The sequence below is a fragment of the Protomyctophum parallelum genome (genome assembly GCF_964188405.1).
Source record: "Protomyctophum parallelum genome assembly, chromosome: 21".
NCBI lineage: Eukaryota > Metazoa > Chordata > Actinopteri > Myctophiformes > Myctophidae > Protomyctophum > Protomyctophum parallelum.
This window is the reverse complement of record NC_139713.1, coordinates 35,370,924-35,492,819: the sequence shown is the minus strand read 5'-3', so window position 1 is coordinate 35,492,819 and position 121,896 is coordinate 35,370,924. Positions and strand designations below refer to the sequence as shown.

The following is a 121,896-nucleotide window of genomic DNA, read 5'->3' as shown; positions in this document are numbered from 1 at the left end:
ACAACCCCCAAGGGCACATCTTCATGAGAAATATGTGTCTATTGTTATCCATGTGCATGTGTGTTAGAGTTAGTTGCCCATGATACAGTAGCCTACACCTGAGCATGCACCTGTGTGCACCACACACAGGATGACAAGTAGACCACAAGCATTCCAGTTCAGCAGTAATCATACTTGCAACAGAAAACCCTGGCACATTTCCCCCCCTCCTTTGGCCTTTTCTAAATTTGTGTACTAATTATGTTGATAGATGGACGGTAGGCTACTATTTATATTCGGCGCGAGCCCTTGTGAAGATTCCCCCTCCCTCTCATGCTGCAAGGCTGCTGACTGCAGGCTGAATCCCCTTCAACACAGAGGGAAACAGATGGTAATAAGGTCACAAGCCGAAGCACTTCTCACTTCCTCAGACAAATGGCAGACGCATACCTTCAGCTGTGCCGCTGACTCAGGACAACATTACACTCAGGAGGATTGAATTAGGGTGGATTAAAATGGCTTGGAAAATGCAAATAGTTGGTGTGCACTATTGCTCTTTCATGTAATTATTGCTATGGGCAAATGGGTTTCTGAAATGAAACAAACAAACAGAACAACAACACTACATATCTAACATGTAGCTGATTTGGAGGAGCTACAGCACTTGAACCGCAGTACCACTATTCTGGCCGGATCATTCGCCACAAATATACCATCTAAGTTTAATAGCACACACAGTTACTGGAAACACTCTCTACAGAAATATAAACTAAATCCACACCACACGGCTTATATATAATCAAGTTTTATTTTACAATGACTTTCCAAGACAGTTTAATAAATCTTCCCCCCCCCCCCCCCCCCCCCCATCTTAAATATTTTCAAAGTGATACGTTGTCGCCATTTGGACAATATATTTACAAAAAAAACAAATCTCTTTCTATAATTATTCCTATAATGTTAGGGAGCAAGCACTGCATCACAACACATTTACAGTGGACAATAAAACAAGAAAACATATTACATAACCCAAAAATAGTACGCCTACAGTACAGGTTTGGCAAATAATAATCTGTTCAGTGCATAATAATGTGCATGACATCATAAGACATACATACAGCACACACGCACACACACACACACACACACACACACTCGTACATACATTCATCGGCCAGCGTGATTGGCTGTGTCAGTACTCTGTGTCGGAGCTGTCCGCCGCGTCCGTGTTGTGTGACAACATGTAATTGTCCATGTCGATGGAGGGACAGTTGTGGATGGAGTAGCGCAGGCGCTCGGCGAGGACCGCCTGGCTGGTGTACGGAGGCAGACGCAGCAGGAAGAAGCAGGTCTGCGCTGTGGGAAGACCGTTGATCGGCTGGTCCAGGAGAGAGGAGAGGAGAGGAGGAAAGGGGAAAAGAAGAGAGAGGCTCGACCCATTAAGACCCGAGACCAGACTCTACGAAATGTCTTCGAAATCACGACAGTGTTTCTACGTCAGTGGTGCTCAAACTATTTCATGTCAACGACCCCAGAAGCAAGGATATGAGTTGAAAAAACGTTTGCTTTGAAAGAATACATAATTATTCAAAGAGTTGTGCCACATTTTCACGATTTTTCAAAAATAGCAGATCTACAAGCTTGTAGCGCGGCACAGCTATTTTTCAACATCTAAAATAAGGGTTAAAGTGGTTAAAAGCTATAAGGTGACACAGATGTGTCCTCAGGTCTAAATGGGTTAAAGCCTGATTTATACTCATGGGACCCGCGCTCCATGGGTCCGTGGGTGCGGTGGTGGTGACGCATGCTGAAAATATGCAGATGCGCCGCGAGTAAAGTAATAAAGGGATATTTACTCGTGAAAAAAGAGGTAGGATATTATGCACATGCCCACAGTTTCTTTAAACACGGTGCCGGACCCAAAAATAATCAAGTGAAGAAAAAGGGAGAGCAGCTATCGTGCGCGGACATTCCCCCTTTCTTCACATATTTACCTGTGACCCATACAAAATGGTCGTGTGACCCAAAAACAGGTCCCGGTCCGGTGTTTTGGGATTTAGAGAATACTTACCCTCAGTGTTGACTTTAGCAGCAAATTATGCTTTTAGTTTAGTCATAGTCTTAAGGTCATTACACACTGGCGAATTAGCGACGCGATGCGAATAAGCGATCTGAAAATGCGAAATATTGCATATTGCAGTTCGCCTGCGAATCTCTGCAAAATACGACACCAGAGCGAACAAATAAAAGCGAAAACGGTCGCATTTTCGCACATTCGCACATTCGCCACTGATGTGGAAGCTTGCATGGACTTCAATTGGTTTTTTTAAAATGCGATATATTCGCACGAATATATCGCGTCGCTAATTCGCCAGTGTGTAATGACCTTAAAACTTGATTTAGTTTGAGTTGTATTTTAGTTATCTGAAATGCTTTAGTGTTAGTTTTAGTTGACAAAATATAAGAATTTAGTCGACTAAATCTACAGTTGATTTAGTCGACTAAAATGTATTGTTGCGGGCCTTGATGACACCATAATGGCCGATTTGTGTGTGTGTGCTTGTAGATCTGCCATTTTCAGCATGCCACCAAGTGTAAATTGACTTTTGTCATTTACTTAAAGGGACACTTCACCCTTTTTGCAAAAAAATATATGTTAATGACGTTTAGAAGCTTTAGAACACTTTCCTGGGGGGCTTTATGTATGTAATATGTGGTTTTAGATATTTTAGATTGTAGCAGTGAGCCTGTTGTCTCTGATGTCATGGACACTGGGCTCACTTCCTTCCTGGACTACATGTTGTCTCAGTAAGACAGCTCTACCCCTATCCGCAAGGAGGAGCAGTGCACCAAAGAATTATGGAAATTGTAGTCCAGGAAGGTAGTGAGACCAGTGTCCATGACATCAGAGACAACAGGCTCACTGCTACAATCTAAAATAACTAAAACCACATATTACACACATAAATACCCCCAGGAAAGTGATCTAAAGCTTCTAAACGTCATTAACATATATCTTTTTGCAAAAAGGGTGAAGTGTCCCTTTAAAAACTGGATCTCTTGTCCACTAGTCCCTTCCTAACATTTTAGTCTAGTTTTTATTTGTCGATGAAATTGTCAACATATTTAGTACATACTTAGTCATCATTCATCATAGCTTAGTGTTCATTGCGTTTTCGTCAGTGAAAAAAGGTGGTCGACGAGCATGTTTGGTCATAGTACTAGTCGACACTGCCTTACCCTGTAACATGTTTGGTCATAGTACTAGTCGACACTGCCTTACCCTGTAACATGTTTGGTCATAGTACTAGTCGACACTGCCTTACCCTGTCGACCTTGATGATCTGGAGCTTCTGGGTGATGTCGGCCGCGTTGGTGGGCAGCCGGGACCGGCCCGACACGAAGCGCAGGAAGAGCACCCGCTCCTCATTGGTGAACTCCTCCAGGCTCTCCCACAGCCAGCCAATGAGCTGGTGGCTCTCGGTGATGTCGCGGTAGCGCACCAGCCTCTTCAGCATCTCCACGGAGACCTCGGGCAGACCGCAGACCAGCTGCTCCAGCTGCCGCGCCGTCAGCAGGGAGAGGAGGGGCAGCGGGATGATGGTGGACATGCCCTCTCTGACTGCCGACACCTTGGAGGACAGTGGCCATTTTGACAAGCACATTTTTATTTTAGTCACCCGGAGGAACGCTGGCTGCCTAATTGGGTAGCGGCCCACTGGTGGGCCAATTGGGTAGCAGGCCACTGGTGGGCCAATTGGGTAGCGGGCCACTGGTGGGCCAATTGGGTAGCGGGCCACTGGTGGGCCAATTGGGTAGCAGCCCACTGGTGGGCCAATTGGGTAGCAGCCCACTGGTGGGCCAATTGGGTAGCAGGCCACTGGTGGGCCAATTGGGTAGGGGCCCACTGGTGGGCCAATTGGGTAGCAGCCCACTGGTGGGCCAATTGGGTAGCAGGCCACTGGTGGGCCAATTGGGTAGGGGCCCACTGGTGGGCCAATTGGGTAGCAGCCCACTGGCGGCGCCACTGGTAGCCTACAGTGCACGCCTGCACGGAGGACCCACTTCTGAACTAAAAAGCTTACAAGAAATGGCGTGGCGGCCAAACAAAGTACATCCTTGCAGGCAGTGACAGTCCGTAGTACTGTAGCCTACAGGTACAGTCCGTAACAGTACTGTAGCCTACAGGTAGGCTGCTGTGACAGGAGACCTTCACGCCGTCGGTCCCATTCAAAGCATTATCTCTCCGGGTGCTAGAAATGTCTATCTACACATCCTGTAAGTTCACTTAAGAAATAAAACTATAGTGTTGACTAATCATTACAAGTAGCTCTTATTTTGAAGAGGAAGAGGAAGTATGTTTCAGTTGTAGCCAGCTTCCATGACAGATTGTGTTTCAGATGCCGGGAGGGAGGGACTGATAAGTGGTGGTGGATTAAACACATGCCTTTAGCCAAAGTTCATATATTGACCATATGAAAACCATGCATCTTTGATTTAAACAATGTACACACTTTGGAAGTACGTTAAACATGGTGGAACCTCTACAGTAAATCCACTGACCTGAGAGTCCATTTCGTGCAGCCTAAACTCTAGAGCCCTTTCCACATATTCAGTCCTGTTGGCAAAGGTCAGGGAGACATTGTGACCTCCAGGAACTACAGGAACCAGCTTTCCATCAGCACTGTGGGCCATGAACGAGTCCAATGGGATCATCTACGAACGAGTATGGGGGAAAGCAGAGAAGAAAACATTTGGTTTCATTTGTTGGTTTGGACAGGACATTGCATATTAATGGTCATTTGAACCAGGTGATTCTTTAAAGGTTAGTGAAGAACAACGGCAGTCAAATGGGGATTACGATTAATTTATCCTGCCGTCTAAGTGTTAACCACAAAGTATACATCACGCTAAATTCAATTAAAGCAATATGAGACGACATCTCACCACAGGGAAATTGTCCTCGGTGATTTCACTGTTGTCCAGGTGAAGTATGCCGTGCAAGGAGCGGAAGGTGAGCAGGTCCACCTCCTCTAGGTCTGTTCCAGACAGGGGGATGGAGCAGAGCTGCTTCCACACCCAAGGGGCCAGGTGCAGGTCCAGGGGCTTTTTGGTGCGGACCGCCACGGCCATCAGAATACCCAGGAAGCGGAATTGGACCATGTGGTCCTCTGAAAAAGCCGCTGGGTTCAGCAGGAACCTGCCAAAACAGAAAACATGTTAGAGGCGGGTCTATTTATTTCATTGCATGGCTGTATTTAGGACCATCAGGCTACGTCTTAGTTCCTGTTGTTGTGCGTGGGGTGAATGCACAGTGGATGAGGCTGATGTGATCAGTGTTTTATATACAGTAGAAAAAGAAAATTATTCCCAGGCACTCTTCTCAACGTTAGAAGTTTTAATAAAACAGGCTAGTTCATCCCTGGCGGAACGCTGGCCTCAAATGCCCCGAGTCCCATAAGAAAGCCTTGAAGAAGACCTTGGAGAAGGACATTTGAGGCCGAAACAGTGTTTTTGTTCAAGGATGAACTAGCCTGTTTCATCATTAAAAGCTTTTTGTGTTGAGAAGACTGCCTTGGAATGCTTTTGTCCCTAAGAGCACATTTTAACAGAACGCTGTCTTTTTCTGCTTTCAGTGTTAATGTGTACCTGTCTGTGTTGCTGCCCACGTCAGTGAAGGTGTTTGGAGTGTGGATGAGAAGGTCTACCACACCAGATTGGATCTCCTGGGGGGGGGGGGGGGAGACAGACAGACAGACACATAGCATGTGATCTATGTCAACCCTGGATTCAGTGAACTTGTTCACAAGGCATCACATTGTAGAAACGCTTTATAGAAAGGTGTTGACAAATTACATTTTGTGAGACACTTCTCAATATGGGGAGGGGGGGGTCTCTGGAACAAAATCTTTTCAGATGGGATGGCAAAAATGCTGAATAACCCAGCATCGAATGGGCAAAATGGGCCACGAATAGATATGAATTTGAACTGCTCAACACTGCTTCTCGTACCTGACACATCTCTGTGATGGTGTCATCAAAGACACCTCCAGCGTCATCGGCCCCCTCTCCGATCAACTTCACCTTCCAAGCTCGTGACGGAAGCCGCAGCTCCTGAGGGTTCAGGTTGACCACCTGCTTGGCGATCTGAACAAAGATCGGTTTGCTGGAGCGCCCTCTGTAGACGTTCAAGGGAACACACCGTGGAACGTGACCATAATTGTCAAGCAGACACCGTTTTTAATCTGTCTTTAATCTGATGGGTCAAAAACCAGTATGATTCTATTACAATACAACTTTTCTTATTATGTGTCAATTGTGAACACTCAAACATTTCACAGACCCTTTCTTACTACTGAAGATCAAATCAAATATTATATAGCACATTTTGTACAATTCCATGTTGTATTGATGTTGGTTTAGGAGAGACAACAGGCAAACGTTGATTAAAATAACAATTCTTCCACATTCTCTAATTGTATAGACTTCTTAATGTGTAAAATGGTTTCATTTTACACTCCAGAGTCCCAAGAGTTAAAAATCTGTAAAGGTCCATTTGGTTACCAACTCTCCATCATTTAGCTGGACCACCTTGAACCCCCTCAGCGACTATGTGTGTTCTAGGATATACAGTAATCACCCTGCCAAACTGAGTACCAACAGAACTGTCATTGTACCTGCTGGAGATCCTCTTGACGGTGATTTGGGGGCCGTAGGTCTTGCCCTGGGTCATGGTCCTGCCGATGGAGCGCACCAGAGGCAGAGTGTTGACCTTGGGGGACAGGAGCCCTCTCAGCGGGCCCTGGATGATCGCTGCGGGGCCTGAGTTGTAGCGTGATGCTGACCCCTGGCAGGGAGGGAGGGAGGACACCAAGGACAGACGAGGCACAGAGAAGGATTACAGGGAGGACCACAGGGATTTTAAAGCAACAATCCAGGATTTTAATGAGTAAAACGTTATTTTAACCAATCTCTACGGTAGAGTATGTTAATACAATATCACTACTAGTACATCTGCAATGGTTGGCTGTGGTCTCCCTACTCTTCTATTAGAATTAGACCCTGGTGTCAATCCAGTTATTTGAAGCAAACGCTGCCTCGAATTGAACACTCGATGCACTGCCTACTGTAGTAGTCCAATGTTCTACATTTCACTTCAGGGGGAGAGGCACGCTCAACTCAGTGAACAACTCAGGCGTGTGCTGGGTGCAGATTCAGGGAAAACGTATAGAAAGAGAATAAAATCTGCACTCTTTCGGCGTGCAGGCCTGCGCGCCGAAACGCGTTTGTCTGGCTTGACTGCTGCTGCGGATCTTCAACATTATTAAACAAAACAAGACTCCTACTACTACTGAGAGTGCAGAGTGTATTCTCTTCCCCTCTCGAGACATTGGCGGATCGTAGCTTCAATCCGTAGGAAGACAAACGGCTTTTCATACTGGGAGTTGTTCTTTCTTGTACCTGACTCTTGGGGTCTAGGTTGAGCAGCCTCCAGGACTTGTACATGAGATCAGAAAAGTGGTAGAGCACTCTGAGACGCATGTTGAGGGCATCGGGGTCGCAGTCTTTCAGAGTGTTGTACTGGGGAGGGACGGCCTGTGGAAGGCCCAGCTGGAAACTGATGGAGCCACCTGGACAGGACAGACCATATTAGATACAGTACTATATACTACTGAATGTGTAACCTGGACCAGTGTTGTTTTTGACAGACATTTTTGATTTCTTAGATTTGTATGTATTTATTATTAAATTAATTTGATTTTTTTAAATAGTTTACTACTGATAAACTATTCAAATACTGATTAAAAAAATTAAAATAGGTCCCGAGACCCCCGACCCACTTTTTGGGAAACTGTACAGGATGTCAGAGAGCGAGAGAGAGAGATTGAGATGTACCTGAGGCTTTAGTGGAGGTAGAGGGGGTGGTCCATGCTGAGCTGTGGCACCGTCCAGCAGATATCTGTGTGATGCTTTTCCCCTGGAGTGTCGTCACCAAGGTGGGCTCCTTTATTGGGTTGGAGTGGCCTAACCCGAGCTGTAACACACGGACACAACAGCACCGTAGATACAATTAGAAGAGCTGGTTGTTTTGTAGCACTTTGGGACAAAATGTAACCATAGACATTAAAGGGATTGTGACATTAAAAAAAAGTTTTGGAATTGTTCTTATTTTTTTTAGGTTTTCTAATCTCAATTGCACCCAAAAAACATGAACTTTTAACATTCAGTAGATTTTCTGTGATCTGGGGGTTTGCTGGCTCAAACAGGTGCTCTGATTTGCTGGCAGATTGTGATGTAAGATCCTGCAAATCCAAATTATGTCAATGGGATTTGCCAGCAGATGTCACTGTTTCACTGTTTTGCCTGTTTTCATTGTAGCTCAAAAGCCTTCCAAACCCCAAAGAAAACTTCAGACCACAGAAAATTCACTGAATGTTCAAAGTTCAGGTTTTTTGGGTGTAATTGAGGTCATAAAACCTAAAAGAAAAAAGAAAAATAAATGAAAATGAATGTCATAAAACCTTTAAGAAGGTAGACGCCTCCTTGGGCTCTGGGGCGTTTGCATCTTGAGAGGAGGCAAGCTTCTCTGACACACGTGGAAGCTTGCCAACCTTCTCACAGAAGGGGACGTTCGGTAGGCCAATCAGAGGCAATGTTATTTGTTTTCTCATGCCAATAAAGCTCATTTGGATTGAATCGATAAGTACCGGAAAAGACACGCTGTGATTGGCCAGTAGTCACTTGAGTGGCAGCGACGCAGCATGCCTTCCGCTTTACAGCGGTATACAGGTCACTCCAATGAACTGCAGCAGCCAATGAGGCAGGTTTTTATATCTATGACAACAATGTTACAACAATATATTTCCCAATAGCATGCACAGGTCCCTGATTCATTGTATGTGTCAAGATCAAGCAACATTCTCATTACTAATAATTCATGAATCGTTTAAAATATCTTCTTCAGTTTAGTTCACAGCAGGCCGAGGGATTTCTTGGTGTCCAGTGCTGTCCACAAGGCCATAGCTGTCTCAGTCTGGTCATGATGTCCCAAGAATTATTCAAAGCCCTGAGGTCACAGGCGCTCTTTATTCAAAATGAGAAAGTAAAAACCTCTGTCTCCCAGACCTTGCCTCTGACAATGATCAGTGTCTGAACCATGAACTTTCTACCCGCTATCCCTTTTTTTGGGCACGTCATGATAGGCAAAAGTTTTGTTCAAAATGTTCCAAACATTTAAAAAGTTTAGAAAATAGCAGACAATTTGGCCAATATTTGAACAGGTATACATTTTTATAGTATAGTTTGTTTATTACTTTTGATGCAGTGACTTTTCTTGACTTTCTTTTTGAGGTATTGAAAAGGTGTTAAAAAGTCCTTAAATTGTCACTGTCACCTGCGGAACCGTCTAGGGGAGAAACACTGGCTTAGATGATAAGCCACTGGCTTAGATGATGGAGATTGATATCTCCAATCCTAAAGCTTTGAGAGAGAATTTGAGCCGTTTCCTCACCTGCCCCTCGTTGTTGCAGCCCCAGGCATAGACGTCTCCCGTGGAGGTGAGCACCAGGACGTGCTCAGAGCCCACAGCGACGTCCACGATGTACAGACCCTCCAGCGCTGGCACCACCTGGGGATGGGTCTTGTTCTTCAGCATGGAATCTGGCAGGCCGATCAGCCGCTCTAATGGATAGAAGAGAAGGGGACAACACATGCATTATAGCAGAGCATTTAAAGTCTTAGTCTGTGTCACTTCCATTTTAGTAGTCTTTTTGGCAATTTCCAATGCCTGCATCATTTTAGTGATGCAGGCAGTGTCAGGGCCAGACGCTCGTGAGTCATGACTAATGACTTGAAGTTGTCAAAAAACAATTAGCCCTTCGCTAAACCCCAACCCAAAAGCGATTGTCCAATGTTAATCCAAATAGTTTAGCAACCGGTGCTAAGGATGGCAAGCTCTCGACACCTCATAGCTGTCAATGTTATTTTGCATGGCTGTGTTGTTGACCGCTGTAATGATATAAAGGGCGACCATCTCTAACCCATTCTGACCTGAGATCAGATTCACACGAGGTTTCCACTGGACACACACTGGTCTGATTAACCCATTCTGACCTGAGATCAGATTCTAAAAATGTCAGTCGTACTTCGATTTTTCAAAAAATAGCAGACCTACAAGCTCGTATCGCGCCACTCGGTGGCGCGATATGAGCTTGTAGATCTGCTATTTTTCAATAGCTAAAGCATAACATGATGCCAACACCAAAATGTCATCAATATCAACAATTATGCCTATATCTCTAGAGTTTAACCGCTTCCCATAATACAGTCTGAAGGTGTAAACATCATAATAAAGTACTACAAGTAATAAGAAATAAAGAGGTAATAAAGTACCTTGTCCGAAGGTGTAAACATGTCCATCGTTGGCCAAAACCACAGAGAACTGACTTCCACAGCTGACCTTCCAAATTCCCTTGTTGCACAGTTGCTCGATTTTCTGAAAATAAAATAACATTTGTAAGTACTTTTAAAATGCAGTGGGAAGAACAACAGCAAAAATGCCACACGGAACGAGAACAAGTCTAGCCACGGGCATATTTGTCTGTGTACGGACATAGTGATGACCCCTAATGCTGTTGAAGAGGACCTGTGTGTTGCGCCAACATACCTGGGGGTAACACTTGGCGGTGTAGGAACCCGTGCCTAGTTTCCCATAGTCCCCGTCCCCAAATGCCCACACCGTCATGCCGTCGGACGAGAGCACCAGCGTGTGGTTCAGGCCACAGGACACCTACAGTACAGTACAGTGTTGAAGAAACATGTTCGTTTACTAACTAACAAAAACATTCCAGGTGACTAAAATGTGACTAAAACTAAATGGAAACTATTCAAGAGACTATGACTAACTCCAACACTGGAGGTACAGGAACATTATTCATACAACATATTTTCAGATGGGGGTCGGCGGGCAATTACATATCATTTTTGGGGTCCTTGAAATTAAATACTGCAGTTTGAAAACCACTGATAGAAACATAGGTTTTTCATGATGATTTAGAATACATGTTGTAGAATTAGGTCTCAGTCCTAAATGGGTTAACGACAATACAAATGTGGTGTAATGTTGACGACCTGTCCCACGTGATATCCCTCGAGAGCGGACACCCTTTCGGGAAGCATCTTGTTGGACGTCGACCTCTGACCCAGCCTGCCAGAGTCGCCACTGCCGAAGGTAAACAGTTTACCGTCGGCTGTCACCACGGCAGAGTGCCTGAAGCCACACGACACCTGGGAACAGAGGGGAAACACTGGGCTGTTTGGGGTTGTGCAGAATTGTTTTTTTCTTTTATGCTTTCCACAAGTCAAGTCGGAGTCTTTATAATGTGCAAATCAACAGACGAACAATTTGACTTCATTATTTGTGAAATAAATAAATACATTAAATAATAGTAAAGTGTAAAGGCGTAAAAAAAAAAAAAACACTGCAAAAATGTATACAGTTAGTTCCATAGTAGTAAAATTACAAAAGGTAAAACAGGATTAATAACCTTAGCATTACTGTATTTGAAGCCTCACTGCAGCTGGAGTTATTACACTGAATTTAACATAACATAATAGTCCCAACAAACTAAATTTGATTTTTTCAGCCTATTATGCACTTTTTTTCTATTTATTAAGAGAGGTGGCGATGTTAAGAATGACCCCATTGGCCTGGGCAATGGCTCAATGGTCCAGGCACCTTGGCTGGTAATCCAGTCTGGCAGTGTGCCGCGGGTTCGACTCACGATCCCGAAGGCCTTTACTGCATGTCTTCCCCCCATCTATCTCCCCATTTCCTGTCAGCCTACTGTCTGTCCCACCATAAAACAATAAAATAAAGGCGAAAGCCACAAAAAAATTATTATGATATAAGAATGACCCCATTGAAGTAGACATAATTGATGATTATCTTCAGTCTTACCTGAACCACCTCCTCTCCTTGCAGGCTCTCTATCTGTTTGGGTCTCCTCTCAGTCTTACCTGAACCACCTCCTCTCCTTGCAGGCTCTCTATCTGTTTGGGTCTCCTCTCAGTCTTACCTGAACCACCTCCTCTCCTTACAGGCTCTCTATCTGTTTGGGTCTCCTCTCAGTCTTAACTGAACCACCTCCTCTCCTTGCAGGCTCTCTATCTGTTTGGGTCTCCTCTCAGTCTTAACTGAACCACCTCCTCTCCTTACAGGCTCTCTATCTGTTTGGGTCTCCTCTCAGTCTTAACTGAACCACCTCCTCTCCTTGCAGGCTCTCTATCTGTTTGGGTCTCCTCTCAGTCTTAACTGAACCACCTCCTCTCCTTACAGGCTCTCTATCTGTTTGGGTCTCCTCTCAGTCTTAACTGAACCACCTCCTCTCCTTGCAGGCTCTCTATCTGTTTGGGTCTCCTCTCAGTCTTACCTGAACCACCTCCTCTCCTTGCAGGCTCTCTATCTGTTTGGGTCTCCTCTCAGTCTTACCTGAACCACCTCCTCTCCCTGCAGGCTCTCTATCTGTTTGGGTCTCCTCTCAGTCTTAACTGAACCACCTCCTCTCCTTACAGGCTCTCTATCTGTTTGGGTCTCCTCTCAGTCTTAACTGAACCACCTCCTCTCCTTACAGGCTCTCTATCTGTTTGGGTCTCCTCTCAGTCTTACCTGAACCACCTCCTCTCCTTGCAGGCTCTCTATCTGTTTGGGTCTTCAGTCTTACCTGAATCCATCTATCGGTTTGTCTTACCTGAACCACCTCCTCTCCCTGCAGGCTCTCTATCTGTTTGGGTCTCCTCTGCGTCTCACTGTTGCCATGGCCCAGCTTCCCAAAGTCTCCATCCCCCCAGCTGAACACCTCCCCCGTCTCCGTCAGGGCCATGGAGTGACCGTCGGAACCACACGAGGTCACCAGCTGCGTCACTACGTAACCTGCACACACCACATCCAGTCAGTAGGGTATGGGTTCATAAAAACAATAATGATGAAGAGCGTAAAAAGTGTTAATAATGTCAAGTGGTTTGCACACACACACACACACACACACACACACACACACACACACAATCACAATCACACACACACACACACACACACACACACACACACACACACACACACACACACACACACACACACACACACACACACACACACACACACACACACACACACACACACACACACACACACACACACACACACACACACACACACACACACACACACACACACACACGCCATGCCACAATAATGGAAACGTGTTGTAGCGGTTTGCTTGTTGAAAAAGGAGTGAGTGTTGAATGTTGATGTGTTAACCTTGCAGGGCAGAGATGACGGTGGGCGTGTGCAGATCATCAGAGTTCCCCAGGCCCAGTCTGCCATACTGACCCTCTCCAACAGCCAATGCTGTCCCATTGATCAGAACCAAGAATGTACAGTTCTGACCGCACACCACCTGACAGACCAAAACGCATATTTACATAGTATGAGAAAATCGCAACATAGACAACAAAGGTCACTTTAAAAACAAAAACAAAATAATTTAAATATCTAGATATGGCTAAATGAAGGCACCGGAGAGTAGGACGCCACTATAGAGTAAAAAGAAATGTAAAAACATATTGTTTTGATGCAGCTTTATATACACCCACTGGACATGACACTAGTAGTATGTCACACAGGACATGACACCCATTCCAACCCTTGATGCCAAGGGTTGAGTGCCACGCAGGGAGGCATGGGTACCGTTTTGTATAGCTATTGCTATGACTCGACTGGGGATTGAATCCCGACCTCCCAGTCTCACTCTAACCACTAGCCCACTGAGCTTCCAGGAGACCCCCAGCTAAACGTTTCATAGTTAGGAACCAAAAAGGTCCTCAAAGTTGCACACAAAAGTTAATGAAAAAGGTTGAGAATCACTGTACCTGTTTGGTCTGGGAGAGAGAGGGGACAAGTGTTGGCAGCAATAAGTTGGTCCCTGTATCTGTCATATGTCCATAACGCCCGTTCCCCCATAGATACACATCACTCTTTCCCCCTTGTTGCCAGTCCTGGGGAAAAATATAAAATAAACCAACACGTTAACAAATTCTAAGGCTGCAAACCTGCGAGGCGTTACGAGGTTGAAAATTGAATATTGTCAGCCAAATGTTCTCCCCAGATATAGGGACACTAAGGTTTATGTGGTAATGTTATACTGATTACTTTAGCATTCTTTAGGTTTGTGCTCTATATCTATGGAAATAATGTGAAAATGTCACCCTCAAAGACAAAGGTTTTTTTTGCAGTGGAGAAAATAAATGATTCTGTTGGGTTTTAAGTCATCATTTGAATAAACGAAAAGGAACATTATTTGGAATAGATGTCCCAAGAGTGTCCTTGAAAAAATAGAGCAGTGTGTTTTATCAAGCCTGGCCCACGTGAGTGAATAATCCCCATATTGCAATATGAAACCAAATGAGGACATGTCACATTGGGTCACATGGTGTGTCATTACCTCAGGTCTGGTGGTGGCCCATGACATCAGCTGTTCATCCATCCTGAAACTCCACTTGCTATTATCCTAGAAGGAAGAAATGACGTCACGTGACATTAAAGTATAGTGTATACACAGCAATATATCTGACACACAGTAAGCAACGCATTGTCAGCATATTCAGGTTTCAGGCACAGAGCGCTTGGATGCCGATCTATGACGACTGTGTTTGGTTGTGTGTGTGTGTGTGTGTGTGTGTGTGTGTGTGTGTGTCCGTCTGGTGGTATCCCGGGCTATTGAGGCTAGATTATGATGTCAGTCATCTACTGTGAGATGCACTGTATGTCTGATATTGTCTATATGGCAATAGAACATGGTTTTATGACAACGGCGCCGTGGCTTAGTTGGTTAAAGCGCCTGCCTAGTAAGCAGGAGATCCTGGGTTCAAATCCCAGCGGTGCCTTTTGCCCACGAACATGATTTATTAGGGGAAAAGCTCCTCTTTTACACTCTTTTATTCTTCTGGCACTGCAGTTCTGTGCTGTCGCTTTCCACAAAATTCGGCAAACATGGTAGAGGGTCATGGGAAACAGTCAAGAACTGAAGTCATTCGTCACCTCTGACCTTTAGATCTCACAATTACATGATTGTATGAATTATATGATCAACTCTATCCACTCCTGACGTCCAAAAAGTGACGTCAAGATAAACCCTTGATTGGATAAAGTTGTTGTAGAAAATACAATTGGAAACACAGATGTCGGGAGTGTCTCCCAATTATATGATTGTATGAATTATATGACCCAGTCTATCCACTCCTGGGATTTCCGTAGCCTGGTTAGCCGCTCCAACTTGAAATCGCATTTCCACCCATTTGTGCGGAAGAGTCTTGACCCTGCTAATGCATGGTTGGCTGCGGGAGTACAGCGTTGACAGACAACGCCTTCAGCCAATCAGCGTATCAAAAAATGTGATGTCATGTAGTTATGTCGCCTCACAGCTAGAAGGTCCTGGGTTCGATTCCCGCTGGGGACGCTGTGGGTGCTGGGGGCGTGTTCTCTCCTCCGCGTCATAAGTGCCCATACCCAAGGCGGGGTTGGCGAAAGGGCCTTTCTGTGTGGAGTTTGCATGTTCTACCCTCACAAAAACATGCAGTAATCCTGGTCTCTAAACTACCTCCCCCTGGTCAGCCGGGGCGCCTGATGGAGGGGAAAGGAACTGGTTGGAATAACGTGTTCCTTCCACGCGCTACGTCCGGCTGGGGAAACTCTCCTGCCCCCACAGGTTGGCAGAGGAAGTGTAGCGCCCAGGATTACATTAGATAATTGACACTGGGTGAAAAAAATGGGTTGCAATATAGTGGGATAAAATCTTAAAGAAGAAAAGAAAAAAGTGACGACATCTTCAGTCTCCAACCAGGGAACGACTCGACCCCAGAACACGGACCTTGATTGGGTCCAAAATGTGGACCCTGCTATGTTGCATATTTACACACAACAAAGTGAGTTAATAGTGCATACATAGGAAGTTCTCATAACTCACTAGTGGCTTGATGATCTCCATGGCACCTGCCTCTTGGAACTCAGGAACACTGAAGGACTCTGGGAAGTTAGAGCCCCTGGCGAATGCTTCAGCACTGCGGACGGTGGTGGCATAGGCGGCCAGCCAGCTCCATTCTCGCGGACAGAGGGTGGTCTCGGGGCCGGCGTGGTGAGGAGGGAGCGGGTAACAGCACAGCTGTTGGTCCAGAGACAAGCCCACCGCCAGCGAGGCCAAGCTCTGCAAGAAGGCACTGTGGACCAGCTGGTCGCCAGCTGTCACATGGCTCTGTAGCAGTGGTGGGAAAAGTACTTACTGTAAGTAAAAGTATCAATGTAGAAATACTCTCTATTTGGAATTTTCTAAATTTACTTGGGTAAAAGTACAAAAGTATTGGCATCAAAATGTACTAAGTACTAAAGTAAAAAGTACTCTTTATGAAGAATGTCCAAATTCAAGTTTTCATATGAATAAACATCATTTGAAAATGATCTACGACCTGCGATGCGACGCATTGTGAGCTTGTAGATCGGCAATTTTAAATTGGCCAAAACCCAAAATGTTTTGTAATTATAATCTGAATCTACAAAGTAACTAGTAACTAAAGTTTTCATATAAGTGTAGTGGAGTAAAAGTACAATATTTGCATCCGAGATGTAGTGGAGTAGAAGTGAAAGTATTGGAAATTAGAAATACTCAAGTAAAGCACAAATACCTCAAAATGTTACTTTAGGTACAGTACTTGAGTAAATGTACTTGGTTACTTTACACCACTGGGTAGAAGCATGCATTATAGCTCCCCCCACAGTGTGAGGGTGACATGAGGATGAAATGCAATCTGTTGTATTCATTTCCTTCCACAGAACAATATATATGTGGGAAATGAGATCTGAAAATATGCATAGGAATTGAATTATTTGACATGTCTTCTTAAGCTTGAACCACAAACCACACAATGCCGAGCTGCCACCCACAAATCTTGCATATCTCTGGTGAACATACAGTACTAAACACATGCGCTCTCATGAACTGGTTGGAACTACAGCCTGCGATACAAAGAAAGCAGAAGTCAATGAAAGAAGACAGCTTCATTCTGTTGCCGCCCGCTACAGAAAACTGTCAAACTGAAAACGCTCGACACGCTTACAGCGCGTTTGGGGTTTTCAGGCACAATGTAACAACGCGTGTAATCTTGCATTTAGCTTGAAGTGTTTGCGTTTGTGTACTTGCATTGGAGTATGTTTGAGGCTTCAGTCTTAGTTCTAGTCAGACATTTTCGTTCTCACATATAGTACATTAACCCCACCGGCTAATGTCAAGATACTTCCAGGAGTGCACGATTAAAAGCAGGCAAATCAACACAAACCACAAGCACCTCAACCGCCTGAAGAAAATAGACTATCAGCAAGCTCACAGCTTGCAGATTTGGTGTAGAGGGAAATTGGTGTAGAGAATTGGTGTAGAGGGAAATACCAAGTATAGAGCCCTGAGGGAACCCGGTTTAAGTGGTTAACCAATATTGGGCGGGAACCCTTTTTGGTGTTAGCATTAGGTTATGCTTTAGCTATTGAAGAATAGCAGATCTACAAGATCGACGACATAGAAAACTGTCAGGATGTAGAAGACATTTTTTTAACCCATTCTGACCGGGCACCCATTTTGGTGTCAGCATCATGTTATGCTTTAGCTATTTAAAAATAGCAGATCTACAAGCTCATATCTTGTAGGTCTGCTATTTTTGAAAAATCTAAAAAAACGACTGACATTTTTTGAATCTGATCTCAGGTCAGAATGGGTTCATCAGACCCAGTGTTTGTCCGGCGGAAACCTCGTAAGAATCTGATCTCAGGTGAGAATGGGTTAATCTGATCTCAGGTCAAAATGGGTTGAAGTGATTAAGGCGTGGGTACTGACTCGTTCATAGTTGTACTGCTCCTGCAGCAGTAAAGGCAGCCTCTCCAGTAGGACAGCCAAGCACGGGGCTCGGTTCAGACCCAGAATCCCCTGGGTCCTGAGGACCGTGCGGCAGGAGGCCAGAACATGGTTCTGGCTAATCCAGTCTGGGCCGCAGCAGATCAACAGGACATCCTGGGGAACACACAATGACAGGGCAATTATTTCATCAATCTGCACTGTACAACAACCAGAGCCTAATTTATACAGTGTAAAACAATCCCCGCGAGTCAGACGCGGTGACTCATGGACTTCATTTGGACCGTCTCACAGGCTGGGAGCCACTTGGCTCACGCTGCACATCCTGGAATGTCTAGCGGCTGACATGGCAGTCAATAATGTCTCACTGCTTTGATTGGTTGACTATAAATGCCCAGAGCTTTGAGTCATGGTCTTATTACAGTATACAACTAGGCGTTAAGATTTCAAGTAGAGATTACAATACATAATAGAACATATTTCAAGCTCGGTTTTGTCAGAGAATGTCAAAGAATACGTGTGACATTCTTCTGGAGATGTTTATGTATGTTGAAGCTGCAATCCATAATTGATTTCCTGCTTGGCACAGGAATCAGGACAGGAATCCCTTTGGTGTTTTAAGCATTATGTTTGTAGATCTGCTTTTTTTTTTTTTTTATGTGGCGCAAATCTTTGAATATACATTGTTTAAGAGCAAATCTTTGAATATATATTGTTTAAGAGCAAATCTTTGCTTCCGGGGGTGTCCCTGGAACAACATATTTTCAGATGGGGGTAGGCAGCCAATTACAATTTTTGGGGTCCTTGATATGAAATAGTTTGAGAACCACTGATATAGAAACGTTGTTTTTTCAGAAAACTGTCTAAATGGGTTATGGGCTTCAGGCAGTACTACTTGTGTACCAGTACGTGTCCTACTAGGGTCTACTTGTGTCAGTGGAAAAGTAGGGAGACAACCTCCAACCACTGCACATGTACTAGATGTACTGTAAGATACAGATTGGTTGAAATAATTAGTTATACAGAAGAAAGAAAAAAAAAACGTACCTTTGACCTTCCCGAACATACGACCACTCCCACATTTGGTATCCAGGTAATATTGACTAATGAACCCAGTCCTGTCACTGTCTGTAAGACGGAACCATCCTAGAAGAAGCAGAAAGAGGATGGATTGGTTAGTGACATCATGCCACCATAAGCCAAATATAATGGCCCACTTTATCACACGCTCTTTGAGCCTAGTTGAACCGGAAGTGATTGTGTGGTGACACGTAGCTTCAGTCCAGAGGGTCGTCTCTCCATGTAAACATTGGTTTTCTACTCGCGAGGTCGGATTATAGTTTTATTAAGCTTAAGAAAATATTTTCAGCAAGTGTAAAATCAGTCATCACGACGGCATCAAGGCCCACCAAAATACATTTTAGTCGACTAAATCAACTGTAGATTTAATCGACTAAAATCTTATGATATTTAGTCGACTAAAACTAGACTAACACTAAAACATTCCAGGTGACTAAGATGTGACTAGAACTGCATGAAAACTATTCAAGAGACTATGGGCTGTATTTTGCGTGTCTTAAGTACCAGGTCTTATTACTTAAGATATGGAGGCGTGATCAATGCCATTTGGCTATTCTGAGTGGCCAAAGAGCATTGACCACGCCTCCAGATCTTAAATTAAGTAATAAGACCTGGTTACTTAAGACACGCAAAATACAGCCCTATGACTACAAAACAAAAATCTAAAGTTGCTGCCAACATCAACAGTGGAACGCATGGTAGAAGACGTGAACGTTACCTTGAGACACCAGATGTTCAGAAGACCTCCGATTCCTCCAGACGCCAGAGCCAGCCCGCTGGGGCAAAACGACAGGGTCCTCACCGCCGTGATGTGGCCGTTCAGTGTGAACGCACACACAGCGCTGTCACACTATACGCAAGACAACACACACACACACACACACACACACACACACACACACACACACACGATTGTGTAGTTTAACAATGAGAATTATGTTGCAGGAGAGAGAGAGAGATGGATATACATAGATAATAGAATATAGATACCAAAGCTACTAGAAAAATAAAGTAATTATAAGAAAAATACACTTAAAACGGCACTCTTATTTTAATCCAATAATCAGACCAGTGTGTGTCCAGCGGAAAACCTCGTATGAATCTGATCTCGGGTCAGAATGGGTTAAACATCTAAAGTCAGTCTCAGGGGGTTTCAGAGTCAGAAGCAGACTGACCTTAGCGCCACTGCCCTTGTCCTGACCGGGGGATCTGCTCTGGATTTTGGGTAATGACACACTAGTGCCACCCTGTGGCAGCGTCCACACATGCACCCCACCATTCTGACAGCCCCTGTTAAAATGAGAGAGAGAGAATATGAATGGATACATTTATGAAAGGGTTAACCACTTTCACCAGTGTCTGCTCTGGGAATGGCAGGTCAGACTATAAAAATGCCTACCAGAGTGAAAGATGTCTGCCTGCATGGCACGGCACGCCAGCATCAAAGGCTGTGAAAACACTGCTCAGTTCACATATACGCACGCACACACGTGCACAGTGAAAACACTGCTTGGTTCGCATACACGCACACACACTCGCATAGGACTGTCCTATCTGGCAAGTGCAATATAGACTATGGGCAAACGCAATATGATATAGTATATATGCAATAGCATATGGGCAAGTGCAATAAGTATATAATATATTCCCCCATGGTCCCCTCCTACTGATGATGAATTTGCACATGAATCTTATGATTGTGTGGTACTGGTCCCCTTATCATTTTAACAGTGCATTAGAATATTTAATATTTATTAATGGATTGAGATGACTTGACTGGACTGGACTATGACGGACTAACAGTTTTATGCCATGAAGTTTTAGCCCCTTCAGTGTTTTTTTTCCGTTGTCTTTGCGTCCTCTCTTGATACTGTTATATGTTGTGGTTGCACTAAACAGAATTTCGTTGTATGTCTCATACAGTGACAATAAAGATCTTATCTTATCTATCTAAGGGTTGGATGTACAGTACTATTGGAAATCCAACTATCTATTGTTCATCAACACATAGATATATTATCTACTGTAGGTCAAACCAAACAACACAGGCGATGGCAATCGGAGGAGCAGAAAAGAAACATGGGGCCAAATCAAATAAAACATGGAGATGAGAGAGATTCGGTGCGATATGTACCGTATGTCAAGGACCTCTTCTTTGATAAGATATGCCAGGGACCCCCATAAGAGAAGTTTTTACGGCTCTAGCAGTGATTCTCAACCAGTTTCATTTCAAGGACCCCCCGTTTGACATGCATTAGTCTACGGACCCCCATTTAATGACATTTATATCTCTGGGATCCCCAATTTATATTGTAAAACCAATGTTAATTTAACTCTGAGAGTGTACAAATGGAACCAAATGGACCCAAAATGGAGCCGTTAACCCATTCTGACCGGGCACCCATTTTGGTGTTGGCATCATGTTATGCTTTAGCTATTGAAAAATAGCAGATCTACAAGCTCATATCGCGCCACCGAGTGGCGCGATAAGAGCTTGTAGGTCTGCTATTTTTGAAAAATCGAAGAGCGACTGACATTTTTAGAATCTGATCTCAGGTCAGAATGGGTTCATCAGACCAGTGTGTGTCCGGCGGAAACCTTGTATGAATCTGATCTCAGGTCAGAATGGGTTAAGGGTCCATTTGGTTCCATTTGTACACTCTCAGAGTTATAGACCCATAAGGGTCCATTAGGTTCCAAACAATCATTTAGCTGGGGACCCCCTGGAACTCCCCCATTGGGAAGGACATTGAGAACCACTGCCATACAGTACATTATACTCACACAGCCATCATGAGCCTGGGGTTCTGAGCTCTGCCGGGGACTGGGCACCAGTCCGTGACGGTGACCATACTGGTGTGGAACAGGGAGTGGATGGCGGTCCAGGAGCCTCCGGAGCGCGCCCAGATCTTCACCACCTCGCTCCGGCCCGTCGACAGCAGCAGGTGCCCCGTGGGATCCCACTTCAGGGAGCTCGTGCTCTCCTGTGCAGTGTTGATTTAGAATTTAGATTTAGTCATAGTCTTTGGAAAAAATACGTCATTTAGTGTTAGTCATATTTTAGTCATCTGAAATGTTTTAGTGTTTAGTTTTTAGTTTTAGTCTAAATACTAAAATGTATTTTGGCGGGCCTTGATGGCGTCGTAATGGCTGATTTGACAATTGATGGCATGAAATTAATGGCATTTTGTGGACTCACAGGGAAGGCTGACAGCACTACAGGTTGCTCTGTCTCATAGGGCTCTGCTGTGGCCAGGAGGATCTTTCCACTCGGGTAGCCCACTGCAAACGGCTTGTCTTTACTGTGCCAGGCTAAACACTGAGGAGCTGGGAGGGGTCAAGGGAAGAGGCGTTCCGTTAAGTACAGGGATGGTGACAAACTTCCACCAGATCAAGTCATCACAGCCATTAAAAAACATCTTTATAATACAATTTACAATTTAGGCATTTAGCAGACGCTCTTAATCCAGAGCGATTTACAGTAAGCAAGAACAAAAAACATGGTAATACAGACATCAAATACATAAAAATATAGTCATCAGGAGTCATACACGTGCAATGCATTCATCTCCGTACTGCATGACCTCACCTTCCTTCCTGTAGCAGTGGGTGAGCTCAGTTCCGTCCACCTGCAGCAGGTACTCGTTCACTACCACCTGCAGCCAGCAGAGGGAGCCATCCAGCCTTCCTACCAGCAGGTTCTCAGCAGAGCTGCTCTTGCAGGCTCCTCCTGTCTGGCCAGTACCAAACGGTAAGGAGACCTGCTGGGTCCAACACAGTGCCGTGATCCGGGACCGGTGGGCCTCCAAATGATGGTGAGACCCTGAAGGAGAAAAACACAAGCGTCAAAAGCGTGAATTCTTCTTCGGAATTTGAGCCACGGACCACCATTTGGTGACATTTAGCCTCTCAGACCTAAAACTAAACTATATCTTGTTGTCGTCCAATATTTTGTCCATTATCCATTCTGTACTGATGTTGATCTTGTAAATTAAGTAATGCTGATGTTTAACAATAATGTAACTCTTGAGAGTGTAAAATAAAACCAAATGGACCCGTGTGGTTTGGTTTCATTTTACACCCTCAAGAGTTAAAGTTCAAATAAGGGTCCATTTGGTTACCAAATCTCCATCATTTAGCTTGGGACCACCTGAACCTCCTCAAGGACCACTGGTTGAAAACCACTGCTACATTATACAGTGTTTGTTCAGTAACAGGGGTCTTTCCAACTCTTTACTAAAAATATAATATAACATAATATAATGTACATATTTTCAGGTGGGTTACAAATGTTAACTCAATGGAAATCAGGAGAGAGAAATCATTTAGCAGCTTCAAATATGTTTTTTTTGTTCCAATTTTGACTGCTCATTCCACTTACTATACTACTCTATCCTGTATGAGTTCTCAATCATTTCACTTGTTTATGCTCTATCCCAGTGGTTCCCAAACTGTGGTGCGCGAGCAGCACCTTCTGGGGGTGCGTGACATGCAATTTATATTTCCATGTGGGGGGGGGGGGGGTTCGCCAGATACGTTGGGAGGTAACAGGGAACCGTTGCTCTATCCTGTATGAAATGACAGACTGACCGTTGATAGCCCAGATGTTGAGAAGCTTGTTCTGGTGAGCAGCAAACAGCGTTCCTCCAGAACTCCAGAACATGGTGGACATGACATGAGCTCCTGATGTCTTATCAGCGCTTACTTTTTCTGTTTGGCTGAAAAGAAGAAAAAGTAACGCTATTGTAACGTGCAACATCTAAACTGCACAACACTGGGGATGTTGGTTGCAGTGTTCTCCTTATAGAACATTAATTACACATATAAATGTTCAATTTGGTAAATGGTGCATTTATATAGCGCCTTTATCCAAGGCGCTTTACATAGATTCACCCATTCACACACACACATTCATACACCGATGGCGGCGGAAACCATGCGAGGCACTTTAGGACACTTTATTTATCCTGGCCAAAGCAAATTCAAGACATTATTATTATAGGTGTGTTATAATCTCTCAAAATAGAATTTCTAAATTATTATACATTTTTGTAACCACATGTGTTCCCAGATTGGGTTCTGTCTTATAATTCAAATATGTACGGTATACTGCAGTTTAAACTGCAATTACAAAAATAAATAAAAATAAAATAACCCATTCTGACCGGGCACCCATTTTGGTGTCGGCATCATGTCATGCTTTAGCTATTGAAAAATAGCAGATCTACAAGCTCATATCGCGCCACCGAGTGGCGCGATACGAGCTTGTAGGTCTGCTATTTTTGAAAAATCGAAGAACGACTGACATTTTTAGAATCTGATCTCAGGTCAGAATGGGTTCATCAGACCAGTGTGTGTCCCAGTGGAAACCTCGTATGAATCTGATCTCAGGTCAGAATGGGATAATATATATCAAGCAGATGGAACCTTGTGCAGGAGAACATGGTCTGAAGTTCCGTAGTGGTCTGGCTGATGTGCCACAGTTGCACCATCTTGTCTTGAGACCATGCAGCCAGTAAGTTCTGCTCATCGTTCCACGAACAGCTCGTCACCTAAACACAACAAGTCAATCCAGGCCACGTTACCAGAGTTTGCTTTACAGACACACACGGAACCAGTATTGATTTTGACAGCAAAATTACATTTTAGTTTCAGTCATAGTCTCTTGAATAGTTTTCATTTGGTTTTAGTCACTTTTTAGTCACCTGTAATGTTTTAGTGTTAGTCTAGTTTTAGTCAACTAAATATCAGAAGATTTTAGTCGACTAAATCTACAGTTGATTTAGTCGTCTAAAATGTATTTTGGCGGGCCTCGATGTCGTCGTAATTACTGATTGTCTGACTTTTGACTAATCATCCATGCTGGCACAAACATGTCGGTTTCGTGACGGAACAGTCTACCATCCCACCAACATTAACACACTGCACCAGATACATTTCATTTCAGCTAGCATTCCATTTCAGGCTAGCAAGAACGGGATGAGCAGAGTAATGCTAATCAACAAACATCAAGGTAAATAGTCACATATACTGATACTGTAAAGTGTCGAGACAACAATATAGAAAATAAACGAGGATGAAAGCTAAAACAAAAATGAACCTAGCATCTACTACTCGAAACAACATGCCATCTACTGTAAATAACATTACTGAATTCACTACGCATCGGTCACTGTACTTGTAATCAAATACAGGGAAAGAAAGAGGGACCTACCGCATCAATCAACTATGTTAACCCATCCTGACCGGGCACCCATTTTGGTGTCAGCATCATGTTATGCTTTAGCTATCTAAAAATAGCAGATCTACAAGCTCATATCGCGCCACCGAGTGGCGCGATACGAGCTTGTAGGTCTGCTATTTTTGAAAAATCGAAGAGCGACTGACATTTTTAGAATCTGATCTCAGGTCAGAATGGGTTCATCAGACCAGTGTGTGTCCAGTGGAAACCTCGTATGAATCTGATCTCAGGTCAGAATGGGTTAACGACATTATCGCTGGACTAGGACAGAAGTGCACGGTAAGTACACATACTGTAGCAGTAGCAGCAGTTAATAAATAGACAAAATACACAACGTTACGTGAGCTCCATGAGTGTTGAATTTGAACCGACGACCTAAAATCCTTGAAAAAAAAAGAACGACACCTCACCCTGCCATGGTGTCCCTCCAGCTTCTTCAGAGGACATTTCCGCAGGTCTCCTGCCACGTCGCTGTAGGTCTGGGGCCGAGAAGGATTGTCTCTCTCTGAGGCGGCCAGGGCCTGCACCAGCTGCTGGGCTGCCCACTGACGGTGCTTACTGGTCAGCCGTGCAGAGAGCGTGCACGCTGCCAGCGCGTTGGCCAGCTCCAGAGGACCCACTCTGGCTCCCATGGGCGACGGGGGAGGAGGAGGAGGCATCCCACAGACACCTGGATCTATGAAACACCACCAGAGGGTTATACAGTGTGACTACAGGTGGTTCATATTCATATGGTTACTTCCAGCAGTTAAAAGTCATTATAGCCAATCAATAAAAAGGGAAACAATATCTGATTGTCAGGCATTCTTTCATCCTACCCCCCTTCAGCTTCTATAAATCAAGGCTTTCCTCATAATATTTGAATGAATGTAAACTAAGACTAAATAAATTTAAAAAAAAACAGAATTCCTAAATTTAAAAATACTTGTGCAGTTGTGCACTCATAAAACTCACAACAGCTCGCAACACATTGTGAGCTTGTACATCAGCTATTTTCGCTATTTTTGTGTGACCATTGTACGACAAAGTAAAACATAAGGCAAAAGTGGTTAATCATACTATCATCATACTATAATTCTAACAATGTCTGTCTGTCTGTCTGTCTGTCAGAAACAAACAAACACTTATCTCCTCATTGCCTGCACCAATCACTCCCACTTTTCACACAGGCATTGACCATATGAATATGGAGGTCTTAACGCCTTTTTTCGATTTGACACATTATTAATTATTATTAATAATGAATTTATTAGTGAATTGGGTACTGAACAACTCATCTCCCCGCAAATCACGTGTCACCAGTGAAATGCATGTTGGGACGGACACAGATTAATACTGGGATACAGTTTCCGGCGCAACATTCCCCTTGCATTCTCCAACGCACTTCCCCTTTTTCACAACGCCCACCAGGCAGGCATCAGACCTATGCATCAGACCCACACGAGGAAAACAACTCAGACCAACGAACACGCCACCTTAGTAACAGTAGCCTACGCATTGACACAATTACTACATACAACAAACAACATGCCACGAAGAACAGCCTCAAGGACCCTAGCGCATTCTTCCACGCACCTACCCTTTTTCACACCGCCCCCAGCCAACACGGAGGTTGTGTGTGTGTGCATGTGTGTGCAGACTACTTTCGCTGTGAGCGTGTGTGTAAACTACTTAAGCTGTGTGTGCGCACATGCGTATGTGTGCGCGTGCGTCATCGCGTGGCCGTTTTCAGTTCGCTATAAACACAACACGAGATACAACTGTCTTGAACATAAGCCACACACACACACAGCGTGAAGTGGCTACAGCGCACGCTCCGGTGAAAACAGCTAATTACAAGCTCACAACATCACAGGTTGCAAAAGCCATGAGTTCTCTCAAGCCAAAGCTCACAATTGAGACCGTTTTGGACGCAAATCCACCTGCAAATTGGATCTGTGCGACTGTCCATATATAGGTGCATGTGATACTTCAAATGGGGCTCTGTGGGCTAATAAGTGTAAATGTTGCGGTCCTTGCTCTTGCCATGAAAACGTTTCCCTACCATGCATTTGGAAGAATACTTTAATGTTATACTGCTGTTTTTATTCATAAAAACACACACACACACACACACACACACACACACACACACACACACACACACACACACACACACACACACACACACACATACACACACACACACACACACACAAATATATTATACAAGTTGAAATATATCAGAACGGGTAAGGACTAGTTAGATTAATCAATTAAGTCAATAAAAATAAAACAATTCGCTTTTTCTTTTTCGTTATTATCGTACAAATTAATTTGGAGAAGGATTATTCAATCGAAAACGCTATCTTATCGAAGGAGTAATCACAAGGAAAATAATCGATGGTTTCAGCCGAAAGGGCCTTTCAAACGTGAAGCGATTTAACGCTCCTATAGTTCATTTTCAATGAGACCTGCGTTTTTGCGCGGAGAAATCGCGGTGCGACAACGCAAGCGTATTTACGGGAGCGCGGACCGCGGTCCTGTGAATTTGGTGCACGCCGTTTAGCTTGCGTTGTCGCGCCCCTCTTGAGCAGACCTGGAGGAGAACTGTGTTGATCCAGGCAACAACGTCTGTGTTCCTCGCTTCCCCTTTGAAAGGCCCTTTATTTTTAAAGTGAAAGTGCCTTTCTTCATGAGGTGGCCTCTTACCTTTGGCCTCATGGTCAGTCCTGTCAGGGGTGTAGCGGTAGGGCGTGACCTTCTCTGTAAGCAGCGCCACCAGGTTCTGAGTGACTAGGAAGGTAGAAGTGGTTTGGTCCTTGTAGTCTTTGTGCGGTGTCCCCTGTAGTCCAGCTTTTAGACCTCTCTGCTGAGGGTCGCTGATTGCCCCGATGTTCATCCCAGTGGCCGCAGCCATCAGGTCCTACAGGAAGTAACCATGCCTCAGTTTCATCTCTTGTAGTTGTCATCCGACAGTTAATAAGAGTAATTCTAAATGGGTCACCAACAACACAAATGGCACATCATTATTTTTTATGCAATTGCCTATTGTAGCACAAATTGTAAAAGGTCAATCGATCAAGTTGGTGCCTTGCATGGTTTCCTCTGCCGTCAGTTTGTGTGTGAATGGGTGATGGGTAATGCACATTGTAAGACGCTTTGGATAAAGGCGCTATATAATCACACCATTTAACTTTGTAACAGTGGATAATATTCTTAATTTAAAAAAAAATATTTGCATAGAAATATGGGTATTCCATAATTTCCATTACCACAGAGCATGAGTCTGACCTGAGTGCAGATGTCCATCAATTCTCTATAAGCAGTAGAATTCTGAGACACGAGGCTGCCGATGGCTGAACTGAGGAAGCTGATGATTGTGGAGCTGCTGTGATCTACAGACAGGCTCCGTACACTCTGCTCCTTACAGCCCTGATTATCCATGCTGGTATGGGTCCGTCCGGCCACTGCAAGGCACATCAATCGCACTAGGATCCGAATATCTGCCAGACCCAAAGCCTCCAGCCCACTGGTTTGGCTAGATGCTGATGCACTGGTGTAGGGAGATGGAAAAAAACAATTGAGATCATATCAAAAGAATAATCCTCAACTTTAAGATAGTAAAGCAAAGTAGCGATATTATACGGCAAACTGCTCCAAATTACCTGGAAGCCGTTTGAGATAGTGCTTTCATGACCATGCTGTAAGCTAGCAGTATCTGTGCTGTGGATGTGACTCTCTTCAAAGCCTTCAGTCTGTCCTGGAAGTCTTTCAGAGATGCGGCCTGCTCCCCTAAGCTTGGAGGAGAGCCCTTCTGCTCATTGCCTGGACAAGGAGCAAAACACACCTTAGCACAATGTTCAACAACATAGATTGATTGATTGAATACTTCATTAACAGTTTGCAAAGACAAGCACCGGGAATTAGAATTCAATACAAGGACTCACATTTAACCCTAGCGTCCCTAATCTGGAGCAAATATTTAGCCGAGTATAGAGCCCTGGTGGACTACTACAGCAAGTATCTGGTCTCACCAAAAGAATAACAGTAATAACTAGCATAATCGCATCACCACTGTCAGGTGGAAACCTTGTATGGCATTCCAATGGATCCAATGTAGTTATTCTTTTGTCATAAGCTCTTCTTAAAAAGGTTCGAAGCGACGGCAGATCAGCTATTGTCGTTACTTTTGCACAACATTGTTATATAACAAAGTAGGACATACCATTTACGGTAAACAATACCCATGAAAAGGTTTGTGCCCGACAGCAGGCAGCAATAAGCATCCAGTACCTTTAGGAACCAGTGCTCTGGTGTGGTTCTCTGTGGAGCTGTGGTGGACCAGGGCCCCCAGGGGGTCTGGCTCTGTGAAAGGGATGGGATCTGGAATCTGCTTCTTCTCAGTCAGCCCTAACGGTCTTAGCAAGACGCCAAAGTCTTCCAGTCCTGTAAGCTTGTCTGTGTCACTGTCATCTTGCTGACCCATCTCCCAGTCATCTGAGGTGAAAAGGGGAGAGGGGAAAAAAACACATTATTTATTAGCTTAAATTACTTCCATTTAAATAAGAGACTTGGGCAAGGCAATTCACCGAAACCGATATTTAATAACAGGTCATGTAACACCATTACGTTGTTATTCCTTTCTAGTCGGAGTGTCATTTTAGTTGTTGCTATAGTATATACATTATAGCAACATGATGATTTTGGAAAGAAACAAATTTTGATTTTCAGAAAATTGTTTTTTAGAATGGGGTCGAAATGGGTTAATCTTCAACAAACAAGAAGCAGGGTTGTCACCACACGCTGCAATGCGACACATTGTGGGCTTGTACATCTGCTACTTTCACCTTTATTTTAATATAATTAAATGGTTCATTAATAATCATGGCAAGTTTGAAATAATCGTTATATTGATTAGAAATCATCGTTTTTGCCCAGCCCGACTACATCACATTTCAATAGAGCGGGATGAAATGAGGATTCCTTACCATCAGAGGTGCTGTCCAATTGGCCAATCAAATCATACGTTAGACCTTTCATCCTATGGAAGAGGAAGCACAGAATAATTTTATTTAACACATTTAGGCCTGACGTCGAAATAAAAATAATATATATTCAAAGATTTGTGCCACATTTTCACGATTTTTCAAAAATAGCAGACCTACAAGCTCGTAGCTTGAGCTTGTAGATCTGCTATTTTTCAACAGCTAAAGTATTACATAATGCTTAGTTAAAACACCAAAAGGGGTTCCTGCCCAGAATGGGTTAAAAGAAAAATGCAAAAATCACAATGACAGCTTCCAAACGAACCCAAATTGCAATCACTGTATAGGACCTTAAAATACAAATTCTGGATTGCAGTTTCTTTTTTGTCTGTACCTATCATGTTTGGAGCTCAGCTCCTCCAGGTTGGCAGCGAGGTACATTTCCCTACAGGAGTTGCAGAGGAGATAGAAGGGGAAGCTGGAGCCACAGTCGCCTCTGAACCAGACGTCTACGTAGGCCCCGGTGCTGTCGTAACCCCGGCGGGCGGTGGTCTGCCCGCAGCCCGGGTGCTGCCGCTTCATGTGGTTGCTGAACTGCAGGGTGAGGGTGCTGCACAGCTCACATTTCACCACCTGGTTCTGCTCTTCCCCACCCTAAAGAGAAGAGGAGAGAGGAGAAGAAGAAAGCTGAAGCTAAAGTATTTTGGCGGACATTGGTGATGGCAGCGTAATGGCAGCGTAACGCGCTGTGAGCTTGTAGATCGGCTATTTTCAGAATGCAACCACGTCTAAAAGGACTCGTCTTTTACACATCCTAACATTTTAGTCTAGTTTTTATTTGTTGACAAAAGTGTCAATATACTTAGTCTAATAGTTTTAGTCGTCATAGCTTAGTTTTCATTTAGTTTCTATTTCGTCTGTGGAAGAAAAGGTAGTCGACGAACATTTTTCATCATAGTCGACAAAATCAACACTGGTGTCAGTGTGTCAGTGAACGTCACCTCCACCATCTGGAGTGTCTCTCTCTCCAGGCTGAAGAAGGCTGGCGTGAGCAGTTCCTCGTAGGGCTCCTCGTGGTACGCGTCATCAAAGTCGTCCATGTAGCCCAGCTCTGACTCCTCCTCTACCGAGTAGGGGTGGAACTCCAGCTGCTCCGGCCAATCAGAAACCCCAATGTCTGGATGGTACAGCTGTGGGAGAGGGTTTGGTGACGGGGACGGCAATTCTGAAACGGAAGGTAGAGCATATTGTTGTTGTCGGGCAGAAAGCTTGTTATGTCCAAAAGGTTTACTTCACAGAAAATGGAGGAAAAAAAGCCTGCATTAGATTAAATGGACCCAATGTTATTAGTCACAAGCTCTTCTATTGTTCTATTCGATATGTTCTATCGTTCTTGTTCCTGTCTGCTTCTGTGATTTGTGTCCTGTAATGTACCTTGTGTAATGTATTGTGTATGTCTTGTCTGTATCTTGAACGGTGACGTCATGGACGCAAAACAAATTTAAATGAAAGCTGACAATAAAGTTGTATCGTGTATCGTATCTTGTTAATACATTTCTTATGTATAAAATCCCCCAACTACAGTACGTTGTCTTTATACAGCAACAAACTATTCTATGGGAGGTTATTCTAAAGCACAATGACAGATTACCAAATGCATGGAAGGAGAGGTAGGTCCCGCACACCATTCTTTAGGTAAAGGAATTACTTTATTGAAGAGAAGACAACATTTCGATCTCACAGGATCTTCATCAGGTCAGTATAGTATACTCACGGGATAGTATACTCGCACGTAATTCCTTTACCTAAAGAATGGCGTGCGGGACCTACAGTACCTCCTTCCATGATTGCCTTTTTGGCCCTGCACCCACTGTCGAGGTGTGTGTAATTTAATTACATATATGTATGATCTGAGATTACCAAATAGAAACATATTGGGGGATAGCTTTCAAACATTGAGCAACTGGGTATAGTGTAAAAACAAACTCTAAGAAAAAAATGGAGGAAAGAAACCCCTAATTTAGCGTGTACACTTCCATTGTGCCACTAGGCTGTACTTTCACCTGCCCTCCTGAAGGGGGTCCTCTGACCCAGACCAGAGCGTCGACGTCGTGCTGGAGGGGGTCTGTTCCTGGTCAAGTGGACATCAAGGAAGTTCTCCCTCTCGACCAATTCAAACCCAGGCAGCATGCTGCAAAACAAGATGGATTCTGGTTGAGACATTCCAAATCCTACACGGGTTGTGCTCATAACCGATTCTGTGGCCAACGCGTAAGTGCCTCTCGCCTACAACAACTGCGGACGAGACCTTAAATATATAACTCTATGGACTAGACTGCAACGGAGGCCAGCTGTCTCAAGCGAACTTGAGACACCACCGAGAGAGCCAAAGCGAGCGAGCGAGTTGCCGTGTCGAACGTTCGCTTAGCCGACTCAGGGCCATTCGAGTTGTGACCCGATAGGCAGAGAATAGTAAATCATGTTCTGGCGAGAGTGTTTGCCCCAAGTGCCACTCAAAGTGGCTACTGGCCAATCACAGCGTGTTCTTGCACAACCTGTGTGGCTTTCGAAGGACGCATTCTGGTTACCTCTGGTATCTCCTGGTTACACCTGGGTTATCAATGTGGGATCCAGGGAGCCCACCCCCACCCCAGGGGTTCTTGATGGAGTTGAAGGGCATCCCCAGCTAAATGACTGAGTTAGGAACTAGAACCAAATTACAGTTGTGTAACTCTGAGACCCTTCATAGCATTTGGTTCAATTTACAGTATGTACTCTCAGCGTTAAATTAATGCTTTTAAGGTGGAGACAGGGGTCCCAGAGATCAAATCTTATCAAACTGAGGGTCCTAGAAATTATAAAGGTTATAAAGGTCAACGTCTGGTCCAGGGCCCACCAGGGGTCCACAAATGGACCCTTACAGCCATTTGTACACTCTCAAAGTTACACTAACACTGTAGATTGGGGCCCCAAAGATAACCCATGTACTGTACACTCTCTCTGTTACAGATCCGTGTTCCCCAGACCCGATGTTGAGAACCCGTGTCCTACACACCAGCGAAAACGCCATGTCCAGCGTGAGCGGCTGACCTTTCAGTGGGTTCACTGGTGGGGGCCTCTGGGCACTGCAGCGTCTCTGGCCCGTCAGGAGAAGGGGTTTCGGCAGCGCTGCCCAGTCTCTGCGACCCGGCCGGCTGGCGCTCCTCCGCCAGCGGGTGCTCCAGCATCCAGCTGGCCAGCAGCTCGATGGCCCGAGAGTCCACCTCGCCTTCCACCTCTGGGAAGGTCCAACGGGAGACGTGACGTGTCAAGAGTTTTTAGTACTTTAGCCACCTAAACCCCTATTCTGTGGGTAACGTTGGCCAAGAATAGCAGATCTACAAGCTGACGTAGCTCAGCTCGTAGATCTGCTATTTTGGACGCATCAGTGTACCAAGTACGGTTGCAACTCAGGTCTGTTTCACCAAGAATAGACATAGGAAACTGGACTCTGGCTCTGTACACCAAATCTCAGACAAATGTTTCACAACGTGTAGCTTTGTGATGCATTTGTTCCCGCCATAGACTGTGGGGTTTCCCCCCATAGACTGTGGGGTTTCCCCCCATAGAATGTGGGGTTTCCCCCCAGAATAGGGATGCAGCCCATTATTTTATACTTTGGCTATTCAAAAATAGCAGATATACTAGCTCATGGTGTGTCAATTCATCAGCTCGTAGATGCAGGCCAAATGCATAACATTTTGGGGGTCCTTGACAATGAAACAGTTTGAGCAGCACCACTGATATAGCAACATACCGTTTCAGAAGATTTAAAAGAGATTTTGTAGAAACAGCATCAGGTCTTAATGGTTTCAAAGCACTGATGGTAGACGCAGACGGCAGTACCTGCTGCCTCCATGGCCCTGTAGATGTGTCTCATAGAGAAGCCCATTTCCAGCAGCCGACTGGCGACAAACATCTGAGCCCGCTCTGGTGGTCGAGAAGAAGGGAAAGGAATAGAAGAAACACAAACACAAAAACAGTCCCACACATCCATCATTTAACAGTTGCCTTCTTAGTTCCATCGGCAGAGATCCGAGGACAAAAATAGTCATCGACTCCTTCCAATTGTTGTCAAATATTGCGTTATACATTTTTAAGTGAAGAGCTACTTCATATCAAGTGCAGTCAAATTAACCCTTTAGGAATCACTTAATTGATTAATTAATTAATATCAACAGCAACACAAACTGTGAGAGCAGTGCATGCATTTGTTCCACATCATCATGTTCACTGGTAGAGCAAATTAACATGCTGTATTTCAGCACCAACTCACATACGTGAGCAAACAAACCTAGACATTAATCAGACCATGCAACACACAGACAGACTGTTACGATCGAGCAATTGTTCATGTATTTTTTATTTTTTTTACTAAGCTGCAGGACTGGATTTGAAATCCTTAGAAAATGATACCTAGTACAAATAGAATAGTTAATATTATTTAAAGCCAAACTGACCATCAGTCCCTTTGCATTGACTCCCCTGGATATCAGCAAGACTTTAACCACTTAAAAGGATAACTTCACCCGTTATCTTCATATAAATTGGTATAATAACTGAGCACTAATGCTCAGTCATACTCATAAGAAGGCACAATTTCTGTCTACTTTTTCTCTCATTGGTGGGCTATGGACACTTCAGAAACCTGACTACCAGTGAGGACTACTAGTGAGGACCAATTATGTGAAGATAGGTTGAAAATGGGAGAAATGGTCCTTTAAGCCAATTATATTTCCTAGTTGTTGTTTTTTCCCTTTGGACATTTTTGGAAATGTTTGGAAACGTTCGCCCATAATAACATCATAGGAACAGCAGGTTGAATATTGATTGACCTGTGAGCTTTATACAACTCTTCGCTTATAATGCGCGGTTCTCAACCCCATTACAGCTCTGGATTAAGAGCGTCTGCTAAATGCCTAAATTGTAATTAGCTGGTTACGTTCGCTACGCTTGTAATATTCGTCTCTCTGTATCGTCAGAGTTTCCAGTACAGTAGAGCAGTGGTTCTCAAAGTGGGGCCTAGGGACGCCCAGGGGTCCGTGAGGGATTTCCAGGCCATCCTCTCCCAAAACAATTGTTAATTAATATAGCATCAAAATCTGTTTAACCACTTTGACGCCCATCTTCTTCTTTAATCTTTTCCTTTCGGCTATTCCCTTCAGGGGTCGCTGCAGCAAATCCTCTGCTTCCATCTCAGCCTGTCCTCTGTCGTGCACTACATTTTCTCAGATGGGTGTCTGCGGCCACGTTTGAGAACCACTGCAGTAGTAGTCTGTGATTTGTCCTTACCCAGGCTGCTTCTGGCCAGTGTGCTGCTAGGGCCAGGCTCCAGGAAGCTGGTCTGCTGCTCTGTGAAGGCCTCACAGGAAGCAGAGCTGGCCAGGCTGAAGCAAGGGTGGTGCATGGGGGAAGTGTTTACCAAGCCGGCGAGCGAAGGGAACCGAACTAGCACCATCTGCCTGGAGGGAGCCAAGACACATACCATAACATGCAATATATTGCACTAACGGAAGCTAACGGCAGTCATATTTGAATGGCTCAACCATGTACAGGTATAATGGTGTGCTCGAGGTCGACTTTCAACACATGCGTCACAAAAATTAACAAACCACGGTTCCTCTTGTTAAAAAAGTAAAGTGTACAAGGATTGTCAGTATGTTTTTGATGCCACGTGTTTGAATCGCTTTAATTCCATTAATCAATAGTATCGAAAGGAGTAACGCTATTTAAAAACGTAATTATTTGAAATGTATACAAATTTTATACCACCAAATTGTATCATGGAATTTCTTTCATGTAGCAAAAAAAGAGCAAAACAAAAACAATCCTATTTTGTGTGCATAGCACTTTTTTCCCCTTTTTCACGTGGTATTGAAAAAAGTATTGAGTATAATTTTTTATTGTTGTGTAAAGTTTCAAATTCTGGTATTGTGACAACCCTAAATTGTACCGCAGATATGTTGCCTGAACCCTTTCTCAAGCCAAGGTGCAAATACGGTTCTGTTCTTTGGAGCGGGGGTGGAAGATACAAAAACTAGCTCAAAGCCTCAAAGTAAGGGAAAACTATTTGTCATACTTAGCCGAGGGCGAGGCTAAAGCCTAATTTATATTGTGGGTGTCTGCTATATTTAAGTAAGTGTGTTTGCCGACCTGGCCCAACCAACGTTTTGCGGTTCAGTGGCTTTGTTACAATAGCAACCAGACACCAAGCCCAGCTGAGGTCTGTTTAATCTTCTACAAACATGGCAGCCAAATGTCTTCATTCATAAAAACAAGTAGCATCATCACCAATGGCAGAAAGCATCCGCTTGATAAGTGTAAAATGTTCTGCGCGATATGTCACAGAGCCCAAATAAGCTTTAATGAGCACTCGACGCACAACACTGCCACTCCCCTTCCGTTGTGCTGAACTGCGATGTTTTGTGTGAAGGCCTACACATGTTTCCTTTGGCACAGGGATCAGTTGGTTAGCTCACAGCAGGCATGGGCAGATGGAGCTGGATGCTGGGTTAAACAAAGCACAGTCTGAATCTTTCACACCACCTTCAACCTGACTCACCCATCCGCTGGGCCTCAGGTGAACTGCTGCTACTGACAGACAGAGATCTGTTGCAATCAGTAACAATTAACGCCGTGGCCTACGACTATGTTTGTATCTCACTGATCCTAACAACATATAGAACATTTCTGCATTTTCAGTTAACCAACGTTTTAATTCTCATTGGCTACAGAGCCAAATCTGTAGGGGTGAAACAGTTTAGTCCAACTAATGAATGTAATTGATTTTTTTCTTATCTTCACAGACGGCAAAAATAGTAGTTCTAAAAGCTCTGAGGCATGAGACTGGTACATTTGAAACGTTTCACACGTCTATAAAAAAAAAACCTAGGCTTACTTCTCAATACATTTCAAAAGTCTGAATAATCGCTAAGGACATAGGCGATAGTTGCAGCTCAGACGTGTGTATATGAATGGGGCAGTGGTCTCTACTTGGTCTCTACTGTACTTACTGTAGGAGAGTGATGGGAAGGAAAGGGTTGAAGTTCTCGAGGCCGTCCGTCTGCAGTCCTGTCAGCAGGGAGGCGGCGAGGTCGTTGGACGACGACGAGGCAGAGGCTCCGTCTGACTGGCCAAAGATGGCGGTGCCCTCTGAGCCCGTGCTGTAGAGGGACACGGAGCTGGACGACTTGGACACTGGCTGAGAAGACGAGTGGTGGTGGTGGTGGTGGCCCAGGTCTGTAGCAACAAGGCAGGAGAGGAGAGATCAACGCTCAAGTTCACATTCAATTGCATTGAGACCCCGATGACCTGACTCTACAAATGTCTTCTAAAATTCTAACAGATTTCTGAAAAACCTGTTTCTATGTCAGTGGTGCTTAAACCTTTTCATTTCAAAGAGCCCCACAATTATATAAATTATTTGTCCGCCGACCCCCGTCTCAAAATATTTTGTTCCAGGGACCCCTCCCCAGAAGCAAAGATTTGAGTTAAAAATGTTCACTGTGAAGTGTGAAAGAATACATATTCAAAGATTTGCACACATTTTCTGCTATTTTTCAACAGCTAAAGTTTAAGATAATGGTTAATGTGTTTAAAAGCTAAGGCAATACAGATGAGTCCTCAGGTAGTAGGGAGTAGGATATTAATACAGATATTTTGACTAACCAATTTTCATAATTTTGTTCATGTACAATAAATCATCACATGACACTGTTGTCACTGCAACACTTAGACAAACCGGCTATTCTATACATTTCAAAATTCTTTGATTTTCTTGCTCTTTTAATGTATTTATTATTATCTTCACGTATATATAGGGATGAAAGTGAAAGTGGTTAACAAAAAAACAACGACGAGAATCAACATGAAATTCCAAAATCGATCTACCTTTGCGTTCTTTGGGTCTTTTGTTTTCATGCAGCTTACTGAGGGCTCCTTTGTAGATCATGACCTGCGCCCGCTCCAGGTCAGCCAGAGCCACGCTCTGCTTGATGGGACAAGGCCTGACCGCCCACTTCACCATGCTCCGCACCACGTACTGAAGCACCGACCTCAGCTCAGCGCCATCATCCCCGGCTGTGCAGACTGCTGCAGCCTGGTTGAGGTTGGGGCTGGGAATGGGGTTCGTGGGGCAAATGGGAGAGTCATTTTTGGGCACCTGGAGCACATCCGTGAATTTCCCACTGCCGAGAATGACAGCCAGAGATTTCAAAGCCCCGAGGAGTAGGTAGGACACTCGGATTGCTTTCAACTCGAGGGCAAAGGCTTCTGCTCTGGGGGTTTGAGGGGTTTGTTGGGTCTGGGTTATTTGGGAAAGTAGAGTGGAAGTGATCTCCTGTTGGTCACAGACCTGCGTGGCAGCTTTGGGTAAAGAGCTCAATAGTAAAGTTTCTCTTTCAACCTTCTCCTTGAGTTCGCTCCTCTCACCATCGCCCATCAGCCTTCCATCTTCATCTGACATGACACGGGCAATGTCTTCATCCAGATTCCGCTCCAACTCAGTGCGGAGAACGTTCTCCTCGTCCGAGCAGCTCTTCTCCGAGGCCTGACAATGGCTTTGAGGCCCTTGTCCCTCAGGCTCCTCCAGGAGCCCCGTCAGACAGACCAGATCCAACAACACCGACGGTTTGATGCCTCGGAGCCGTGTGATGTCAAAGTGTAGCGAATCGCATGGCTCCAGTGAAGTGATGAGTGTGTCACTGGGTGACCAAGAATTCAGGAAGCTTGGTTAGTGAAGGAGGGCAAAGAACACAACCCACAGAGACACAGCAGACAGCATGGCAGTGGCAGGAAGGAGAGAGGGCATCAATGGATTGGAGGATGAAATGAGAAAGAAAAAATAAAGAATGGGAGAAAAAGGAAGAAAATAAGCTAGGTGAAGATCAGAAGGGTTAACAGAAATAAAATGAAATGTTTAAAATGAAAACGGAAAAGACAAATTTGTGAAAAATGAAAAGGGTATACTGTAGATGCATGCGTCGTCAATAAGGCTTTCAAAATCAAATGAATACTAGCGTCAATAAATGGCATTGTATTAAAAGAAACATTTCCTTGATTAAAAACAGTATCAGTTTGAGAAGGACTTGACACTTGACATTATGTAATGGCTAAAGCAATACAATATTCTGCAAACAAAATGTAGCATTTCTGCACGGAACATTTTTTTTTTTTATTAAGTTCATATAATGTTTTTCTCTCATGAACTGTGACTTCTGCCATTATATTATATATGTATTCATTTAAATAATTTATTATATTTTTACCCCTCAGTTATCAGTCTAGGGATGTCATACACATACATTACTTGGGACCAATATTACATCACCATTTGGGTCTTTAAGGGAATTCTTTTTGATGTCTTTGTCACTCCATACATTCCTAGATTCATCAGTTCATACATTCCAAGATTGCTCACTTCATACATTCTTAGATTCATCTCTTCATACATTCTTTGCACATTAAAGGTATTTTTTAACACAGTTAACATTATTTGAAATTTTTAGCAAAATGTTCAGAGCAGAGTAAAAAAATAAAACAATATAAAAAATAATGTAAAACTAAAATACTAAAGGGCATTCACTTCCATTGAATACCCCTTTTAACTGCTCTTTTCCTTTCTACATACATACAGGCTTCCCTTTAGAAAAACAATGGAATATGGGAACAACAAATTGGGTGCCACTGATTCATGAATGTTTATAGTACCTGAAGGAGAGGTCAGCCTCTTCCCACTGGAGTTTGGCCAAAGAGCTTCCCTCCTTCATCACTCCCAGCAGGGTGGCCTTGCGCCCAGTGGGTTTATGGAGGCACAGGCCCCCGGCCCGGAGTCCACTGTCTACCCCTCCGATCACAGCCAGCACAGGCCAGACCTCAAAGCATAGGTCTGCCAGCTGGGCCTCTGACAAGCCCAAAGAACCAGCCATGAGGCTCTCTGTGGTGCTACGAGCCTGGTCTTTATGTTTGTCCTTCTCTCCATGGAATCGGGGGCTGGAGCCTTTTAACAGAAAGAACGTGAGTGAGCAAAGAATACCACGCTATACTGCAGTGATTCTAAACCTTTTTACTTTCAAGGACTCAGTTTGATCCATTAGAACGCAGACCAGTTATGTCATTATTTATTTATATCTCACGTTCTTTGTAACCCATTTTTTTGTAAGCCAACCTGGGGAGAGCAAAGGACTGACATCATGCTTCCTTCAATGCACTGGTCCATTGGTTCTTTCTTAACTATCCATCATTTAGCCAAGGACCCCCAGGTCAGATGAGAAGCAGTGCTGTACTGTATGACCTTCTGTTCGCCCACCCCCAAGACACACATGCCCTTACCCTTAGTTTTACAGTCTGTATTATTTTTTACGCGCATGGAGGTCGACACGAGCAATGCGTCAAAACTCATTGAATCACCTGGCTTGAGGTTCCCAAAGCTCCCGTCTTTAATGTGCGGACCGATGAGGTCCAGGCGGCTCTGGATGTGCTGGTTGATGTGTGGGCTCCACTGGTCGCACTGGTGCAGCTTGTGGAGGAGCTGCACTGTGGCCTCGAGCAGTGCGGTGGTCCGGGGGCTACACAGGGGCTCCCCAGGCAGCAGGTCACAGGGCATGACTCGCATCTGAAGGTCACATATCTCCACCTGAGGGTGCAAGAGCAGGATTATTATTATTTGTTTTTTAAAAAGGAACAATTTAGGGAGGCGCAGGGCCGGGGCCTTTGTTCAGCAGGGAGCAGAACTGGGAAGGATAGTTTAGCTCTTGCTACTGAAATGATCCATTATTTATATGGAGAAATCCCGTCATTTAACATGCATCTCTCCTCGCTGCTACTGTAACTCGCTTTTAGACACTATAAAATAAATGATTTGCATTGACTTTTCACAACATCAGACTAACCGTGGTGAATAATCTCAAAGTGTATGATCAGAATGCCGACTGACTGGTTCAGTTAAGTACCTTTTCTCCTGGATTACTGCTGTAGAACAACACACAGGGGAACAGCTCTGTGGCAGACACATTTTCAAATGCCAACTTTGGCTCCTACAGAAAAATACAATTAGACAGAGAACACGTTCAGGCTTTATTCAATGTTTCATCATTTCAACATTTACACTAGAGGCAAAGAAAACATTAAGAGCCCAACCGATGCCAGATATTTGGAGAGTCCTAGACCACCGATTACTGATGTTATACCCATAACACATTTTTTTTAAAGCATTAAATAGAGATTTGATTAAAGTTTATATATAAGAATATGTAACTTATAAGCAAACAAATACAACAAACTAAAAACAAATCACTTTTTTGATAGATTAAACAATTGTATAAGTATAGCATGAACTAAAACAAATTTAGATTTCTGATTTTTTTTTAAGTAAAATAGTGGCGTATATTTCAGCCAGACGGATATGGATGGGGCTCTAGAAGACATTGTGTTCTGATGTACTGTACCTTGTTGTTCTTTGAGAATGAGATGGTGTGGGCCTCCATGTCCAGGATGCAGGTGATGGTGTCCCCCTGAGTGAAGGGGGGCAGGGTGCGAGGCTTCTCCCCTCCGTGGTACAGGCTGCCACTGTAGGCGCGGTACAGCCACATGTCAGTGGTGGTGTAAAGGTTGTAGTCTCCGATGGGCCACCGAGAGACCCCAACACATGTGCCCTCGTTGCCTTTGTTCTCCTTGGTGATGTTAAACTGAGGAGATAAAGCGAGAGACAGGGGAATTCATGTTAAACAAACAAACTAAACAAACTTAACCCATTCTGACCTGAGATCAGATTCATACGAGGTTTCCACTGGACTCGATTTTTCAAAAATAGCAGACCTACAAGCTCGTATCGCGCCACTCGGTGGCGCGATATGAGCTTGTAGATCTGCTATTTTTAAATAGCTAAAGCACGACAGGATGCCAACACCAAAATGGGTTCCCGTTCAGAATGGGTTAATTTGTGATTAAAGCTGTTACAGTATACAGTATGTTGTGCATGACATGACAAGCATGACATAATTGGGTTATTGTCTCTCTCTCTGCTGTCTTTGCCTTTGGTGTCTCCAAACTAGCTCCCTCAACTCAGATTCATGAATAATATATATAATAATAAAAACGTCATTGAATTCTGAAGTTATTATGCTCCTTACCTTCCATATAAAGCAACCAGAGGAGATGGAGGTTGTGGCCAGACTGTAACCTTTCCCTCCTGAGCCGTGGGAAACAATGTTCCCATTTTCCAATGAACAGCAGATCAGCTTATAAGGGTCAAAAGAAAAATTTCCAATAGAAATACATTCATCATCGCTGCCGGAATCCTATAAAACAAGACGTTAGACAACATTAGACAATAATAGTTCACAATGAAGAAAAGACAATTTACAAAGCAAATTGCCAGTATAATAAAGATTAGATTACCGGTATATACATGTGGATGATGTGGCTCATCAAAGACAATTATTTTAAATCATGGCTTGAAACCATTTTAAGAAACACAAATGTAAAAAGAAGAAACAATACAATGCAAAATAACGCAAAACATATTTTGAGGTGTATATACTGCAATAATAATGTGTGGATCTCACGTGGACAGCACAATGTTCTAAAGCACAATGAGAGGCATAATTTGTCTATGTTATATAAAATATGACCTTGGTTGTGCTTTCAGACATCTCCTCCTGGTTCTTTTCAGCTAATGGTTCCTCCCACATGGTGACAGAGAGTAGCCTAAATAGCTGCTCAATGATCTACAGGGAGACACAAAAGAAAAATTGTTAATTTAAATGCAATCCATAACCAATGACACAATTGTATAGTAACTTTTTTTTTATAGTAACCTCTCATCGCATCCTGCTTTTGTTTGCTTAATTTCTTTTTTAGAATCATTCACTTGTACAACATTATACTGTAAATGAATTAACCCATGAATCTTTTTTCCTTCAAAGATGGCCAAAAATCATCTGTTAATGATCAATCAATGTGATAGAGTATACAAATATAGTGTAACAAAAGGGACCCTCAAGGGTCCATTTACTAATTGAGAACCACAGACGAAAAACTGTCCAAATGTCATTCTGACCCCTCCACGAAAAGGCCTCGTTGTCCTGACCGCTTATCCATCATTTATACATTATGGATAAATAGTGTGGACTTAAGACTGTTTTTCTTCTGTGGCATTCAATTATACTCAGAGTTAAATGACCACTGAGGATTTCACTGTGTACCATAATGACTGACCGACCACACAAGATGAATGACATCATATTTAAACAGTCCATTTACCTGCTGAATTTGAACGGGCTCAGAACACGCAGGTAAAAGTCCTTCTAGAATATGAAAGGACAGAAGTTTGGTTCGAAGGTTCCGGAAATGTGGAGAACCTGTAAACAAAGGGCCAGTAAATTATTATTTATCATTATTGCATCAAACATTGTGAACGTCACATTGCAGATGATATAAGGCATTCTGTATGGTTTTACCCAAAGGACACTTGTGGGATATGATGTCCATAAGTGGATCAATCCACTTGATGAAAGCAGGGACCCTTTTGCTGCCTCTCAGCGACAGGATACGTCTCAGAAACACAAGGAAGTCAGCCAACTGAGACTCCACCACTCGGCTCGTCTGCATTATCTCCATGCCTACACGTGGAAGAACATTTAAACGAACTGTCAGAACTGCAGCATCACTCCCAATCTTCCGCCGTAGCCTGAAAACCCACCTTTTCAGACTCCATCATGGCCCATAGCACTTACCCTAACCCCTTAGATAGCATTTCTGTTGGCTTAGATAGCATTTGACACAGACTTATAGCATGTTATGTAGACAGCACTATAATTGTATTGTATATAGTCATAGCACGCCATAGTACATATGTATAGCATAGTAGTAAATATGTATAGTGTATGTATAGTTTCATTATATAGATATTCCACGGTTACCTTCTTAGCTTACGCATGTTTCATGATAAATGCTTTTATGTGATGTATTCCCATGCTTTTGTTCTTGCTTAAATGTAAGTCGCTCTGGATTAAGAGCGTCTGCTAAATGCCTAAATTGTAAATTGTAAATTGTAACGAGAATCATTCTCCGTTTCATAGTAACAGCGGTTCTCAAACATTTTCATATCAAGGACCCCTAAATTGTACTTGGCTGCAGCCAGACACCCTTCTGAAAATAGCTTGAGGGAAAAGAAGATTTGTCAACTGAACATTTATCAAGATTTTAAAACAAACAAGAAACAATAATCTTAGAAATACGCGTTGAGGTGCCCAGTTAAGGACATTGTATGCACATATCTACTGTTCATACACATCTACAATACACTATTTTTCCATGATTAAATTGATTTTCTTTATTCAATTATTGTGGTGTACATCTAACAGACGATTGTCAGAAGGCCAAAGTTGTTTCACTGTTCAGAATTGTGAGAATACACTGTACATGATAAGCCGAAGTGAACAACGAAGCTAGCTTAAATATGCCTTACCACCTGGCTTTGATCTGCTGCTACAGGAGTCTATCTCCTTATCCTCTGCTGTTTTTCTCACTGCTGCCTCCTGCTGGCGGAAAGTGTCCAGGAGAGTCTGCAGTTGCTTACACATGACCTCCATTAAAGCCTGGGACACGTCCAGAGGCAGTGCACCTTCACAGGAGCTGCATTCATTGATTACATACAGGCATTTCAAACAAATCATATCAATTCATAATGCACTAATCTGAATAATAACAGCAGTTCTATACACTCAAGTTAGGGTGGCCCGGCTGGGGCGATATCGTCAAAATGAAATGTCACAATATTTGTGACAAAATACCAGGAATATCAGCCTGGACGGTTAGCTCGACCGTCTGGGCACCTAGGCTGCCAAACCAGCCAGACGGCGTGCCGCGGGTTCGACTCCTGAGCCCGACGGCCTTTGCCGCGTGTCACTCCCCATCTCTCTCCCCCTTTCCTGTCTGGCTAGTACTGTTCACTATCAATAATCCCTAAGGTCTTCCACCGCCGGCTTGCTCGCTTTGCCCCAAAAAAATGGCAACTAAAAAATACGGGGAAGCAGCTTTTTGCTTCTACGGGCCGTCGGCTTGGAACAAGCTCCCACTGTACCTTCGTCAGGCAGCCTCGGTAGACATTTTTAAAGCTCAGCTCAAGACCCACTTCTACAACATTGCCTTTAATTGATCTTTTTTTTTTTTTTTTTTTTTCATGTCCTCACTGTACTGCATTACTGCTTGTTTTTTAATGTCATTGCCTTGCTTTTCTTTTATTCTCCATTGTTCTGTAAAGCACTTTGAGCTGCATTTCATGTCATGAAAGGTGCTTTATTATTATTATTATTATTATTATTATTATAATAAAGGCATCACAAATACCGGGATATCGATATTATTGCCAAAATATTGTATCGTGACGACACAAAATCCAAGAGGACATCTAGTCTCAAGTTGTTGCTGTTTTGAATTATTCACCTCGCAGCTATGGCCAATATCTGAAGCAGGCGAGAGCAAGCCAACTTGACGGCTCCGCTCAGTAGCATGGGTCCAGACAAGGAGGCTGCCAGCAAGCTCTGGTTCATCAGCACACACGTGTTGTCAGTTAGCATGGAAAGGGTCTCCAGGAGGCCAGACTTGACCACCAACACCACGTCCATGGGCTGGTAATGGAAGTTCAGAGCAAACACTGAGGCGAGCAGGAGATGCTGACTGGAGCCTGGAGGAGAAAGAGAGATAACATTAATAGCACATTTACAACAACAAACACAAAATGATAGCCAAGAAGATAATCGATAGCTGCAGCCCTGCAGTGTAGTACAAAGGCACTGAAAGAATGAATTATCGAGTGTGTGTGTGTTAATACAGTGGTTCTCAAAGTGGGGTCCGGGGAACCCCAGGGTTCCAGGGGGTCCCCATAGAGTATATATATCTATAGAGAAGACACCCGAGTTCTCCTCCCATCCACTTGCATTGAGTTGCTCAAAAGCGCATGAGGCGGATTCACTCCTCCTTCCTGGTAGGAACAGAGTGCATTCTGGGACGGATTGCAATGGTGAGTGGCCCCAAACACATGAACGCGCTGCCGTTGAACGCGCACGAGCGTCGTCCGTCGTGAACGTGGACAACGATAGTCAACGGACAGCGCGTTCATGTGTTTGGGGCCAGGCTGCAATACCTTCATTCGGCCACTATGTCCATTTCGCCTCAAGATTTCCTCTGGGTGCCTTCTCTATAAATATTAAATATATATACTCTAAGGGGGTCCCTAGCTAAATGATAGTTTGTACACTCTCAGAGTTAAATTAACATTGATTTTACAATAAAATTGGGGTCTCAGAGATAGAAATTTGTCTGTAGACAAATGCATGTCAAACTGGGGTGGTCCTTGAAATTAAACAGGTTGAGAATCACTGCTGGAGCCATAAAAACCTTCTCTTATGGGGGGCCCCTGGCATATCTCTTCAAATGGGAGTTCGCGGGCCAATTAGTGTCAATTTGGGGGTCCTTTCCTTGACGTGAAAACGTTTGGGAACCACTGTGTTAATACTGTAGATCCAAACAGCGATGGTCCAGCTAACCTGTGGGTGCTCTTTCTAGCAGGGCCTTCTGTCTGAGGACATGCACCACCTGCTGGAAGAGGGTGTGAGCTGCAGACTGGAGATCCCTCCGTGTCATCGTGGCTGCTGCCTGCGTGCCAGACTGGGGCAAACGGAAAACAGAAACCTTGTATCTCCATTTGTCATCTTTTCCGTTGCTGTCGGGCAGAAAGCTCTTTTTCTTTTCATTTTTGTTCTTTCGTAAATTAATGCCCTACTTCGTCATACTACGTCACACAAAAGCATCAAAAGTAGCAGATCCACAAGCCTCGAAACGTTTTGAGCTTGTAGAATGTAGATCCTGCTACTTTTGCATTTGAATCCTGAAAGGTTTTTAAACATAGTATGAGGTACACAGTGGTGATACCGTGAAGTGCCGCATCTCCTCGTTAGTTCCAGGCGGACATCCGATGGTGGGCGCTCCCAGACTGAAGCAGCCAGACAGGAACTGCAGCTGCACCGACTCCAACAGGCCAGGGAAACGTGGATGGAGGGACGAGCCGCTGCCCTTCTCCTCCATCTCCACCAGGAAGGAAGAGATCTGACGCAGAGCCTCCAGCCGCACCTGAGGGACACGCAGAGGAACCCACGTTAACCCATTTAGGGTTGGCGTCAAAAAAAAGAAAAAAAGAAAATATACATATTCAAAGATTTGCGCCGCATTTTTACGACCTACAAGTTCAAAGCGCGCCACTCGGTGGCATGCTATGAGCTTGTAGATCTGCTATTTTTCAATAGCTAGCTGCTAAAGTATAACAGAATGCTTGAAACACCAAAAGGGGTTCCCGCCCCAAAATGCGTTAAATTACAGTTCATCCAAATCAGCAACCTGGTAATGTTGTTGTTGACACAGGTAAAGTACATTACATTCAATGTAGTTGGAACAGCGGCGAGAACGGACGCCAACAAACCTACGCCTACTGCTTTGAAAACCAACCATATCACTGCCCCAATATGAGGGGCAGTGACCTAAAGATCCTTCTTTTGTTAAAGTCATTGTAAAGTCATTGTCCTCAGTCTCTACTTGAGTGAAGTGTTTAGATACCGACTTGTGAGTCCAACTGCACAGTGAACAATACAATTATGAGCTATTGATTGGTTAGTCAACCACATGAACCTTAGCGTCCCTATTCTGGACGCAAACATTCGGCGGAAATAGGCAAACATTAAGCGAAAATAGCAGATCTTCAAACTCAACACGTCATGGTGTGAACATGGTGTGACACGGTGTGAGCTTGAAGAATCTGCTTGCATCTTTTGTGTACGACAACGAATATAGGGTTCACGCGGGTATTGGGTAATGGTTCAATTATTATCATAAGGTAATTATTATCATCACACTGTAATTGGTAGCTTAATTAAAGTCGGGGAAATCACATTACCTCGGCCCTCTGTTGCTGCTGGAATATGGCTATGGTGATGTCCTTGGGGTCGGCCTCAGGACACATTAGTTTGTCAGGCAGAGATGAAGGGGACGGGGACAGCAGGCGGTCCAGGCTCCCACATAAGAAGTGGAAGACTTGGCAGAGGACGGGCGAGCTGTCGGCCCCGCAGGGAGACATGGTGGTGGCGGTGGGACTGATGCACTGGCGCAGGCGTTCCCAGGCATCCTTCATGATGTGTAGAGAACACAAAGGCAACCCTGGAAGCCACACGGAGCAGAGGTAAGCATGATAGGTTCCTGGTTCTCTCAATTATGGTTTTATTTTTAAATAAAATATGCCCACAAGATGGGTTGTTTCACTTGTTTCACTCCTCAGTATAGGAATATATTTGGATACAAAATCCTACTTACCCATCTTATTCTTAAAAGATCCCGGAGAGCTTTTTGTCTGGTCAACCTAAATGAGACAAAAGCCACATTAGTGACCCAGCAATGGTAAGGCAGTGTAGTAGGAGCCACAATACTGTAGCTTATTGTACGTGACTTACATGTTTTCTACCATCAATATTAAGCTTGAGTTCAGACTTGGGCCTGAGCGGAGAATCTACAGATAATTTCCTGAAGGACAAGGATACTCACAGTTAGTGGAAAAGAAACAGTGGACATATTATAAAGCGATACCCTGTTTATGAAACCACACGTGCTCTAAGTTCTCCATAAAGAGCTGGCTGAATAGAAACTGGACATAATTATAACTATCAGTTAGTGTGACACACACACACACACACACACACACACACACACACACACAGATCAGAGTTTGCGTTAGTCCGGTAATTGCCAGTTTTGACCGTTTTTATGTGGCCAAGACCGGAAAATAAAATTCCCTCCGGACATCCTTGACCGATTAAACAACCCATGGTAATTCATTATCTCTCTCTCTCTCTCTCTCTCTCTCTTTCAGTTCCAAATATAATGCATTAAAGACGTAGTGAAATGGCATTTACTGTCACTTAATTGTGAAGTTTCAGTCTGAAACGGAAGCCTGTACGTTTCTGAACCAATCAGAGCGTTGCATCCCTTCAGGCTATGGGATGTTAGTAGCTCCGCTTACACGTGAGAGACAGACGGCCAGCAACACATGTTTGCTACTACTACGTGGCATAATGTTTAACCTATAATGTTTTCACATATTTTAGCGTGTTTGGAGGAACGTGCAGCAATGGGAATCAAACGGAGCTAAAAAGGGTGGGTGGGGGGGTTCCGATTTTACAGGGCCAGTTTTGAATTGCAGCCGTCCGTAGGTGCCCTTTGAGAGCGGTTTTGAAGGAGTTACATCATCATGCAGCACGTTTTCGTTCCAACGAAGCAATTCATATTTTATGGACTTTTGATATAAAAATCTATTGTTATTTATGCCCATATGCTCTAAAAAGTGTGAAAAACGTATATATTTTTTCATTTCACTACGTCTTTAACCGTCATTGGCTACGTCTATGCACCTGCTTGTCCTTCATGCATTAGAAATGCTTATGTCCGTTATTTTGATCAGATGTCTGATAAATTGTAAATCATTCCAAACACGGTGACCTGCAGTTTAAAATCCTATCCACACGCACACGCGCACGCACACACGCGCACACACACACACACACACACACACACACACACACACACACACACACACACACACACAGTTCTTACCCATCTCCGATGGTCACAGGTTGTGGGTTGTCCCATTTGCTGGGTTCCACCCAGGCCGCTGCGACCCCCATTAGGAGGAACAGACAGCGGGTCACCACCTGATGACAGGTGGCGGGGAAGGACGTGCCCCCCTCCTCTGACTCCCCGCGCGTCTCCCCTTGCTGCCTGCAGGGGGCGGTGGTGGAAAAAGTACTCAAATGTTTTACTTAAGTAAAAGTGACAATACTGCAATGCAGAACTACTCCGTTACAAGTAGAAGTCCCGTATTCAAAATGTAACCAGGTAAGGGGTACCAAAGTTATCGGCAATCAATGTATGTTTTCTAATCAAAATTAAAATCTACAAAGTAACTAAAGTTTTCAAATAATTGTAGTGGAATAAAAGTAACCTTTTTTGGCTCTGAGACGTAGTGGAGTACGTAGCGCCACAAACACAATTAAATCGTTAATCGTAATAATTTGCGTGTCAATTAATGGTCAACTTAAAGGACCACTTCACCACTTTTCAACCTATCTTCATATAATAGGTCCTCACTAATAATCATGAAAAAATGGCGCAATTCTTTTCTACTCAGTCTGTGTCAGTTCAGAAACCGTCTTCCAGTGACATCATCGATGGGGAATACAAGCTAATAGAAACTGCAGGCTTTCTAGTCCTGAAAAGTTGCAATGCGAAAATGGAAGCCATCGTTCTCACGATAATGAAAATCATTATCAACATTTTTGTAAAAAAAATCTTGTTTAAAAAAATAATCTGCCTAATGACACTGGAAGACGTTTTTTTAAACTGCCCACATCCCTCCTATGAGACACAGACTGAGTAGAAAAAGATCGTGCCATTTTTTCATGATTATTAGTGAGGACCTACTGTATTATATGAAGATGGGTTGAAAAGTGGTGAAGTGGTCCTTTAAATGTGTACTGGTGGTGGCAGCCTCGTACACCAACCTGGGGGCTGCCTTCCTCTCGGGGCTCTGCATGCTGATGGGGAGTGTGGAGGTACCAAAGGGCTCGTACACCTACCTGGGGGCTGCCTCCCTCTCGGGGCTCCCCGCGGTGCTCTGCATGCTGCTGGGGAGCGTGGAGGTGCCAAAGGACTCGTACACCGTCACGTTCTGCTGCAGCTGCATCGCCTCCCGGGTCGCCATGAAGGATTCCAGCACCTCTGTAAGAGAAGCGGGTTGCTTTCGTGAAACCGGTGATGCTTGTAATGTACACACCGTATCGATAGTTGGTAAAGTGCTAAAAAAAATATATATATATATATATATATATATATATATATAATATATATTAATAATTTAATAAATTCAGACAAAAACTACCTTTAGACTACTGTCCCTTTTTTGTGTGCATTTCAGGCAAACAATGAAGTATATAGGACTTAAAGGAATAGTTAACCCAAAAAATTACTTATTTTCTATCAATTACACAACCCATGAAACCTTGACTTTTTGTTTTTGGAGGTGCAAAGATTGGCCTTTGTCTCTCCTTTGTGGGCTAAAGCATATGCATGAAAAAAATAATCAAACCTGTGTGAAGTGAGCGGTGGAACTATACTGTAATTGTTATACTGTACTGATGTACTGGTACTGTAGTCAGTGTGAAGCTCAACAGACAGACACTTAAAAAGACTGGTGTTACACTAAAAACTCAGCTTCCCATCATGCACCTGTGCACAGTGTGAAAAAAAGGTTTCAGAGTCACTGGGCTACACCACTGAAATATGGGACAAAATGAATGACGATGCGTGCTTACCCGACAGGTACATGCGACTATTGTCCAGCGCGTCCTCCTCTGGTGTCTCTTCCTGGTTGTGTTTTGCTATGGAAGTAGAGAAGACCTGCTCCTCCACCTCTCTACCCTGATCTCCTGTTCCAGCCTGCTCCCCTGTGGCGCTGACCTCCAGTCTGTCCTCACCAGGGCTCTGGGAAGCCTGCAAACTCTGCAGTAGAAAGGACTAAACTTATTTTTTTTCTAAAGACTGCTGATTTTTCTCCGCAACATTCTAATGCTTAAATGTATGCACCGTCGTACGATGGTATCGATCGTACTGTATGCTGAAAATAGCTGAGCGACAATCTCAGAACGCGTTGCATTTTCGGTGTGCGACATTATCGTACAAATAAGTATAAATCAGGCTTAAAAGGGCTTAATCTCGTTGTGAATCTTTGGTCTGAACTATATTTACACGCTTACAAAGTAGGCACCATTTTGCATGAAAACCTATAAGAAATTTTCAAAAGACGACATAGATCTAGGGTCAGTGTGCTTGTTTTGGCCCAAGCAGACTATTTGAGGAATGTGCAAGTGCTTTATATTAGCTGATCAATCAATGATAAATTGTGCCTTGAGATTGCTGGCTCAATCCTCTAAAACAGGTCTTAGTCGGGGGCCCCGGGGAAAAAAAAGGACCATTTGGTTCAGATTCTCGCAAATTCGCCAAATTTGGCACAGATGTTGTCCATACCGTACTTAATCATTTTAAGATGGGTGCCAAGATTGGCGCCCCATGGTACTGCCATATTGCGCAATCCAATATGGCTGCCACCCGAAAAAAACAAAAAGGCCTAGAATCATTAAAGATACCACTTTTTAGGGGTTTTCTGGGCCGTAAAATCTGATTCTGGTGTTATTTAAATGATTTGAGGTCAAGATTACCCCTCAAGGTCAAGTTTACTCATCAAAGTTTGTATATAAAGGTAATATTGGGGTAAAATCCAATATTTCTGGTGCGCCATGCCAGATGCTACCCCCAAAAAGTTATTTTTTTTCCATTATAAGTTGTAGTTGTATATGTATCAATGTTTCACAACTCAAAACAGTAGATTGTTCATTATAAACAACAAACTAATACAAGTCCAACTTCAACAACGGTAAACAACAGTAGGGGACAATGTAATCAAAATAGTCACTCCGTAAAACTTGCTAAAATCAAAAAGTTAGATCACAATGTTGTCTTTCACATTCTTTGTCCACAACGGTAGCTTGTTTGGCAGAAGCTGCATGACTTGTGCTAGCATTGAGGCATTGCTACCGTTGTGGTGTTGGATATGGCAGCAGTCATCCACATGGTGCGCCCCACAACAGCAAAGACATTCAGCGAGTATGTCTTGCTCAACATTACACCATTTCTGGAGGCCCAAATGACTAGTACCCAACGCATTGATGCTGTATGGGACAACTACCCAGAGGAAAATAACCTAAAATATCTTACACAGAAACGGCGTGGGAATGGTTCACAGACAAAAGTCGGTGATGGTAGCACTCCAATCCCTAAGCATGAATGGAGTGGCTTCCTAAAAAACGAGGACAACAAAAAGGAGCTCTTCTCATTCATCAGCACACAGATCTCAAAGAATGACATGCGTGGAAAGCTCCTTCTGACTACCCGCTTTGAGACTGTGCTCTCCAACATGCCTTGTGATGTCACAAAACTACAGAAGTGCAACCATTCTGAGGCAGACACCAGGATCCTCCTGCATCTGGCACATGCAGCAGAGCAGGGTCATACAACAGCCTTTGTTCGCACCGTAGACAGCGATGTTGTCATTTTGGCAATCCGGTTTTTCGAGACCCTTGGCCTAACCGAGCTCTGGGTGGGTTTCAGTACTGGTCGAAAATATCGTGACATACCAGTCCATACCATCTACTCTGATCTCGGTCCATCAAAGTCATTGGCACTACCCCTCTTCCACAGCTTAACAGGGTGTGACACAACTTCCCAGTTTCTTGGATGTGGCAAGAAGACAGCTTGGGCAGCCTGGAGAAGCATACCAGACCTCACCAACACACTAGTTGCTCTCACAAACACCCCTGACCTCTTCAGTCTTGAGTCTGTGCATATGCAGAACATTGAACGATTTGTCGTGCTCATGTACAGCAAGGGGTGTGGTGCAGCTGGTGTCAATGAGGCCAGACATTGCCTCTTCACCACTGGAAGTAGATCACTGGAAAACCTCCTACCTACCCAAGCTGCACTGTTCCAGCATGTCAAGCGAGCGCTACTGCAGGCAAGTTTCTACTGGAATCAGGCAACCTAGGTCCAGCAGGAAATTCCTGACTTCAATGAGTGGGGCTGGCACAAAGATGGCACTGGCACATGGCAACCACTGTGGACCACTCTTAGTGATGCATCAGCAGCATGTGACCTTCTTGTGCGCTGTGGCTGCCTCAAGGGATGCATGGGAAGGTGCAAATGCCACCGTATCGGTGTCCGATGCACAATCCTCTGCAAATGCGAAGGTGGGTGCCTTAATAATGAAGATGACAGCCAGTAACTCCACACCTTGCAAGGGATGGAGACACAAAGAATGTGAAAGACAACATTGTGATCTAACTTTTTGATTTTAGCAAGTTTTACGGAGTAACTATTTTGATTACATTGTCCCCTACTGTTTACTGTTGTTGAAGTTGGACTTGTATTAGTTTGTTGTTTATAATAAACAATCTATTGTTTTGAGTTGTGAAACATTGATACATATACAACTACAACTTATAATGGAACAAAATAACTTTTTGGGGGTAGCATTTGGCATGGCGCACCAGAGATATTGGATTTTACCCCAATATTACCTTTATATACTAACTTTGATGAGTAAACTTGACCTTGAGGGGTAATCTTGACCTCAAATCTTTAAAACAACACCAGAATCAGATTCTACGACCCAGAAACCCCCTAAAAAGTGGTATCATTTATGATTCTATGACTTTCCGTTTTTTTCGGGTGGCAGCCATATTGGATTGCGCAATATGGCAGTACCATGGGGCGCCAATCTTGGCACCCATCTTAAAATGATTAAGTACGGTGTGGACAACATCTGTGCCAAATTTGGCGAAATTGCGAGAATCTGAACCAAAATATCCCCGGGGCCCCCGACTATCTTCAAAATGGTCCTTGCTTATAGCCTGAAACAGTGAAGTGTAGAAACATAGTGGCCCTCTGGAGTGAGTGTGGAAACATAGTGGCCCTCTGGAGTGAGTGTGGAAACATAGTGGCCCTCTGGAGTGTGAGTGGAAACATAGTAGCCCTCTGGAGTGAGTGTAGAAACATAGTGGCCCTCTGGAGTGAGTGTAGAAACATAGTGGCCCTCTGGAGTGTGAGTGGAAACATAGTGGCCCTCTGGAGTGAGTGTAGAAACATAGTGGCCCTCTGGAGTGAGTGTGTAAACATAGTAGCCCTCTGGAGTGAGTGTGGAAACATAGTGGCCCTCTGGAGTGAGTGTGTAAACATAGTGGCCCTCTGGAGTGAGTGTAGAAACATAGTGGCCCTCTGGAGTGAGTGTGGAAACATAGTGGCCCTCTGGAGTGAGTGTGGAAACATAGTGGCCCTCTGGAGTGAGTGTAGAAACATAGTGGCCCTCTGGAGTGAGTGTGGAAACATAGTGGCCCTCTGGAGTGAGTGTGGAAACATAGTGGCCCTCTGGAGTGAGTGTAGAAACATAGTGGCCCTCTGGAGTGAGTGTAGAAACATAGTGGCCCTCTGGAGTGAGTGTAGAAACATAGTGGCCCTCTGGAGTGAGTGTGGAAACATAGTGGCCCTCTGGAGTGAGTGTAGAAACATAGTGGCCCTCTGGAGTGAGTGTGGAAACATAGTGGCCCTCTGGAGTGAGTGTAGAAACATAGTGGCCCTCTGGAGTGAGTGTAGAAACATAGTGGCCCTCTGGAGTGAGTGTGGAAACATAGTGGCCCTCTGGAGTGAGTGTGGAAACATAGTAGCCCTCTGGAGTGAGTGTGGAAACATAGTAGCCCTCTGGAGTGAGTGTAGAAACATAGTGGCCCTCTGGAGTGTGAGTGGAAACATAGTGGCCCTCTGGAGTGAGTGTGGAAACATAGTGGCCCTCTGGAGTGAGTGTAGAAACATAGTGGCCCTCTGGAGTGAGTGTAGAAACATAGTGGCCCTCTGGAGTGAGTGTGGAAACATAGTGGCCCTCTGGAGTGAGTGTAGAAACATAGTGGCCCTCTGGAGTGAGTGTGGAAACATAGTGGCCCTCTGGAGTGAGTGTGGAAACATAGTGGCCCTCTGGAGTGAGTGTGGAAACATAGTGGCCCTCTCCGTCGTCACAGTTGCCCACCCCTGCCCTATAGCTAGACTGTGTGACACTGTACCTGTTTGGTGGCAGCCATAGTCTCAGCAGCTACTATGCTGCCAAGATTGTCTCTGTAGGCCAATAGGGTGCTTCGGATTTTAAAAACCATCTCATAGACTTTGATCAGCATCTGGCAGGGCTCATACCTGTCACAAAGCAGAATGGGAAAGCAACTTAGTTGTGGACAGCCATTCCTTTGATTGTATACCCTCAACGTTGTGTACACTTGTAGGGCAGGGGTAGGCAACAGGCGGGCCAAAACTGTCCCAGAAATAATATCTGGCCTGTGAGATAATTTGGAGATCAGACCGACAGTCTCACATAATAATAGGCAAATAGAGAAACCATCCCCACCTAAAGAAGGTTTAATATACTTATAAATACTGATACTCCATGTTGAGAGTGAAGCTGGCATGGGAGTGAAAACAACACCTGAACCCCTAGCGTTCTTATTCTGGGCAAGTGAAAATAGCTGATGTAGATGCTCTCAACACATCACAATGCTTTATGAACCCTGTGGGGTGGAACAGAAATCACAGCACATCATGTCACATCAGTCACATAGTCCATTTAGCTGTGTTAATTAGATCAAGCAGAGACATACGTACATTGGATTATTTTAGTGCCGACGTGTTTGAACCACTGACCTGTCCTGTGAACAGGCCACGTCCAGCAGTCCAGTGTGTTTTAGAAGAGCTGCCAGGCTGCAGCGACAAACCATTTCCAACAGAAGATCGCCCGAAGAGCCTCCACTCTCCCAGTCTGCTGTAAAAGCAGTTATTATCACAGTTATTATCACAATCACTAGACTTTCCTCTTTACTCCATTCAGGACGGGAACCCCTTTTGGTGTTTTAAGCGTGATGTTATACTTTAGCTATTGAAAAATAGCTTGTAGATCAGCTATTTTGAAAAAATCGTGAAAATGTGGCAAAATCTTTGAATATATTATTCTTTCAGAGCGAACGTTTTTACTAAAATCTTTGCTTCTGGGAGGTCCCTGGAACAACATATTTTCAGATGGGGTCGGTGGCCAATTACATATATTTTTGGGGGTCATTGACATGACAATGTTTGAGAACGACTGACATAGAAACATAGGTTTTTCAGAAAACTGTCTGGATTTAGAAGGCATTTGTAGAATCGTCCTCAGGCATAAATGTGTTAACATAATGCATGCAAAACCCAATGTACCTCTGCTGAAAGCATAGTCCATCATCTTCTGCCACAGGGTGCTGGCCGGTTCCCTGGAGGAGCCCAGGGCCAGTTCCAACAGGGTGCTGGTGTCCTCTGTTAAATTCAGCTCCGTCAGCCTGACCTCACTGCTGCCCAGCAGCACCGCTTCAGTCAGCCACTTCATGTCATAGTCTACAGGACACCGTATGTAGAACAGGGCAGCATAAAGTCAGTGATTTGTTAAGAATTCTTTAATATTTTGTGTACTGTTTTTTGTATGTGCTAAATCAAATCAAATCAAATCAAAAGGTATCTTACAATTAGTGCCATCCAGATACATCAGCCATTATTTGACTTAATCGATGACATCTGTACTGTTTTCTGTACTTTATCGTTAGTATTATGTGTTACTCCTGTGTTACTCCTAGCTTACTCTTTCTGTATCTGTCCTGTGTTTCATAACTGCTGTATTGCCATGACAACTGACTTTCCCCAACAGGATCAATACTGTACATGTGTCCATCTGTCAGAATGAAACATAACATGGTTGAATATGCCAACTCAAACAGCGGATACTTCCTCGCAGCAACTCACACCGATCTCAAAATGTTGTGTGTCTAAACCCCATTATTTTCTATTAAATAATACTAAGTAGAGATCAAGACTATCCACAAATATGGGTATTTCGGGGTGTGGTCGAAGCATGTAAACAACACAGCTTACCATTGAAATTGCATTAGGGACACATGGTTACATTTAATGCGTTTTTCTGTCATAGCGCAATATATGGTGAAGTATTATAGTGCATGTGATTGCAACAACCTATGCATTAAAGCAAAAATAAAATCTCACTACTGAAAATGTTTGCATGACCAAGTCCTAAAAGTGCGATTTGTGAGCATGACAGGAGCCACCCCACACAGTAGCGCTGATTCCTAAACAATCAACAGCATGTAAGATGATGTTTTAGTATTGTCCCTGCTGTCAACCAGGTGAAAACATTACAGATAGAGGCTTTAACCTTTGCTTTCATATGAGACTTCCGATCAAGACTATGGAAGATGCTTCAGAATATTTTGCTAGTTTGACCACATCAAATGCTCTAAAATAATAACCAAAAATATTCGATCTATAAGAGGTTGTACCTTTGAAGGCATGTTGCACAGCAAAAACAACAATAGTCTTGACCGAAGGCTACGTTTAACCAAAAGCACCACCAGATCTCTGTAAATTGTCCTACCCAGTTGGTCTCCATCCATTTCCAGACCATTCCTGAGGAGCAGATTGGACAGCCAGAATTGGGAGGCGTTCTCCTGGGGTGAGGGGGGCGGGCCCTGCAGCATGTCGCCAAGGCAGCGTCCAGTGGCCAGAGCCACCGAGCGCTCAAGGTCCAGAAGCCACACCCACTTGTTCTCCTCCTGCTGCTGCTGACCAGACGTGTGTTCACCTTGTTCTGGAAGGAAATTTGGGACGCAATTGCAACATCCTTTTATCTTTGAATATGTAACACCTGGGAATTGAACCCGGTTCTCTAACCACTAAGCCAAAGGGATATCCTTATGACCCGGGGGGGGGGGAGATAATATCTCCCATATATCTTCAGCCTGATGGCCTCGTAAGTCTAATACTATTACACTTACGAGGCCATTAGGCTGAACATATACATCAAAGACTGTAGAATCGGGTCTTATAATAGGGTTATAACTAAGCGACATCTTCACCCACCTGAGGAGGAGGAGGATGATGATGCGCTGTCCTCCTCCTCCTCCTCCAGCGGCCGTCGGTCTGGCAGCAGACTGTTGAAGTGGTTGAGCTGCTCCAGCAGGGCCAGCAGCTGAGTGAGCAGCGGCCGCACCACGGCCAGCGGGAGCAGCAGGAGGGAGTACACCACCTGACACAGCAGGCTGCCGGCGACTGAGCTGTACAGCACGGCTGGGAAAGGAGAGAACACATTAACGTCAAAAAAAAATTAACGTTAAAACAACAGCAGTAATACAATACAGTGAGGACATGAATAACAATAAGGATTTTATAAAAGCTCAACTAAAAGCAAGAGTGTATAAGTAGGTCTTGAGCTGTGCTTGTGCCCGTCGAAGGTATAGTGGGAGTTTGTTCCACGCCGCCATAAGAAGAAGAGCTCTCATCCGGCCGACCCGGAAGTGATTGTCCTCCATTGCCACGCCAGTCTCGCTCGCGGCTGTGAACTGCATAGCGCGACGTCGAATTAATGTTTTATTAACTAAAATCACACCTGTGTGAACCGAGTGGTGCAATTCCTCTCTCTCTCTCTCTCTCTCTCTCTCTCTCAGCACTACCCTTCTCTCTGTTTCTGGCACCCCGTACTGGTATTAATAAATGCACGCACGCAGCATTACCCCACACGGACATTGCTGGCCATTGCTGGTTTCATGCATGCGCACACCACTCATGCTCATGACGGATACATGATACACACGGACATTCCTGGTTGTAGGAGTGGTTGCACCACTCAAAAACCACGAATGACCGTTTGAAGGGCGTGTGCACGGAGGATCGGGATGTAGGCTGTTTCTATGACATGGGAGTGGGAGTCATATGGAGTCCAGCCGTGGATGTGAAAATAAGGTAAACATATTATTTTTAAAGCTGGATTAATGCTCTTTAATCAAATCTCGTGTTCTCGTGAATGGCCAAGGAGGGTTTAATAGCTTCCCTCGAGATATCTCGAGGTTGGCATGGATTGTGTTAATTGAGGGCCTAAAAACAAGACAGCAGAGAATGCATGTGGTTCTTACTGTGCAGCTTGTGGGTAATATGCCGGTCTGAGTTGCTCTCCTCCAACAGTGCGCTTGCCCTCCTGAAGGTCTCACCAGCATATGGTAGCAGCAGGCACAGGTGCTTATGGAGCAGCGCCACACTGCTGTCATCCTGCAAGACAGTGACGTCAGTGGAATCATTCACTACATACAATTAGACAGTATGTCTATGCAACTCAAGGTAACAGTTTTTTTTTTGTAATAACATTTATCCCACGATTTTGCAACCCATTTTTCACCCAGTGTCAATCATCTAATGTGATCCTGGGCTCTACACACCCTCTGCCAACCTGGGGAGAGCAACGGACTGACCTCCTTCAATGCATGAGCGTCCAAGCCGCTTCTTTACACCTGACAGGGGGAAGTTTCCCCGGTTGGACATAGCACGTGGAAGAAACACGTTATTCCAACCAGTTCCTTTCCCCTCCATCAGGCACCCCGGCTGGCCAGGGGGAGGTCAGTTTAGAGACCAGGATTACTGCATGTCTTTTTGTGAGGGTACCTACCCTATAGGGGACACGGGGAGAACATGCAATCTCCACACAGAAAGGCCCTTTTGCCAACCCCACCTAGGGTATGGGCACTGATGACGCGGAGAAGAGAACACGCCACCAGCACCCACAGCGTCCCCAGTGGGAATCGAACACACTACCGACTGTTAGGGCATTAACGACTTGAGATTTTTCCCTGTCGACTTGTCGGACAGTAAAGTTGAAGTCGTATCGATTTATCGTTTCTGGCGGGGGGGGGGGGGGATTTAACAGGGGCGGGTGGAGCTGCCGCGCGCTCAAATACGGAGCATGTCAAACAAAGCACTGCGCATTCAGTGGCCTCTCCAATATGACACAGTCACAGTGCATGTATCATCTATATCAGAGGTTCCCAAACACCGGTGCCGGTCCGCGGGACACGTGGCACTGGTACGCAAGAGGGGAATTCAAAGTTTTGCGTCGTTTAAAAATTTCCAATCTTTGTATCTTTAGCAGCAGCAGCTGTAGGCTATTTTGTGACGATCGCGTTAATGAAACCAAACGCTACACGCGGTTCCGGTACAGGATTATTATTTCATGTGAATCATGTCAAAATGAAAAGATGATGTTATCCAGGTAAAGTAGTGGTATTGGCACACAGCGCAGCAGCAGCACCGAGAACACAATAAGAGATATAACATTATTATTCTCCTCCTCCTCCTCCTCCTCCACAACTCGATAACGTTCTCATGTTAGTTTGTTAATCATTTTCTGAGCCATGCAAATAAACAACAACCCGCACTGACCGGAGACGGAGAGGTTCATGTGCCCTGCGCGTAAAGCTTAGCCAGAAACAGACAGTCATTGCGTCAGCATGAATGTAGCCTCGGGAACCCAGAAGTTATATTTCCATTTTCCAGCACGGAGGTGAGGGGGATATCGTTTGGGGGTAACGTTTGCGTGCTTCTATTTGTTACTTCTCTGACACAGCGCAGTTCAAACAGACTTCAGCCAGTCTCAATAGTGGGACACCGCGCGCTGAGAGCCACATAGCCTACACAGCTGCATTTGGTTTTTAATTAAGGGCGCGTTCTGAATGCAATGAGAAAAGGGGAGAAAAAATAAATAAAAAAGCTCAACTTTCGACTCGCGCTGCTGCGAGTCGACTCGTGACTCGTTTATTGATAAATCGGTTTTTTGATGAATGCCCTACCGACTGTGCCACCGTGCCCCGCGAGGTAACAGTTTAACCCATTCTGAACGGGAACCCATTTTGGTGTCAGCATCATGTCGTGCTTTAGCTATTTAAAAATAGCAGATCTACAAGCTCATATCGCGCCACCGAGTGGCGCGATACGAGCTTGTAGGTCTGCTATTTTTTGAAAAATCGACTGACATTTTTAGAATCTGATCTCAGGTCAGAATGGGTTCATCAGACCAGTGTGTGTCCAGTGGAAACCTCATATGAATCTGATCTCAGGTCAGAATGGGTTAAAGCAGGGGTTCCAAAACTGTGGTGCGTGCACCCCTTGTGGTGCGCGAACACCCTCTAGGGGGTGCGTAATATGAAAAGGGTAATGGCGGTTTTATGGTGTTATTTAGCACAAACGGCAAAATCTGGTAAACCAGTTGTAAGGAGATGTATAGAGCAGCTGCGGGAGTATACAGCAGCTGCATGTCTCTCAGCGCGGTGACATTGTCATTATTTGCCATAATCATATTAAAAAATGTATACGTTTTCGGCCAAATGCAACGAGACTTAGCGTTAGGGGGTGCGTCAGCTAGGTCGAGACGGCCAAAAAATGATGTACCATTGCAGGCACACAGAATAGCTCTGTCTAGTCTGTCTGTCTGTCTGTGTGCCAGGAACTAATCACATAAACCAATGGATCGATCCGTGCAGTTTCTCGTGTGCACTGCCAGTAGGCCAATAAAGTAAATCGAAATATTTAACTACGATTTTATCCTGGAAGTCAACGTGATATGATTTCCCCTGTTTTCAACCGACAGCGAAGTTTTGTTGTAGAGTGAACCGATTGGTGTACCTCTATGCTGGTGTAGACGTAGCAGTGGGCCAGCAGGTGTTTGTGGAGGGCAGACAACAGATTGTGGAAATGAGAGGGAGGATCAGTCTGTCTCTGACTTTCACTAGACTGCTGCTTGTCGCTGTTCTTCTCAAGTTCACCAAATGCTTGCTCCTGCGTGGGCACACATTAGCACAACTTAAATTACTTGAGTATTAATATATATATATATATATATATATATATATATATATATATTATGAGTGGGCCCAACACACAAATGTACACAAATAAAACAAGACACACATTTACAAAATTAAACTAGAAAAAGTTTGTATTTTGAATACTTCAAAATGTATACCGTGTAGAAGCCGATGCTTAGGAGAAGGGTCCTGAGTAGAACCTCCACCAAATGGAGATGATCGTAGGCCTCAGGAAGGCTGGATGAGGAGGGTGGACAATCTGTAGGAATGCCTGAACCCGTCAGCTCCCCAGAGGTGCTGTATCCTAGTAGAGACGCTACGTGGCTCTGGTCCTGAAGGCTGCTTAGTACCATGTCCAACTGCAGACGCTAGACAAGAAAAGGACAAAAAAGCATTTAGCATGTTAATAAAACTAAACTATTTAATAGAAGTCCACAAGCTCACAACACGTACCCTAACCCTATTTTCAGTATTTGTATGCGACACTGCTGTACAATGACGTATACAATAGAGCTTAATACTCAATTTAGTAGATAAGATTATAAAAATATATTATGTTGAAAATAAAGTGATCAAAAATCAATAGAATGATCACTAAGAAATAATCGATAGTTGCAGCCATGGTGTCTTTTTCCTTTTCAGGAATGCAACCTAGCTCTAGTGCTTACCTGTCCTTTGGAGAGGTTCTCCCAGCTCTCTGGGCCCTGAGGTAAGAGGGAGTGGAGCAATTCTGTTCTCTCTCTGAGTGGAGGGAGTAGTAGAGATGCCCCAGTGGACAAAGTGCTCATCACCGCCTGTGCACGCACACACACACAGTCACACACACACACACACACACACACACACACACACAGTCACACACAGTCACACACACACACACACACACACACAGTCACACACACACACACACCCACACACACCCACACACACACACACGATTACCAACTTGGCAAATAATTCAGAAAGAGCTGATATGGTTTTGCATATCATCATAATATCTGTAAGTGCTAGTTTGTCAGCTTTCACCCTTGTCCATAACAAACCCACTGATGCACCCATTCTATGGGTTTAGGTGTACGCAGTACAGGAAGAACTTCATTGTCCACTTGTTACTTTCTTTTTGCTTTGCGTTTAATTCACATAAAGTGTATAGACAGCAGTACAAAATACAAATGTCTTCCGTGTTTACTGGTAAAAACCTTGTATCCACTAGGTGCATGCCTTCTCCCCCCACACCTGTCCATAATTAAACCCTTGGCCTGGGAGGCGTGCCCGTCTGTGCCCAAAACAATAAATCAATTAGCCAATCATCTACCGAATATTCTAGGCTAAATAATAACAGAAATAATAATCAAAAAACACAGTGAATTGGCTTCTACACACTGGCCCCTAATTGTGCACTATATAAACAATTACTGCTAAAGAAGCCATTCACAAAACTAAACATGGTATGTGGTATGTGTCATGTAATTAATCTTGACTGATTCTTCTGATGACACTGCAAAAGAAAGAAATAAGGGAAAGAGTAGAGAAAGAAAAGTCAGTTATCAGTCTTCTTCTTCGGTCTGTTGCCTCCAGTAGCAAACAGAGAAGGTAGGTAGGGCTTTCGGTTTACAGTGTTCATCTTTCTGGAGGGAGATGTTGATGAATCAGAGTCCTGTTTAAGCTCCTCAGGTATCTTCTGCCTTTTGATCATTTTCTTTCTGGAGCTCTGCCACCTTCGTTTCTCTAGAGTCCGTTCTTTCCTGCCACCTTGGTACAATGGTACATGGTCAGATGTTTGTGTGGTTCCATTTATTTTTCCACCACTGGCCTTTTGTGATGGGGAAGGATGTATTTTTCCATTAAATGGTTCTCTCACCACTCTACACAGCCCTTTTGCCGTGGCATCCTTCCTTTCCTGCATCCTCTCTTTTCCAAACTTTCTTTTCAGGCTACCAAGATGCTGCTCTCCTATGCAGCAGTTGTTTGGCAAGATGGGAGTTTCATTCCTGAAAGCCAAGTCAGAGGAATAATGACCACACACAGAGGGTCTGCGGGTTAAACCATTAAGAACCCATCCCACTTTGGTCCTTACTGCATAGGGACCGTCTTCCTGGCTGTTAATGACTTCCCATGGTTCTATGACCTTGGGAGCGTTGGTTCCAATGAGCAGATCTATGTCAGAGTCGATTTGGTGTAGTTTGATGGCACTCAAATGTGGCCATTGATCAACATCCTCCTGCCTGGGAATGTTGCTCTCACTCACCGGCATGCTGCTGTGGGTGTAAACCTCAGGCAAATCAACAACATCCTCTTTGTCCAGCGCAGACACTTCCAATCCATACACTGCATATGTAGAAATAGTCTTTGACTGCCCCATAGTTTGCAGCATAATGTTGGTCCTTCGTTTTCTGACATTCAATTTTTGTGCAAGGCTTTCTGTGCAGAATGTTCCTGAGCTGCCAGGATCCAAGAAGGCATAGGTTTGTATGATTGTGTCACCTTTTTTGGATTTTATCTGGACTGGCACAATTGAAAATGTGCAATCATCGTTTCCGGCCCCAATATGACCACATAATGTTGGTGCAGTAGTTGCATCGCTAACTGCTGGTTCAGCCTCCTTAAATGGCTCAGCTTGTTCAGGGAATTCTCCTTTGTCCTCTTTTTCAATGTGGAGAATTTCTGGGTGTTGTTGGCTGCACACATTGCAAGTCAGTCTATTGACACATGTTTTGCTAATGTGGCCCTCCCTTTTTAGGCAGCCGAAACATATCCCCTTCTCCTTAATGAAGTCGATCTTTTCCTTGTGTAATTTTCTTTTGAACTGGTAGCACTTTTCCAATGAGTGATTGCTCATTTTGCAATACAAACAGCCTTGGGGTGGGGGAGAGTGTACCTTTTCCTCCACCACAGCAACATTAGTGGCAAAACTGCTTTCTCTGTGGCTCTTCAAACCCTGACTGGGGGCGGGGGGGAATGCACTTCTACTTGAGGAAGCGAGTGGGGTGTCCTGTATGTTGCCAAACAATGGATCTGTGGCTATTCTGACCTGCTTTTCAATGAACTGGACCAGATCATTAAACATGGCCCTATGACCCCTTCGCTCTTGCAGGTCATAGGCAGTGCTTCTCCATTTTTCCCGCAACTTATATGGCAACTTTAGAACAATGCTCCTCATGTTGCATGGTATGTCCAATTCTCTCATATGCATGATTTGTTCTGTTGCATTGCAACATCCACGTAAAAAGAGAGAAAAAGCTTGTAGTGCCTTGACATCGTCAATTTTAATGGGTGCCCAACTGAAAGCCATTTCCATATATGCAGAAGTGATTTTTTGTTCATTTCCAAAGTTCTCTTTCAAAAGATGTTTTGCTCTTAGATATCCCTGTTGAGGAGGGAGATGCTGACAGCTATGCACTATCTCCTTTGGCTGACCCCTGGTGTATTGTTCGAGGAAGTGCAAGCAGTCACCAAAATTGTTAGTTTTCATTTCAACACCATTTTCAAAAGCTCGCATAAAGGCATAATATTGCAGAGGATCACCATCAAACACAGGAATAGTTCTAACTGGAAGAGCAGATGCAAGATTCTGTTGAACTAATAAAGAGGTTATTTCATTCTGTTTTTGCATTATATTGACCATGTCATTCTGACTGTGGTCATACAGCACTGTGGCTTGAGAACCTGGCACCAGGGTAGAAACCCTGGGCAACCTTTCAGTGTCATTGGTTGGAATTGATTCTTGAGCCTGGGAATAAACAGTTTGTGAATTTGTAATTTGCATGTTGGGTCTTTCTTTGGGCCGGACAACCTGTGGGGTAGCTACAGAGTCGGTTATTAGAGTCATGTTGTAATTCACCTTTGCAGGATTATAAACTGTTGCATTAGGATTGAGCTGTTTCGTGATTTGAACATTATTGTCATAATAAGAGTGCCTTCCATTGGATGCTCTTGAGCCACTCCTTGATCCATTTTCCTCTAAAACATTGATTTTTGCATTAAATGCTGCCAACTCTGTATCGAGTGTTAATTGTTCCCTTTGTCTCCTCAAGTTGTCACTTTTTCTCCTCAGATCCTCCTCCTGTCTCCTTAACATGTCCTCCTCTGCCTGCAGATTATGTTGTTTCTTTAAGGCAGCAGCATGCTCCAGAAGGGCTGCCTTTTCAGCTTGAGCTTTGAGAAGTGCAGATGATGCTGTTGAAGAAGTGCGTGAGGTTTGGGACTTGGAGCGGGACTTAGCCCTGCTTGGGACATTGGAAACACTGTCGTCTGGTCTTATGTCATCATCAATTTCTGTCCCAATTTCACAGGCACTAGCAGCAATGGTTTGTGATTGACCAGCCTCATGAAGCCACCTTTTCACATCCTCCTCAAATTCACAGTACTTTCTCTTTTTTCGTTCAAACCATTCCTTTTGCTCATTAACCTCCTCCTCGGTCAGAGGCAACGTCAAAAATGCATCATATGTATTACTCATTTCATCAAAACATGTTTTCAATGTGTTCAGCTCAGATTGCATTTTTGTGACATTCTCATTGGATTGCATAAGCACTTTGACTCTTTCAATGTACTGGCCGGTGTGGTTGCTTTTTGTTTTTAATGTTTTCAGACAGTTTTCCTTTTGTAAAGCCATGCCTTTTTCTGTTAACTTTGGGGTCCTTTTTGCCAGTAGTTGCGCACCATTGCTGCTCACAGGCTCCATGACATCGGACATATTGCAAATTCCCCTTTTGTCACACAATAAAGTGCGGTGCAAATGTAAACTTCAAAGGAAGCGCAGCCGCGCTGTTGACAGTTCACAGGGTCCGGTCCAGGTGCAAAGATCGCAAAGCAAATGCCCAAATAAATAAAGGCAGTGCAAAACAGGCGTTTGTGTCACTAATAAAAGTCCGGCAGTGACAAAACATCAATAATAATAACGGACGGCAATGCAGAAAACTTGTCACCAATAAAAGTCCGACGGTGACAAAACATCAATAATAAAACAATGGACAGCAGTGCAGCAATTGTCAGCAACGTGTCACCAATAAAAGGTAGCAGTGAGTGACACACGAAAAATAAAATAACTCCAGTAGTTATTTGCTGTTTTCCTGTACAGCCTTTTCGGTGTTTCATTACATACCATGGGCTTGATATTGATGAGGCTTAGTTTGTGCTGCGTGCTGCGCGTCCACTTGTTAATATTTTGAGTTTGTCTTTTGTCGTTGCACTCCTTCCAGACTCCAATCCTCGATCCGTAGGGCCTTTTCAAATTAATGTTCTTTGTGAATCATCACGATGCCCAGTTCCTGGTTAGAGTCCTCTTCGAATGGATGGGTTTTTACTGTTGTAAGTGCTAGTTTGTCAGCTTTCACCCTTGTCCATAACAAACCCACTGATGCACCCATTCTATGGGTTTAGGTGTACGCAGTACAGGAAGAACTTCATTGTCCACTTGTTACTTTCTTTTTGCTTTGCGTTTAATTCACATAAAGTGTATAGACAGCAGTACAAAATACAAATGTCTTCCGTGTTTACTGGTAAAAACCTTGTATCCACTAGGTGCATGCCTTCTCCCCCCACACCTGTCCATAATTAAACCCTTGGCCTGGGAGGCGTGCCCGTCTGTGCCCAAAACAATAAATCAATTAGCCAATCATCTACCGAATATTCTAGGCTAAATAATAACAGAAATAATAATCAAAAAACACAGTGAATTGGCTTCTACAATATCATATCATCATACTATAATTCAGTCAATGTCTGTGTGTGTGTCACTGTGACTGCCGTAGCTCCTCACTGCCTGCACCAATCGCTCCCACTTTTCACACAGGCATTGACCATAATAATATGGAGGTCTTAACAAAGCCCTTTTTTCGATTTGACACATTAATGATTAATAATGAATTTATTAGTGAATAAAAAATGCAAATCTCACAACGGGTAAGGGCTAGTTATTTACAATATAGCAGACCCTGAATCAGTTAGAGACCACATAGATCTACTGCTTTGACTGGTGTATATTTTGATATATACTTTACTTTACTGCAGTGCTTCTTAAACTTTTCTTTTTATGTTGAGAACCCCCAGTTTGATATGCATTATTAGGCCACGGACCATTTTAAATGATTCCTTTGATTCTATTTGTACATCCGTAAGTGTTCACTTGGTTCCTGACTATTGATCATTTTAGGTGGGACCCCCTGGAGTCCCCCCCTGGGGGTCCCGACCCACAGGTTGAGACGCAGTGGTTTTACTGTGTACCTGTTGTATGGAGTCCGGTACGTTGGAGTCCATCAGCCTGAACAGCAGGTTCCTGAGGGGTGGGCCCTGAGCCCCCAGGACCGTGGCACCAGTGCACCCAGCATGGGCCAAGGACAGGTGGATGGACAGCAGCTTCATACACAGCAGGACAAACTGCTGCTGCTCCCTGCAGGACCACACACACACCACTGTTCATTTGGACAGCAATTCTTTTGATTTAGTTCTGTTACCATTTTGGCGTTGATTGCGTCGTAATGGGCCGATTTTAGATTTGGTTGCATGCTGAAAATAGCAAATCTACAAGCGTGTGTGTAGTGTGTGTGTGTCTTTATCTGCCTGCTCCAGTGTTAATTTTGTCGACTAAAACTATGCCAACTACTGTACCTATTTTTCATTGACAAAACCTAAAAATATTTTGTATATCAATTTTGTATATCAATTGTCAACAAATAAACTAGATGAGTTAGGGAGGGATATAGTGGAGAAGAAATCTTGTAGAACTAAAAGACGAAGTCATTTTGTTTGGGTGTTGCGCTCTGAAATTAGCAGATCTACAAGCTCACAACGCGTTAGCTTGCAGATCTGATATTTTTGCTGAATGCTCGCCCCAGAATAGGGATACTAGGGTTGAGCTAGGCGCTAAGTGGTTAAAGAGTGATCAATAAAATGTAAAAGGTAAACTAATGTAATATTAGATATTGTTTCGTATCTAAAAAAAGTACACATTCTTAGTTTTTGGGGTGCTAAACTGGCTAAGAAATCATTTTGAATGTATTACTAAGCTCCATTCTTAATTCGGACCTCACAGCATAAATAAATAAAAGCATAAAACATAAGGGACACACTGCAGTTAAATATTAATGTAAAAGTTAAATTTTTGATGAGGCGCACCTTTTAGATGGGAATGGGGTGGGGGGGGTGTCATCTCCTATGCCGTCACAGTAGCGTTCCAGGAAGTTGCGCAGGTAGGTGAACGTGCTCTCCTCTAAATCCACACAGAAGGGCCGATGCCACGCCACCAACTGTCTACGAGGAAAAAGGGTTCACACTTTGGTGCTTAACCCATTCTGACCGGGCACCCATTTTGGTGTTGGCATCATGTCATGCTTTAGCTATTGAAAAATAGCAGATCTACAAGCTCATATCGCGCCACCGAGTGGCGCGATACGAGCTTGTAGGTCTGCTATTTTTTGAAAAATCGAAGAGCGACTGACATTTTTAGAATCTGATCTCAGGTCAGAATGGGTTCATCAGACCAGTGTGTGTCCGGCGGAAACCTCGCATGAATCTGATCTCAGGTCAGAATGGGATAATGTGCATAGAGGAGGTCAGGTGGCAGCGTTCCGTTTGGAACACACCCACACTCACACACGCAATGAAAGCATATCTCATGTCTTAGCCCATGAGATAATTTGGGGAACATTTAAAAAAAAAGATCAAGTAAACATGTAAGCAGATTCTTCCATTTTATCTGATCATAGTTCTATGGTAGCCAATCAACTAAACATAAAGAAGTTTCGTTTAGTCTTATCGAGGCGTTACCTGTCTGTGGGGACTGCAGTCCAAACCAGGCTGTGGGAGGTGCCAGCTGTGATCTGTTGAATTGATACACCCTCCAGACCAATCACCTTCTTGGGTTTGGTGACGCGTGTGGTAGTGTGACCTTGGCCACACTGTCCCATGGCGTTGTTGCCCCAGGCGTAGACTTCATTCTCTGGAACAGAACAGAGAGAAAACATTCTAGGACATTTTGTGGAGCACCTGCGAACCTCTATGCATGAATGATCCACTTACTGTACATCCTGGTGTGCTTATATATTTGGGTAAGTCATTTAGGTAAAAAACATGATTCACCGTATTTAGGCATACAATGAAATAAAATCACTTGTATTTATATTGGCCACATGCCGTCTTACGTTGTCTTTTAGTACCCTAAACCAACATTAAAGTCCATAGACTTGGCTGGCAAACGATTTACACCATACTGTAAGTAGCCTCGTGTAGCCATACTAATATGCAAGGGGCAATATGCATTGCAAAGGCTGATGGAAGGCTGGCTACATGAGGTTGTACGTCATAAGTGCTCTACACAAACATTGTAATATCCTCTAAGTCTACTTGCCGGGCAAATGATTTACGGCGTTAGTGCTCTAAACAAACCATAGACTTGGCTATAACAAAATCTTCAAAAGCCATGAATTGAAGGGGCTAGGGGCCCTCAAAAATAGGGCTTTTAACCATTTAAACTTTATTGACCTGTGTCGCCTAGGGGTTTGTACATGGCCCTGTCTTTTTTCAGCTCTATGCCAAATCTCCCAGAAATCTACAAGCTAGGACTATTTGTGACAAATGTTCGCCTACAGTGAATTTAACACGTATCAGTGTTTATATAACTATAAAGCTCTTCAGATAATGCTCAAAGAATGGGTGATGGTCTGTCTGTAATGGTCTTACCATGTGACAGAGCCAAACAATGGCTGTCTCCACAACAAATATCAATGATCTTGGTGACGCCAAGTTCTTCGATGAGCCTAGGCCTCAGAGAGGTGGTGTCAGACGAGCCACAGCCCAGGCATGGGCCACAACCCCATGCAAACACCTGGGGGGAGACACATAGCAGTAGTTTTCAACCTTTTTTCCTATCAAGGACCATTATTTATTCAGCATTTGAGCCACGGACCACCACTGTCCTTGGGCAAGACACTGTCGACATTTAGCCTCTCAGACCCAAAACGAAAGAATATTTTGTTGTCCTTGGAAAAGATTTTGTCCACAATTGAATTCCATGCTGTATTGATGTTGGTACACCATAGGAGACATAAGGCAGACGTTGATCAAAATAATAATAATTTGACATGCTCTAATTGTGTAGACTTCTTGTTAATGACGTAGAATAATGCAGGTGATTAAGAATAATTTAACTCTTGAGAGCGTAAAATTTGGTTACCAACTCTCCATCATTTAGCTGGGGACCAGTGGTCCCCTCAAGGACCACTGGTTGAAAACCTCTGCAGTATAGTGAAAGCATTTCGATGCCAACACACAGTAATAACATATCTACATGAACTATAACACACATCCGAACTATGACAGGATGTTATGGCCTATGTTCAAGTAAAAGCAAGAAGGGTTTTGCACACCTCAAGTACCTTAACCCATTCTGACCTGAGATCAGATTCATACGAGGTTTCCGCCGGACACACACTGGTCTGATGAACCCATTCTGACCTGAGATCAGATTCTAAAAATGTCAGTCGCTCTTCGATTTTTCAAAAATAGCAGACCTACAAGCTCGTATCGCGCCACTCGGTGGCGCGATATGAGCTTGTAGATCTGCTATTTTTCAATAGCTAAAGCATAACATGATGCCAACACCAAAATGGGTGCCCGGTCAGAATGGGTTAAAAGGTCTATGGGGGGGGGGGGGGGGGGGGGGGGGGACACTGCACCCACCTACTGTATTAAATGTAGCCAACGGGGGACACTGCACCCACCTACTGTATTAAATGTAGCCAACGGTACAGGCAAAGACAGTAGCAATTCTGTACTTCTCTTTCTAGGTCCAGGACCAGGTACAAGGAATGTCTACACTAGAAAAGTAAAATAGATAGGTATACATCCCATATTATAATGCCATGTTTGAATCTCACCTGTCCAGAAGAGGTGAGGGCCAGAGATGCCAGGCTGCCAGCACAGACCTTCCTGATGACAAATCCATGCAGGGCCTCTATTGCCTTGGGGCGATAGGCACGGATGGTGTCTCCATGGCCTAGTTTACCTGTCATCAACATACCATTGCTGAATACAACTACAAGACTCCTGTCATAATAGATCAATATGGGTAATACTTTGGGTGCTGTCCTTCCGGTTTCCGACTGTGCAAGGACTATCATCACACAGGATGTCTGGATTTCTCTCAATGCAATTTTTCTAATCCAATTTATACGACATATGTAATGTTCTGCAGCACAGTTAGCCCATTTAGTACTGAGACCAGATTCTACAAATGTCTTCACATTTTTTCTGAAAAACCTACATGTATGTTTCTATGTCAGTGATTCTCAAGCTATTTCGTGTCAAGGACCCCAAAAATTATATGTAATTGGCCGCCGACCCCCATATGAAAATATGTTGTTTCAGGGACCCCCCAGAAGCACGTTCAAAGAATATAAAAATAATCTGAAAGAATATTTATATATTGAAAGATTTGCGACACATTTTCATGATTTTTCAAAAATAGCAGATCTACAAGCTCATAGCGCAGCACTTGGTGCCGCGATATGAGCTTGTAGATCTGCTATTTTTCAATAGCTAAAGTAAAACATAATCCTTAAAACACTAAAAGGGGTTCCTGGGTCCAGAATCGGTTAAATGTCATTTTGATGTACCAAAAGAACAAGAGTACAGGATGATTACATGCATGAGTTAACCTGGAGAGATGTGTTTAAGCATACCATTGTCTCCTCCTCCAAAGGACCACACAATGCGTCCATCTTGTGAAACGGCGATGGTGTGTGAGTTACCACAGGCCACCTGACCTACACCACTGATGTCCTTCACTAGTGTAGGTACGTTCCGATTGTGACTGTCACTAAGGCCTGTAACAAAGAGAGAGAGAGAGATAACTGTGATTTCTACGTTTTCTTTCTTTCGCTTATGCATATAAGGAAAACTCCATGTACCTAGCCTGCCATAGTCCCCGTGTCCCCAGGTGTAGAGTTCTCCATCGTTAGTGACAGCAGCACTGTGTCTGTAACCAGCAGACACACAAACAACAACCTGGCCAAAGACAAACAGGTCAACCAGGAAAAGGTCACGTGGACAGAACGAGATATAACACTAAGATACAATTCATCACAAGCTACTGTACTTTCAATTGGTCCTTTCCGAAAAGCTAAAAACAGGCTTACTTTCCCTACAAGAGGTCCTTGTATTAGCTTGGGATATTTCTGCGTGGCACTATTCCCATGTCCCAGCTTCCCATGTTCTCCATCCCCCCAGCTGAAAACCTGCAAGATAGATCAAAATAAATATGGGATGGGGCAGATTTAGCTGTCCAAACAGTGATTTCCACAATGTATATACTGTATATATTTGTTGCCACATCTTAAATGCAGTGATGTACTGTAGTACAACAAAATCATATTCTATAATTTGTCGTTTAAATGAATGGTCAATAACATCATTAACATGTGGCCTGTTCCGTTTACGTGAGGTCAAGAATCTGTCTTGGCATGGGGAAAAGAAATCCAGGTCATACGAGAGCATCTCAATTGAATTGTCATGACCCCACTCTTTTAACAGAGTAATCGTATGCTTTGAACATGTCACAGAAGCAACCCCAACACAATGGAAAGACTATATTCCCCCTTACCTCTCCCTCAGCTGTGATGGCTAGAGTGTGCCCGTTGGAGCCCTTTGAGGAGGACACCTTCTTCATGTTTTTGTGAGGCTCCAGCACTAGTTTCTTGGGCATGGACTGATTGTTGGAGTCCCCCAGGCCCAGACGGCCATAGCTGCCTTTCCCACATGCTTTCACCGAGCCGTCTGCAAACACTGAAAATGTACAATACTGGCCTGCCTCCAGCTGAAAGAAAGAGGTTGAGCTAAATAAGTAAGGAAGGTTGTGGCCAATAAATGAAAGATACAATCTTAACCCATTTTGACCTGAGTCAAGTTGACCTGATTCTAAAAATGTCTTCTACATCCTGACAGTTTTCTGAAAAAGCTATGTTTCTATGTCAGTTGTTCTTCGATTTTTCTAAAATAGCAGACCTACAAGCTCGTAGCGCCCCACTCTGTGGCGCACTATGAGCTTGTAGATCTGCTATTTTTCAATAGCTAAAGCATATGCATTATGTTATGCTATGTTAAGCATTGGGTTCCCGCCCAGCTTAACAAATCACGACTATATTTTAGGTTAAACTGTCACTGTGCGATAAGCAGCCCCTACTGATAAACAAGGGCAATTACAATAACAAGCCATTGTGTTTCAATACAACCAGCTCTCTCCCTCCCCTGTGGCCCGTGCCCTTCCTTGGCTCCCCATCCCTCATCTATCACAAAACACCCAAGAGAGCATGGCACACAAAGAAAGAACAACCTGGAGGCTCTTTCACTTTTGTTATCATGTCAAGTTAACCCATTTAGCTTTTAACCTTATCTTTTACCCACTTTAACCATTATTTTAAACTTTAGCTGTTGAAAAATAGCAGATCTACGCGCTGCCGTGCTACGAGCTTGTAGATCTGCTATTTTTTTTTAAATCATGAAAACGTGTGCAAATCAAATATTTGTGCCCTGAAACAACATATTTTTAGATTGGGTTGTGGCCAAATACTTTTCTTCGTTTGAGAACAAACTGACATACAGTAGACACAGGTTTTTCAGAAAACTTATGTCATGATTTAGAAGACATTTGTAGAATCTGCGGTAGAATTTGTTCCCAGGTCTTAATGGGTTAAGTCGCAACCTAGGCTAAACACTAGGGCTGCGAATCTTTAGGTGTCCCACGATTCGATTCGATTCCGATTCTTGGGGTGACGATTCGATTCAAAAACGATCTTTTCGATTTTTCCGATTCTCGATTCAAAAAAGATTTTTTTCGATTCTAAAGCAGTTTTTTTATTTTTTATTAAAAACAATTAAATAGAATTTTAGCATGATCTACTCCAGTCTTCTGGCATGAAAGCAGAGTACGTTTAGTAAAAAGCTTGTATAATTGTAAAAGTTTTATCAACTGAAAGATTTAAACACACAAAGGTTAAATCCAAGAGTAAGAACATTATATTATTTAGCTTGCACAAATTTGAACCAGTACAAAAGTTACAAAATCTCTTCTCACTCAATACCAGAACAATACATTAGTATTAAAACAGGTGTAAAATAAATACAATTGGCAGGCTTAGCTTAGCTGGTAGTAAATGCACTATGCAGAAACCCAGGCCATAATGCATTGCATGCACAGGTATTTGTGCAAGAAAAAAAAAAGAAAAAAAAAACGATTTTTGAAAAATGAGAATCGATTCTGAATCGTACGGCATTAGAATCGCGATTCTAACTCGAATCGATTTTTTTTGACAGGCCTACTAAACACGTTCCGTACATCCGTACTCTGCAGTGGTGGGCAGGTACTACCACTACGCCACCGGGCAGAGCACAACCCTGAGACACACACAGGAAAGGGCAGTGCCACGGTACTGTACCATCTGTGCATCGCTGAAGCCTTGTGCCAGCTTGGGCTGCAGAATCTTCTCCAGGGTTCCCTCTGCCAGCTGGTGGCTGCTGTTGCTGCCCCACACATACACCAGGACCGTATCATTCTCGGAGCCGGGTGCAGTCGTACCTGTACTGCACGAGCACTGGCAGTAAGAGGCCAAGTTACAGATCTGACCCAGGGGAGAGGGAGAATAAGGCCATAGATCAGTGGTTTTCAACATTTTTCATTTCGAGCCCCATTATTTGTTCGGCATTTGAGCCACCGACCACCATTTGATGAGATTTAGCCTCTCAGAACCAAAACTAAAGAATATTTTGTTATCTTTGGATATTTTTTGTCCACAATTCCATGATGTGGTACCATAGGCGAGATAACATGCAAACAATCAAAATAACAATTCTTCTACATTCTCTAATTGTGTAGACGTCTTGTAAATGAAGTAATGCAGATGTTTAACAATAATGTAACTCTTGAGTTAAAGATCTATAAGGGTCCATTTGGTTACCAACTCTCCATCATTTAGCTGGGGACCACCTGGAACCCCCTCAAGGACCACTGGCGGTCCCGGACCACTGGTTGAAAACCACGGCCATAGATCATAGATCAGTTGTAGAAAGTAAACTATTCAAGTACTACAATTTTGAGGCACTTTTACCTTGCTTGAGTATGTCCATTCATTTACCAAAACTTTATACCTCTACTCCACTACTATCTCAGACGCAAATTCCACTACGATTATTTGAAAACCTTTCTTACTCGTTACTTTGCAGATTGTTATTACAAAACATGCATTAGCCACTAAAGTCATATTTTGTACCTCAGCTATTAAAAAATAGCCGATCCGTTGTGAGCTTGTAGATCAAATAGTCCTAGAAAGCTATTGTGAAATTCATAATGAGTACGTTTACTTTGGTACTGTATTTTATGCCAATACTTTTGTACCATTACTCAACAATTTAACAAATGTACACATTTGAATACAGGCCAGTATTTCTATAGTGTGGTATAAAGTAGCTACTTTTACTCTTTTTTTTAACGGAACACTACTTCTACCACTGATAAAGATTCAGATGGACAGTGGACAGTAAGAGTTCTGTAATAAAAACACAAATCAAAATAACATTTTGAGACTGATTTCTTACCTCTTCAAACAAACAGAGAGCCACCTGGGAGAGTCTACAGAGCCCATCTGCATCTTTCTGCAGCACCTGAGTATTGACGGAGTCCCCAGCGAAACCCTGAAGGTATCAAAACATAGCAAATGTGTTTGATCTCCTTAAACAAGTAAACCTTTGAATATTATAATATATAATCGTACTACATACTATTATCTGAGATGATGATGAAACAAGTTTCTTTATTAGGAAAGCAATACCCCTTGAGATGTACCATGTCGTTTTCGAGGGGCTCCCAACACAGATACATGTCACAATCATTATTGTACATGTAAACAACAAAACAAAACTAACTAGAAAAAGTGCCCTACTGGGCACAGGTCTCCACCAGGATGAGCAGATGTGAAGAATTCCAGGCAAAGGTTTTTCCTTGGCCTCTAGGGAGTTGGCATACAAAGTTATCCACAGATCTGTGCAGTTAGAGGTAAAAACAGTTTTCGGCCAGTTATAGCGCCACCTTGAGGCTGAGTTGAAATTGTTCATGTGGCATTTCGTCCTCGGCCTAGTGGGAATGTGGGTGCACAATTTCACGGAAATCACGCGATGTGTTCATGATTTGCAGCATTTTTTTTAAACTGAGCACTCCTGTGAACTTTGGAAGCCAATCTTAACCAATCAGGATGGAGTCTGAGAAATCTGAAAGACTGGTTTCGTTGGATGGCTCTAGAGAGACTGTGTACCAATTTGTGTGATGTTTGGACAGAATCTGTAGGTGTACTGTGCAAAAACTTGTTTTGCACAAAGCGGCCTCCTGGTGGCGCTATAACAGGCCGTTCTGGAAATCTGAAAGACTGGTTTCGTTGAATGGCTCTAGAGAGACTGTGTACCAATTTGCGTGATGTTTGGACAAAATCTGTAGGTGTACTGTGCAAAAACTTGTTTTGCGCAAAGCGGCCTCCTGGTGGCGCTATAACAGGCCGTTCTGGAAATCTGAAAGACTGGTTTCGTTGAATGGCTGTAGAGAGACTGTGTACAAATTTGCGTGATGTTTGGACAAAATCTGTAGGTGTACTGTGCAAAAACCTGTTTGGCACAAAGCGGCCTCCTGGAGCGGCCTCCTGGTGGCGCTATAACAGGCCGTTCTGGAAATCTGAAAGACCGCTTTCGTTGAATGGCTCTAGAGAGACTGTGTAGGAATTTGCGTGATGTTTGGACAAAATGTGTAGGTGTACTGTGCAAAAACTTGTTTTGCACAAAGCGGCCTCTTGGTGGCGCTATAACAGGCCGTTCTGGAAAGTTTGGGGCAGAGGTTCATCGTTGGCATCCAGGGAGTGTGTGTGCAAAATTTGGCATCGACCGGGTTAACGGTGGCCGAGATTAGCTGCTCACGGACGGACACACACACGGACACACACACGGACACACACACGGACGGACGGACGGAGTGCAAAACATACTCTGGAAAGTTTGGGGCAGAGGTTCATCGTTGGCATCCAGGGAGTGTGTGTGCAAAATTTGGCATCGACCGGGTTAACGGTGGCCGAGATTAGCTGCTCACGGACGGACACACACACGGACACACACACGGACACACACACGGACGGACGGACGGAGTGCAAAACATACTCTCCCCCTAGGCCTTCGGCCTGGTGGAGACAATTACATACAACGTACATGGACAGGACAGAACACTATTGCAAACCTTGAAAACCTTACAGCCTCATTACGGCATTGAATCCAATCATGACATAGTGTGTGATTCTGCCTATTGTGTAACATTGAGATATGGCAAAAGTGTTTTTTTGCCTGCCTTTAGCAACTTAGTTATTATATAAGCATTACTGATTGAGGCTACAATAATCTCATTGTGCAAACATGTTGCAAAGGAACAATAGCCTTACCCACAATATGGATGTTGAGGTTTTTGGTGAACATTTTTATTTGGACATTATTATGTGGACAAATTTGACTGAGGGACTGCCATTGCCATCGTTTTTTCATGTCATGAACGCAGGGAATCATAGCATCAAATTGATATATTGGTTGTTCAGTTTGACCCAACAGTTTTGGAGATTTTGAAGTTTTGGCTTATAGAGTAATACCTTGCAGAAAACAGCGAGTTGAGAAAACAGGCTTGAAAGGTTCACTTCTGTGGACTCTTAACATTACACCTAGCTACAGTACATGTTTAAGTATGTATTTCATATTTACATGTCAATTCCGGTCTGATGTTTATTTCAGACATGCTCTAGTATGTGAAGAGTCTGCCTGTGAAATTAACTCATTTTGGATAAAATATAAATAAATTCAGTTTTTCTCTGGTGAAAAGCTGGAGGTTGCACAATGGCAGGCTCTCAGTCAAAATCTGGTCACATATTGGACCAGCCCTGCATAAGTAAAAAAACACAAAAAGACAGACAGACAGACAGACCGACATTGAGCACTGCTGCTAGTGATGCTAAAACACACTTACATGGTTATCTGTTATCTGCAAAGTGTGACTGTGTCTTATGTTTGAAATGAATCACCAGTCAATCAAAGGTTACTATGTGAAATAGGGTTTTGCTGTCCCACAGTCACTTTGCAAGTATTTTGCATGAGGAAGTAAATACAGCTACACAAGTTGACAATCAACTGTACATGAAATTCCCCATACACAGCTGTATCTGAAAGGTGGCAGACCATGCCACTGATGCCAGGATACAGTAGCCTCAGGAGAGATTTCAGTATGTGTGTGTGTGTGTGTGTGTGTGTGTGTGTGTGTGTGTGTGTGTGTAAAAAAGGGAATATGAAAAACGGTGCTTCCCAATTATTCGATTAATACAAAAAGTATAGATTAACCCCTAGAAAATAATTGATAGCTGCAACACTATTAGCAGAGACTCTTATCCAGAGCCACTTACAAGGGCAGAATCGTAATAAGCAGACAAGGCAGAGTAAGCATAAACTCTCCAGTCAATAAAAAACAAGTCGAGTACTGAGAGAATAATGTAGCGTAGCGCCTCGAGGAAGCTCGCATGCCAGGTAAACAATGAATTACTACAGATCCAATTAGGTTTTGTGTAAGTGGAATGAACGAGTGATATTTATTTGAGCCAGAATAGCTCAGAGCAGAATGCAAACAGTGGGACGAAAACTGCCTTTCTGCTAGTTGGAGGCGCAGTGCTTTGTGGGTATAGTGTATTAATTACTGCTAAATAAATGTGAGCAATAAAAAAACCTGTCACCTTGAAGAGAATTCAAAATAATTACCAGCACTCACTTCAAATTATATATCATATTGTCTGGCACGGGCAGCAACGACACACAGTTTGGTGTGAGCCTTCCTCAGCGTGTCAAAAACGCGTTTGCCTATTGTTGAATGTTCGCCTATTATGACATTCCATTCCATTAATAATAGCTATAGTTATGACAGGGTGAAGGAAAATGCACAATCAGCTTATGATCCAGAATAGACGTACCGAGTACTGCTTCATTTGGAGAAGGGTTTGATGGATGAGTTCAAAGCCCACACCCGCTTCTGTCGTGGACTGCTGGGATGTCATTGAAGATGACGAAGATTGGGAGGACATGGAAGAAGATGCAGCAGAGGCAGCCAAGGCTACCTCCACCCACTCCAGAAGAAACTTCAGCGAGCCTCTCTGCATTGCAAGTCCCAGCAAGAGCTCCAGGGCCAGCCTACGGCCGGCCCGATCTGCCCCGCCGGCTCCACAGCTCACAGATGTCTTTTTCAGGAAATTAGTTACCTGCGCCAAACAGTCCAATCCAACTGCCGGGATCTTGTTCTCATTGGCTAGGGAGAGTGGTGGCAATGAGGCTAGCACAGAGGATGCCGTTTCCAGCACATCGTTGCAGAGTGCAGGCCCAGGATCCAAAGACGCTGCATATCGCCAGTTCTGCTGTAGCAAGGCGAACAGCAGACTAAGGCCAGTCCTCACACCCATCTCTATCAGAACATCTGTGCCCGATTTTGCTTTGCACGTGTCGCCAGGAAGCCACGGCTCTGAGGCTGGCTCCACGGCACCGTTCTCCTCCCCAGTGGATGTGGACTGGGGAGGCAGCTGTGTGCGGAATCGGTCGTGGTACTTGTTGTGGAGGGCATAGTAGATCCTCTGGAGCACCACCAGTCTGTGGTGGAGGCCCAGAGCGTAGGGGCTCCGCGAAAGCACATGGTTAGAGAGGCGGCGCTGGCAGTCGAGCAACGCCGACAGGTACTCCTCCCTCTCCTCGACAGCACAAGACTCGTACTGGAAGTCTGGCAAGCGAGGACCAATGAGCTCTTGAACAGGCTGCGACAGGCCCACCACCTCCTTGCTGTGCAGCAGCTTGTCATAGAGAGCGGCAGCACCATGTCTTGTGGCGGTTTGTACGCCGTCTTCTGCAGCCCAGGCACTGTTTAGATGGTCCTGCCACTTTTTCATCACATGGGTCTGGAAAGGCACCATGTCAGAGCATTACATCAACTCTGGAGTACACCTAAGAGAAAAAGACAACGATTGGATTTACAAAATTCACATGCGCCAAAGCTCCCCTTCTCTCATATCCAGACTTCTTACATTTTGAAAATGGCACAAATAAATACAGTATAGTTACTCATTTGCTTGCAATGTTTGTTTCTCATATTTGTAGTCGATATTTTATTATATCCAATATTGTTTGAAAGGCTTTAGATTTCTGCAGAAATGTACCAGCCACTCTTTCCTTGGCTTTACCACACGAATAATCACCTTGTATGTCAAAAAAACGTAAACTGTATTCAATGTACACAAAGTAGTTAGTTATTATTTAATCGCAAGCTCTTGCTAATATTTTTCATTTCGTAAAACCCACAGATTCATGAAAAAACATGAAATATGAAGACAAAAGGTTTCTATGACAAAGGATTTGTCATTATGGCATGACAAATCTAGTATGACAAAAAAAAAGAGTTATTGCCACATGTTTTAGAACATGCACTGTGCACTGATTGAATACAATACATACGATACATGTATGCAGGTAAAACAAAACAAAAAGATCTTCTGTCTTTATTGACAACATCAAACCAAATAATCACCCAAGCGATGTAGCAGCGACATTGATTGGGTGATTATTTGATTTGATCAACACAGCTAAACAGATCTGTTTATCATGTGTTGATGATGCACATTCTTGCCTTCTTCAATTGTGTTGCTACACAACCCACTAGAACCCTATGAAATGAAGACGGACACATATCGCTCCAGCCCAGACGTACACAGTAAAGTAGTGTGGTTCAGGTAGGAGTTCAATTATACTGTATAAGCAGAGGTTCCCAACCACTGGTACAGTACTTGAGCCCCCCTCTGTTGGTACACAGAGGAGTCGCCCGGAAAAGGAGAACAAAGACAAAAGTGGAATGAAATATGAAATATTACTACAGTACAGGTAAGCTAGTTCTGACTGACTTCTGACTAAGCAATTGGTTAAAATAGGTGCTGAAATGAGCATGACAGCACACCTAGCCGTTAATAGAAGATTTGAGAACTTTGAGAACAGATGAAATCACATTAGAACTATCATCGTGCTGATTTAGTAATTAGACTGAGTTTTGTCAAAGCAGCAGCGTCATTGGCTTAGGAATGGAGCAAAAAGGGCAGGTACTGTTTACTGTATACACTCTTGTATTTTAACAAAATAAACAAATAATAAATGTTATTTATTATGGTGGTACTTGGATAGACAAATATTGTGGTGGTACTTCAGTATGAAAAGGTTGGGAATCAATGCTGTATAGGACCACCGGGTAGGGCTGACTCGTCAATATATGTGCGTGTTGGTTTCCATGGTGGGGTCAGCGACAGAGGGCCTGTCCTGGACTAAAGGAGGAACACACCCCTGACACCAGTAGTAGTAGTAAAGGCATTTGTCGTGCCCCCCCCCCCCCCCCCGTGATCTTATCTACACATGTTCTGTTTCAGAGCGAAAGCTGTCATCCTTTGACACACGATCCAAACAGTGCAAAAAACAGCCATGGTCACCGTCACACAGCCTCGACCCAGCCTGTATGCTCCACATTCCCATCCTGCTTTGATAACTATCAGCACATTTTTGAGGGCTAACATTAAGCACGCAGCTAAAGGTCTCTATCTCTCTCTGTCTCTCTCTCTCCACACACACACACACACACACACACACACACACACACACACACACACACACACACACACACACACACACACACACACACACACACACACAAGATTTGAAGATAGATTCATTTCACAGTCAGACAGAAAGATAGCAACTTGGCCAATTTTATAGCACAATGTTGAGCTGTAAAAAGCCAAAGCTAAGAACCAGGTTATTTTCATGCTCAAGCCAAACCACATTCTTATGTTCCTCATTGCCATTCATAGCTTCTATCGATGTGGAACATGCACAGCACACAGTCTCATATATGACCTACTGACTGACTGCCTCTTTCATTATGGTATTGTGCAGTCACATCTCTCCTGCCTCGCCTATGGCCTGCCAGCTACTGTATATGGTTTCCACTCTTGACAAAAATAACAAGAAGCAGTGATACAGCGAAGGCCTTGACATGACGCCTCCAGTTGTGGAGTGATCAAACATGAGCAATTTAGGTCAATATTACTGCACTGAAAAGCTACCTTGCCATACACCTGCCAGGCTTTACACAGAACAGCACAGTCCCAAATTTGCAACGATGATTTTAAACCATTGGTTCTCAAACTATTTCATGCAGGCTCAGCTCCAGGATATCTATATAGAAAATAGCAGATCTACATATCGAGCATATAGACCGGCTATTTTCAAATAGCCGAAGTAGGTTATAGTGGTAAAACAGATTTTGATGCTATACTGTATTAATACATTTTGCTGGGGACCCCCTAGGGTCCGAATTTAAACATCCAATGGCCAAATCGGAATGCAGGCCAGGCAAAATTAGATCAGATTATTAGATGAGAATCTGTTTTATGGCAGAAGAAAGAATTTTTCAATGGTTAATTCCATAGGTGTCTGACATGCAGCATGATCTCTCTATCCAGCAACTCTCTCGCAGGCTGCAGGTAACATCTAGTAATCACACCCGGTCACATTACTTGCGTTTTACTCACACCCTAATGTGAGTAAAGAGTAGACTATAAGGCTTCCTAATGTAGCACTATATACCAGATTGATTTTCAGCAACTTCAGCCCTGACACATTAATGTGACGTGTGTGTGTCATACACAACAGTGTGTGTGTGTGTGTGTGTGTGTGTGTGTGTGTACACACACACACACACACACACACACACACACACACACACACACACACACACACAAATCAAATAAAAGCTATAAGATTGCATTATCCCACGTCTACGTTTATCAGTGGGAAACAGACTGAACTGACATGCAGTATAAAATATAGTTATAGTAACATTCTGGCTAATAATGTGAGTTGCCTAACATTAGCTGCCTAGCCTGTTGGGAGCTATTTTTACAACATATTGGCACGGTTCGTGCTGTGTTAGTTTGCTATCGTGACAGCTGATGTGACAGTACATAACAGTAAATTCACCTTGTCATTTTCCACCAGTATGACCTATTATAGCGACGAAAGCGTGCATTCGACAACGACACGATTGTCTTTTTATAGCCATATTACACCAACATACATACTGTACAGATTCCCCCGGTGTGTTTCGGTTTCGGAAGGTCTGTCTGCATCTATAGGCTAACGGCTAGCTGCCTCCTGCAATGCAGCTAATCCGTCTGCTAATGCTAACGTTGCGTTGCATTAACCTGACGTTAGTACAGTATGGTGAAGGCTTCTGCGTTTATAGTTGTCACCTCGCAGCGACATCAACTCCTCTAAAGGTAAACACAAACACGCACACCACCCAGGCGTCTTCATGCAATAAACATCTGACTGGAGCCACCGCCTACCTTTACTGATGGACTGTCATTGTCCCAAGGAGTAGAGTCTACAACGGTGTTTCTCAACCAGTGGTCCACGGACCACTAGTGGCCATATGGCATAATGACAGGTGGTCGTGAAGTCTAACTCTAAGATCCACATGATGGAACGGACGCTGTTGTAATTCTCTGCAGGGCGTTGCTGAAAATGAGCACCTGTGCTCAGCTATACTTCCCTGGGTAAAAAAAAATAATAATAATAATAAAATATTGTAAAATGTACATGGCCACATGCAGGGCTGCTAGGGCTTCGGTTTCTGATGTACTTCTGAACCTCAGGATATTATATCAGCTTCATTTGGATCATGGCACATTTAAAAGTGCACTGCCTGCAGTACCACCCAAACTGTAGGCTACAGTGTGCCGTATTTGACAGTGTCATATATATTCCATAGGCGGCAGGCCTAATGTTGCGAATGTTGTTATTAAACCGCTCTGGCAGCATGTCACATATTTTTAAATGCAAATTTTGGTCATGGGTGGTAAAGAGAGACAATTGATTGATTGATTTATTGATTTATTGAAGTATTTATTAACAGTTTTCAGGATTCTAATACAAAAAAAACGGCAAAAGTAGCAGATCTACAAGCTCAAAAGGTGTCTCTTCACGCTGCGTTTCGAGCTTGTAGATCTGATACTTTTGTGTGATGCTGTAGATTGATCAATTATTTACGAAATACACAAACAAGTTAAAATATGGAGCTAAGAGGTTGGGAGAATGGAAGTGATGTCATATATATATATATATATATATATATATGTATAGGCCCCGCTCCGCCCTGCTATGAACTGTCTGTTTAGAGGGTTTAAGGCTTGAATTTATAATATTTTATTGGGGGATAGCTTTTATTTAATTTTGTTATATTTTGTTTAGTCCAATATTCATGTCCACATTATTTGGAAACACATTATTTTTCTTCATCACTGGTGATGACTTTTTCGCATGCCTGCTGAAGAATGTATTTTTGATATGCATTTATATGTCATTATTATTATATGCATTTATGTTTGCAATTATATACCGTGATATTCTAATATGACTATTTGTATTTTGTCTGCACGTCTCCATGTAAATTATGTTTTCCTTTTTAGTAAATCGTAATGATCAACAGTTTAAAAAGGGGATGTTTTAAAGGGATTTTTATTTCATTTATATGTTTGGATTATATTGTATTATTTGCCGTACGTCTTACGAGAGAAATGCCCTTTTCAAGAAATTGTAATTTTGACAAAGTATCTCAATAAAATGCTCTTATATCTGATCTAAACATTGTCCCATTCTTCATAACATGAGACCAGATTCTTGGAATTCTGGAGACCAGAATTGGTCGGAATAACGTGTCCCCCCCCCCCCCCCCCCTACAAAAAAAAAGACCAAGGCAAATGTATTTGTAGCCTATAGTTCAGGCTACAAATATTTGCCTTGGGTTTATCTAAATGATTTGCGCCATTCAGGATGCCCAATTTCCCCAACTGGATAACATTGCCCCTTACTGGCCATCTTTGGTATTACACATGAACAAGTGTATGGAGAATCGAACAAGGACTTGGAACAAGTTTTTATTAACAGTTAACAAGTTGTTCTGACACCATTCCCCCTCCACCCCCCAAACAAATAGCACACACACTGCATCGCAATGAAGTTTATACAGATAACATATTATATTTTACACATTTCCAGTTAGGCGGCACCAGGAACAGGCACAACATCACACAGGACTTTAACACCTTATTATCTTAAATTGCTGGTAGAACCTTTTCATGGGAATGATGTTTTTCTTTTATTTAAAGGCACCATTAGTGGCATTCTGGGGTACGGTCATGGTGACATCACGGAAGAAGCGGTGAACCAGGGCGTTTTTGGCAGACAACCTCTTGTTGCGGTCGTAGGTCAGCGTTTGCTGGAAGAGAAACGACAACGAAAATAATTACAAGATAGAAATACAATCATTCATACACTTCAGGGAGAACAGCAATAAATAAGAGACTATTTTGGGGACTTTTAATGTTCGTCTGACAGTGAATTCATTTTCAGCTAGAATGTGTTTTAGGTGAACAACGTGATTAGTGGTAACTAAGTAAATAAAGTAATGTGACTGAACGTCGTAGTTTTGAGCTTGTACATCTGATATTTTTGAGCGTTTGAAAAATGTTTTCATTTAAAATCTTCTCTTCTTCCCTTGGCACTAAACATTTTCCTGATGGGAGTCCGGCCAAATACATATTGTGAGAGAGGATGACTGAGTTAAGCAGTCACACCTGAACTGGACTCAGAGCTGGGTGTGGCTGCGCACCTGTTGTGCATGGACTTGATCAAGGCACAACAGGTTACATCAGTCATCTCCACAAACACTCAGGAGAGGCGATCTCTCCACTGTCCGGACAGAGGATCAAGTCCATGCACAACAGGTGCGCAGCCACACCCAGCTCTGAGTCCAGTTCTAGTTTCTTGGTACATTTGTGGTCGTAGTGGTTACATCCGCGATTATCTTAGTTTTAAGGGCAATTGTAACCAAATGGACCCTCAGATATTTTACTCTCTGAAGAGTTAAATTATTGTTAAACATCTGCATCACTTAATTTACACAATTAGAGAATGTAGAAGAATTGTCATTTTGATCGTGTTTGACAACAAAATACATTTTGGGTCTGAGAGACATAAATCTCATCAAGTAGTGGTCCGTGGCTGAAATGTCAAATAAATAATGGCCCTTGACATGAAAAGGGTTGAAAACCACTGCCATAACCCATGCATTAAGAGTTTTCTGAACTGTCAGGCAGAAAACCTCATATATATATATATATATATATATATATCTCACACACACACACACACTTTTGTAAATTAAGACCCTACTTCATCATGCATACAACCAAAAAGCAATTTTTGGACATGAAGTTTTCACCATACATGAATGCGTTGACTCCAGATGTCTTGATTTGTGCTTAAGATAGCAGCAGTCGATAGTGCCAGACCGCAACTTATTGACCACGAGAGCCACCATAGGCGCGAGATGTAGACACCCAACGACGTAAAAATTAACTGCACCCGGTCGGAAGATAGCTACAATACTTGCTAGCACCACTTTGCAGCTTGTGAACATCCATTTCCGGAGTTACACTAGAGAACGCAGACAAGCCACGTTGCTTTTCAGACACAGTAAATAATTTCGCTATTGAAAAAGGGCGCATACAATGCAATTCTAGTGCCGTCTACATAACATGCTATAAGTCTGTATCAAATGCTATCTAAGTTTACAGAAATGCTATCTAAGGGGGTAGGGTAAGTGCTATGGGCCATGATGGAGTCTGAAAAGGTGGGTTTTCAGACTACGGCGGAAGATTGGGAGTGATGCTGCAGTTCTGACTGCAATGGGAAGTGCATTCCACAGTTTTGGAGCCAGAAGGGAGAAGAGTTTGGGACATGTGGAGCGTTGTCCCGGCGTTTTTAGGGTACTTCCAGCTTCCCTGCGTTGGCTCATCTGAGTGCACGGGAGGGTTTGTAGGGTTCAATCATACTTGCAAGATATGGGGGAGCCATTCCTTTGGTTGCTTTGAATGCCAGCATCAGAGTTTTGTATTCTGTGCGGGCAGCGACCGGGAGCCAGTGGAGGGAGCGGAGCAGGGGGGAGACATTTTTGCCCCCCTGCTCCGCTCCCAAACAATGTGTTAAAAAGTTCCTGTCCTGAATGGGTTAATTGTTGAGACAATTCCTTCAGTGGCTGACTGACTGCAAGTCCTATCACAAAGTGTGCAGTGGTACAGTTTCTAACACGTGTCTCCTGTCACACAGTCGTGGAAACGCTTACCGTCAGATCAGCAATCATTATTAGCACCTTGGTGCTGTGTAAGTGCGGCTGCTGACCCGAAGGATTTGGGGCAATTGCTGCAAGAATGGCGTACGTAATCCTGTAATGAATGGAGACTTATTTTAGTCATGCATTTGGATAGTTCGTAAAGTTAACATGACTATAACTAAATGCATTTTAAATTAAATAAAAAGGAACTTTTCAGGATTCCATAAAGAAATGGCAAAAGATAATTCAGGATTTCAATTCAAATATAGCAAAAATAGCTGTACAAGCTCAAAACACAAAGTATTGCACAAATACAATAAAACTATTGGGGAAATAACCCAGCTAATTTATTGGCGCATGAGGCCCCCACATGAATTAATTCAACTTACATTAATCTCATTATAGTGAGTAGTCACAACATGCTTTCCGAGTTTATGCACAGTGTTCACAACTGTGTTCTCGTCCTGGCAAATTCTGCACCAATACACAGATGTATTGTCGGGAAGCTGTGCTTGCTGATACTGAAGCTGAAAATGTACACATGTAAAATTCAAAATTCCATCATTTTCTAGTCTGTAATTTCTTAATTCCAATTTATTGGCACAGTGACATAAATTAACTCACCGGAATGTGGGTTGGTTCCCATTTATGTTTTGAGTTTATGTGAGCACCCAAATCATTATGCGCAAAAAAGCTTTGATGGCAGAAGGGGCAGTTTTTTCTTAGCTGTGGAATGAAAAATGTTGAATTTCAATCATTTCATTATTTTACATTTTGACATTCCATACTTCTCACTTGCGTAGGAACCCTGGTGTAGGTAACATCATACATACGTACCACTGGGTGCGACTGGCCCCTCCTGTGATTCAGCAAAGCCGCCGCATTCACGAAAGGACCTCCATTGCCAGCCAAAACACAGGTTTGATTGGGACACATAAAATTCGCCGGAAGGATCGCCGCCATTGTTGGACCTGGATCTGCAGAGAGAGACAGATTAACCATTTTAACCCTGGCGTACTGCCCAGTCGGTCGGCAACCGGAAACCAAAGAATGAAAGTCCTACACTCCATATTCACCACTCCTGACTTTCAAGAGCGCTAATTTACCATATAGGGATTGAAACATCTAGTTATATTAGCTTTAATATTGGAACTAATATTGAAAACAATCGAAACTCCAAGATCGCGTGTTGCAGTTGCACTTCCTTGTCACCGTAGTCAGAACAAGCTTCTGTAGCAATTCAATTCAAAGGGCTTTATAGGGCTGTACTAGCACCGGTGGAATGATTAGCATGTTAGCATACTGTGCTAACATCGTGCGTTTCTTAACCCAGCAGTAATAAATCAGCACGATGTCGTGACAACGCATGTGTTAACGCAGACCGTAAATATGTTCAAACAAATACATGTAAAAGAAAGTCAGAGAACTGTGTTTAGGATAACATCACTTACCAACTAACTATTACAGGTCCCGCGATACCACGGAGAGCAGAGACGACAGGAATTAGGAAACAAGCAGTCAGACCTTAGGAGACAGAAGCTGTGTAGCAGTCTAAGGAGTGTGATTGGTCGGTAGATATGTGTGTCAAGCGTTCTGGCCAATCAGCGGTCTAATCTTTACTTTTCGGACGACCCCTATTCACGTGACGTCAGTTGCTCTTCCGGTTTAGACATAATTGGAGGGGGAAATATTTTTCTCTCCATTGACCTCTTCTGATCCTCAGAATAATATACATACAAAAATTGAAATAAGAACAACATTACAGATATCACAAAATAAATACATTAAAGCATAACAACCATGCAACAACCGTGCATTCACTCTAGATTACATTAAAATAAACAGAATTACAATTTACCATAAAAAGTCCTTCAGTGTATTATATTATGTTTAAAGAATGAAAACATTTATGGAAGTGGGCAAGACCAATGGACCTGGATAGAAAGTTGTCATTCTATATAAAAGTTATAGTTTATTTTATGCAGTCATGCAGTTGTGAACTTGTGAATGAAACTGATGTCTTGACTTCTATAAAAAGAATGCACAGAAACAGAGAGTCAAACAACAAATGCCACTATGATTTGTTTTTCTAATTTAGACAATGCACAACATCAATTTCTGTACAAATAACATTAATTACTTACACTGTTGTTTTATTTATTATTTTTGTAGATTGGGAAACTGATGTTAAATCCTCGGCTTTTGCTATAACTATTATTGTTTATTGTTATTTATGTTCTATTAGGGCGCTAGTGCATCAGCCTCGTCTTCTGTAATGCAACAAGACATGACAGAGGGTGTCCAGGTTAGTAATTTTCCATAATGTAACATCATGGTGTAATGTATGTGCTGTGTTCTACATGTTATTCTACTTTTGTACTTAATGTACAGATGGATACTCCCTCTCCGCCTGTTCCAAGTCCTACTATTTTTCAGCGGAAAGATTGGAGGACAAGGTCAAGACCTGTTGACCCTCCAGCAGCCCCCTCACCTGCTGTAATGCAACAAGACATGACAGAGGGTGTCCAGGTTAGTAATTTTCCATAATGTAACATCATGGTGTAATGTATGTGCTGTGCAGTATGAATTTTAATGACGTCATATACAAATTATTCTACAACCAATCTTCCGCCGTTGACATAGGTACAATGTCCCAACTTCGTAACAAAATTAAAAGGAAAGATGTGAATAAGTCAGCACTTGGAGAGCACTACAGAGCAAATGACACTTTCATTCATGATGTGACTGATGCCTTAATCATGGCAGCTACCCTGGAGCACTTTGGCATGGAGTCACAAATTGACTCTCCAAAAAATAACTGCCCACCAAGTTTTGTAGATCAAAAGTGGTTTGATTGTCAGATGTCAAACATTGTGTCAAAGTACATTTTGAATGAAAATATCACGGTAAACTCTAAAGCGAACACTGAGCCTCAGCCTAAGGTCATTTTCAGGTGCCTCTTTGATGACTGCAGCCATCCAGAATTCAAAGACTCAAAACAGCTGACAGAACACGAAAAAAAGGTCCATCATTTCACCTGCCATGGTAGACCAACAGCAACAATGCCACAGGGGGCTGCATCAATGACAGAGACAGATGGTGTGTGGAATTATCACTCTGCATTCCTGAAGATGGCTTTGCTTGAACGTGACTTCCAAGATGCGATAAAGGAGGGCGATGGAGAGAGGATTTGTCGCCTGTGGAAGTTTAAGATGCTGTACTTCAAACAGGCAGGCCGTCATCGTTACTGCCTTGAAGCCCTTAAACTTCAATTTGACCTCCAAGCCCGACTCAGTCCCAGTGAAGCTCACCGGATCAAGTGGAACCGAACAGTGAACCCGAGTGGACAGGCTCACAATAATATGTCCATGGATCTGAACTGTGAGCATTATGTGCTCTACACAAAACAATGCATAGAACGGATTGGGGCAAATGTACAGTTTCCCATTGCACAGGCTATGAGCAAAACCATTGGTGAGATGAAAGATTTTGTTGAGTGTTTTGACCAAAGCTGTGAATTAAAACCTGATTCGGGGAAACACACTGCTGCAAACAAAGAAGCAGACATCACTCTCATGGCTGATATACTTCATCAACACAAGGTGTTCCGTTTTATGCCAGGGAGGTCCTACAGCTGCTTCAAAAAACAGAAGGCAAACCCAATCCGTGACTTAAAAGAAGCAGAAGTCAAAAAATGGATCAATGAGAAAAGAGTGATGGCCCATAAAGCAACTCTAGTGGCCTTTATTGATCAGTTCCTCTCTGATGTACACTAAAAAAAAAGTTCCAGCTATTCCTTCCCTCCATGTCAACTAAAATTGAACAACTGCAATTTAATAACTGCTGCCTTCGTGTTTGGTGGCTACACCCCTGTGTCGTCTTTGTTCCCACCTGACTTGTTCTGTGTGGAAAAAGTGTGTGTGTGTGTGTGTGTGTGTGCGCGCGCGCGCATCATTTCCAAATTTTTAATGTTATTCTGATACATAATCTTTTTAAATATATTTGACAAAGAGATAAAGTGCTTTAATTAGAATATTTTTCTTTAAAGGTTGATTCAAAAGTGCTGTAGCAGTCTGACTTTGAAACGTAGTGGATTTAAAGTAAGTAAGTAAGTATCCAAAAATACAAATATTCAAGTGTTCATGTTTAGTCCTCAACTAAATGCACTTCAATATTGCCCTCCACTGTGTGTTTGTGTGCGTGTGTGTGTGTGTGCGGGCACGCATGCGAAGGATAACTATTTGCTTTTGCTTATAACACTTAAAATGTAAGAGAAAAAGAAGCACTGCAGGGTCTCGAATACACTGGTGATCTTTTAGGTAAGAACAGTGCATTGGAATTATTTTTGTCCATGTGAATAAATGCTTTCTCCAACAGATTTGATCCACATGCTTTTTGATTTTTGCATCTTTAGTCCATATCGAAGCTACATTTGAAACCACTAAGCCGATTGGTGTTGAGAGTGTAGTTTCATACTAAGTGCCAATATAACCGACATCTATTGTTATGTTAACATGCACACTTAGAAACTGCCATGGCCAGTGGCCTATCAACTGAACAGGCTGATACATTTATACATTTGTAAATTGCCTTAGATTGGGTTGAGAATGCTAGCAATGATACTTATACGGTCTCGTCTGAGTTATCTACATGCATCTTAATGTTTCTTTCAGGGCCAGGCAGTGTTTTCTGTACAGTGCAGGTGTCTGTGTGGCAACAGACTGTCGTGCCTGTCCCTGTACCTACCAGGAACCTCTGTGCAGATTAACAGTAGCTGCTAGATTTTGGCTGCTGCCACCTGGATCTACTGTGAGGGGCTCATACGGACAGACCAATACACGCATGCATTGTCATCTAGGTATGTGTGAGAAGAATAAAGCTTCCTGAGGCTTGTTTTGAATTAACATTATATCAAAGCTAATACCATAGAAATAAGTCATTGTTCCCCTTTTCTTTCTCACCGCTGCAGTATGTCACAATACCCCCATTTGAGCTTCCATGACTTTCCGGGAGATGAAACGATACGTGCCAAATGGGTGACAGCAATCAAGAGAGATGAGGGACCAAGTTTTGTAATTACTCGTGGAAGCACCCAGGGCTTGACGCTTAGCATTTTTCCAAGTAGCACGTGTGCGCCTAAGTTGAAAAATCTAGTAGCACACAAATTATTTTAGGAGCACGATGAAAAATGATGTATTTTTAAGGGGCGCCAGCCCCTCCTATATACAGCCTTTGTCCCCACACATCTCAAAATGAGCCATTGACAATCAACAGAGAAATTACATCAAAATTCTGCTAAATATGACATAAATTAAACGCCATTGACATTGAAGGGAAAATGTACGTCATATGTAAACGAGCAAATCAGCTAACCAATCACAGGCAACAGGCATTCTGATTGGCCAGTATGAGATGATATCTGATGATGTATGATGACAAGAGCGCCCCTCACTTAACATGGGTGTGATTTTTCTTTAATGAAGTGATATGAGGTAGGGGTGGAAAATAATATGTCAAAATATTATATCACTATCTTTTCAGCAATTATCACAAAATAGTGATATTCATCATGATATCATTGTTATGTTTGTTTTCATATAATCTATATAATCAATTTGTTTTATGCTAATACTTTGTAGATAGATCGATAGTTGCTCTGTTCCATACCTCTAAAGATCCACATGATGGAACGGATGCTGTTGTAATTCGTGCAGGGCGTTGCTGAAAATGAGCACCTGTGCTCAGCTACTTCCCTGGGTAAAATAAAGTCTAATACTCAGCAGGAATCCAGGCAATAATCTCACAACATCTCACAACACAGGACAAAAACTCACACTTGAGTAGAAACGCAGTAAACAGGAATCTATCTCACTTAGGAGTCAGGAACCAAACAGAAAATGACATGGTAGTCAAAACAGGAAACATGCACCGACGACATCAAACTATGAACTGACACTGAATGTTTGTAATGAGTCCAGTTATATAAGGGGCAGGCTGATTGTCAAAGTGTTCACAGGTGGGATGATGAGGGGGTTGGAGACAGGTGATTGAACTGACTGTGTGAGTGGAAGGGAAAGTGGGAGTTGCCAGGTCTGACAAGGTCTATGGAGAGGTTGCCAGGTCTGGCAAGGTCTGTGGAGAGACAGATGGACCGGCCGGGAGCCAGACCATAACAATTTATTAACAGTTTGCAGAATTCAGTACATTTGCAAGCACAACTCGATACAAAAACTGTTAGCTGTGGACGACACCATAAATGGCATAAAGCATTACACTTGTTTACAATAGGGCCCGCCATTTTCAATTCATCAAAACATTTCTATATAGCCAAAAACAGGAAATCATAGAGGAGTAGCTATGGACCAGAGCTAATAGAGGAGGTAAAAAGGGGAAAAAAACATATAGGCCTACAGTGAGGGGAAAAGGGGGTGGGTGGGGGTTCAGGTTTTATGGGGGCCAGTTTCGAATTGCAGCCGTCCGTAGGTGCCCATTGAACTGAAACAACTGAAAACCTTTGATGCCTGTCAGTCACAATTGTGTGACAGGGTCTCAATTTGTGGTCCAGGCACCTTGGCTGGTAATCCAGTCTGGCAGTGTGCCGCGGGCTCGACTCCCGATCCCGAAGGCCCTTGCTGCATGTCTTCCCCCCATCTCTCCCCATTTCCTGTCAGCCTACTGTCTGTCCCTCCATAAAAAATTAAAAATAAAGGCGAAAGCCACAACAAAACCAGACAGCCAGACAGGGAGGAGCTGAGGTGAGGTCAGGTGAGGTCAGTCCAGAAGGTGCTGAGGAGGGATAAGAATGTATGGAGGAGTGCAAGCTCCAGCAGAACAACAGCATTGACTGGAGGAGCCATAATATATAACACCAGACATCTGAGCAGTTTTTAGCAACAATCAGTCGGCTGGTCACCATGGCCTTTAATCAAAATATCCTCCTATTTGATAATGCATGGCTTTTGAAGATGTGGCAGCCAAGACCCAAGTCTATGGACTTTTTGAGGGACCCTATGCCTAGGTGTATGTAACCCACTTTTTGTCCCAACACAAACATTAAATGCAATGTAGACAATTCAGAGTAACACAAACATTGATGGCGAAGGTGGGGACACAAATTGTGATTGGCCGGAATGAGAAAATATGTACGATGATAAGAGCGCCCCTCACTTCACACGGGTATTATTTTTAATGTTTGTTTCTAGCACTTATGGCGCAAATCGTTTGCTAGCCAGGCTAGGGCAATGACGACATAAGACGTCATGTGGTCGATATAAATACAGTGGTCGCCCCTCACTTCACACAAGGGGCGCTATCCCCTCCTATATACAGCTTTTGTCCCCAGAAAATGTCCGCTACACAAAAGTTAAATGCCATCTCATATTTGCCATCGACACTGAAAGGATAAATTAGGTCAAATGTCCACCAAATATGACGTAAAATGTCTGCAACACAAACATTAAATGCCATTGACATTGACAAATTGCGTGCGTGCGTGCGTCCGTGCGTGTGTGTGTGTGTGTGTGTGTGTGTGTGTGTGTGTGTGTGAGAGAGAGAGAGAGCATAACGTATTGTATTGTATTGTATTGTATTCTTTGTTTGGCTCTTTGTTTTGCAGGTGTGGGTGTACTCAATCAAAAGCAGTTAAATGGCAAGTAAAAACATTCATACTCATTTGTACACCATTATTTAACATGATAACTATGGATTTTTTTCTCCAAAAGGCATTGTATATCTAATTTGATTAGGTAGTCCATAAATAATTTAGGGAAAAACCCATTGGTGAATTGCATGAAGATTAAACTTAATTTCCAGTATCAAAACGTTACTGTTTGTTACCATATAGGCAGGTGTAAGTCACTACAATGTAAGTCTGGGTGGCATTGAGGTTGACTTTCCTGCCACTTGGCGCTCTCTGGTGCTGACTAGGAGTACTGCAGGCTGTCTCCCCAGAGTCGAGATCACAGGCTGCTTTGGCTCTGGCTGGATGAGAGAAACACTATCGGTTAGTAATAGTACTCATCCCAATGCCAGTCTGGATAAAATAAAAATGGAGGATTTGAAATTATTCTTAGTGGCAGGTTGTTGTTGCTGTTGTTGTTGTTTTGGGTGGGGTGGGGTGGGGGCAGGGGGGCAGTCAGACAGATATTTTGTGAAGCCTGAAACTCCTGAAAGTTCATATAATGGCCTGTTGTGGTGCTGTCACTGGACCCAAAAAAACCCATAGCCCCATAGAAGTCCATGTATTTGGGCCCAACTTCACCTAGAGTCCTAGACTGTACTTAATAAACATGGTCATGAATACTTTCTGCTTCCAGTCACTAGTTTAAAGTCTCATTTCCAATGTCATAATATTCTTTTGGGAAAATTATGGTCCCATTTATAAAATAAATGTCCATAAAGTCGCGTATGTTCTGAGGGGCGTGGCTACCATTACAGTCTATGATCGGGAGTCATAGACTGCACTTACAGTGCAAGAATAACAGGCTTCATTTTACGTCCATGTTAGACCCGGGGAACGCTTTGTCCATATTATTTACAGTCTATGGGTGGGGGGCACATCAAGTACTGTATATTGTATAATTACTGCAGAATGCACTAGACTAGAGCAAAACCACAAGGTCACCAAAATTGGTGTTAATACAGAAATCTGCAGTTGGTGATGGGTCTCAAAGTGTGGTCACATGTACCCTCATGGTAGCCTGGCTAATAAGCCAGACCGAATCAGCATCTTCGTGAATCTACTGTCTGTCTGGATGCGCCCAGAGCGCATGCCGTTGGCATGCCGTTGCTTGATGTCCCATTGGCCAGAGGAGGCAGACGAGGCAGCCAATCAGGCTAGGCCATCAGTATGACTAGGGCTAGACTAGGTTTCATTAGTCAGGTTTGGTCTGACAAAAAGTGTACACTGTGTTGTACCCTGCCCTTCTTTCTAATTATTTGTTCAACCCAAAAAAAATATTTATTGTCATGATTTGTCAGGAGCCGAGTTGGCTTTGTCCAAGGCTTAAATGTCTTTAAATAAATATTTTCTGAAACGAAGTGCCCGCGTCATTCTGACAGGGGATGGGACTGCAACACTCTATAGGCAGTTGGCCAAGGGAGAGGTTAAAAAGAATGTTCAAGGTTTAATGTTATTGGATTAGCCAGGTTTATAATGGTGATAGTTGAATGTCTGAGAAACAGTATGGTTGGATTTTTGTCTACACTAGGAGGTTGTCTGGTATAATTGTAAAGGAAGACAATTTTAAATGGGTCTGCCTGGTAGGTTAGGTATTTTTGGCAGATCTTCCACACCAGCAATGGACCCTGCTGAACTGCCCAAGAATTGGTAGGTTCTGCTTCAAATTGTCCATGAAGTAGAGCCTGGCAGACAGCGCAGCATGTCAGTGCGGCAAGCCTGAGCAGACTGCCGACCACACAATAGAGGGTATGCGCATGACATCATCATCAAACCCGGAAGTTATGTGGGAACGCAACTGAGTGGCAAAAAACTACTTGTTGGCCGTGACAGCCCAAAACATCCAAACAGAAAAGTCTTATCCGATTGCATTAAACGACATTAAACAATGTTAAACTCACTTTGCCACTCACGTTTCCACTCGATTTGCCATTCACTTAAAGCATGCGCATACCCTCTATAGACCACCTTCAGAGGCCGGGCTCTGTCAAGGGGGACCATCGACAAGATGACGATGCACGAAAGAAGGGTGCTTTCGGTGAAGAGGGGGGGGGGGGGGGGGACCCGTTTTGCCGACTTGCTAATGGGGGACCAATTAAAACAAACAACAGAAATGTGCATACAGGGTGAGGGGCTGCCGCCAATGTCACTCCGAGGTGAGGTAGAAAGTCTGGTGAGGTTACTGCCAATATGGGCTATATCTTTTGTTGTTTTTTAGCCCCAGTAATTCAGAAGCTAGACTGGGCAAGATCTCAATTGACTGAGCCTGTGCCCGAGTGGCCCAATGGCTTCTGTGGGGGGGGGGACGACGACAGACACACCAGTCAAACAAGTTGTGAAACTAATATCTAGATTAGAACAACTGCATGTCATTTATTGGCTAAAATGTATCAATATTTTATAGACGAGCTGTCAGATGGACGTGTTTCTCCCCCCACGGCTTTCACCTCTCTCTGAGTCCTGGCTGGTCGACATTCTCACTCTAGTAGTAACACAGTATAATGATGGGTTGGGGAATCATCCGACTACCTGTCAGACGTTTGACGTTGAAGGATTGGATCTCCCATCACGGTCACTGGAATGCGGAAGTGCCTTTCTCACTCCCAACTCTGTTGACAACTCCGCTAAAACACATAAAACACGGTTATGGTTATTAAGAATTAGGGTAAGTGGTCATCTGCCATGGCAGGTTTGGGAATCGATATATTAATAGCTCAGCCTTTTAAGAAAATACAACTCCCTGATGAATAAAGCCACAATGTAATTATATTAGCTAACTAGAACTGCACTCTGTCGAGTGCATACTTGCTTGTTGCACACTAGTAGGCCATAAATGGCCAACTAGTGCGCAAGCAGAGCGCGCAAGTCCTTTCGACCGCTGTAAACTGTCAAATCTCAGTATCTCTGTGAAGGAACGTTTGAAATGATTAATGTTTAGATGTAACTATTTGCTACCTACTTTATACATATAAACATCTAGTATTATTAAGTATGATTCAAGTTTCTATCTATATAGGAAATACTGTTTTATCGTTGTAGATATATTCTGGATCCCTTTTTAGTTTTTCAGAGACAAATTAATCATTTATATGTGTTGAAAAATATATATACTGTGGTTACTTTGCGCCAAAAACCGTGACAGCTGTTCCGCCATTTGATGTTTATGCAAGAAAACAGCAAATCTGTGCCTGGTTTGCTGGAGCAAATTACCACAAATTACCATATTTCTTACGTATACTATAAACATAATCAGTAAAAAATAAAATAGCAAATTGTGCCTGATCTGCTGGGACCAGAGTACGTGGTGTGTATGTGTATGACTAGCTCTTAATAATGACGTAAGAAATATATATAGTATATATATAGTATATAGGCATATACTATATATGTATACATATATACTCTATACTCTATATTGTATAAAGTGTGTAGTTGTAAGTTGATTAGCGGTATACTGTGGTTACTTTGCGCCAAACACCGTGACAGCTGTTCCGCCATTTGAGGCTTACGCAGAAAAACATCAAATCTGTGCCTGTGTTGCTGGACCAATGATGACGAAATGACCATATTTCTTACGTCATCATTTAGAGCTAGTCATACACATACACACCACGTACTCTGGTCCCAGCAGATCAGGCACAATTTGCTATTAAATTTTTTACTGATTATGTATATAGTATACGTATGACTAGCTCTAAATGATGACGTAAGAAATATATATAGTATATATATAGTATATAGGCATATACTATATATGTATACATATATACTCTATACTCTATACTGTATAAAGTGTGTAGTTGTAAGTTGATTAGCGGTATACTGTGGTTACTTTGCGCCAAAAACCGTGACAGCTGTTCCGCCATTTGAGGCTTACGCAGAAAAACATCAAATCTGTGCCTGTGTTGCTGGACCAATGATGACGAAATGACCATATTTCTTACGTCATCATTTAGAGCTAGTCATACACATACACACCACGTACTCTGGTCCCAGCAGATCAGGCACCATTTGCTATTTTATTTTTTACTGATTATGTATATAGTATACGTATGACTAGCTCTAAATGATGACGTAAGAAATATGGTCATTTCGTCATCATTGGTCCAGCAATACAGGCACAGATTTGATGTTTTTCTGCGTAAGCCTCGAATGGCGGAACAGCTGTCACGACGAAGGAGACCGGGCGAAAATATTACTTACTAATAATTAGTGCAGCAGCTAAGCAAAACGATCGTTCAGTTTGTGATAAAAGCATGAAATTTGGTACACGTATAGCCAAAGGCATTATACAAAGATTTGGATGTGGACCCATCTTGAATTTTTAACATGGTGCCCATAGCAGCCATTTTTCAAGATGGCCGCCAAATTTTGTGGTGGTTCTGGACAACCGTGGGTCCGACCGACTCGACACCGGGCACTGTACTCCCTGTGGGGGTGTGGAACGTGTGTGTCGAATTTGAAGTCGGTGGGGCAAATGGTTCTCGAGTTACGTGGATTACAGATGTACAGACACACACAGACTTGAATATATGTCAATGGGCAATGCCCATTGGGTTTTCTTTAGATGATGGGTAAGAAGAGAGAGATGTGATGTCAGGTAGTGTGGGCTAAGAAGTGGTCAGGGCTAAGATAAAGTATATGAGATGTACAGTAAGTGCAAAGAGAGATGGTGAGGGAGGGAGAAAATTATTTGTACCAATATTGACCAGACAGTAGACAGTAGTGTAACAGGTTACGGTGAGTATAGAGATGGAAATGTTCTAGCAAGCGAAGCCAGTGTATTGAGAATATGGGACATATGTGTCAGGAGTTATTTGTGAGAGGGAAGATGTATACGATGGTAGTGAGACCAGCCATGCCGTACGGTTGGAAACGGTGGCACTGATGAAAAGGAGGCACAGCTGGAGGTGGCAGAATTAAGGATGCTATGGTTCTCATTAGGAGTGAAAAGGAAGGACATTATCAGAAATGACTAAATTAGAGGATCAGCCCAGGTTAGAAGGTTTGGGGATAAAGCAAGAGAGGTGAGGTTGAGATGGTTTAGACATGTGAAAAGGAGGGATGAGGGTACATTGGGAGAAGGATGCTGAAGATGTAGCTGCCAGGTAAGAGGATGGCCAAAGACGAGGTTAAAGGATGCTGTGAGAGATGACATGAAGGTGGCAGGTCACAGAGGAAGATGCAGAAAACAAAACCAAATGGGGTCCATGTGTGGTCCAGCCCTATGGAATGTAAAATTCAAGCATGTGCTAATGAAAAGTATTTAAATATATAGTTTTGATGCTCATCCTAGATCCTACTACTATAGGGGATGCAAAGCAATATGTCTGTTTATCCGTCCGACTTCTCCTACCAAATCACTCCGTTAGCACACATCTCTCTATGCACAAAAAATGATGCATGCCACAGAAAACCATCTGCACTACATTGCATCCATGTCATATTTACTGTACAAATATTGCTTTTGTATGACATACTGTTATTGCGCAACATTTCACTGTGACGCAAATTACATTACAATTTCCACATTAACCGACCCCTCCCTTTTCCCTGCGTGTGCACACACACACACACACACACACACACACGGTACTGTACAGTACACTACAGTATGTTACAGTACAGTATGGTAAAGTACAGCACAGTATGGTACAGTAACGTGCGGTACCGCACTGTACAGTACAGTAGAGTTACTAGAGTATGGTACAGTATGATACCATAAAGTACGGTACGGTACAGTACAGTACGGTACAGTATGGTACAGTATGATACCGTACAGTACCGTACAGTACAGTACAGTACAGTACAGTACAGTATGATACCATACAGTAAGGTACAGTACAGTACAGTACAGTACAGTACGGTACAGTATGATACCGTACAGTACAGTACAGTATGGTACAGTATGATACCGTACAGTACAGTACAGTACAGTACAGTACGATACCGTACAGTAAGGTACAGTACAGTACAGTACAGTACAGTACAGTACAGTACGGTACGGTACGGTACGGTACAGTACAGTACAGTACAGTACAGTACAGTATGATACCATACAGTAAGGTACAGTATGGTACAGTATGATGCCCTACAGTGCCGTACAGTATTATACAGTATGGTACAGTACATCACAAAGGTATAGCCAAATATATGCTGAAATGCAAAATCAGTCTAATATTGGTGGCCATCTTGAAATTAATGGCCGCCATCTTCTCACAATATGGCTGTTAGCCACTGTAGTAATATGAGTATTGTAAGACAGAAGGAAGCTTCTTAGAAATTACAAATTCCTAATTCAAATTCTGCATCAAGAATACTGTATAATTCAAGACAGAGATCATCCATATTTAACCAGTCTGAAAAATGGCGGCCATTTTGAATTTTCATTGAAAATGTTATATTATCCAAAAGAAACATTTACCAAGTACTAATATGATCTCGAATATCATATTATATCCATCACTCATAAGAAAACGGTTGTTGCTGGTGGCCATTTTGAAAAATGGCTGCTATGGGCGCCATGTTGAAAATTCAAGTTGGGTCCACATCCAAATCTTTTTAGAATGCCTTTGGCTATAAGTGTACCAAATGTCATGCTTTTATCACAAACTGAACGATTCATTGATATAGTGGAGCTAAGCTGCTGTACTAAATGGGTTTATTATATTATGTTTGGGTTAGGCAGAAGAGCAGGCAGGAGGGACGCTGGTGGCAGTCAGATGTGGGTGCCTCCATGGCTGACAACAGGGGGCAGAGAAAGCAATAGCTCTATGATACAGACAGCTTGGAAGAGCAGCCCTGCCTTTGCATAAGGTTGTGATTGGACACCTGATAAAAAGTGCTCCACAGAAGTGCATTTGTCAAAGTTCTCAACTTTTAAAAGTGTTCTGGTCGACCAGATGAAGGTCGCCTTTTGGTCATTTCTCATAAGGTGTAATGTAAAAAGGTGGTTCCTATATTTCTTTGAAGGCACCTGGTGTGAACATAATTATAATTTATGGCTTTAGCTTGTTTTTCGGATGGGACGCACACACGCACCCCCCCCCCCCCCCCCCACACACGCACACACGCACCCCCCCCCCCCCCCCCCCACACACACACACACACACACACACACACACACACACACACACACACAAACACACACAGTGTCATGTTCAGACGTAAATAGGGTGGTATTCTTGAGGTGTCCGTTTCTTGCGGCAGGTAGGACAGCTGTGATAAGATTGATGCAGCAAATCTCTGATACACCGACTGCAGAACACATGGCCACAGTGAGTAGAAACCACTAGCCTACCACTGCTTACAATATCTGCGTAGGTATCGATACACACAGGGCAGCTGATGGTACCCGGAATCACCCTGGTTCTACTTTTCTGGTCATCTCCATCACTATTGTCCACATAACTCTCTGCACTTCTGGTCTGAGGACGTTCATCCACCCCCATACCAGACTACCAGAGTTATTGTTGTTGGTCAGGTCAACAATAGCAGGGTCGCCCTCTAGGTCGCCTAAAAACAGTCTATTAACTTCAGAGTCGTTGTTAATATCAGGGTCCGATCTCAAATTTGACACACGACATACACAGATATCACATACCTGTATATCACCATATGGATGCCGACAGAGATCATCTGGGTAGCGGTTATCCAAATGTGCTATACAAGTCCTTATTCTCCTTATCGTGTCTCTAATGCTATGTTGCACTTGTTGTCGCAATTGGTCATTTTCCGCTCTCATGGTGGAGATGTGCTCTCGGGCCTGCTCATGAATATGGGTGGAGGTGCGGAACCTGCTGGAAAGGCAGTGACCCTCGGTGTAGCCTCTACAGTCAGGTGAATGATGTCTGTCATCTTGACGACAGTGGTGATCATCATGATGGTGGCTGCGATTATGAAGTTGGTGGCGACGATCATCGTTGTGGGCTCTCGGATTAGACCGCCAACAGGAGGCCTCAGGCTGATGGTGGCTATCCCTGTGGCAGCAACAGTAATCATGTGAAGAACAGGGCTCGTCATTGGTCATTTCTAGTTTCCTTCTGTCTCTAATGCGTTTTTTCACTTATTTTCGCTGCAGTTGCCTGGTGACCTCATAATCTGTAAGGTATAATGACTGGTGGCTGTGCCTCTACAGCCGGTGGTCCACATCAAGTTCTAGATCCCTCCCGTTTGGCCTGATTCTGAACATCCTATTCTGAAATGATTGATTTCTTGAATTCCATCCAAAGGACCTCATAAAGCAAAGGATAGAATGTGTTTTAGAGTATAAGGCGAGGCAGGATACAGTTTGTGGATGTCATCAACAACTATGGCTATATGTGTCTCTATGTATCCAACTTTAAAGATCAGGTTTTATCTGGCTGTTTAGACATTTCCCCATTTATTTTATACACTCTTGCTGGAGATGTCCATATTTGGATAGAAGGAAGCCCTATTTAGGCACAGCAGTGGAGGACACATGACAGCCCCAATTAACAGAAGGTGCAAGATCAATGTCGATCGAATTGGGAACCTCACAGTTGCCATTCGGCCACTCTACCCCTGAGCCACTGCCGCCCCGTCTGCCATCTGGCATATAAATATATGCCAGAGATCCTGTACTCTCTGTCATCATATTTATGACAGATACAGGGCAGTCTTCTGGGAATTGCCGCAAGGCGGTTCTGGACAACCGCTGATCCAACCGACTTCCCATTCTGTGCATACAGTTCATCACTCCATCAAGTACCGTATGTATGCTGATGAAGATTGTTTGAAGTCGATCGGTCAGACGGTTCTCAATTTAAATTGTCCAAATTCTTTTCTCAAGAAAATACTGCAAACCATGCTGCTCTCCATGCTCTCCCCTCCTCTCTCTACACACCAATGACTTCACCTCATGGACTGCTTGTCAAGCAATCTCAACTTCAAGTTTGCCAATAGTATAACCATATATGGAGTTCACCGATATCAACGCAGATTGACATTTTTGGGCAACAGTTACAATAGGTAGTGCCTGGAATCTGGATATGAATGCCCATAAAGACAAGCCTGATGTCACAATACTGACATCTTAGCTGAGTCAGAGTGAAAGGGGGAGAGCGGGAGAGGGACAAGAAGGAGGGAGTTAGAGAGCCTGTTTCACGCTCATTCTATGCAATAAGCAGGCCAGAGAGGGGGAGGGAGAGCTCGGACGATCAGTGTGAGAAACAACACGTTATCAGCCTAAATATGGACATATTTAGCTTCCCTCAACTTCCACACTAAGTATGGAAACAGTCTGACTCTGATGGTTGGAAGTGCTATATCTCTGCTGTCAGAAAGAAACCAAGAAACCAGAAACTCCAAAATGTTCATTCAGTTGTGAGTTTGTGACTTTATATATTGTCAATTAGTTGCATGAGAGGAGGGGCGGGGGTTGGTGGAGACTAGTTACTGTAGTTGCTTTATTAGCAGACAGTTTGAGGGGCCAATGGAGTTAAGAGGTTTTGTCTGAAGCACTTTTTACTACTTTTCATTGGTTCAATATTTTATAACCAACACACAAAGGGTGTTCAATATTTATATATGTGTGGTTCTTGTGTGAACACTCAGGTTGATTGAAAGACGTTCTAGACCAGTGATTTTCAACCTTCATCATGGTTATTATGCATTATTAATAATCAACCCACCAATCCATTGTCAATTGAATTTTTTTATCCTTTTGACAGATATTCAATACAAACTCTATAACATGTTTTTAGAGGACAACCTACATTCCATGGCTGCTGTCTTCCACGACAATGTGGTCTGATTAGAACACAGACAGGCAGATGCAGACATGATGGTCGAAAACATTTAGTAATCTGAGCAGATAATAACTAACCTGACATCTTTCAGGTCACATTAATTTCAATTCCTGGATGGCAGTTCAGTTCAGTGTGTTAATCCCACTTCCATACCGGATTTCTAAAAAGGGGCAGTGGTAAAAAAGGATGACAACACCGGATTGAGGAAATTGACGAGGGCAAAACCATGTGCAAAACAAAGTTGTTCAATGCTGATAACTCTGCAACCCGAGGAGCCATAGGTCACTCCATTCAAGACGCCAGAGGTGGTCGCTTCTCTGTCCGGGACAAATCACTTGCCCACATCGATTCAGCCGAAAAGACTGGAGAAACAAAGCGACCCTCCTCCCCCCCGCACATCCACGATGTCTTTTCTTCTTCTCACAGTGTTGTCTACAATAATAGTCCAAGATGTCAAGGCTTGGGGCGCGAATGTCAAGTACGCAGTGAACTGCCCGGAGCGATGTAACGTTGAGCTGTGCGGTGGCACGCAGCGCTGCAGACGGACTGTCCTGGATGACTGCGGCTGTTGTCAGGTCTGTGCAGCGGGCAGGGGGGAACACTGCTACCGCACAGTGTCGGGGATGCACGGGGTGAAGTGTGGACCGGGGTTATTCTGCGAGTTCTACAAGGATGAGGATGATTATGGAGATGAATATGGAATTTGCAAAGGTAGGCTATATTCACACACTGACTGGTCTGGCGCACCTGCTGCTGCACACCAGATGAACGTGTTTGCTTTATGTGCTATATAACATGCCTGATAAATTCAGCAGGCTACTTGATTTGCTTTGTTTTTGTAAATATTGTAGGCCTATGAATATGATAAGCGGTTTGTGTAGGTCAATTCGGATACCAAAAATCCGTTGAATGTGACATTAGCCTAAACCTAGTATGCTTAGGCCTTTGTCACATTTTTACATTAGGCTTGAATTACACTTTCCTTTTATCTGGGCTGCCTTATTATTTTATATAGGCAGCCAAAAAAGGCTTAAAACAACAATTGCACTTGGACAGCCTGTTCCTGACTGCAGTAGCATAGCTAATTCAATTGTATAGCCTATAGTCTCAAGTGCATAAATTGTTTTAAGCCTATATTTAGCCTGTGTTTTTTTAACAGTAGACTATTCCAATAGGCTATAATCCAAAGATATCAGCTCTTGCCGTTTTTATCAACTCTGATAGAGGATATGGAAGCCCTGGAGGTCGTGTAGCCCATATATATATGATGTGTTTTTCCACAGATTGCATGTATGGAACCTATGGGATTGAGTGCCGCAAGACATGCAGCTGCAAAGGAGGCATCTGTGACAGGGAGACTGGGGCTTGTCTCACCTTTAAATTCTTCTCCAAAATTGCAAGCAAGCTCAAGACTCAATCCCATGAAGGTATAATATTGAGCTACTGTCCAAGTTATTGTGGGGGGAATAGATACAGCCATACAGGGATACATTCTGAAATAGGCTATAAGCTTTAATCCTTATACTGTACATGATTAGCCTGGCTATAGCAGCCATTTCAGGTCGTAGGCCTATAACAACTTTTTCATGATGCATGCGTGTGTACAAAATGTAAATGTGATTAGATGTATTTCTTCATTTGCCTTTGCAGGAGGAGGTGAGCTGGGCTCAGGAGAAAGTCAGGATACAGAGATGAACACAGACACACCTGCTGCTACAAAATGGCTCAACCCTCGCTGACATGCACTTTCACGACTGAATCAGTTCAGTGTAAATGTAGCATAGTATTACTATTAACTTATAAATGATTGAAGTATATTTTAATATGTTAAAAGAACAAACAAACTTTTGTACTGCTTTTTGAAAGTGTATTTTGTTTCTTTGAAATGTTTTTATCCCTGTGTTCCGATAAAATAAGAAGGCTATGTCAAGAAAAACTGCAAATGATCTTAGTATATGTAGAGTAAATTAAATTCTCATTGTCATTCATTGTGCCATTATGTTACCGTATATCAGAAAATAGCTGTTTTCTTTTCTTTTTTCAAAGCAAAGTTGAAACAAAGCAAAAAAAAAAGTAAGAACAAGTGGAAAGGGTCATAGGCCTATCTATGTATAGGCCTACACCAACCAATGTACAGGAAGCTCCTCCTAATTAAACCAAAGTTATGGAAAGAAAAACTTTACTGGATATAATCTACATGTATTTCCATATTAGCTTTACTAACAATGTTCAGGTTGAAATAAGTAGCCTACACATTAACTAATTAAACAAATAATAATAATAATAAATCCCTATATGTAATTGAAAGCTTATGGGCATATGTAGAAATGATCAATTGGATCTGGTTCTAAATTATGAACACAAGGACTTAAAGGACACCGCCAGACAGTGGTATTCCATCGGTCCACTGAGATAATCCATCATCGTTAAACTGTGGTTACTAAAAAGCTATGAAACAATACTGTATAAAGCCTAAAAGGACTAATGTTGCAGTATTCAATAGTACTTAAGCGTTGTCAAACTTGGAGGATCACTTTGTGCATTAGCGTGCATGTTTTGAAACCATGTGTGGAGCCATGGTCAAAAATACAAAACACTGGTGTATCCTCGAGAGCTTTGTGAGCAAGGTTTAAGGTACCTAATCTGGAAGTTATAATATGATCCCACTATTCTAAAGGATTGGTTTGGGCTTTTCTTTATTTGTGTTTTATATTCCTATCCTTTATAATCATGTGTCTCACACACAATGTAGCTTTAACATTGATACATTTACCACCCTGCTGCATTTTCTCAATGCTATTCTGGAGCGAAATATTCTGCGAAAATATCTATAAACTCACATTAGTTAGTGTACAGGAGGAAAAGGAGGATCCCTTGGGGACACTTTCAATATAGGGTTTGTGTGGTTGAACATAGCAGTGGTTTCAACCAGTGGTCTTTGAGGGGGTCCCAGGTGGTCCCCAGCTAAATGATGGAGAGTTGGTAACCAAATAGACCCTTGTAGATCTTTAACTCTTGAGAGCGTAAAATCACATTTTACACAAGAGTTCAATTATTGTTAAACATCTGCATTACTTAATTTACAAAAGTCCATACAATTAGAGAATGTAGCATAATTGTTATTTTGATTTAGGTTTGCCTGTTATTTCTCCTATGGTACCACATCAATACAGCATGGAATTGTGGGCAACATCTTATCCAACGATAACAAAATGTTGAGGTTAAATCGAGGCTAAATCTCAACAAATGGTGGTCTGTGGCTCAAATGTCGAATAAATAATGGACCTTGATATGAAAAGGGTTGAAAACCACTGCTATATAGCCATATGGCCATCACACAGGGCTAACCATGTCCAAAACACATTCTAAAGATCCTTCATAGAATATGGGAAACCGACAGTAGTCAGATGTATATGTTCTACTGAAAACAATGTTCACAAACCATGTGCTTTCTATCAGATTTGTACTTTATTTTGCTATTAACAAATTATTTTTGCTTGGCTCTAGTATCTATGCCAGTGGTGTGCATCCCCGTTAAGAAATGCAGCTGCAACTCTAAGCTGCTGCAACTCTGAGCTGCTCTCTAGAAATACAGTGCAGAAGTTTATAAAAAGGTTGGGGAATTGCAAAAAGTTGTTTCATGTTACTGTAAGTGATATGTTCTGAATAAACATAAAATAAATGAAAACATACGTTTCCTTGTTTTGAAAAGGAGGTTCTAAACATTTGCCCAGTCAGACTGTTTAAGGCCACGGAGGGAATGCAGCAGCATGGTGTTAACCTCTTATTCAATATTAAAGATATCGGTTGAGGTTGTGCTATATGCATGATTTCAAATGAGAATAAACATTTCAATAAGTTCTGGATTGAAAAACATATTGGTATATATATTGGAATGGATCAATGAGCTAATCTGTTGAGGATGTATAGAACTCCCCATCGCAACAAAGTATAGCCTATATCTAATGCTGTATTTATGCTTTGTCATATAATGGTGTCGAGCGCCAATATAGCCAATCTATTGTAGATTTGATTTGTTCTGTGTTTGTCACCATCATATGACTAAGTACTGTATCAATGAGACTTAAGTTAAGAGAGTACCACTTGAGAGGTATTGGAAGGATTGGAAAGAAATCAGAGGATTTGTAACCTATGTAATGAAGCCAGAATTGGAGATGAGTATCATGTTTTGTTGGAATGTAAGAATACTGACTTATGAATTTCAGGCAAAAATACCTGCCACTTTATTTCTTTACCTACCCTTCTATGTTTAAACTAATTGCATTACTAAAATCTGAAAAACAAAAAGTAATCTATAATTTGGGTGCTTTTCTGAAAAATGTTCTCCCACTGTATAAATAGGGAAAGCCTTACGATATGTCTATGTATATCGTGTAATCTGTAATGTATTGTATACTTTCGATTGTATACTTTTATGAATCTGTGCTCCAAACCATGTGATCATGGTCATGAGTTAAATAAATGATGATGAGTATCTCTATAATATCCACACATTATCTGGCATGCACATGTAAAGGTGTGGTAATCAGCAGTCTCAAACAATGCACTGTGAAGAAATGCAATCACGCATTCACCAGAATATAGAAAGTAAAACAATCAATGTACAGTTAGTAATTGTCTTGTAATGTTCATTGTTGTTTTTTGTATGTTTGTATTGTCATTTGTGTGTAAAAAAGGAAAATAAATACATTATTGAAAATAAAAACAAAACAATCAATGTACAGTTAAAAATCAAAACCACATTGGATTGAACAAATAACACATTGTTCATGTAATTAGCTGTGTGTTCACAAATAATGAACTGATTATATGAACATTATAGATCACATAATGTGTTTAATTATTCTAAATGGAAGGTTCCTGCATGGTTAGGGCTTTTTAGAAATAGGCTGGACATATATGTGAATATAATGGAACAGACTCAGAGCCAATGGCAATAGCCACTGTACTGTTTATGAAAGAAACAATATTTTTGACAAATTAGTTAGGAAAGATCTCTATGAAGACATCCTTAACATTTGTTAGCAAATTAACCTTAATTTTCTTTAAGAGTGTGGAGAGTGGAGGGGACAAACAAAATACAAAACATTTCTTAACCACGTGAACCCTAGCATAACCTATTCTGGGGTGAATAGGTTCAGCAGATATACAAGCTCACAACTGTAAGTTCACAACGGTGAGCTTGTAGATCTGTTATTTTTGGCATAGAGATACGGTGAAGGGAATATAGTGTGGACCTATATAGGCTTAGTTCTGGGGGACCCAATAGTCAACAAAATTATACAGACAATGGGGACCTGGATCTGCTTATACTTATGAATTTCCTACAGTTCAAAGTAGTGTAGCCGCTCTGAAAGCACACAAGAAAATCTATTTTTAAAATGTTATATTTATATTCTCAATTTATTTCCAAAAATCTTTTTTAACTTTTTTAACTTACATGCATGCCTTACGGGTAAAATCATGCTGCCGCTTCCTTTGTAGTTACCAAAAATAAAACTCCAAACAGCAAAATAACATAGTGAGGGTTAAAAATAGCTGTTATTAGCATCACCTCTGACTCTTGCCAGTACACAAATGTTTTCCAGTATCCAACATGTTTATTTCCTGTGCTTCCTGACACCTGTGAAAATGGCCATTCTTCCTGTTGTTGTTGTGTCTGCGAGGACAGGAATTTAAAAGCCAGGAATTTTTCAAGTGACACACCAAAAGACAAGACTTTTGTCAAGCTACACGTCACTTGACCGTGTCCCCTGTCCAGCAGTTAGAACAAGAGATGTTTCATCTCTCTATAATCAAACTTCCTCTTGTTCAACGTGACTTACAAAGCGTGTGAAATAATCTATTCAATAAAGAAGCAATTTCCTGTAAAAAAAAAAGCAGGAAGCGAGGAAGTACAAATATAATATTACAGACCTTTTTATAGAGAGACTGCTCATTTTTGTTCCACACATCTCATTCATTTTCATGGCCAAGTGAGCCTGGTGGGAGGAAGGAAGGTCTAATAAAATCTGCCAACTAAAAAAATACTTAAAACTAAATAATCATATTGATATTTCAATTTCCTCAACTCTCATGCCTATACTGGAAAGATCATAGATTTTACAGATTTTCTTTCTTTTTTTTTACGGCATGTAGCCTACTGTATATTATGTTTTATACGTTTTGAAATATTTAATTTGCCCAAATTTGGAGTCAAATGTATGTCATAGACAAGACTGACATCATGAGACATGATGTCACAGGCTGGCTACATGGAGTCCTCATTGGAGCCACGCTGGTCCAGGGGAGATATCGCACTTATATGCCCCAGGGCTCTATGCTTGGTCTGAGCTCCCATTTAACTTCTACACCAAATCTCCCCCAGTCCATAGGGTTATCCCTTAATTTGGTCTAGTGGTTAAGATATTGGACCTGAGTTAAAATCCCAGGCGTTACGCCAGAATTGGGCTACTATGGTTAAAATATATTTAATTTCTTATTCATTCATTCTAGATTACAGCTTTGAATTAACACTCAGGATTTTGCGGTGTACAAGACCCCAAAGACAAGGTGACAGACAGACAGACAGGCCGGGACAATAGCAGCGTTCTCTGTGTGAGGGCAGGGGTGTTGATGAGTGGTCAAGCTCGTATGTTCCTCTCATTCCCCTGAGAACTGACAAACTGAGGCCTCGCAACCAAACAAAGGACCCTGGAAAATAACAGGAAAGTGTTGGTGAGAAATACCCTTTATCTGACTCCCTGACCACGTCACTGCCGCCTCTGCAGAAACAAAGGTGCATGGACCGAGCAGTAAATAACTCTGATTTACTGCAAATAGACCTTGAGGTATTTACAGTTCAACAGGTTGTTTATTGGCTCTGGAATGGCCGCTGGATAATTGAAAGCAACAAATACACAGTTACCAAGGAAATTAACCACTTAAGCCCCTATACTGTATATACTTCGTCGTATGGCAAAAACAGAAGATCTACATGCTCCAAAACGCGATGTATTGTCATCTTGTCGATGGAATATGTTTGAGGGCCCCCTCCCATATTCAGCAATTAGTGTAGATGTTCGTCCTACACAAACATTAAATTCCCATTGACAATGAATGGAGAATTTACATCCTAATGTGGACGAGCAAATCTGTATTTTCGTCCTACACAAACATTAAATTCCCATTGACAATGAATGGAGAATTTACATCCTAATGTGGACGAGCAAATCTGTATTTTCGTCCTACACAAACGATGATAAGAACGCCCCTCACTTCACACGGGTGTTTTTAGTTTTAGTTTTTTTACTGTATAATGATGACAACCTGGATGCCAGGTTGAAAGTGGTAAAGTGATGGATGGGTCTTTCACTTAATGGAAAGCAATTGTGTCTGTTATCTACTGTACATTCAGACTCAAAGCACTGATATTGTTTGAGTCCAATAAGTTGCCTTCCCATGCAGAGATATCATATCCAGGGGTCTTTCCACTGGAGCCTTGAGGTGACAAGCAGCCCTTTTGCACGCAGCCTGTCATGGCACTTGGTTGACTTGACTTCTAATGAGACTGTGTGTGATTAATGATTTCTATGGCTCCTACGGTCTCTTGGGTTTACTCCTTTTTGCTTTTCACAAATGTCGCGCTGCACGTTGGCAACAAGGACAAAAGAGGCTGGAACCTTGACCTCCATGACCTCAGGAATGTTCCGGTGGAGGGGAGCGATGATTTATTCATTTTTCTTACACATAAGGATGAATATGTATTTTGTGTGTGTGTGTGTGTGTGTGTGTGTGTGTGTGTGTGTGTGTGTGTGTGTGTGTGTGTGTGTGTGTGTGTGTGTGTGCGTGCGTGCACATGCATGTGTTTTTTTTTAAGATTTGTTTTTGGATTTTCTGTCTTTATTGATAGCTTCAAGTGAAGATAGACAGGAAAGAGGGAGAGAGAGAGAAGGGGAGAGACACGCAGCAAAGGTCGTCATGAACGGGACTCGATGCTCGATGGACAGAGCTATATGTGGCATGCGCCTGGACCGCTAGGCCAGCGGGCGCCGTGTATTTGATTATTTGTAGAATCTTAATATGGTGCATTCTTGAGTGGTGGCACATCATCTGTCTGTCCGTCCGTCCGTCCGCCTGCGTAGGACCTTTCACTCCTAGGACCTATTGACCCTGCAGCTGCTTTAGTCAAAAACTGTGCTTGGCTCAAAGGCACTTTAAGCAAGGCACCACACACACACTAACACAGTATATAACACACCGTCACTATGTAACTATAACACTGTTAACAAATGTAGTTATAACTAAAAAGTACTTATAGTTCCACTGCTCAGTTCGCACAGTTGACGATTTTTACCCACCCATAACCATAATTATAATTATGGGTGGCTAAAAATCGCATTATAGATTTAAAATAAATAAAAAATAAGGATTTATTTAAAAAAACATCTTTTCTATTTATTCTACCAGATCAACAGAGTCATACGTTTGCAGTGTTTCTTCCTTGATTAATTTGGGTATTGTTTTTGGTTCCAAATGCCCTCTGGCTCATTGAAAGTTTGTCACCCTTCCTGCACCAGAAAATAGTTCACATAAATGTTATCCTTTAACTACCACACCCAGCTGCCCTTGACGCACAATATCCATAATATTATCAGAGAAAATACTGAGCCCACAACAGAACACATCTGTTGGGCAGTGATAACCAGCTTAGACAATAAATTATTCACCTTTCATTTTCCTTAGAACATAAGATAAATTATTTTCCAAATGGGGGGGGGGGGGGGGGGGGGGGGGTGCGTTAGTAAACTATACAAATTATTGCAGTGGTATAGGCTAGAGGTAAATTCTGTTGAATATGGCATGGAATATCCATCGACCTCCTGAGCCTTGTTTTCTGAAGTTAATGATACTATTCAACTCCAGTGTCTTTAGATCAGTCAACTTGACAGGAATAATACATTAAATATCCTCTGTGATTTTGCTTTCTGTTTTATGTCCTGTCAACCTCTGGTGGCTCAATGGTGGTACTACTGTACCACAAAAGGAGGAAATTCATTTTCAAAATGCATTAAAGCGTTCTCAAAAAGCATTGCCTGAGATACATGATTCATTGTTCAAATGTGAACTTTAGAGGATTACTCTTTTGCCAAACGAGGTATTTGTCTCAGTATTTTTGTCTTCTACATTGTGTTTTTGTGTCTGGTTTTGTAGGGTGTATATAGGCTATGCCTAATTAAAACCTAATATCATTCCAACCAATGCAGATAACAAAGGAATGCATTTCATTGATTAGTTTTGTCAATTAAAATTAGGCCATATAAAATAGTTGAGTTTAAAGCAATGAGTTCTAACATTCACCACCAGAGGACAACATTGTATTAGGCAACAGAATCAGATGCTGTGGAGGGAAGAAAAAAAAGAATGATAAAGAAATCGTTCTCATTACCGGGGAAATCATGTTATCGCCTTAATTAGAAGATACTTATATTAGTTCAGCAGCCAGTAGATTTTATCTAACCTATGTTGCTTTGTTATTATTATTCAAGTATTTTTATTGAAGTTTGCACATAAGACAGAACAGGCAACAGATACATGACAACAATTACAGAACAGATACAGGACAAAACAACAACACCAGTACTCAACATTCATGTATAAAATATAAAAGTCTGAAATACAACCTATGTTGCTTTGTTGTGTGCCAATGAATGTAATATCTCATGAAAGTTAAATGAAACAGGCTGTTGTCCTTGAATTACTTAAACCTATACTGTAGCTTTCACATCCTGCATAGAGCTCAATTTAAAATCCCCTGTGCAGATGTTAAGGCAGTGCATGGTTCTCAAAGTGGGGTCCAGGAACCCTCAGGGTTCCTTGAGGGGGCTCCAAATGATAGACCCTTTACAGGTCTGTAACTTTAAGAGTGTAAGAATGGAACCAGGGGTCCAGGTCCTTGACATTTAAACATTTGAGATCCACTGTCTTCTCTTAAAATACAGTAGGCCTAAATGTGTGTGTGTGTGTGTGTGTGTGTGTGTGTGTGTGTGTGTGTGTGTGTGTGTGTGTGTGTGTGTGTGTGTGTGTGTGTGTGTGTGCGTGCGTGCGTGCGTGCGTGCGTAACCTGGGGGTCAAAAGACTAATATGCATCTAACAAATGTGTCTGTCTTCACACACACCAGACAAATACAAAAATAAAATTATAATCATTTTGTTGATTTGTTTCTAGCGGCTTTCATCTTGCCATATTATTTTGTTGTGATTCCTTAAACATTGTAGCAACGGGTATGTGCGTGACATCATGATCATTCCCGGGAAGTTATGCAGGTACGCCTGAGTGGCAAAAAGACCGTATGGTGACCGTATGGTGACCTCCATGTTGCTCCCTGGAAGGAAAGAAACATGTGCGATGGACTATATGCAGCCAACACTTCCGTGTTCAGCTTCCTTGGTCTCAATACCATTGTAGCTATTTTGCAGCCTGCTGCCAGTGGCCTTGTGGCTGCAGAGCCTGCTTTCCATATGTGGCAGCATATAGTCTCTGGTGGCAGGGATGGCTATACGATATTTGATGATTCTGCGAGTTTTGCTGACCATCGGATGGGTGGAAGTTCACATCCACTGATGTGCTGTCCGCACAACCCTCTGCATCCCTCGGGGACGAGGGAATTATTTCCTGTCTCTCTGGGTGTCCGGCTGTCCGCAGAGCTTCACCATCTGTCTGGCAGTCACACACTCACCCAAAACCTCTGGCTTCAAGGCCATGAGAACTGTAGCATCACAGAGCATATCTCAACTCCCTGAGGCCTTCTGCATGAAGATTGAGCCTTCCTACTCTCATGATGAGTTACTGTATCTCCTCAGGCTCTCAGTGATGGTGGGGTCCGGGGACCGTCAGTGGTCCTTGAGGAGGTTCCAGGCTAAATGTGTTAATATAGCATCAAAATCAGTTTAACCACACATTGGCTATTCTATTCAAAAATAGCTAAGGGTCTGCTGCCAAATATTTCACTTAAATTGGGGGTCCTTGACATGAAAATGTTTGAGAACCGTCTTTATCTGATCCAGTCCCCCAGAGTTACCAATGGAAGTCACTAAGCTGGAATTTGTTTACAAATGTGACTTCATACAGTACATCTCAAGGTCACACTGTTCCATGTTTAGCTTTTTATGCCCCACAAGTATAGCAAAGAATGATGAAGGATCATAGAAACAGCTTAGTTAATCTAATCCCCTTCAAAACAACGATTATAGCCTACTTCACTTACGTAAAATATTCCTAACAATTCACTGTGGTTATTCTTTGCTGGCTTCAATTAAGTATGCAGAGGAAGTAGGGAATGAATATGGCCATAAAGATTCATGCGCAATTGGGATTTTATTAATGTCAAAGTAATAAAGGTTACTGCTCTATGGACCAATTTTTCTTTTTTGTCAATGCATCTTTCAAACTCATTCACAACACATTAAATTTGATAATGATGTTTTATGGCCATGTTGGTGACAGCAGGTCATTTGTCATCTCAACAGTTTTATATCTTCTGTGTTCATTTCTGCCCATAACCATTAAACATTAATGTGCTCCATTACTAGCTTAAATTAACACTTGATTCCACTGCTGTCTTATAACACTGCAACATGGGCAGATATGCAGGTTTCCCATGGGTTTTTACCATTTTACCGTGCTTTTGGTTACAGTGTGGTCTAATTTCTTAACCCCTATTGGCCGGGGTTCACCGGGGGTCTGTAATTTCCCCCTCCCCTTTCCCTACAAAAAGATCACAACATGCCGCTGCAATGTGGTGAGTTTGCAGATCTGCTATTTTTGAAAAGGTTTCGCCAAATGTTTGCCTGTTATCTTATGACATGCCCAGAAAAGGGTCCCTATAGGTTTCATGTGGATGAAGTATTGTAGTTCATTCATTTATATAGAAAAATATCTACAGTATAGGGGTGGGCTACCTTGCACTAACTATATGCACAACCAAACATTTATAAATGATTAGATTTAATAGTAACATCATGACAATGATGACACAGGTTCTACCAAATTGGAGGAAAAGTATAGGCCTAATTCTGAGTTAAAATTATGGAAGTTGGCTTGTTTTCTTTCTTTTAGTAATTCTATTCTATGTTAATTTAGGCTAGTTGTCAGTTCGGTGCAGAATCAGGCCATGATCTTTTAAGATTATGATAATATCAGAATCCAAATGACCTTGTTTCCACACAAGGTTCATTCAATATGTGAGACCAATTACATGGATATCTTTTGCCTGACCTTTTGAATAGCTGGCTAAGTGAACTACAAAGTATTCTGTCTAAAACACCAGGTGGCTCTAGTGCAGTGGTTCTCCACCTTTTCAGGCTGCGACCCCTCGGAATAATCATATTTGAACTGAGGACCCCACACCCTGACAAGCACTTGGAATCAAATAGTTGATGCATACATTTAGTTTGACTTGGTTCCACAGATAAATATTGTGAAAATAGCTGATTTATAAGCCACAACCCCTCGCAACGCAAGCTTGTAATGTAAATCATGTATTTTTGCCTCTTACATTATTTGACAATTTGACCAATGTTTGACCATTTTTTGAGGGGTGATAGCCCCTCCTATGTCCAGCTCCAGTGTATGTAACCCAATTTTTGTCCCAACACAAACATTAAATGCCATTGACAATGAATGGACAATTTTGAGTGTTTGTTTTGGACCAATGCAAGTTGGAAATGAATGCCCCACCCAGATATTACGGTATGTCTGTGTTACTTTTATGCCGATATATGGAGTTCTTTGTCAGGCATGGCCAAATATAGTCTATGCAGACATCAGAATGATGTCAGAACAGGCCAGCTCCATATGGACACTGGACAGGCCCTGTCCAGAGCCCGGGCAGAGGCCTTTTAGGGGCGGTTCTGGTAGTTTGTTGCTTACCTTTGATGCAGTAAAAGGTTTTTCGGAAAACCGATGGAGAAACGCGGTTAAAAATCCGAAAAACGCGCTCAGTGTGTGGGGACCTTAATGGTCTTTTTCCAAGTCTATGGACTTTTATGCCCCCCCCCCCCCAAAAAAAAAAGAAAACAGCACATGACATGACGTCATGTGGCAGGCAAGTCTATGGACTTTTATGCCCCCCCCCCCCCCCCCAAAAAAAAACAGCACACTTTTAATGTTCCTTTAAACAGTGACATCATGTGGCAGCCACAGTAGGCGGCCCTCACTTCACACAAGTGTGATTACTGATTTGTGAGGGCCCTCCTATAGGCTATACAGCTTTTTGTCCTTAACTCGTGTCACATTCGTGTCACATTTGCCATTGACAATGAAAGAATTCACGTCATATGTGTCTAAACAAAACAGCTTTTTGTGGCAACACAAACATTAAATGCCATTGACAATGAATGGAGAATTTATGTCATATGTGGACGAGCAAATCAAAACATATACCTTATTAAGCCACTGCAGTCCAGCAGAATCCAGCTTCAAACAGTAGAATAAACTTCACACTTTGACTTCACACAACTTTAACATTTTAATGCAATTGCTATTGTTTAATCTCTACTGTTTATTCTTTCTCACCATGAATATATACTGTAGTACTACTTGACATGAGCTTGCGGGAGAAATGAGAAAAAGACAAATAGTCATGTTGTAGGAGCTTACAATGATTGCTTAATGACGCACCTCAGGAAATACCAAATACAGCAAATATTAGCATTCCTCAACTTGTTGAGGAAACTCAAATCACAGTCATTATCACTGTGAAATTTTATTTACAAACAGTAAATCTGTGAGTATAACTACAATGATTATGTTGGCCAAATCCTGTTAATTTATCAATTTGTAACGCTTTGTAACTGATTACATGTGTAACTTTACAAATGTAACAAATTAAAAAAAATCGACCCATAAAACATTAAATCCATCTGGTTACATTTGTACAATCTCAAGAGTTAATAACACTCTGGACTTTACTGTGTAGTTATCATGAAGAATCTTGACTGTAAGCTTAGTTGTTGTTTTTTTGTTTATGTTTTTATTCTATGGCTGCCTATATGACAAATGACCTTTCTCATTCAACGAGGCATGCAGTCAATAGTGGACCACCATAACAAAAGAATCGCACAGACCACTCCCCAAGCAAATATGATGCACTCTCTCCAGCGGTGTGTAAACAGCTGGTCTCACACCAGAGTGAAGAAAGTATAAAAGATGTTTGTCCCAGTGACTGTGCGTACAGTCATTAGTCTCTGTCATCTGGAACACACCTTCAAACTAGGGCATATTTGTGTGCTATTAATTCAATTTGTTACATCTCATATCGTTGCTGTCGGCAATACATCTGTTCTGCGACGGGCCTTTTCCAGAGAAGGTCTCTGGATCGAATTTTCACAGAAAATGTAAGATCTGGTCTCTGTGTCAAACACTCCAATGTTGTTGTAGTAGATGATGTCCTGACTCCTCATTCCCATATTTGTCACAATATGGCAGGCTGGCAGTGCTAACATTCACAGCAGTTGGCCGTGGCGGAGTGCCAGTTGCGTTCACTAGCCTAAAGAAAACCAGACCTTTGTGGTGGTATCCAACTTGTAGATGGCAGTGTTGGTGTATCTCATCTGCTTGACTGATCTGTGTAAATCAGCTTGTTAATTCCTCCATTATGATATGACCTTCCCCAAGACATATAGGCTGAGTGTTCACACCTCACTCGAGGTGGTCACTGTGTCAGAAACACATTAATTGCTGTAACCACGTGAGGATTTTTTATTTTGATGTCCGTAGGATAGGCAATTATAAGCTTTCAGCTTCAGCTTATTCCTTTTGATCACCTCCAGTTACTTTTTTTATGTAACCGTGTGTTAACAAATAAGATGTTTTGTTACTGTGAAGATGATCAAATAAACTAAACTAAACTAAAACAAAATTACTAGTCCATAATATGCAGACCACATCCATCTTGCTGGCACCTTGATGGCACTACTATAGGTGCAATTTCCCAATTTGACAGCCCTCCCACATCCAAACAGAAAAGTCCTATTTGATTGTATTAAACAAGTATGGTAACAACGTTAAAGTCACCAACACTGTGAAGGCCTACCACCAGTTTCGAATTTGCACTAAATGCAGGCAGTGTTTCTTTACTGATAACGAGCGCTTCCAAACTCTGGCAGTTATGAAACAAACACTTTGCAGATTAAAAGACTATAATTCAAGGTTTTCATACGCTGCAATGTTGGTGACTGACTTTAACGTTGTTTAATACAATCAGATAGGACTTTTGTGTTTGGATGAATGGGCTGTCAATCGGTAAATTGCACAGGTATAGTTACCACCTTGCTGGCAAGATGGACAAGGTCTGCATATAGTCAATGGCGTGACTCATGAGTGACTCCTGGGCTGGGAGGCAAGGCGTCTAGAAGGCCTGTGTGTAGCCTTTTTATTTACCTGATAGGCTACTTCATGGTTAGCCTACAGATTTCACCC

General features: G+C 42.8%; 2 protein-coding genes across 6 annotated transcripts; one reads left to right on the top strand and one right to left on the bottom strand.

Moving 5' to 3' along the window:
* Positions 1 to 850: 850 nt before the first annotated feature.
* Positions 851 to 85,176, bottom strand: LOC310878703 (putative E3 ubiquitin-protein ligase HERC1). Of its 5 annotated transcripts, none has more exons than XM_083793067.1 (81): positions 85,141 to 85,176; positions 80,686 to 81,700; positions 77,252 to 77,347; positions 76,096 to 76,278; positions 74,265 to 74,477; positions 73,801 to 73,899; positions 73,573 to 73,669; positions 73,345 to 73,488; positions 72,541 to 72,668; positions 71,345 to 71,489; positions 70,433 to 70,604; positions 69,782 to 69,916; positions 68,891 to 69,056; positions 63,334 to 63,459; positions 62,824 to 63,033; positions 62,484 to 62,636; positions 59,948 to 60,080; positions 58,899 to 59,105; positions 58,414 to 58,626; positions 57,192 to 57,365; positions 56,646 to 56,763; positions 56,018 to 56,144; positions 51,668 to 51,854; positions 50,933 to 51,074; positions 49,911 to 50,075; positions 48,755 to 48,824; positions 48,618 to 48,663; positions 48,205 to 48,464; positions 47,190 to 47,387; positions 46,805 to 46,925; positions 45,702 to 45,942; positions 44,725 to 44,891; positions 43,715 to 43,876; positions 43,518 to 43,615; positions 42,887 to 42,982; positions 42,386 to 42,553; positions 41,702 to 41,941; positions 41,207 to 41,290; positions 40,665 to 40,890; positions 39,966 to 40,254; positions 38,148 to 38,983; positions 37,271 to 37,496; positions 36,820 to 36,866; positions 34,104 to 34,187; positions 33,309 to 33,495; positions 32,282 to 32,409; positions 31,220 to 31,443; positions 30,613 to 30,872; positions 30,222 to 30,274; positions 29,527 to 29,730; positions 28,899 to 29,058; positions 28,525 to 28,786; positions 27,943 to 28,156; positions 25,662 to 25,927; positions 24,438 to 24,562; positions 23,601 to 23,728; positions 22,600 to 22,833; positions 22,210 to 22,337; positions 21,795 to 21,994; positions 20,186 to 20,300; positions 19,729 to 19,860; positions 18,978 to 19,076; positions 17,913 to 18,086; positions 16,002 to 16,286; positions 14,481 to 14,546; positions 13,909 to 14,034; positions 13,298 to 13,436; positions 12,729 to 12,910; positions 11,110 to 11,265; positions 10,646 to 10,768; positions 10,372 to 10,474; positions 9,491 to 9,660; positions 7,876 to 8,014; positions 7,441 to 7,610; positions 6,657 to 6,826; positions 5,992 to 6,157; positions 5,629 to 5,705; positions 4,927 to 5,179; positions 4,543 to 4,695; positions 3,306 to 3,611; positions 851 to 1,357 (listed from the first exon to the last, which is right to left on the bottom strand). In XM_083793067.1, exons 2-81 carry the CDS (start codon positions 81,667 to 81,669, stop codon positions 1,172 to 1,174), a joined length of 14,439 nt encoding a protein of 4,812 aa, XP_083649193.1. In that variant the 5' UTR covers positions 81,670 to 81,700; positions 85,141 to 85,176; the 3' UTR covers positions 851 to 1,171. The 5 variants fall into 5 exon arrangements, with proteins under 5 accessions (XP_083649193.1, XP_083649194.1, XP_083649190.1 ...); XM_083793068.1 differs by having other exon boundaries at positions 36,820 to 36,848; XM_083793064.1 differs by lacking the exon at positions 36,820 to 36,866 and adding an exon at positions 35,550 to 35,719.
* A 21,526-nt stretch (positions 85,177 to 106,702) lies between these two features.
* esm1 (endothelial cell-specific molecule 1) lies at positions 106,703 to 110,516 on the top strand. The gene is made up of 3 exons (XM_083793587.1): positions 106,703 to 107,126; positions 107,699 to 107,842; positions 108,066 to 110,516. The coding sequence occupies exons 1-3, from the start codon at positions 106,820 to 106,822 to the stop codon at positions 108,152 to 108,154; spliced, it is 540 nt and encodes a 179-aa protein (XP_083649713.1). The 5' UTR covers positions 106,703 to 106,819; the 3' UTR covers positions 108,155 to 110,516.
* Positions 110,517 to 121,896: the final 11,380 nt, after the last annotated feature.

Bases quoted from the DNA above. Each gene is read 5' to 3' on its own strand.
- LOC310878703 (XM_083793064.1), bottom strand. From the start codon at position 81,669: ATGGTGCCTTTCCAGACCCATGTGATGAAAAAGTGGCAGGACCATCTA. The intron at 69,057-69,781 runs GTGCGCCTCATC...GTGGTCCTGCAG, and splicing joins ACCCCATTCCCATCTAAAAG to GGAGCAGCAGCAGTTTGTCC. The intron at 7,611-7,875 runs GTACATCTCAAT...TGTCCTGTCCAG, and splicing joins TACCTCCACTAAAGCCTCAG to GTGGCTCCATCAGTTTCCAG.
- esm1 (XM_083793587.1), top strand. From the start codon at position 106,820: ATGTCTTTTCTTCTTCTCACAGTGTTGTCTACAATAATAGTCCAAGAT. The intron at 107,127-107,698 runs GTAGGCTATATT...GTTTTTCCACAG, and splicing joins TGAATATGGAATTTGCAAAG to ATTGCATGTATGGAACCTAT. The intron at 107,843-108,065 runs GTATAATATTGA...TTGCCTTTGCAG, and splicing joins CAAGACTCAATCCCATGAAG to GAGGAGGTGAGCTGGGCTCA.